This window comes from Oryctolagus cuniculus, chromosome 6 (assembly GCF_964237555.1).
Source record: "Oryctolagus cuniculus chromosome 6, mOryCun1.1, whole genome shotgun sequence".
NCBI classification, from domain to species: Eukaryota; Metazoa; Chordata; class Mammalia; order Lagomorpha; family Leporidae; genus Oryctolagus; species Oryctolagus cuniculus.
In genome coordinates, this window is record NC_091437.1 from 96,343,895 (window position 1) to 96,488,073 (window position 144,179).

Consider the following 144,179-nt stretch of genomic DNA (forward strand, 5'->3'; position numbering starts at 1 on the left):
TGCACTGACCCAAAGCCAGGAGCGAGGTGCTTCCTCCTGGTCTCCCATGCGGGTGCAGGGCCCAAGGACCTGGGCCATCCTCCACTGCCTTCCCAGGCCACAGCAGAGAGCTGGACTAGAAGAGGAGCAACCGGGACAGAATCCAGTGCCCCAACCGGAACTAGAACCCAGTGTGCTGGCACCACAGGCGGCGGAAGATTAGCCTAGTAAGCCACGGCGCCGGCCGATAAAATATTATTGATAACTGGTAACAGAAAACTAATCTCCAAGAAAATTATCCATTTTAAATTATACAAATTTTATTATTTTAAAGTAACCACTAATGATTATTATTAAACAGCAATAAACTGTTGGATTCTGAATTTTTGGTAAAATTCTGAAATACCTGTATTGTAGATGTGTAATGTAATTTATTGATTTCAAAATAATCATGACATTATTTTAATGATCTTTAGGGTAATTTTCAGTGTTCCCCACTCTTATGTTCTCTCTAAATGAGCCATAAGAAAACATACCATCCTCTCTAAAAGCAAAATGGAACAAAGCTTTAATTAATCTGAAACTAAAGAACAGCTCTCCATTTCTTGCCAGGATCTGTGCTTCTGACTGTGGAAAGAAAAAGAGAGTAAAATTTAACAACAGATAAGTAAATCTATTGGATTTTAAGTTGTCTTGTGGCTAGAAGAAACTCTCATTCTTTAAAGTAATTCTGTTGCTCAGCAGAGTCATTTTTTTTTTAAATGTATAAACACTTAGAGGCTTCCACATGAAACTCAAGCCTTTAACCGCTTGTTTTAATGTAAAACTTCTGTCACTAGTAAATAATTACAGAATGACTGATTTAATATATTTGAGTTTACTGCCTTTACTACTAATTAAAACCTCTGGGTGTTCCCAGTTCTTTCACTCATAAAACTCTTCGTGGTCTTGTGGTATGGGAAAAGAGAAGCTATCTTCTTGACTTGCCTTTGCCTGTCACTCTTGTAGGTGAGCACTGGAACCTTAAGTGCCATTCTAATTGCTGTGGGAGCTGTGGATCCAATGTGTGATGTACTGCCTTAGTGCTACTAACCTTCCTAGGACCTAGCTCTCCTACTTAAGAGTGATATTCAAGGGAGAACTCTGAAGGATGCTATTTTTCCTAAAAGAAAACTGGTGTATCTGTTAAAGTATTTTACAGTGGATGGAAGCATTCTTTCTCTCTTTGTCTCTCTCTCTCTGCCTTTTAAATCAATGAATAAATACATCTTTAAGACAAAATGCTGGTGATAAAAGAATTAAGATTCAAAAGTGTACTTACATATTTTTCCTTCTTTTTCTAGTTTTTTCAAATGAAGAGAGACATTATGTTCAGCCATTTTATGTAAGTTCTCAGGAATATTCTAAAAGAAAACAAAGGTGAATGAAAAACATTTACTAAAAAAAAAAAGCTTATCTTTTTGAAACCTTTAAAGAAAATATAATAAAAGAAGTTTAACAAACATTTAAATAATTTTTATTTTTTTATGTTCATTTTTACTTGAAAGGCAGAGAGACAAGGAAAAATCTTCCATTCATTGATTGACTTCCCAAATGCCACCGAAGCCTGGAACTCCATCCAGGTTTACCTAATGAGAACCTGCATCTGCTGCCTCCCAAGGTGTGCAACTTCAGGAAGCTGGATCAGAAGCAGAGGAGCCAGGATTCAAAACAGAAACTCCAATATGGGATGTGGAGGTCTCAAGCAGTGCTTTTTTTTTTTTTTTTAAAAGAGTTCATTTGTTTATTTGAAAGAATTACAGAGAGGGAGGGAGAAACAGAGAAAGAACACACTCACACACACACACACATACATCTTCAATCTGCTGGTTCACTCCCTAAATGGACACAATATCCCTGGCTGAACCAGGCTGGAGCCAGGAGTTTTATCCAGGTCTCTCCCATGGGTGGAGGGGCCCAAACACTTAGGCCATATTCCGCTGGTTTCCCAGGTGCATTAGCAGGGAGCTGGATCAGAAGTGGAGAAGCCAGGACTCAAACCAGCACCCATATGGGTGCTGGTGCCACATATGGTGGCTTAACCTGCTACACCAGAGAGTGGGTCCCCCAAGCAGTGTCTTAACCACTGCACTACATGTCCACCCCTAAATATACTCTAAAATTGTAATAACTAAAGAATTTCATGTTGTACATATTTTTCAGGTCACCATATTTCTACATATATTCCTGCAGATAATATAGACTGTAGACCCCATAAAGATAGTTGCAAGTCTGTTTTGTTCACTACGAATAACCCCATATTTAGTATAATGGCATTAATGAGTAGGAACTCATTAATACTTTATACATGAAGGACTATATCAATGAAAATTAGTCTTATACAGTTTTGATGCTACTACAGACAGCTGGCTTTTTATATTAGATTACATAATTGCATGTTTTTTATAAAAAGTAGATTTACTTCAACTTATCACTTACATATCACAACTTTTTCTTTTGCTAAAATAGCAATGTAATATTGACAACAGTTAGCTGAATGAAAAGCAAAGCAAAATCTGTGAAACCAAATTTCTTGATTAAATACACTATCTTCTTAGCTCTCTGAAAATGTTTGCTAAGATCACCAAATTATCTCAATCAAAACTCACTGGATTATTTTCAGTCTTGCGGTACCAGAGTCAGCAAGCTAATCTCTCCTTTTTGAAGACCTCCATGTCTCTCACCATTAGTCTTTGTCCTGAACTTTCTTCCCCTTTTTTAAATTTTTTATTTGACAGAGTTAGGCAGTGAGAGAGAGAGAGACAGAGAGAAAGGTCTTCCTTCTGTTGGTTCACCCCCCAAATGGCTGCTATGGCCGGAGCTACGCCGATCTGATGCCAGGAGCCAGGTGCTTCCTACTGGTCTTGCATGCGGGTGCAGGGCCCAAGCACTTGGGCCATCCTCCACTGCCTTCCCGGGCCACAGCAGAGAGGGGGATTAGAAGAGAAGCAACCAGGACTAGAACCCGGCACCCATATGGGATGCTGGCGCCGCAGGCAGAGGATTAACCAAGTGAGCCACGGTGCCGGCCCCTTGAAATTTCTTCCCAAGACTTCCCTTTAACATTGATGTTTACTGAGTTGGATAATTGGCTGTCTTCTTCTTTTTGATGGTGTGCAATGTATTTTATGGCTGTACAAATTGCGGCAGTAGGAATTTGTGAACATAGATCATTTTACTCTAAAGCCAGCATCTTTAACCACTGAGCTATATTACCTGCATTGCAGATATATAATAAATATTTGCTGAAAGACTGAACTGCACTGATTGCCAGATAGTGCTGTCACACAGTGACATGCTGAGAGGCCACTGAGTGAGCAGCTCTTTTCTCCTGTACTAAATCACGTATGCGGGGACTGGCATTGTGGCACAGTAATCCTCTCCCTGTGGCGCCGGTTCAACTCCTGGCTGCTCCACTTCCAATCCAGCTCTCTCCTATGACCTGCAAAAGCAGTGGAAGATGGTCTAGGCACTTGGGCCCCTTCACCTGTGTGGGAGACGTGGAAAAACTCCTGGATCCTGGCTTCAGATCAGCGCAGCTCTGGCCGTTGTGGCCACTTGGGGAATGGACCAGTGGATGGAAGACCTCTCTCTCTCTCTCTACTTCTCACTGTCTGTAACTCTACCTCTCAAATAAATAAATAAATAAAATCTTTTAAAAAATCATGTATGTTCTTTGCTATGTATTTTCTCTTAAAGATTTTATTTATTTATTTGAGAGGTAGAGTTACAGACAGTGAGAGAAAGAGACAGAGAGGTCTTCCTTCCATTGGTTCACTCCCCAGATGGCCGCAACTGCTGGAGCTGCGACGATCCGAAGCCAGGAGCCAGGAGCTTCTTCTGGGTCTCCCATGTGGGTGCAGGGGCCCAAGGACTTGGGCCATCTTCTAATGCTTTCCTAGGCCACAGCAGAGAGCTGGATCGGAAGAGAAGCAGCCTGGACTAGAACAGGCACCCATAAGGGATGCTGGCACCGCAGGTGGAGGATTAACCTCTTGTGCCACAGTGCCAGCACCTATTTTATGTTTTCTTTATGATTAAGCATTTCTACAACTTCTCACTGCTATTTTCACAATATTTGTCTCTGGAAGATTACTCCTCATTTGCTGCAGGCTAGGCCATCAGAAGATGGCTTAAGAATATAGAAGTTGGGGCCAGCGCTGTGGCGCAGCGGGTTAACGCCCTGGCCTGAAACGCTGCCAACCCATATGGATGCTGGTTCAAGTCCCGCCTGCTTCACTTCCAATCCAGCTCACTGTTATGGCCTGGGGAAGCAGTGGAAGATGGCCCAAGTCCTTGGGTCCCTGCACCCATGAGGGAGACCTGAAGAAGCTCCTGGCTCCAGATCAGCGCAGCTCGGGCTGTTGCGGCCAACTGGGGAATGAATCATCCGATGGAAGACTCTCTTTCTCTCTCTCTCCCTCTCTCTCTGCCTATCCTCTCTCTGTGTAACTCTGACTTTCAAATAAATAAATAAATCTTTAAAAAAAGAATATAAAAGTTATTATCAAGCTTAAGCATCTGGCTGTTGGTAGCAGTGTTTCCTACAGAATAAGGATTCTAAGGTTAATGATGGCTCAGGATAGCTATTTTAGTTTTCTAAGGCCAGTTTTTGTTTGAACTCAGTGTTCTAGAAGTTTAGACTTCTGGTATTAAATCTACAAAACTGCATTACTTATGGGACTAAGACTTGTTCTAGGGGCTGGTATTGTGGCACAGTGGGTTAATCTACCACCTGCAATGCTGGCATCCCATATGAGTGCTGGTTCGAGTCCTGGCTGCTCCACTTTTGATCTAGCTCCCTGCTGATATGCCTGGGAAAACAGCTGAAGATGTCCTAAGTGCTTGGGTCCCTGCCACCCATGTGGGAGACATGGATGGAGTTCCTGGCTCTTGGCATCAGCTTGGCCCAGCCCTAGCTGTTGTTGCCATTTGTGGAGTGAACCAGCAGATGGAAGATCTCTCTCACTGTGTATCTCCCTCTCTCTGTGTGATGCTACGTTTCAAATAAATACATAAATCTTAAAAACAAAAAAGAGTTGTTCTGATCTGTGATGTGGTAAATTTATCACAGTCCATTAAGTAAGTTATTCTAATAAATTTGTGGCTATGTAAAATTAGATGAGAATTACCTTGTAAATAATTTCTACAAGCTCCTTTGCTGTAAATGATTTCTCAAAGTTCTCACGAAATAATGTAAGAATTTGCTCTTCTCGAGTATTTCTGTGAGCAATGTACTGTAGAATTTTAGCTTCAGCATCATGGATTACTGGGCCATGTCCTGAATTAAAATAATTATAAAAATTACTTCAACCAGATGAAAATATTTTAAGTACAAATGAAGTTGAATCATACTATTTAAAAATAATTCATGTAATGTATTGAAAGAGTATACTAATAAATACAAACATATGAAGTATTTGGAAAGCCATACAGATATGAGATTTAAAAATTATTCACAATGCCAAAAACTTTACAGAATTAAATCAAATACAATTTATATAAATTGTTATTGTATGCATTAAAAACTATCAAATGTGACAATTTAATATAACAATAAAAGACAGCAGTAAGACAGCAAGCACAACAGTAACAACAGGCGATGCTTAGAGAGCGCTCAGAATGTTGCAGGCCCTGCTCTTCAAGCTCAGTACAGATTACTGTTACCAGAAGCCCATGGCTGGACTATTATGATGTTCCCTTTTGTATAGCAGCAATTGAAGACTGGGGGTGATCGCTGCCCACGGCTACACAGCTAAGAATGGGTAGAGCTTCACCGCTATGCTATGCTAAATTACAAAAGACTGAAAAGGGGCAATGTAAAAAGCAGCTTCATGTAAGTGACCAGGATCTATTAAAAATTATATACTCATGTTAGAGAGCAGGATTTTTTTTTTTTTTTTTTTTGACAGGCAGAGTGGACAGTGAGAGAGAGAGACAGAGAGGAAGGTCTTCCTTTTCTGTTGGCTCACCCTCCAATGGCCACTGTGGCCGGCGCACCGTACTGATCCGAAGCCAGGAGCCAGGTGCTTTTCCTGGTCTCCCATGGGGTGCAGGGCCCAGGGACTTGGGCCATCCTCCACTGTACTCCCAGGCCACAGCAGAGAGCTGGACTGAAAGAGGAGCAACTGGGACAGAACTGGTGCCCCAACCAGGACTAGAATCCAGTGTGCCAGCGGCACAGGCAGAGGATTAGCCTATTGAGCCACGGCGCCGGTCGGAGAGCAGGATTTTAAGAATCCAGTGGACAGGCTAGTAATTCATAAATTTTGACAACCCAGATTAAGTTAATCTCAAATTTACCTGAAGACAGTACAAATACGTATATCATACAAGTTTGCAAGGGGTATGTTTCAAATTTCTGAGAACAAAATATTCAGATGCACGTGAACCTACTCTTAGGTAACAGCATGGGCTTTGGTTAGACACAAATACCATTAGCCGTGTGGCAGTGAGGACATCTCTGAAACTCCTTGAGCCTTTTTTCTTTTTTGTCCAGCTGTGCACTGAGGATACCACTAACTGCTGCACAGATTCTGGGGAGGATGACAACTGTAAAAGCCCCTGCACCTTACCTGGTGGCAGCTTTAATACATGGTGGCTGTGACTATGGAATGTAATTGACATATAAACAGTGGCCGGCTAACGGGCCAGACTGCGGGAGTCACTGAAGCAAGCACTGAGGCACCTTTAGTAGGCAGCCTCTCTTCAGCGCAGCATAAATGCGAGTGCACTGAACATCTACACGCTGCTCTTTAGAAACACCGACCAGTGTCTGTTGTTTTTATGTCATACCAGGAAAGTGAATGCCCAGCCCTGCCGTGGGTTTCCTACTCTCAGCAGTCGGCCCTTGTGAGAGAGAGTAAGCATATTCAGGAGGCTGTACTGACAGATCTTCTCATGGCTGTTTAGTCAGCAGCCAAGTTAGGACTTAGAAAAATCAAGCACCCCAGCCATCTTTCATTCTGCCGCTTCCTGTTGGCTCCTGTGTCTTTCTTAGGTGGGTGGGTGGGGGGGATTCCTGCTATGGATCAGTGCAGTGATATCTGAGCTAGAAACAACAGGTGCATTTTTCTTTTCTGGACAATGGAAATAAATACATCATCTAATAGTTGAGACAGAAGCTACTGATATTTCAATCTTGTCAGTTAAGACACTAAAGCTCAGATGTCAGATGTTACTCAGGGCTACACAGCTAACATGTGCTCCACAACAGGAATCAAGTTAACAAAAGAGACTGCAGCTGATGTTCCCATTCCAGTGTAACCTTATTTCCTTTCACAGTGCTATTAAAGCTGTGTAGATGCCAAAAAATAATCCTCCTGTCTTTATAAAAGGTTATTAATGTAACTGTTAGTCCTTTGTTTATCTACAGTTGGATAAGACTTAATGGTGTCATTTGTTTTATTTTATTTTTAAGATTTATTTATTTATTTGAAAGAGTTACACAGAGAAGGAGAGGCAGAGAGGCAGAGAGGCAGAGAGAGAGAGAGAGAGAGAGAGAGAGGTCTTCTATCCTCTGGTTCACTCCCCCATTGGCCACAAAGGCTGAAACTGTCCCGATCCAAAGCCAGGAGCCAGGTGCTTCCTCCTGGTCTCCCATTGCTTTCCCAGGCCATAGGAGAGAGCTGGATCAGAAGTGGAGCAGCCGAGACTTGAACTGGCGTCCATAAGGGATGCCGGTACTGCAGGCGGCAGGTTTACCTGCTACACCACAGCACTGGCCCCTAGTGGTGTCATTTAAAGAAGCAGTTTACACACATCTATATTCTCTTTTCTTTTTTTTTTTTTTTAAATGTTAACTGATTTTTCTAGGTGGATAATTACAAGCCATTCATTTTTTTTAAAAGATTTTATTGATTTATTTGAAAGTCAGAGTTACAGAGAGAGAAGGAGAGAGAGATCCTTCCTCTACTGGTTCACTTCCTAAATGGCCACAATGGCCAGGTCTGGGCCAGGCTGAGGTCAGGAGCAAAACTTCACCCAGGTCTCCCATATGGATGCCAGGGCCTAAGTACTTGGGCCATTTTCCACTCCCTTCTTCTTCTTCTTCTTTTTTTTAATTTTTTTTTTTTTTTGACAGGCAGAGTGGACAGTGAGAGAGACAGAGAGAAAGGTCTTCCTTTACCGTTGGTTCACCCCTCAACGGCTGCTGCGGGCCGGTGCACTGCGCTGATCTGAAGCCAGGAGCCAGGTGCCTCTCCTGGTCTCCCATGCGGGTGCAGGGCCCAAGGACCTGGGCCATCCTCCACTGAACTTCTGGGCCACAGCAGAGAGCTGGCCTGGAAGAGGGGCAACCGGGACAGAATCCGACGCCCAGACCGGAACTAGAACCCGGTGTGCCGGCGCCGCTAGACAGAGGATTAGCCTATTGAGCCGCGGCGCTGGCTCCACTCCCTTCTTAGGCACAGTATCAGGGTGCTGGACTGGAAGTGGAGTAGCTGGGACTCAAACTGGCACACTTATGGGATGCCGGCGCTGCAGATGATTGTCGCTCCCCCTCTTCACGGAGGAACGACACTAACCCTGTGCTGTTCTTTTGTCTGCTCGGCCCTACCCGGGTTTGCTGCTGGTCCTTCCCGGGTTGGCTGCCGACCCTTCCACCTCCATGGAAGGGCGGCTCCCCCTGCCACTTTCCCCACTTCCGCGGGGGAGCGGCACACCGCCGGCCGGCTCTCTCGGGGGCTGCTCAGATGTTATCCGGATGTTCCCTTTAGATGTTCCTGGTGCATGTTGTCTCTCTCCTCCTTTATAGTCCTCTTCCACCAATCCCAACTCTGCTACCCACACGCCGAGTATGCTGCTCTCCTCCAATCAGGAGCAGGATCAGCTCCTGCAGGTTATTGGTCGAACTGGAGGCAGCTGTGTAGAAGTTGTTTACTCCTCTCCCAGCGCCATATTGTGGGAGAGCAGATGCACAGAATAAGTCTTAATTCCAGTAACTTAGTCTAGTCCGAGTTGCTCCCCACAGATGATGGCTTAACCTGCTGTGCCACAGCACCAGCCCCACATGTATACATTTTGGAGGCAGAATACACATCCACGCACAGTCAAGCCAAAAGGAACTCCCCTCATCATTTGGCAATAGTTTGAAGAGATTTAAAAAGTTACCTACCTGGATATATGATATCTGCTTTGATTTTCAGTAGTTCTTTTAGGGAGTTCATGTAATCATACAGGTCTTCAAATATGGTTGTTCCTTCCCCTAGGATGCAATCTCCAGAAAAGAGAGCATTTTCCTCTTCCAGCAGCAGGGCCATATGATCATCCGTGTGGCCCGGTGTGTATATAACTCTGGGGGAAAAAATAAGGGAATAACATTTATGTATATTTGGCTTACAAGAAATTTTGAAGAGTAAATTATTCTCTATCTCTATCTTTGAAAAGACACAAATAAATGATGCTAATGGGTTAAAAGCTCCTTTCTCCTTGTACCTACTGAAAATTCTCATCAGAAAATTCTCCCTTTAGGGGTTATTGTGGTGACATGGTGGCTTAAGCAGCCGCTTGCAAAGCAAGCATGCCATAATGGAGCACCTTTGAGTCTTGGGCACTCTGCTTCCAATCCAGCTCCCTGCTAACACAACTGGGAAAGCAGCAGAAGATAGGTGAAGTATTTGGGTCCCTGCCACCCACATGGAAGACCCAGATAGAGTTCCAGGTTCCTAGCTTTGGCTTGTCCAGGCTGGCTAGTTGGTGTGGCCATTTGGAGAGTAAACCAGCAGATGGAAGCTTGCTCTCTCCCCTCCCCTCCTCCCTCTGTGTCACTCTTTCTTTCAAGTAAATCTTAAAAAAGCAAAAACAAAAAAAAAACAAAAAAAAAAACAAAAACCAAACAAACAAAACAAAACAATAAAACAAAAAACAAAAAGCAAAAAAAACCCCCAAAAACTCCTCTTTAATTAAATTGCTCACTCTGAAATGCAAATTTAATACTTTTTCAAACTTCTTTTATTTTAGAATTAATAAGCTAACCACCAATTTGGGAAATAGACAAAGAAAGCACTTACAGGCAATCAAAGTCAGCAATCATTTCCATTACCCAGAGGTGGTACTTTTATTATTTAGGAATACGCATTTAAAAATTTTTTTCTATGCAACTTTATACTGAAAAAACAAAATTGTGATCTTATTTTAGTACCTGATTTTTGGAATCATTCACTAACTGTATTTTATTTTCCTACATCATTAAATATTTTTCAGACAAGTGTTCAACACTATCATTGGCCCGAAGTTACATGCTAAATAAATGATAAAAATTTTTATTTTGGTAGTGGTTATCTAATAGTTTAAAAGAAATATATTTAATCTATTTTTTTCTCTAGTTAAAAAAATTTAAGAATAAAGCAGTTTTTATTGATGTTTACCCTATAAAAGATATTTAGGGGTGGAAATTGTGGGGCAGTAGGTTAAGCCACTGGTTGGAATGTCCGCATTCTGGGTTACTGGAGTGCCTGAGATTAAGTCCCGACTCTGTTTCCAATCCAGCTGCCTGCTAATGAACCTCAGAAGCAGGAGTTGATGGTCCATGTACTCAAGTTCCTGCTACCTGTGTGGGAGACCAAAATGGAATTCCTGGGTCCTGGCTTTGGCCTGACCTATCCCTGGCTATTGTAGGCATTTGGGGAGTGAACCAGTGATGTCCTCTCTTTCTCCCTGTCAATCTTTCAAATAAATAAATAAATATTAAAATAAGAGATTTTATTCCTGTCCCTCTCCTTCAATTTTTATTTTTTGTTAAGAAAACAGATTCTAGCAAATATTTTTAAAGTATGACAGTTATGGGGCCAGCATTGTGGCATAGGTGGTAAAGCCACCACCTGCAGTGCCAGCATCCCATATGGGTGCAGGTTTGAGTTCTAGATGCCCCACTTCCAATCCACTCTCTGCTGGTGGCCTGAGAAAGCAACAGAAGATAATCCAAGTGCCTGGGTCCCTGCCACTCACAAGAGACACCTAGATGAAGCCCCTGTCCCCTGGCTTTGGGCTGGCCCAACCCTGGCTGTTGCAGCCATTCGGGGAGTGAACCAGCATATAGAAAATCTCTGTGTCTCTCCCTCTCTTTCTCTGTAAATCTGCCTCTCAAATAAATAAAATAAATCCTAAAAAAGTATGACAATTATTTCATGAATCCTTATTTTAATTTACATTAAATTTTATAACTATATCTAAGAAATTTGTTCTGCAAAGCATCCCTTTATTTCTCACATAGAGACTAAATATTCTGTACTAGTCATTTTTAACTCAGTATTACTTTTTTTTTAAAAGATTTATTTGAAAGAGCTACAGAGAGAGAATGAGTGATAGAGATCTTCATCCCCTGGTTCACTCCCCAGATGGTCAGTCAGCCAGGGCTGGGTCAAGCTGAAGCCAGGAGCCTGCACCTCTATCCTGGTCTCCCACATGGGTGGCAGGGACCCAAGTATTCGGGCCATTATTTGCCGGAAGCTATACTGGAAGCAGAGCAGCTAGGACCTGAACCTGTACTCTGATATGGGATGTGTTGCAGCAGATGCTTAACTCTCTCTCTGTGCCACAACACTGGCCCTAGTATTACTCTTACCCTTTGGATTTTACTTCTATATAGTTTCACATGGTTTCCTTGTTTACCAGTTTGTCTTACAAGGTTATGAGTCCCCAAAAGGCAAGACTCCATCTTACTCTGTTTATATTCCCAGTGCTTGCCAGTTAGTAGTAAAGCTAATTTTAGAAATACATTTCTCTTGGGGCCTGGCACCATGGCACAATAGGATAATCCTCAGTCTGTGACACCAGCATCTCATTTGGGTGCTGATTCTAGTCCCGGCTGCTCCTCTTCCAATCCAGTTCTCTGCTGTGGCCTGGGAAAGCAGTGGAAGATGGCCCCAGTGATTGGGCCCCTGTACCCATGTGGGAGACCAGGAAGAAGCACCTGGCTCCTGGCTTCAGATCAGCACAGCATTGGCCATTGTGACCAACTGGGGAGTGAACCAACAGAAGGAAGACCTTTATCTCTGTCTCTCCTTACTGTCTGTAATTATACCTCTCAAATAAATATTTTTTTTAAAAAAGAAATACATTGCTCTCTATGTGCCCTGCACTATATTCAGGGATTTATGGGCCCGACAGTACTTTTTATGTGCTTGGAGTATTTTTAAAAAACATTTATTTGAAAAGCAGGCTGATAGAGAATGGGAGAGACAGATCTTCCATCTTGCTGGTTCACTTCTAGGCTGAAGCCAGGAGCCAGGAACTCAACTAGGTCTCTCACATTGGTGGCAGAGACCCAAATACTTGGGCACAAGCACTTGAGTCATCTTTTAAGGCACATTAGCAGGGAGCTGGATTGGAAGTAGAGCAGCCGGGGCTCAAAAGCAATACTCTGATATAGGAAGCCAGCACTGCAGGTGGTAGCTTAACCCTCTATGCCACAACACCACCCCTAAAATATTTTAAATAAAAATTTTAAACGATGGAATATTTTGGGAGGACAGGGTAAATATAATTACATATTTGTATCTATGATATAGGAATTGAACACAGGCTTTTGGTTAAAGATGGTAGATTAAACAGCTCCATCTTTTCTCTCTTTCTCCTGAAACACTAATACAACTACCATTAAAGGATTTTTAATTGTATAAACCTACAGGGATGACTACATCATCAAAAAATTAGAAGTTTTAAAGAAAGATGAGTGATAAGAGGTTGGAGAAAACCGAAGCCTAAATAGGTTAAGGGAAAAACTGAGAACCAGTGAGATTTACACTGCAGAATTATGCAGTTTCAAAATTAGGGGTACAGGAATCTGAAGTGGAGGGAGAATGAGAGAAGGAATGGCTGAAATCAGAAGGATAAAAATCTGCTTCACAGATCCTCAGATTCCCTTCCTACCATGAGCATTTTGATAAGTACGCCCGGTCCCACTAGGGGAAAAGGCTGGAGATTTAATCTTTGTTGAGGATAAAACACAGATGGAGGTGGTGACAATATACTAGCGAAAGTTCGATCACATGAACATATGTAGATCCTGAAGCTGCCTGTCCATACTCAGCTTCCACAATGCTGACTGGCAGGCCTTCACCTTCAACTATCAGCTCAGGAGGAAGGACTTGAAGACACCATTGTTCAAAGTTTTCAAACTAAACAGTTCATCCAGATTACTCACAATCCACACAGAGCCTCCCTCACATTCTAGGAGCTCCCAGTCGCTCTGTAGCTTCCATCAGAAGACAATCAGGGAGTGTCAGAAGATAATCAGGAGTACTAAATATGCCATGAGAGCAGCTCTCACATGGAAGGCAGTGGATAAAAACAAGCACACAAAGGAATCTGGAGGCAACAAATAAGAAGGAAGGAACTTCCCAAACAGAAAAGCCAAACCACACAGATTATAATGTCCTCACTGAGATAAGAGAAGAAATTGCAACTATGAAGAAAAAAAATAGGCTAGTAAAAAAGAAGCATTTAGGGAATGAAAAGAGCTCTTGAAAACTGAAACTGTGGGTGGGGGAAGAAATGAAAAAATGCAATATAATTAGGAGATAAATGGATAACAAGTCTCCCAGAAAGCATAGTAAAAAGGCAAAATGATGGAAAATAGAGGGAAAAAGTTAGAAATGTGTGTAACATTTCTAACAAAATAATAGGAGCTCTAGTAAATGAAATAGAATAAAACAGAGGAGAAAAAAGAGTCAATAACCAACTTTAAGAAAAATTTCTACAACTGAAGGACACGTTTTGAGACTGAAACGGCTTACCTGAGATTGACAAAGACTTTCTCCTTTGACCAAAACTTTAGTGAAGCTCCCCTGAGTCCTTTCAGATGACAGGGCTCAGAACACACGACCCCCAGATATGGCCTCTGGGCATACGGAATACTTTAAGCTGGAGGAAGTTGAGAAAATTGCGAAAGAAGAAAGTCTCCCTGAGTTTCTCCCTGACCCAGGTCATAAAGCCAGAAAGAATTCTCTGCCCTTCCTCTGAAGCAGGTGGGAAGAGGCTCATGTAAGATGCCCTCCCTATAACCGGAGGGAAGGGACATCCTGACCTCTGAAGACAAGGACACAGGAGGGCCACACAAACAGGCCTTGCTGAAATCTTCCCCGGGCCCTGCACAGTCACTGACCATCAGACCACATCTCTTGTCCAAATCAGCCTTCTCCACCAATCTACTTCTTCAAACTTCACATAAAAATACACAAGTTTTCCTGTTTCCATGACTCTATTTCTGAGGCTCCCATGCCACAAAAAACTTACAAAATAATTTGCAGGTTTTTTTTTCTCCCCTGTTAATCTTTGGAAGATTTATTTTTCAGACATAGTCAGGGACCCTAAGAGGGCAAAGGAAAACTTTCTCCTTCTAGGGCGATTAGGCTTGACCTTCAGTTTCCCCGTGTCCTTGTAGAATTCAGTTGGAACAAGAATCTTGCTAAGGCTGTTTAGGGAAAATACTCTACCCTTGGCATCCAACTCCCTCTTATCACCCAGGCCTGTCTACAGCAATAATCCTATCAAGTTGGTTTAATCCTTTGCTTCTAATGCTTTCTCTTAGCAATTTCCCATTCACTGATACTACCACCCACCCAAGTTTCTTGACTATTAACTTGTCCTTGTTAGAGATGTCGTCTATATGCAAGACCGGAGTCCTTTTACCTATTGTCATGGCTCCCTTTAAAAAAGTCTGCCTACTGTCACTATTTAGATTTATTTATTTAGCTTGAAAGAGTTATAGAGAGAGGGGGAGAGACAGAGAAAGACAGAATTTCCATCTACTGGTTCACTCCCCAGAAGGCCACAACAGCCAATTCTGGGTCAGGCTGTAGCCAGGAGCTTCATTTTTTTTTTTTTTATTTATTTGACAGGTAGATTTATAGACAGAGAGAGAGACAAAGAGAAAGGTCTTTCTTCCATTGGTTCACTCCCCAAATGGCCACTTCAGCTGGCACTGCACCAATCCGAAGCCAGGAGCCTGGTGCTTCTTCCTGGTCTCCCATGTGGGTGCAGGGGCCCAAGCACCTGGGCCATCCTCCACTGCCTTTCTGGGCCACAGCAGAGAGCTGGACTGGAAGAGGAGCAACTGGGACTAGAACCTGGTGCTCATATGGGATGCCAGCACCGCAGGTGGAGGATTAACTAAGTGAGCCATGGCATGGGCCCCAGGAGCTTCATTTGGGTCTTCCATGTGGGTGGCAGGGGCCCAAACACTTGGGCCACCTTCCTCTGCTTTGCCCAGGCCATAAGCAGAGAGCTATATCTGAAGTGGAGCAGCTAGGACATGAATTGGTGCCCATACAGGATGCTGGTGTTGCAGGTGGTGGTTTTATGCCACACCACCGGCCCCTGTCATTAATATTTTAAAAATTTTTATTAACTTATTTTCACTTTACTTGAAAGGTGGAGAAATAGACATACACACACACAAACACACACATACAGGAAGGGATGGAGAGAGAACTTCCATCTGCTGATTTCACTTCCTGAATGCTTGCAACAGCTGGAGTTGAGCAAGGTCAAAGAAAGGAGCCAGAACCTCAATCTGGATCTCCCTGAGTGGGTGTTAGGAACCCAAGTACTCCAGCCATCACTTGCCACCTCTCTAGTTGTGGATTAGCAGAAAGCTGGAATTGAAAGCAGAACTGGGACTCAAACCAGGCCCAAGCCTATGGGCTGCAGGATCCCAAGCAGCATCTTTAAGTGTTGTACCAATCAGCTGCCTCATATCATTAAGTATTGGCAATAGTTCTGAATGATTTTGAATCATAAGTTCCAGATTTCCCAATGGCAAAGTTTTAATGCGAAAGAAATAAAATTTTACATACAAAACTGAGAAGGAAAGACTTTTAACTCAGAATTTATACCCAGCAAACTTTAAGTCAAATTAGATTTTAAAGACACTTTTAGGGGTGGTGGGTTAAACTGCATCTTATGACATCAGCATCCCATACTGGAGCAGTTCTGCTTCTGATCCAGCTCCTCCTGTTGTGCCTGGAAAGGCAGTGGAGGATGGCCCAAGTGCTTGGGCTCTTGCTACCCACATGGGAAATCTGGATGGAATTCCAGGCCCTTGACTTTAGCTTGACCCAGCCCCATTGTGGTCATTTAGGGAATGTACCAACAGATATAAGATTTCTCCCTATCTCTCCCTCTCTCAGAAAATCTGCCTCTCAAATCAATCAGCAATCAATCAATAAATCTTCAAAAAGAGGGCACTTTTAGACAAGTAGGATCTTAAGTGTCTGTTAATAATAGTCAGAATTTAAAAAGGAGTGAATGTACCAACATGGGAAGCAGGCCATACAGCAGACTCACAGAATGACAATCATTTTAAGTAGCACTCTGACCTCAGAATCAGCCTTTAAGGCATTCTGGTCTGGCTGAAAAGCCCACAAGACATTTCAGGCATGGAGAGCCGAGACACTGTGGCAAAAAAATGTTCTATGTGAAATGACCTCTGTGAGTAAGACCCCAGTGGAAAGAAGTGGTCATCAAAGAAGGATGTACTTTTCTCTGAAGGGAAGTGAGAACTTCCAATTTGCTTATGGCCTTGGCTAAATACTGAAGGAGTTTGTGGATTCAAAAGGCTTCCGTAGCCTAGACAGTTCATGTCAAAATCCTTGAGTGATCACTGATGTCATACTTAAGAGTGTTAATTGTTATCTTAATAACAGAGTCACTGTGCACTAACTTCCCTTGCAGGACTTATGTCCTCAAGTTGTATTATGAGAGTTAACAGTAAAACCTGTTCTCAAAAATTTCCTTTTAGTGTATTAAGTGGAGGATATTCTTATGTCTCATAAGTTATAGCTATGTCTAAGTGCTCACAAAAGATATATTATTCTTGGGTGCTTCTTTAAAGTTAATTGAGTACCCCCCCCCGACCAAAAAAAGAAGTTAAAATAATTTCGAGATGTAATGACTTTGAACAGTCCTTGTCTTGCCTGTTGAGGAATAGGTGCTTTGTGTGTGTGTGTGTGTGTGTGTGTGTGCAAATTGTTGAACTCTTCACTTAGTATAGAGTTAGTACTCTGTGTATAAAGTTAATCAAAAATGGATCTTAGTGGAGAATGGGACTGGGAATGGGAGAGGGAGGGGGAGGAAGGGTGGGAGTCTGGGTATGCTGAGAAGAATCACTATATTCCTAAAGTTATACTTAAGAAGTGCATGAAGTTTGTATTCCTTAAATAAAAGGTTTCTTTGGGAAGAAAAATTTACCCTTTCTTAGGAAGCTATTGGAGATGAGTTTGCAAAAAGGTGGGTAGGGAAATACCAAGAAAGTTATGGTTTATAGGAAATAGGAGATCCACCATTGACGAGAGACAAAAGGGAAGCCCTAGATGAGAGTGAAGGGAATTCTGGGATGACAGCAGTACCAGGCCTGGAGGAAAATCAGTACAAATTGGAGCAAATTAAAAGAAGTTACAAGGCCAATGTTGTGCCATAGGTGGTAAAGCCACTACCTGCAGTGCCAGCATTCCCATATGTGCACCAGTTTGTGTCCCTGCTGCTCCACTTCTGATCCAGCTCCCTGCCAATGGCCTGGGAAAAGCGCAGAAGATGACTCAAGTGCTTGGGCCTGTGTTACACATGTGGGAGACCTAGAAGAAGCTCTTGACTCCCTGCTTTGGTCTGGCCAGCCCTGGCTGTTACAGCCATCCAGGTAGTATATCTTCCAGGATGGAAGCTCTCTCTGTGTCTCTCCCTCTCTCTAACTCTGACTTGCAAATAAATAAGTAAATCTTAAAAAAAAAAAAAAAAAAGAGGTTCAGAAGGAGGGTTCTTCTGGGAGGTGAAATTGAGAGATCCCTGATATATTTACATATCCTGACTGATTTATATAATCAGAGTTGAATTAATGGTAAGTACATAGAAAAGTATCAAGGTAAAACAAAGTAAGTGTTAACTTCAGGGAAGCATGGAAAGCAGAAAAGGAAAAGGAAGCATTGTTTACAGCATGATTCCACTGTAGATGGTGTCTACAGTTGTAATGATGTGAACAATGCGTAATGACCTGGGAGGCTAGGGGATAGGAATGCTCCCTCTAAGTAGAAGAAGAAAACCCAATCCTACTTTTTTCACTGTGGGAAATGAATGAATCCCTAAAATGGAAATATCAAGATGTAGCAAGCAATCAAATAGTCTTCTAAGGTCTGCTATTATACTGCCTGACCTTGTTTCATTTCTTTGTTCTGAGAGGCAATCACTTTTATTCTTTAGCTGTTCTTTGTCATTTGTCTCCATGTTTCTGAAAAACAAACCTGTACCATCAAAAGCAGTTCTGTGTCTCTCTCTTCCCTGAATCGTTGATGAACCTAACTAGTGATATCTAAATATATCTTCAACACTTGAATTAAAAAGAAAATCTACAAAAAGAAGTATATAGAAATAAGCTCAAAATAATTTGCCTTCTTCCTAACTCACAGGACACTGTTAATAAGCAATAGGAAAGCTCTCTCCAAAAGATGTATGACTGTCACCAGAAACTAAAGGCTTAGTATTTTCACAGAATAATTCTACCAAATATTTAAAAGTCAGATCATTTCATTGCTGTATCCCAGATCATAGAAAAAAGAGAAAAACTCACAAAGCTCCAAACTGACAAAGTTTTCACAAAGAGAAAAATATCATTTTAGCAGCTAATTTTAGGTCTCAGCTTGATCGGATTAACTTGCAGGGGTGGGGAGCCTCTGGCCTACAGGCCATATAAGGCCCTCAAAATCATTTGGCCTGGTCCTACCAAGGCAACCACAGGCGGAACTAAAAATTCAATAAATCTATAGCAGGCTAATTTCTAGGCTGACAACTTTGTATGGCCTGCAAATGATATTACAAATATCCCAATGGCCCTTGGCAGAAAAAAGGTTCTCTACCCGGGGATTAAGGGATACCTAGAGAGCTGGTAAAATCATTGTTTCTGGGTGTGTTTGGAAGAGGATTGCTGGAGACTGGTGTCTGAGTCAGTGAACTGGATGTGGAAGATTCCCCATCCAATTGGCCAGGACCCCAGGGGGAGCAAAAGGCCAGAGGAAAGATGAATTCCTCTCTTTTGTTCTGCTGGAGCTAGGCTATCCTTTGTCTCCTTCTCTTGGACATTGGGACTCTAGGTTCACCAGATTATGGGACTTTCTCTATCTTCAGCATCCTGCTTGGTCCTGAGACTTTTGGCCATAAACTGAGTTACACTATCAGCTTCCCTGGTCCTGAGACCTCAGGACTTGGACTGTGCCACCAGCTCTCCTGGCTTGCATACAGCTTACAGTCTAAGTCTGTAATTATTTGAGCAATTCTCCTAATAAATCCCCTCCCCCTCTTCTGTCTCTGTGTAGAACCCTAATACATCACCCAGTCTCACTAATATTATCATAAAATATTAGCTAAATTATTAGCCAAGAGAATAAAAAAATCACTGAAAAGCCATAATATCATGATCAAATAAAATTTATTAAAAGAGTACAGGATGTTCCAATCTTACAAGATTCCCTGAAAATAGTAATAAAGCTATGGAAAAAACTAATAAGCCTATCTCCCTGGATACTGAAAATACATTTAACAAAAGTCAGCTCTTAAACAGCAGTATTTAAGAGAACTGAAATGATTATAACTTAGAAGAGTTTCTCCTTTGCCAAAAAATAAAAATGAATCAAAATTTTATATTGAAACTGTAAAGCCTTTTAAAAACCCCACTAAAATATTATATAAGAATGGGAGATATTAGTGTAATGGGAGCAATTATGTTTGAAAGGCCAATGGCTTACATTAAGAACTGCTATGCTTTTATGGTTTCCATGTTCATGCTTTATATATTGCAAACAATTACTATATTATAGTTGCTCTGGTGGTGAGGTATTAAAGAGCTGTTAGGAATAATTTCTTTTGTCTGATTAAACCTGCTGCAACCTGTTAATAAAAGTATTCAGTGTTGTATGAAAATAATTCCGGGAGGTATTTTGCCAGCCAACTATAAAATACGTGTCTGCATGTGGGTGTGTATCCTATCTTAGGAACAATACTGTGAACACACAGAATGCCTTGACAAACAGAACCCCAATCTTTTATTTTAATCTACACAAACTCCTTTGGAGAGCCATTCTTTTTCAGTCTGCAAACTCTCTTACCTGTTAATGTGCCTGTAATGCCTCCTTCATTATCCCTTCCTCCCCCAACCACAGGAGAATTCAGTAATGGTTTTCTTTGATATTTTCTAGGCTGAAGGCAGTAAAATGTCTTAAACTAGGGGATCAGAAATTCTAATTCTTCAGTCACCTGGATGGCTAATGCCTTGATTTGCATAAAGTGCTGCTGTGGTCTTCCCATTCATCAGATAGAGAATTCATCTAGTTTTGCCACTTCGATGAGTAGATTTTTTCCCCCAAAGAAACCTTTTATTTAAGAAATACAAACTTCATGCATCTCATAAGCACAACTTTAGGAATATAGTGATTCTTCCCACCATACCCACCCTCCCATCCACACTCCCACCCCTCCTCCTTCCTCTCCCATTCCCAGTCCCATTCTCCACTAAGATCCATTTTTGATTAACTTTATACACAGAAGACCAACTGCATACTAAGTAAAGAGTTCAACAATTTGCACTTACACACACACACACACACACACAAAACCTGTTCCTCAAGGGCTGTTCAAAGTCATTGCATCTTGAAGTTATTTTCACTTCTTTTATGGGGGGGGGACTTAATTAACTTTAAAGAAGCACCCAAGAATGATACATCTTTTTGGGAACACTTAGACATAATTATAATACTACTCTTTAAGGATAGAGGTCTTGCATGGGAAGTTACTGGACAGTGACTCCTATTGTTAATTTAACAATGAACACAGTTGAGTAGATTTTTACAGGATGGAGCTCTTAGGAAATCCAGGACAGTTATCAAAAGCTGCCAGTTGCTTTCTTTAAGGATTAAATTAGAAAATTTCTGAAAGTTACATCTGAAATCAAGGTTTTTTTTTTTTTTTTTTGTAAAGATTTATTTATTTGAAGGACAGAGTTATGGGGGGGAAGTTGGTGGGGAGAGAAAGATCTTCCATTCACTGTTTTTACTCCCCAAATGGCTGCAATAGCCGAGGCTGGACCAGGTTGAAGCCAGGAGCCAGGAGCTTCATTTGGGATAGTGAGCGTTGTAGGCAGTGACTTAACCCATTATGCCACAATGCCATCCACTGGGCTCAAATTCTACTTACTTATTTATTTGTTCATTCATTCATTCATTTATTTGACAGATAGAGTTAGACAGTGAGGGAGAGAGACAGAGAGAAATGTCTTCCTTCCATTGGTTCACCCCCCAAAATGGCCGCTATGGCTGGAGCTGTGCCCATCCGAAGCCAGGAGCCAGGTGCTTCTTCCTAGTTTCCAACGAGGGTGCAGGGTGGGCCATCCTCCACTGCCTTCCCGGGCCACAGCAGAGAGCTGGACTGGAAGAGGAGAAACTGGGACTAGAACCCGGCGCTCATATGGGATGCCAGCGCCGCAGGTGGAGGATTAACCAAGTGAGCCATGGTGCTGGCCCGAGGCTCAAATTCGTACTGAAAAACTTGTAACTTTCTATTTTTGACAAGGGTTCTTGGGAATTATTTCTGCCCCTGCTGCATTTCAAGTTTTCAACTGGCAGGTAGACAAGATCAACTGGACATTAAATACCTGAAGACTTCAGCAGATTTTAACCTTCTATTGATGGAACTTTTGCTCAAGAAGTCTCTTCATGTTAAGATTTAAAACAACTGGGTTTAAGTGACATTATAAAAATGGAAATTGGAAACCATGGAAATAAAGAAATTAAATGTTTTATTAATAAAGCTTATAATTAGAATTTATAATTTAAGAACAGATTATTTACAAATAGTCATTTTAAAATGTATGTATGATTATTTTTTCTTGGTTTGCCCTACCCCTCTTAAAATAGACTCCTATATTTATCTTAATCAGAATTCATTAAAATAAAATTTAAATAGAATTCAGATAATATAGAGATCCTTGGGATCAGTTTATTCCAAATGAATCCAAGAGAGTGTTCAACTGGGAGGAGGCAGTGACAGGAAGCTAGTGCAGGGGGCTGGTGGACACTGACACTGTTTTGTTTCATCATCTGAATGCTGCTCACAGGGTGGGTTCATCATGCTGTATGCTTGTGTGCACACTTTTCAGAAATACAAAGATTGAAAAAATGTGGTCCTTTTCACCTTGCTGGTAGTCAACTTCCAAGAGCTGAATATTCTTTTTTTTTTTTCCCTCTTTTAAATGAGAAGTGAAGAGACAGAGAGAGACAGAGAGAGCTTCCATTCACTGGCTCACTCCCCAAATATTTGCAATGGCCAGGTGTAGGCCAGGCCAAAGCTAGAAGCTAGAAGCTAGAAGCTAGAAGCTAGAAGCCAGAAGCCAGAAGCCAGAGCCAGAAGCCAGAAGCCAGGAACTTAATCCAGGTCTCCCACGTGGGTGGTAGGGACCTAAATATGTGAGCCATAACTGCTGCCTCCTAAGGTCGACATGAGCAGAAAGCTGGAGTGGGGAGCTGGAGGTGGAACCAGGACTCTGATACGGTTTGTGGGTATCTTTACCCACATTATTTAGCCTAGTGAATATTCTTCATATTCTTAATCTGAAAAATTAGGTATAGATTTAGTAATAGCCATGATTCTGTGATAATGATGATAAGCCAGTACTGCAACCCCCAAATGTTTGAGACAGAAGGCTCAATGAACCATTTATTGTCTCTACTCCTTTCATTAATTTGGCCCAGGGTTGGTGAGCTATGGAAGAAATTCAGTATTGTCAAGAATACTGTTTGAAAAAATAGTAATATTTGTCTCCCTTTGGTGTAATAAACAAATTATATGAAATGCTATTGTATTTTCTTTTTTTTAGTGTTTTATTTATTTTTTTATTTTAACTTTTATTTAATGAATATAAATTTCCAAAGTTCAGAATATTGATTACAATGGCTTCCCCCCCATAACGTCCCTCCAACCCGCAACCCTCCCCTTATACACTCCCTCTCCCCTTCCATTCATATCAAGATTCATTTTCGATTCTCTTTATGTACAGAAGATCAGTTTAGCATACATTAAGTAAAGATTTCAACAGTTTGCTCCCACACAGAAAAATAAAGTGAAAAATACTGTTTGAGTACTAGTTATAGCATTAAATCTCAATGTACAGCACACTAAGGACAAAGATCCTACATGAGGAGTAAGTGCACAGTGACTCCTGTTGTTGACTTAACAAATTGACACTCTTGTTTATGGCATCAGTAATCACCCTAGGCTCTTGTCATGAGCTGCCAAGGCTATGGAAGCCCCCTGAGTTCACTGACTCTGATCATTTTTAGACAAGGCCATGGTCAAAGTGGAAGTTCTCTCCTCCCTTCAGAGAAAGGTACCTCCTTCTTTGATGACTCATTCTTTCCACTGGGATCTCACTCGTGGAGATCTTTCATTTAGGTTTTCCCCCCCCCCCCCCAGAGTGTCTTGGCTTTCCATGCCTGAAATACTCTCATGGGCTTTTCAGCTGGATCCGCTTGCCTTAAGGGCTGATTCTGAGGCCAGAGTGCTGTTAGGACATTTGCCATTCTATGGGTCTGCTGTGCATCTCACTTCCCATGTTGGATCATTCTCTCCCTTTTTGATTCTATCAGCTAGTATTTGCAGACACTAGTCTTGTTTATGTGATCCCTTTGGTTCTTAGTCCTATCATTACGATCAATTGTGAACAGAAATTGATCACTGGGACTAGTGAGATGGCATTGGTACATGCCACCTTGGTGGGATTGAATTGGAATCCCCTGGTATGTTTCTAACTCTACCGTTTGAGATAAGTCAGCTTGAGCATGTCCCAAATTGCACATCTCTTCCCTCTCTTATTCCCACTATTATATTTAACAGCGATCACTTTTCAGTTAAGTTTCAGCACTTAAGAAGAATTGTGTATTGATTACAGTCTTCAACCAAAAGTATTAAGTAGAACAAACAAAAAAAATACTAAGAGGGATAACGTATTAAGCTGCTCATCAACAGTCAGGGTGAGGGCTGATCAAGTCACCATTTCTCCTAGTGTTCATTTCACTTTAACAGGTTTCCTTTTTGGTGCTCAGTTAGTTGTCATCTATCAAGGAGAACAAGTGGTATTTGTCCCTTTGGGATGGCTTATTTCACTCAGCATAATGTTTTCCAAATTCCTAATAGGGATCACTTTTCAGTTAAAATTTAAACACCTAAGAATAATTGTGTGTTAATTACAGAGTCCAACCAATGGTACTAGAACAAAAAAAAATACTAATTAAACTGGTTAAGCCACTATGGAAGTCAGTCTGGAGATTCCTCAGAAACCTGAAGATAACCCTACCATTCAACCCAGTTATCCCACTCCTTGGAATTTACCCAAAGGAAATGAAATTGGCAAACAAAAAAGCAGTCTGCACATTAATGTTTATTGCAGCTCAATTCACAATAGCTAAGACCTGGAACCAACCCAAATGCCCATCAACAGTAGACTGGATAAAGAAATTATGGGACATGTACTCTATAGAATACTATACAGCAGTCAAAAACAATGAAACCCAGTCATTTGCAACAAGATGGAGGAATTTGGAAAACATCATGCTGAGTGAATTAAGCCAGTCCCGAAGGGACAAATATCATATGTTCTCCCTGATTGGCGACAACTAACTGAGCACCAAAGGGGAAACTTGTTGAAGTGAAATGGACACTGTGAGAAACAGTGAAATGCTATTGTATTTTCAAAAGGAGCATTTAAAAAAAATCTGCCCGAATAATAACTGGTATATATATTACATTTTGTCAGTTATTGGCATAGTGAGAAGAGGAGGTTATTGGTTGGAAAGGGCACACAGATGTCTACTGCTTCATTTTTCTCCTTCTCATTCAACTGTTCACTTGCTTACCTCTTTATAGAAAATTACTATAGAGGCCGGCGCTGTGGTGTAGTGGGTAAAGCCAGCACCTGTGGTGCCGGCATCCCATATGGGTGCCAGTTCGAGTCCTGGCTGCTTCACTTCCAATCCAGCTCTCTGCTATGGCCTGGGAAAGCAGTGGAAGATGGCCCAAGTCCTTGGGCCCCTGTACCCACATGGGAGACCCAGAATAAGTTCCTGGCTCCTGGATTCGGATCAGTGTAGCTCCGGCCATTGTGGCCATCTGGGGAGTGAACCAGTGGATGAAAGACATCTCTCTCTCTCTCTGCCTCTCCTTCTCTCTGCATAACTCTGACTTTCAAATAAATAAATAAATAAATAAATCTTTAAAAAATTACTATATGTAGGGTAAATCTTCAGGGCTTTCCATGTGCCATGCACTGAGGATATGAAGAAGAATCTGGTGTGCATTTGTTTCAGAAAATGGGCAGCTCATTACTGAACCCATTTCCTCTTTTTCCAGGGCACAGAATTCCACTACTGATAGGGGTGGCGCATGACTGAAATGACAGCCGAAGAGCAGAAGGCTTGGTTTGTGACAATGCCCTGTGCAGTATACCTCCCGTGCTCGATTCTACCTGCTGGATTGAAAGCCAAGTGTTGAGGAAGGTAGAATGACAAGACTGAAGAAACCTGAGTCATGACTTGCAGAAGAGCCTCTTGCTAATCAGAAACCTCTTCTGGACTTCATGTTTGAGAAACAAACACATTTCAGTTTTGAGCCTTTTTATATTTGAGTTAATTTGCCATGGCAACAGGCATTCACTAATACTGTGAATTTAAGGAGACACCTACTGTACCCCCACCCAACAAACCACAATACAATTTAATAAGCACTATAATGAAATAATAAAGGTGATATAAAAGGTGGAGGAGGGAGCAGTTAATTCTGCTCTGAAAGAGCTTTTGAAAGAAGTAATGTGTGATCTGGACTCTGATGAAAACACAGATAGGAATTTACCAGGTAGACAAATAGGGAGAAGGGGTGATGCCTACTACAAGAGAAGATGAGCAAAGGCGAGAACACACACGATGTGCCCAGGAGTATGTGCATGCAGCTAGCTGATTACCAGGTCTTCGATGGACTAGGAGGACCAGCCAGAGTTGCTGTTTGGGTGAGAGTGTGGCAGGCTGAGGTGAATAAAGTGTTTTGCATGCAGTGAGAGGCAGTGAATACCTCAAGTGATATTGCATTTTGAAGAGCACACTGCAAAGGAGAAAGCCTTGGGATGAAGCAGGAAGCAGTGATAGCACACATGAAGAAGGGGTGGCACTGACAATTGCTTCTGTGGTAAAAAGAGACCTGATTCTATGTGGGGGGAGGGGAGGGGAGTGGCAACGGTGAAGGGCAGTTAAAGGCAATCCTGAAGCTTTCATATGAGGAGGCTGGGTAAAGTCCTAAGTTCCCAGAAAATCAGAAGTCAGAAGGCGAGTTCACATTGTGGGAGAGAGGGAGAGCCATAAGTAGTTCAGTTTTAAAATTCCTGAGTTTGAAATAGTCTCTGCAATTCCTCAGTCAGGCCACAGGGGGATTACGGATCCTGCTTAAAATGTTCTGAGTTCTGGCAGGGGCTATCCTCTGGAAGTGATAACCTGGGGAAACCCTGAATTGGATGCACAGGTAGATTCCAGATCACCCTCGGAGGAAATGCTGATTTAAAAAAAATTATTATAAAAAATGTGATCATATGATTCCAACAATTTAGAAAGAATTTGTGGAGGGGTAGGTATTGTGGTACAGCAGGTTGAGCTACCACTTGGGATGCCGCCCACACCCATATTGGAGTGCCGGTTTTTATCCTGACTCCTGTTTCCAGATACACCAATTCTCTGCTAATGTGCCTATGAGGCAGCAGGTGATGGCCCACATGCTTGGGCTCTTGCCATCCAGATGGAGTTTCTGGCTTCTGCCTTGCCTTAGCTCTTGTTGTTGTGGGCATTTTGAGAGTGAACCAGAGGATGGAAGAAGTCTGTCTCCTCTCTGTCCCCACTCTGCCTTTCAAATAAATACATAAAAATTCTCAAAAAATGTATACAGAGTGAAAAGTCTTTTCCTATTTCTCAAGCAACCTATCTTCTCTTCCAAGAGTAAATGATATTACCAGATTTCATTTGTGTCTTTGTTGTATCTGTCTTGAGGCATTCTTCACATGTACAGATCTGCATATATCTGCCTCCTCGCCCTTTTTATACCACATACACATGGTGCCCATGCCGTTTTGACTAAAGGATGTTCACTTACCTTAGCGTGGCTCCCTCCGTCTTAATCACATCTCCATCTCTCAGATAAACATATTGCTGCTCTCCATTTCCTATCCTTTCTTCTCTGTGAGGAGTCCGTGGGAGTTTTTTAATGCAGTAGGTAGTATCTAGTCACAAGATATGCAAAATAAATGAAGTCACACTTTAAATAATAGATAATTCAGCCATTTAAGAAATGAATTTTCAAAGATTTAACCCTTGGGAATGACTGCATAAAGAGCTAAGAGACAATAGAAAGTGGGGTGAATTACGGCAGCTTTTCTCTGGGATAGAACTATTTCATATTTCTCAATAAAAGAGCTTTTTGTTCTCTCATGCCCATCTAGGTTTACATAAAAGTATTGTGTTTTTCTAATCACTCCTGAACTGTACAAAAATTTGAAAGTAGTTCACAATCTCAGCTAGCTGTGACATCAAGTGTTGAAGAGGCAGTAACACAGAACCAGGGAACTTTTCTCTATCTAAGTGCCTGACATAGAGTAAAGAAGTCAGGGTAATAGTTAATAACAGAGGAATGCTGGGAAAAGGCCTTTGCTGTGATAGCTGAAAGGGAGTCCCAAACCCAGAGCTAAGATATTCAACCTTCATAGTAAGCTTAGGGGCTAGTGTGGTGGCACAGTAGGTTAAGCTGCCACTGGCAACACTGGGATACTTTAGTGGAGTGCTGGTTTGCGTTCTGGCCACTCCACTTCTCATCCAGCTTCTTGATATAGTGCCTGGGAAGGCAGAAAATGGCTCAAGTACGTGGGTCCCTGCCACACATGTGAGAGACCCGGATGAAGTTCCTGGTTCCTGGCTTAGACCTGGCCCAGATCTGGCTGTTGTGATCACTTCGGAAATGAAACAGCAAGCAGGTGGAGGATCTCTGTCTCTCCCTCTCTCTGACTCTTTCAAATAAATAAATCTTAAAAATAAAACAAGTTTAATAATACTCCCTGGCACAAAGAAAATCAATTAACCAACCAAGAGTTGGGTACAAATTATTTAAATAGCATAACACGTACATATATAAGTACAATGACATTAAAGCACTTAAAATACATTATAGTTGGCCATGCCAAGATGACTGCTGGCAAGCGAGTGTCAGTTACTCAGGAATGGCTTCGAAACCCACCTGGCAACAGAGCCTGCCTGGCAACAGGCAGTGATTGGTGAGGGCATAAACTGCCCCTTGACCAGATTGACTGCCTTGGCTATATAAGCTGCTGTACCAACTGAAATAAACGAGTCTGTAGGCTGCTTGCCTCTGGCCCACTTTCACTTGACTCCCAGTGTCTGTGGTGACTCCATGCCTCTTGCCCCCACCGCGCTCCTTCTCTCAGAATGAATCCACAGCAACATGTGGTGCCCAACGTGACTGAGAGACAGCGTGTCGGAATCGGCGAGGTCCTCCCTTGATTTCAGCAAGTAGGCCCCTCGGTGTTTTGTGTGCTGTTTGGTTCTGTGAGGGTGAGCACAGGACACCCTCCTACACCCCCTTCCTTGTCCTGGTTCTCAGTCGAAGTGACCCCAAGTTAGGCACACACCACCCAGAAGCCTAACACCGCTTCTCTGCTCCTCCTTTTACTTTGCATTCGCCCAGCGAATTCACATAAGGGACTGATCATCCCAGAATTTGGAACCAAGTCATCTTCGCTCACTCGAGAGAGGTGATGCTCCGGAGACACCATGTGGGCATACGGCCTTGACCTAATGAATCAAGGAAATCCCACAGGACATATGTATGATCTGACACACCACTGTCTGTTCGTCTTATGTAGGGACCCCCTGCATAATGCAATCAGCCACTGAGGTGCTAGGAATTTGTTGTGTTATGGCAATAGTGCTGTGGGTGTCTTTCCTTTGGCTAGAGTTGGCGTGGCACGCTGCTCTTAAGCATTCAAACATGGGAAAGTTACCCCCCTCTCAGAAGCCCAAACAGATGACCAAACATAATGAATCTGTGTGTGATAAGAGCCTGTCACTCCAGGCCTCTGCCTCACAGGCAACAGTTGATGACTTGGGGAGAGAGAGCTCCTACAGTGAAAATGACATGACAGCAGACAATGTAGCAATGCCTTGTCAGCTACCCCGCGAATATCTGTGGGATGAACTTAGACGACCTCAAGGCAATAACCCATGTGAGGTCATCCCATCCGCACCCAGTGAGGATCCCCACATTTATGGCAGTCCCCAGGCACCCCAGGCTGTTGGCTCGTGGATATTTGTGATCTGTAGTGAGGACCGCTTGCATTTGTGAGAGCACATCTCTTCCCCATGAGGTCATGGAAACCTCAGCAATTAGTGGAAAGGTGGTTCCCGTATCTCCACTGTCACCTTGCCATGTTACAGGCATGATGACCTGATCAGCATCCTCCAACGTCTTGGAGGTTGGGCCCAGGTGCTGTCTTCCAATGTTGCATTTTCCTTGTGTCCCTAGCTTTTAAGACAGTGGCATCTGCCCCCATATCAATTAAACCTGGAAAGGCAATGTCATCTAAGTATAGGGTCAATTGGCCTCAGATTGAAGATGGGCATCGACCAATTAATGGTGAGGGGACTCCCTCTTTCTTGCTGGACTGAGGGCCACCCTGCTGGGAGTTTAAAGGCTTGGTCTTGTAATATTTTGCCCAGTGAAAGCCTTTTTTACATCTGGGACACAGCGTTTTGAGCTTGCCCCGTCTGTCAGCATTTGGGCAGTTTTGCCGTAGGTGTCCCATTTCCTAACATCCCCAACAAACTGGAGGATCATTAGACTTCCTTGTGTTCAGTTTGTTAATGGCTGCAGTTGGGTCCTGTATGGGTGTATCAGCAGAGTTTACCTCCTTTGTAACTACTATCCATTTAGAAATGTCTTCATCACAGACTGGGGTGATTGCAGCTTTTGCATCTTTGGTAGCGCCTTCTTAAGTTAACAGTTTGACCAAATTGTCTTGATCCGGGCCAAGTGGTAATCTTTTCTCTACTGCCTCCAAGACTCTGGCAAGGAAATTGGGGAACCATTCGCCTGGGCCTTGAACTAGGTTTCTAAAGAGCTGACTATAATTAGGAGGATTTATATTTTTTAAGGCTCTAAGTGCCAAATCTCTGACCTGATCAAAATAAGCAACTACTCCAATGTGGGCCTGTTCATGAGGATATATGTAGGTGCCGCGGCTTGTAAGCATATCAACGTTTACTGCAATTCCATAGGCAGCATTATTCCTCGCCATGGTTTCAGCCTCTTCCTCATAGGAGGCTTTTCACTGTAAGGACTGTGGTCTCAACAAACATGCTTTGAGCACTGTAACCCAGTCAAAATGAGTTTGAAGGTTCGCTGTCCATTGTATGAGCAACTGTTCAAAGTAGGGAGAGTCAGGGCCTGATTCTTGAGAAGCTTTTTTAGCATAGTAAGGTCATTTATGGGTGTTGGAATCTAGGGCCTGAATTCTGCGTCCACTCCTACATTAACAGCAAACATGCAGGTTGGATGGAGTCAGTGCTTGGTCATACATTATGTGGATGATACCTTACTTGTTCATGAGAATGCGGCAACTCTGAAGGCCTACATGAGACAGTAAGAAATTTACAATTCCTGGGTTTGTTATTACCACAGAAAAGGTACAACATTTTCTTCCCTTTCAATTCCTGGGTTATCAAATCTCCCACATATTTCCAATGGGCCCAAACCTAAAATCAAGCATAAATACTCACTTAATGAACTTCAGCAACTATGCGGCCAAATCAATCAGCTGAAGCCCTTCTTTTCCCTAACACCTGCAGAGCTTAGACCACTATTCTATTTACTGTCTGGGCGGCGCCGGCCCAAATTATAGTATTTTTATGGTACCACTTGGCAATAAAAATGAACAAAGCTACTGACACATGAAACAAAGGTGAATCTCAAAAACATGTTGCTCTGTGAAAGAAACCAGTCACAGAGAGAGCCCTTCCTCAAAAATCATATTGACATCAGCAGCCGAATCCACTACAGAAAAGATCAACACCCAGTTGTCAAATTTAAAATCCTTTAGATATGACCCTCAGGTGCCTCTATTTGCCATAACCATATCTACCCTCAAGGTCCCCTTAGGAGCTATTTGGCAACAACAAGTACCACTTTTTTGCACTCACACAGCCTGGAGCGAGTGTTGTAAAATAGTTAACAAAGTAGATGCCATCCTTATGATGGGACTTAAATTAAGATATTATGCCAATAAGATATTTAACACAGAGCCAGACATAGTGGTCCTACCCCTATCACAATTAGAACTGTCGACATTGATGCAGAATAGCATGCTCTTTCAAACTTTAATGATAAATTTCCCAGGACAGGTTGACGATCACCTGCTGGTGGACAGGCTACTCCAGATGTTACAAACCTAAGAAATAGACTATCCAAAACATGCTTTCCCTGCTAATTAACCTATACCCATGGCACTGTGTGCATTTACGGATGCCAACAAGTCACTGTTAGGAATAGTGATTCAATCCTCAACAGAAAAAGGTAAGATCCATGTAGTACCTCACGGGGGATCAGTACAGTTGGGAGAAATAAAGGCAATAGTCAAAGTACTACTCCTTTGCCAGGATGGGCTGGTAAATATATTTTTGGACAGCAAATATTCAGTACAGGTAGCAAAGACGATCCTTTTTGCAGTCTTTAAGCCGACCAATAAGCCAATTGGCCAGATGTTCACAACATGTAAAGAGCTAACTGAGAACAGAAAACACCCATGGTATATCTCACACGTAAGATCACATACTGGGTTACCTGGCTTTATTTTCCAAGGCAACAAAAAAGGTTGTTTTATCTCCTGCAACATGGCTTCCATTGGACACCTAGAACAAGCCCATATTCTACACCAAAAATTTCATATGTCAGCAAGCAACATAAAATTGCTTTTCCTGGAGCTAACAATGAGGCAGTGCAAACACCTAGTACGCTCTTGCAAGAATTGTGCCCCCCCACCCCCCACCCCGTTAGGCCCACTGCAACAAGCAGGAGTGAACCTGTGAGGGCTTGCTCCTAATAAGCTCTGGCAAGTGGACATCACCTCCATTAGCTCCTTTGGTAAACTTAAGTTTGTCCATGTGATGGCAGATACTTATTCAAAGGTTGTATTTGCAACAGCCCAATCCGGAGAAAAGGCTAGTAATGTGATAAAGGCAGTTAAGTCAAACATGCTGATTCTTGGTGTCCTCTGGACCATAAAGACAGATAATGGGTCAGCGTATACGTCACAGGAATTTAATTCCTTCCTGAGGTCCTGGAACATACAGTCTGCCACAGGTATCCCATACAACCCATAGGGACAGGCAATCATTGAAAGAACTTATAGGACAATTAAAGATCTCTTACAAAGACAGGAAAACAATCATATGCCCCCAGACCCACAGATTGCTTTGTCTGAGGTCCTTTTCACTATCAATTTTCTTACTTTTGATTCCCAAGGGGTCAGCCCAGCTTATAAACACTGGGGATGCTTTCCATCCCAGACCCCGACCCCTATGGTTAGGTGGAAAGACCCCTTTGACAGGAGAATGGAAGGGACCACACACTCTGCTAACCAAGGGCTGAGGATATGCTTGTGTCTTTCCAGAGAATGTGGGACAGCCCATTTGGGTACCAGCCAGAAACATCAAGTCTGCAACTGACAGTCAACCAGAACCAGCTGAAAAATACTGAGAGTCAGCCTTGTTAGCAGAAGCACCTGCTACCTATTGTCAAGCTGCTGCTTTATCACCCTGCCCTGAGAAACTGCCCACAGCCACATTCACTATTGTTTTATACCTCACTAGCTCTGGTCAGCCACTCAAACAGCCCACAGCCTGCGTGCCATCATGCCATTCCTGATTACCATTGTTCCTCATTCCTACCCCCATCTGAGCAAGCACTCCTGTGGTCTCCCATTCTGAAGGCTGGTTAGTCAACGACGGGTAAGAGTCCCTGGGGGACAACCTAAGACAGCCACGTATGGAGACCACATGGAAACAGGGTCAACAATGGTATGGCCAAGGATAATGCCTCCTGTTGCTCAAAAATAAATGAAAAGGGGGAAATGTGGTGGAATGAGAAGTCCATGCCAACATGGCTGCTGGCAAGCAAGCATCAGTTACTCAGAAATGGCTTCAAAACCCACCTGGCAATGGAGCCTGCCTGGCAACAGGCTGTGCCTGGTTAGGGCATAAACCGCCCCTTGACCAGATAGACTGCCTTGGGTATACAAGCTGCTGTACCAACTGAAATAAATGAGTCTGCGGGCTGCTTGCCTCTGGCCCGCTTTCACCGACTCCTGGTGTCTGTGTCGTGACTCAGTAAAGACCAGAATGAGAGACAACAAACCACTTCTTAGTGGGCTAACATTTTAGTAGCTATAAAAAAATCATGTCAAATTTCTCTTCTATTTTCTTTTAATAAATTGAATAGGTAATCTATTATATATATTTATTATTTTTATGGAACCCAAACTATTTTAATTTTATGAAAGTGGATCAAATGCCCAATTGAATGGATAACCAAATTATAGTTTTTTATTTTTTATTTCATTTTATTTTTTTATTTTTTGACAGGCAGAGTAGACAGTGAGAGAGAGAAAGACAGAGAAAAAGGTCTTCCTTTTGCCGTTGGTTCACCCTCCAATGGCTGCTGTGGCCGGCGTGCTGCGGCCGGTGCATTGTGCTGATCCGAAGCTAGGAGTCAGGTACTTATCCTGGTCTTCCATGCAGGTGCAGGGCCCAATGACTTGGGCCATCCTCCACTGCACTCCCTGGCCATAGCAGAGAGCTGGCCTGGAAGAGGGGCAACCGGGACAGAATCCGGCACCCCGACTGGGACTAGAACCTGGGGTGCTGGCACCACAGGCGGAGGATTAGCCTATTGAGCTGTGGCGCCGGCCCAAATTATAGTATTTTTATGCTACCACTTGGCAATAAAAATGAACAAAGCTATGACACATGAAACAAAGGTGAATCTCAAAAACATGTTGCTCTGTGAAAGAAACCAGTCACAGAGAGAGTGATTTTACATTCTTCCATTATGTGAAATTCTAGAACAGGCAAAACTAACACATAACTGAAAGATAGCAGATCAGTGGTGGCTGGAAGTTGGGGGTAGAATCTCTATAAATGGGCACAGAGTGATTTCTTTCTGGAGAGGTGGAAGTCTATAGCTTGACTGGAGTGGTCACATAAGTTATTTATGTTTGTTGAAACTCACCAAACTGTACATTTACAGTTGGTAAATGTTGTACAGTTGTACACCAAACTACATTTACAATGGGTATATTATATGTTTTTAAATTAATGCCCAGGGATGGGCATTTGGTTTACCAGTTACATTGCCAGTTGAGATGCCTGTGTCCTGTATTGAAGGGCCAGGGTTCAATACTTGCTAGAGCAGCTAGAGCAGCTGCTGGGAGGCACTGGTGATGACTCACATTCTTGGATTCTGGACACCTACATGAGGTACCTAGATTGAGTTCTTGGATCCCAGCTTTGGCCTCAGCTCAGATTGGACCACTGTGGGCATTTAGGAAGTGAAAAAGCAGATGGGAGTTCTGTCTTTCAAACAAACAAACAAACAAAAAAACAGATAAATAAATTCAAAACCCAATACAGTTGATTTATAAAGGAAGATAAATAGGTCAGAAATATTTTAATTTTTCATACTGACACTCATGCTAAAAAAGAGTTAAGTGATTAAAATTAAAAATTCTCAGAATATCTTTTAATTCATAAAATTTAAAGGGTAAACAGATAAACATCACACTGACAGATAATGAATTACTGTGGCTACAGTCCCCTTTTATTGGAAGAAATGAGGTAAGAGGGTAAAAAAGTTATGTTAGTTTTTATACCTGGTAGTCTGGTGATACTGGGTTTAGTAGTGGAAACTACACTAATCTCCCAATTATAGTCTCAAGACCTAAAAAACCACTACCTTCAAAATATTTAAAAATATTAGTTAGGGGCTGGTGCTGTGACATAAGCAGGTTAAGCTGCCACCTTTGATGCTAGTATCCTGTATAGGTGCCGGCTTAAGTTATAGCAGCTCTACTTTAGATCCAGCTCCCTGCTAATGCACCAGGGAAAGCAACATAAGATGATCCCTGTACCCACATGGGAGATCTGGTTAAAGCTCCTGGCTCCTGGATTTGGCCTGGCCCAGCCCCAGCTGTTGTGGCCATTTGGGAAGTGAACCAGTAGATGGAAGATCTCTCTCTCTCCCTCTCTCTCTGTAACTTTGCCTTTCAAATAAATAAAATAGATCTTTATTAACTACCAAGTTATTTATTAAATAATTTATTAACTAATAATATTTATTAACTACTAAGTTAATTAAAATCTTTAAAAAGGACATTAGTTGGGGCCAGTGCTATGGCATAGCAGGTAAAGCTATCACCTGCAGTGCTGGCATTCCATATGGGCACTAGTTCAAGTCCCAGCTGCTCCACTTCCAATCCAGCTTTCTGCTATGGCCTAGGAGAGCAGTGGAGGATGGCTCAAGTTCTTGGACCCCTGGACCCACATGGAAAACCCAGAAGAAGCTCCAGGCTCCTGACTTTGGATTGGCTCAGCTTTGGCCATTGTGGCCATTTGGGGAGTGAACCAGTGGATGGAAGACCTCTCTCTCTGCCTCTCTGTAATTCTGCCTTTCAAGCAAATAAATAAATAACTCTTGTAAAAAAGGACATTAATTAAGTGCCTATGTACATCCTATGTGAATGAATGTCTTTGAATTCCTTGCTGTATGTTGAACATGTCGAGTGTACTCCCACTGTAGCATCTTTCCTCCTGCGATGGCCTCTGCTTGGTGTGCCCTCCTCTCAGGAGCTCAGTCCTTCTCCCTTCAATATCATAGCCACTGTCCTCCCTCACCCGACTCTTTCTCTCATTCCTCTTCATGTGCTTTATTTTTCTTCATAGTGCCTATTACCATCTGATTTCTTAACTACCCTTTACCTTCCCTAAAAGAATGAAAGCTCTACCTGAGCAGAGTTAGTTTTGTTCGCTGCTGTATTCTTTGTGCCAAGAACAGTGACTAGCACAGGGTCGCCACTTGAATATTTGTTAGTGAATGAACGAATCCATGGGTGTGATGGTGGGATGAGGGAAAAAGGAGAGGAGCAGCAAAGTGTCAATACTCAACAGATTTCAGGGAGACAATTATCAACACAAGTACATTTCATCTGAGTTTAAGTGTATCTTAGTAATTGTCTTAAAAGTTATAGAAGGCCCAAGATCATCTGTTTAGAATGTGGACAATACAGCACCTACCCCATATTCTCTATGAAATGCTCAGCACAGTGCCTGGCACACAGTCAATGCTCAAAATCTGTTAGTCATTATTCAGTCTGAAGCCGTAATTGTGCACTGACTGAATTAAAAGAGACCGTCATTACCGGGAAGAGGGAAACATAAGAGAGAAAGGGGTTTGAAACAGAAAGTAAGACTTTTCCTTTCCTCCCTTGTTAAAACTGGGGACAATATTCAAGTCATATCAATGTTTACAAGTAAAATATAAGTTATTTAGTAAAATGGTTCATAGCTTACTTAGCTCTGTAACTGAAATAAATTATGCCCCCAACACAGCTTTCTTTAATGAATTTAATGGATGTTTTCTGCTTACCATTATTGATGCTTTTACAAATGTCTCCTATGCCTCCAGAATGATCTTTGTGCCAATGAGTCACTACGATTTCCTGGATTGCTGTGTTGAATTCTGTCAGAGCCTGCTTTAAACAGCTGATATATTCTGGAATTGCTGGTTCTCCAGTGTCAATAAGGATTCTCCTGAAAATTAAATAGAAGAGAATCACACAATTGGAACACAGCTAATATTGGCATAATTCTCACATCGACAGTTTACATTAAATTTAAGAAACTGCATACATGATTTTCCTTCCCACATGCTCAAAAATCAGCTATAAAAGGTTTCCAAAAAGTTCATGTAATATACATATTATGAAAAAGCATGCATAATTAAAGTATCTTTGCATCAAAATAAACTTACCTTTAAATTCCATTTTCCATGAACTTTTTGAAGTATCCTTGTATGTTATTTTAGCTTAACTATAGTAGCTGTGCCTTAAGGAAGGTGTTTGAAAAAGTTACAAATAAATCAAGACTAAATAATGAGTAATAACTGTAATCTTGAATGGCTACATAGCAATTAAACAGCATTGTTCCAAGGACCTTACATATTTTAACAATTGCATTGCTAACAACTGTTTAAGACAGATATTCCATTATAATATTCAGAAGTTAACTTGTCCAACTTGTCTGAAAATAAATGGCAGAATGAGCATTCAAACACAAGAATCCTGGTGCCAGAAACTGGTATGTATTCTACCAGTTCTGCCTTCTTGGTCTTTTAGGAGGCCCCCAAACTTTTCATAGATATGGAAATATTTGATAAAATAGCATTCCTAAAGAAACCATGTTACGCTGGCACTCTAACACATGAACATGAAGGCTGTAGGGGAAATATGGGAGTGACATCTGAGTTGCTTTTTTCTTAAGATTTTGTTTTTATTCAAATTTGAAAGAATGAGAGAGGTCCCAAATGGCCACAATAGCTGAGGCTGGGCCAGGCTGAAGCCAGGAGCCTAGAATTCCATCTGGGTTTTGCACGTGGGTGGCAGAGACCCAAGTAGCTGAGCCATCTTCTATTCCCCTCCCAGGTGCATTAGCAGGGAGCTGAAATGGAAGTGAAGCAGCCAGGACACAAATATGTGCTCTGATATGGGATGCTGATGTTTTAAGCAGCAGCTTAACTCACTTCGCTACAATGTTAACCCCTGCTTTCTTACTTTACTAGACAATCCTATTACATTTTTTTGCTTGTGGTTCCAAACCTGCTTTATACTTTGTTTGGCCTTCTTCGCTATTCTGAGGTGGCCTTTCTTTCTCCCGTTTTTTTGAACAAAGAAATTGCAGTGACATTTTCATCAAGAACCATTTTACTAACTTAAATTCATGCTGTTTGATAGTATCACCCATTTAGGTTGGAAGAGAGATCGGTTTTGATAAATTAATCAGTGTTTATAGATTGTGTAGTATGGGCCGTGCCTTTATTTGTTGCAGTAAGCAACACAAGAAACTCTGTTTACATTCCTGTGGAGATAATAAAAATAAACAAATACTAAAGGTACAGAAAACAGACAGCATTTCGCACAGCCTTACAGTGGAGTAGGGGCTTATAGTGGTGCAGTGGGATAAGTCCACACTTTCCACGTCTGCATCCCGTATTGGAACTCTGCTTCTGATCCAGCTCCCTGCTAATATGCCTGGGGAAAGCAGCAGCAGATAGTCCAAGTGCTTGGGTACCTGTCACCTTCGTGGGGGACCTGGATGGAGTTTCTGGCTCCTGGCCGTTGAGGCCATTTGGGGAGTGAACCGGCAGATGATCTCTTTCTCTGTATCTCGCACTGTCTCTGTTATATATTGGATGGTTTGTTTCCCTGATCCTATTCCCTGAGATGTACAGCCAATAAAAACAAACTGGCCTCTGACAGTGGAAGAGGGCAGTGGCCTTAGGGCCTGTGGCCTCCAACTGTATCCTGAGTTCTGCGGATTTACTTTAGAAGTACAGTGGTAAACTGTACTTTCTGGAGATGGAAGACCGGACGGTACACTGGTCCAAAGGGACACTAGTAGGTCTTGTTGGCAAGGAAGACATAAGAGATGGTTTAAACAACATTTATAAGGCATGATCAACAGGATAACAAAGATCACCAACAGTGGAGGAGGCAAGTTTGAGATGTTTGATTTAGGCCACAGTGAATTTTGATGGCATTCCTAGCCATTTTCTTGAGATTTTTCCCCATAGCAGTTTTTACCAGGTAACACATTATATAATTACATGTTTATTTCTTTATTGTCTGTCTCTAAAACTTTGACCAGCCTATGAATTTGAGCCCTAAAAGGGCAGGGACTTTATCTGTTTGGTTAAAGAAACTGCTGAATTTATTTCCATGTCTACAATACACTGTGCTGTACTTAGCACTGTATACATTTAGTCACATTAAATTAAAAATATAAAAATTATGGGGCCAGTGCTGTGGCGCAGCAGGTTAATACCCTGGCCTGAAGCGACGGCATCCCATTTGGCTGCCGGTTTGAGACCCATCTGCTCCACTTCCCATCCAGCTCTCTGCTATGGTCTGGGAAAGCAGTAGAAGATGGCCCAAGTCCTTGGGCCCTTGCACCTGCATGGGAGACCCGGAAGAAGCTCCTGGCTTTGTACTGGTGCAGCTCCAGCTGTTGCAGCCAATTGGGGAGTGAACCATCAGATAGAAGACCTCTCTCTCTCTCTCTCTGCCTCTCCTCTCTGTGTAACTCTTTCAAATAAAAATAAATAAATAAATCTTTAAAAACAAAACAAAATTATAATACTTCCAAATAATATTCTCTGGCCCACTATCCCAGATTTTGGGGTTATTTACTCTTGATTTAACACAATTCTTCATGCCCCATAATTTGCATCATCTAGACTGTTCTGGGAGTATTTTGGCCCTTTAAGAAGAAACCGCCCATGTTTATATCAACATTTTTCAAATTTCTTAAGCCACCATGGTCCCTTTTTATTATTTTTTAGTCCTTCCCTTCCCTTCTCCTTCCAAAGAAATGATTTGGAAACATGTTCCATCCACTGGTTCACTCCCCAATTGGCCTCAATGGCCAGAGCTACGCTGATCCAAAGCCAGGAGCCAGGAGCTTCTTCCAGGTCTCCCAAGTGGGTGCAGGGGCCCAAGGACTTGAGCCATCTTCTACTGCTTTCCTAGGCCATAGCAGAGAGCTGAATGGAAGTGGAGCAGCCGGGACTAGAACTAGGCGTCCATATAGGATGCTGGCACTGCAAGTGGTGGCTTTACCCGCTAGGCCACAGTGCCAGTCCCAGGACTGCATCAAAGAAAGATCTAGTGAAGAAGATGACTCTATAAGGGAATACTAGAAAGAGAACTAGAGATGTAAGAGGAGATGTGGAAACTGTGATGTTAGCAAACAAAAGAGCAAGTGGTCAATGGTGTAAAAAATACTGAAGTTCAAGTAACATAGGAATAGAAAAATGTCATTGGGTTTAGTAATATGGAATCTACCTATGGTCTTAGAACCATTTTGTAAAGTGGAACATGTGGATAACAAATTGGGAACATCTGATTTGGACTCAATTAATATTCATTTCTAACTTCCTTTTACTTTATGCAGTAAGGCAGCATCATTTGCACATTAATTTATTTTACTTCAATTATACAGACTCTTCAGTTCAACTATATATGGAAATAATTTCAATAATGTGAGTGATCTCCCTGGCTACCACACTCCATGCATTTATAGGAGTACAATTATTAAGTAGTATAGATAAGGGACCTTGAATCTGCTCACTCCTCAGTTTCAGGTCTGTTAAGTCTCTTTTAGCATAAGCGCTTTGCTATGTGGTAAGTGTGACTCTAGTGTTTAAAGACACAGTATGCATATTTCATACAACATGGCTTCTAAACACACACTAACTTCTTCGTATGGTTTTCAAACAGAAGCAGCCATCTGTTTCAATGCAGGGAGAAAAGCGGGTTGTGTTGAACTTACTCAGAGAGTACACTGATCTACAACATGGAATATTCTCCTATAACTTTACAGGGTGATTTTTGACCACACACAACTTTCATCTTAGAAACTGACGTGGGAACTTCTTTTACTAGGACACAATGAAAAGAGAATACCTATACACATACTAGGTTGAGAATTCCAGCCAAGGCGGACTATACCCTACAGGTTTGGTATTTTTTTTTTTTTTTTTTTGACAGAGTTAGACAACGAGCGAGCGAGACAGAGAGAAAGGTTCTTCCTTCCGTTGGTTCACCCCCCAAATGGCCGCCACAGCTGGCACACTGCACCGATTCAAAGCCAGAAGCCAGGCACTTCCTCCTGGTCTCCCATGCAGGTACAGGGCCCAAGCACTTGGGCCATCCTCCACTGCCTTCCCGGGCCACAGCAGAGAGCTGGCCTGGAAGAGGAGCAACTGGGACAGAATCTGGCGCCCCAACTGGGACTAGAACCTGGGGTACCAGCACCACAGGTGGAGGATTAGCCTAGTGAGCGGCGGTGCCAGCTGGTATTGTTTTCTGCTTAATTTTCTATCCTGCTAGATTCTGGAAGCAGCCTAAAAGTTCATGTACCTAACTGACCCTGCCTTATTTACTCTGTTCTTAACCTTTTGCCTACCTGGCATACAGAACTTTTACTCCGCTGCTTCTAAAATTATTTACTGGAAAAAGGTGAATATAGTTTATACTTCAAATGAAAACCCAGCAAATTACACTTACATTTGAGGTAATCAGCTATATTTTATTAGTTGTCACAGCCAGACTGCACCACTAAATTCACTGCTTAATAGGAACTACTGTCCCTTGGTGACCACGGGGGATTGGTTCCAGGAACCACTCCAGGTACCCCAATCCTCAGGTGCTCAAGTTCCTTATTGAGAATGGTGTAGTATTTGCATTTTATCTACACACAACCTCCCATAGACCTTAAATCACTTTAAACTATTTAAAATAACTAACGCTGTTACAACATAAATAGGTGTTGCACAGTATTGCTTCGGGAATTAATGACAAGAAAAAAGGTCTGTGAATGTTCAGTACAGACACAACTTTTTTTCTGAATATTTTCCAACCATGCTTGGTTAAATCCAAGGATGTGGAACTTGCTCATATTGGGAACTCTACTCTATATCTTTTAATTTTGGATCATCTAGTATACAGTTGTTGCTCAATACAAAGGATCCTCAGGTCCGGCACTGTGGCTTAGCAGATTAGGCCACCACTTATGATGCCGGCATCTTACATGGGTGCTGCTCCACTTCTGATCCAGCTCCTTGTTAATGGCCTGGGAAAGTACTGGAGGATGGCGCCAAGTCCTTGGGCTCCTGCACTCATATGGGAGACCCGGAAGAAGCTCCTGGCTTCGGCATGGGCCAGCCCAGGTGGTTGCAGCCATATGGGGAATTGAGCAGTGGATGGAAGATCTCTGTCTCTCCATCTCTCTAACTCTGCCTTTCAAGTAAATAGTCTGTGGAAAATGCTTATCATGAAAAAACTATGCATGAATTTTACAATTTCTTTCATCAAAATAAATCTTTTAATTCAATTTTTCTGGAATTTTTTTTCCAAAATGTGTTTATTTGAAAGGTTCAGAGAGGGAGACACATGCGTGTACACACACAGACACACACACACATACACAGATCTGGCTCACTCCCCAGTTGGCCCCAGGAGCCAGAAACTTCTTTCAGGTCTCCCAATGAGTGCAGGGGCCCAAGCACTTGGGCCATCTTCCACTGCTTTCCCTGGCCATTAGCAGGAAACTGGATTGGAAGTGGAACAGTCTGGACTCGAACCAGCCCCCACCTGGGGCCCAAGTACTTTGGCCATCTTCCACTGTTTCCCAGGCCAGTCGCAGTGAGCTGGAACCAAAGTGGAGCTGCCAGGACTCCAATTGGTGCCCATATGGGATGCCAGCATTATAAGCCCAGCTTAATTCTCTAGGCCACAACACCAGTCCTATCTGCAAACTTTTTGAGGTACCCTACTACTCTGCAGTGAAACATACCTCCCCACGTCTGCATAATTTCATTAACAATGCAACTGAATAAAAGAAAAATATCTCCTTAGAAACAGAGATGTCTCCCCTCTTCAAAACAACCCAAACAAGGTCACATACAATTGAAACAAATCAGCAAAAAATTTGTTGACTACCGTCAGAGCCTCTGGTTTCAGGGCCTCAAGCAATCTGAAAGCAAGAAAAACCTGCCCTCTGCTGCTTAGTTAAGGAAATGCCCTCAGCACCTTGAACGGAGGCTGGGAAGGGAAGTTACACTCCAGGCAAAACACCAAGAAGCCAGTTAAGCAAGACATTGTTAACGCTTTCTGGAATGCTTAAGTCCAGGGGATCTTAAATTCTCAACAGTTTAAACATGGTTACTCCAGCACCAGACATCAAGCAAAGAAAACCGGGTTTCAAAAGCAGGAAGTGAAATTTTCCTTCTTTTTAGTGATTTCTAAGTTGCCATCCCGGTGGCAGTTACTTGGCGGCGGCGTCCCGGGAACTGGGCCTGGGCATCCAGTGGTTGGTTTGCCGGGCTGGCGCCAGGACGCCGGGCGCACGCCGCAGTGGCAGCTGCGGTTCTCGCAGGTGCTGCGAGCGGGTGTGTGTGTTGGGGGAAGAGGGGAGACGTTTACCTGGAGCCGGTCCCCACCAGGTAGGTGTTAGTGCCTTGCAGGGTCATGGGACCCGGGTTACAGCCCAACACGCGTACCACCCGGCTGGACAGCCGCTCAATGCGCTGCAGAGTGGCAGACATCTCCGCCACACCAAGCCCACCGGCACGTCGCCTACTCGGCAACCCGAGCGCCGAACAGGCCTGGCGGGCGGACGGGCCGGCCGGGGCAGCGTTCACGCTACGCTGAGGAAGCCGAGAAGGCACAGATGGGCAGCTCAGCAGTGGGCGGGGCCAAGCGTCACGTGACGTCGCGCAAGTCGGAGGCGGGGATTCGGGCCGCGCGCTTGCGCCGACGGCGGCGGCGGCGGGAGGGCGTTCGCTAGCGCGTGGCCTGAGGCGGCGGGGGGCTAGGCAGGGGTCTGGGGGTGTCAAAGATCCTGGTACCTCGCCAGGAGCTCCTTGCCAGGAGTTCGTGCCAAGGCAGGCGAGTGCATCCGGGTGGATGAGAGACGTTTTTCAACCTGGGAAGTCCCGTGGTGGCGCACGGGGCAGGCAGGTGTGGTAGTTACTTAATGTGAGTACTAAGTCCCAGAAAAGCTTTCCTGTCAGGTTTTCAGGTGGCACCGGGCGTTTACGTGTGAGGAGTAGCCTGGTTGGTTTTTTTTATAGTAACCAGGACTAACTGATATTTACCAAGCACGGAGTGGCGTGCTAAGTGCCTTTCACACACACGATGAGGTAGGCACTATTTTCGTGTCCATTTTATAAATGGAAAATGGAGACTGGGAGACTTGCCCAGGTGACGGTGTCTTGTGTCTGTCTGCCTTGCATCAGCTCTGGCCTCTGCGTGGGGAGATCAGGGCGCTTGCCTCTCCCTTCCCATGTGCCCAGCTGCCCAGAGAAACGGGCTGGTTTTGTGGAGTTTTATGACCAAGATGGACTTGTCTGTGTTGAGACTTTTTTTCTAATGGGCAAAATATTAACTAACCCAGTATTGACTATTGCTTCCCCTTTACAAAGTTAAGTTATAAGTTACCTGAAAGGAAACACAAAGATCCTGTGATCAAGCCCTTCTATTTCTGACAATTATATGTCATAAATATAATATTTATATTTAAATATTTATTATTTATATATATTTAAATATTATAATTATAATACCTCAAAAACTATCCCAAAAGAGGTGTGTAATTTATCCACTATCCCAACCCATTCTTTTTTACACTTGATCTTAGCCAAAAGCGATAACCCACTCTTTTTTTTTTTTTTTTAATTGTTTAGTTATTTGTGCACATGTTCCCATCCACTGGTTCACTCTTCAAATGCCTGCAATGGGCCCTGGGTTAGGGGTCACACCAGGAGCCTTGAACTTGATCCAGATCTCCTGTGTGAATGGTGGAGATCCCAACTATTTGAGTCATCATTGCTGCCTCCTAGGGTGCGCATCAGCAGAAAGCTGGAGTCGGGAGCAGAGCCAGAACTCCACCTCCCGAAACCAGGCTCTCCAATGAGTTCCGCCAGTGGGAGTCCTAAGTGCTAGGTCAGATGCCCACCCCCATCCTCCGTGTTTTTTCTTTTAAAAGAACTCTGCTGAAAGGGTATTTGGCACAGTGGTTAAGTTGCTTGGGGGGCCCCTGCCCCTTATTGGTGTGTCTGGTTAGAGTCCTCATTACTCTGCTTGTGATCCAGCTTCCTGCTAATACATGCTCCATGAGGCAGCAGATGATGGTTCAAGTACTTGTATCCTGCCACTCACCTGGGATACCTGGATTGAGTTCGGAGCTCCTGGCCTTGGCCTGGCCCAGCCCTGGCTACTGCCAGAATTTGAGGAGTGAACCATAGATGAAAGATCTCTCTCTCTTTCTCCCCCTCTGTCTCTTTCTCAAACAACAAAAACAACAACCTATCCCAAAAATCTGCTAGAAAAATCAATGAATGCTAGAGTGGTGGATGGAGCAGTAATTTCCAACTACAGAGCTTTTCCTGAGACTCTGGGTAGCTCCTCTCTCTTACCTCTTTGTTTTTGTTTTCCATTTTTAAATTAGAATTTGCCATCTGAATTTCATTTAATCCACTGCCAAGCCCTTCATTTGACAGATTAAAAAATGGGCCCAATAATAATTGAAAAATTAAATGACTTGCATAGGGTCACACAAAGAGACAATGGTAGAAGATCACAAAGAGGGTAGATAATGAACATGGTTCAGACAAACTGAAGTTGAGGTGACTGTGAGTAGCTCGGCAAAGAAATCTAAGGACAGTTGGATACGTGGGTTGAGATCAGAAAGGAGATCTAGGCTAGAGATGTAAAGCTTATCCTTTGTGAATATACTTAACAATGTGACTTGAAGTTTAAATTCCTCTCTAAGAAAAAAGTCTAGAGATTTTTAGATTATGTTCAGTTGCTCTATAATTTATTTCCTGCTTATCACGTGCAAAGTATTATTGTAGACATATTGGGGGAGATGTTAAAAATGAATAAGATGGTCTTTGCTTTCTACAGGGAGAAATACATGACCTTGTTTTAAAGCATTTGTGGGTAAATCCTAGAAAAAAAGTGTAGCTCAATTGATAGAATTTCATGGAGAAAAAGGAGAATCATTTATTGAGAAGATCTGGGAAAGTTTACAAGTTTTGAATTTTAAGCTGATTTTTGAAGAATTAATTAAATTTCATCAGATAGATGGAGGTTATTCTAGAGACAGTAAATAACCTTGAGCAAAGGCTTGGAAATAGAAGAAATATAGTGTTCATTTTAATAATTGATAACAGCAATCTTAATTTTTTGGGGCATAGGATTTGAGAAGTTATATAGTATAAGCTGAAAAAATAGGTATGGTTAGGTTAATAATATTTTAAAAATTCTGTATCAAAGTATTTCAAATTCAAGAATTTCTTTCTTTCTGGTATTGCTTGTTATCTACTTGAATATGCTGTGAAGCAAATTATATGTCTTAATACTTAAACGACAAGTACAGAGAAAACATGGAACTTTGTCAGCTTGTAGAAGGAGCGATATTATTTCTTCCTCTCAATGAGATAACTATGAAGAGATGTACAGTGTTCACAATGATGCAGACTCTGATCATTTGATTAGAAAATGCCACATATGACTAACGTAATTTTAGTTTCATTTTTCTATTCGATCTTAAAGGTTTACGCGTTCTTTAATTGTTCTTGTTTTCAGTGAAGAATTAAAAGAATCACAAGATGATGATTTTCCAGAATTGACTTCTATTTGACAAGTAAGTCTGTATTTTGTGTGTGTTGAATTTGGTGGAAAAATGAAAATTTCCTAGGTTTTATTTCTTCAGATGTTTGCTTTATCATGTTCAGTGGGCAGAGTTTATGTATTTTGGCTAGCAGTCAGATATTCACTTAGCTTGGCTTTTGAATGAAATTGAATTGAAACTATGCTATTAAGTTAGTAAGTGTAGAAGTCCCCTGTGAAACCCAGTTTTGTTGGTGGCATTATTTCTGCTAAGGTGGTACTGGGGCATTGATGAATTGTGGAGATAGAAATGAACTACACACAAGTTATGCAACTATGTGATTATTGAAAGAACAGCAGGTACTATTTCTGAAAATTGCTGTATTTGTTATCTTGCTATGTAGGTTTCCTTCCTTTTGGTATTATGTTCTGCCTGACTAAATTAGGACTGTGGACATTGCCATATCAGATTAATCTATTGAGTCAATGTAATTTCTGTTTCTTAGAAATTGTTCCTCCCATCTTGTAAAACTTGACTCAGAACTGCTGGTGTTTCCCTTATTCATGGCAGGTAAAGGACGCTTTCTTTATGGGAACAGAGATTATGAAATGTGCACATGGAGTGCTTAGGTATCATATTGTAGGTTTCATGGTACCATCATTTAAAGAAATTATTTACATTTAAATATCAGTTTAAGTGAAACTATAGTTCAAGTATTGCATTTTAGTCAGGTTTTACCCTTTTGGACATTATGTATCACATTCTGATCTGAGAAGAGTTGGAAAATAAGTTAAAGATTTTTGCTTAGAAAGCTCTTGTATGACCTGCTTTGCAATTTTAACTAAATTTGCCCCTCATCTGTAGAAAAGAATAATGCACTATGGTTTCAGTCTGTCTCAAAAGTGTAGAATGCTATGCTCATGTCATAGTCAATTATTAATGTTTTCTGTTTTTTCAATAGAATGTGTAATATTTTGTGATTATGACCCAAGCATTTGAGGCAAACACACTTTACTCAGTAGAGGTAACTCATCTAAATACTCAATATCTCTAAGTATTAGTTTTCAGGTCCATAAAATAGGGGCAATGATAAATCCCACGGGATTTGTGAGACTCTGGTATCATGATAAATAAAATAATATGTCCAGATGCTTCCCTTGTAATCACTCAACAGTGGTAGCTACTATTATTATTATCTATTCTTCAATTATGTAGGTTGCATTTTTTTATCCTAGATGTGAAAGCTCACAAAATTACATTTTTTTAGAATTGAATTGAAACTATGCTATTAAGTTAGTAAGTGTAGAAATTACACACGTGATTGGGTTACACATTAGACATATCCAGTATAACCATGGTAAGGAATCTCTGTAAATGTTTATTTCTGGAGGACATACTTGAAATCTAGTTCATTGGACTTTTGAACTAGTACTGCCTGGAAATTTTTTCCATTTCCTACCCACATGGCTAATTCCACTATGCAAATGCCACCTCCTCAGTGAGTCCTGGCCCTGGCCAATGTAATTAAAATTGTTGTCCATGATGTACCGCCTCTATTCCAACTCCTGGTCTCTTTACCATTCTCTGTATTCTCCATAGCATTTCTTATCTTATAATATGAAACTGAACTTGCTCATTTATTGCTTTTATTGTCAGTTGACTATCTTTCTCTGCCAAGATGTAAGTGCCACAAGGGCAGGAATTTTTTTTTCTATTGTCACTTGGCGTATTCCAAGACCCTAAATCAGCACATGGTAGTGTCTAAGTTAACATTTACTTAATTCAATGGAATCAAACTTCTTGATATAATCTTATTCTTCTAAATTCTCGCTCTGTGTTGGGCTTTATGTCCTTCATTTTAAGATAAGAAATCTCCTACAAGGAAATTCATGGCCTGAAAGATAGGAAAAATTCAGATTTTAAAATTATTTTTCTGGGGCCAGAATTGTGATACAGTGGGCAAAGCCATTGGTTGCAACATTGACATCCCATGTTGGAGTGCTGGTTTGAGTCTGGCTGCTCCATTTCCAATCCAGCTTCCTGCTAACATACCTGGGAAAGCAGCAAAAGATGGCCAAAGTATCTGGGCCCCTGCCACCCATGTGGAAGATCTGGATGGATTTCCTGGTGCCTGGCTTTAGCCTAGTACACAGCTGGCTGTTGTGGCCATTTTGGAAGTGAACCTGTAACTGGAAGGTCTTTCTCCCCTCTCTCTCCCTCTTCTCTTCTCTCTCTCTCTCTCTCTCTCTATCAAATGAATAAATTAGGTAAAAATAATTAAAGTGGATCCATTATGTACTGTGTAGATCCTAAATTGGATTTGAAAGTTAAATTGGAGCATATAATATATAACATTTAGCTCTGTTTCTGGTACATAGTTCCGACTAAACGTTAGGTTTTGTTAGTAGTGTGAACATTTTCTTCCTGTCATAACTCTTCTTAAATATCATTTACTATTGATTTTTTATTAAGAAATTGTATAATAACGCATTAGTATAGGTATCTTGTAAAAATATGAAGTAGAGAGAGTAAATAACTGGAGTTGGATTTGCTTCTTACTCTCAACTCCTTCCTCTCTCCATATATAATTAAAACTCATAAATGTTGTGTTTGTCTTTCTAGCATTCTTTTTTTTTTTCACTTAATACATCTTGGAGGTCATCTGAAATCTGTTCAGAGTTACTTAATTACTTATAAAGGTTTTTGAAGTGTATCCTTTAGTATGAGTGTATCATAATTTATTGAACTAGGCCTTTAAATTGCCATTTATGTAGTTTTCAGTTTTTGCTATCATAAAAAGGCTCTACAAAGTATATGTGTACACACACACACACACACACACACACCACCATTTCCTGAAGCTAGATCTTTGGATAGAATTTCTGGATCAAAAATACATGAAGAACTTTCACTGCTGTTTTACTTTTGTTAAATACATGTTAGAAGCTTTGTGATATTCCATTTTATGAATCTACCTTTATTTACTTTACCATTTCCTTATGATGATACATTTAGGTGGTTTCCAGTGGTTTCCCACTATAAATAGTCCTGTCATAATTATCTTTGAGACTAGGCTATGTTTTTAAAACAAAAAATACTGGAGTCTGAGAGGAAATTGTCGACTAGTAAGTATATTTCTAAGACTTTACTTTCCCTTGACTGTAAGAACTGTATTTAGTGTTAATATCTTATTTTTTTTTGAAGAAGTAGAGCTTTTATAAAATCATGTCTATGGGTTAATATTTTACTCAAGATTCTTAAAAATTTGTATACGTGTTTCATTTTAGGTGTTATCTGTAAAGAAGATCATTGTAAAACAGAAGATTGAACAAAGCCTTATAACTTTGAACCTGGATTACAGATTTATAAAAGAAAGTTAAAATTAGTCATTTTGATTTTGGTGTTCCAATTTCATAATATATACTTATCCAGATAGATTTAGGGAACAGAAATTAAGATTTGGTGCTATAACAAAGGATGCACTAATATTTGTTCTAGCATTCTTGTTTTCTTTTTGTGTGAGAGGAGAGAAGTAGATATATAAGAACTGAGCTGATACATAATGAAATACACTAAATGCAATTTTATTATGTCAGTTCTTGGCATAATAATCTATATAACTGATTTAATTGTAGACATCTGGGTATCTGTAAGATTTTTTCATGAAAAACAATATATTTTTGGTGTTTTAACATTGAGCTTTATGCTTTTTGGAACACTTGTGGTCCAGTGTTTTAGTTATTCTTGGTTCAAGGCTGATTTAAAGAAAGCAGGTCAAGAAACTCAACCTTATTTTCTTCTACTTCATTGCTTGCAAATGGGAGTTTTTACAAGGTGAGTGTACACTTTTGATCATTAACACTGCTTTTCTTTTATACAAACAGTAACTACCTTTCTATATCTGGATCGTCAGATGTACAAAGGTCCTCTATTTGTGAGTAGCACAAAGGTTATTTGCCTGTTGCTATCAGTGCTTATTTGAGTCATTGCTGTATAGTCAGAATTTTCCAGGTTCATCACTGGAGTGTTTTAATTTACCTACTTAATTTACTTTTTCTGATGTGTACTTCCTTTTTTGATAAGGAAAAAGGCTTACTTCTATCTTGTGAGATTTTTATCTAAGTTTTATTATAATAAGGCTGCATATCGCCTATTACTTGCAAGTCTGAGAGCATACTAATTTTTTTAAAGATACTCATACTACTGTTTTAACTAAATGAAAATTAGCTAGTATAGTCATAGACGGAACTAAAAACCTTACTAATCATGTTGTCTAAGACCTTATTTTATAGTTGAAGAAATCAGAATCTATACAGGCCCTAAGAATTCTGTGGTTCTCTAATTTTGTATGACTTTTAAATTATGTAATATATATGTTAAAAGCAAAGAGAAGTATTAAAGAAAACAAAAGAGGGTAAAGTAACTTTTTAGTTAGATTTTTGATTTGGGATATTTTAATAGATAACATAGAGGTCAATATTTAATTTGATCCTGAGCAACAAGTTCATGGCCACTAAGTGAAAAGTTTTTTTTTCTTTTTAAATTTTAAGCTTTTCTTGTAGTCTTTAATAGTAATAATAAACATGGATCACATTAGTTGGCGATACGTAGTTTTCAAAGTATTTTCATATAATTTGAATATTTTTAAAGCTAGAGTTGTTAAGGTTAAAATATATAAGAAACAAAATATAAATGAGAAAAAAGTGTACTGGTTTTAGAGACGCTGGAAAGAAAGTACTTTGGCTGCTAGTATTTGAGTTTTGGAACTTTACTTTCTTAGTAAGATAAAAACATTTAAAGGAATTGAGTAAAAGAATTGATAAGTAAATAAATGTGTAATAAGTAAGATTTGATGAGTTTTCTATGTGAGCAATATTGAGAATTATATAGTTATGCTATCTTAAGGATAAAATTACTTTTATTGAGAATTTAGAAATATGATAAATATTATGTTATTTGCCATTTTATTGCATTTGCTTCTTACTCCCAACTCCTTTCCCTCTCCATATATAATTAAAACCCATAAATATTATATTCACATCTACAGAATTATTTTCCTTGGTATTTCAACTGATAACTTCAAGGTCCTGAAGGTTGTGTTATAAATGGTATTATAGAAGAAAACCAAATTATTTTACATTTTAGCATCTCTTGATGTACGTAGTAAGTTTTGGCTGTCAGGCATTGTAAATAAAAATTACAGAGCTTCTGGATGATATTATTTTCCTTTTTCTCTACCAGGCATTTTTAATAAGGACTGTGTACTTTTGGTTTCCTCTGTTGCTAGGATGTAGCCTTCAGAGCACTGAGAGCCTTGTGTGGTCATTCTTACCCTGACAGGTCCTAAATACTAGGTCTTATTTCCTTAGTACTACAAGACTTCAAGAAACTCTTTGATTTTCCAAAACATTCTGCTTAGCTGTAAATCTCTATCCTCTGCATGAAGTTTCAAAATCTGGCAAACATTCAGGGGAAATAATGGCTGAGTTTGAGATCCATCAGTCTGCAATCCTCCCAGACCTCTAAAACTTATGCTAATTTCTATTTTTTTTAAGATTTATTTTATTTATTTGAAAGACAGAGTTACAGAGAGAGGTAGAGCAGAGAGAGAGGTCTTCCATCTGCTAGTTCACTCCCCAGATGGCCGCAATGGCCAGAGCTGCGCTGATCCGAAACCAGGAGCCAGGAGCTTCTTCCAGTTTCCCACGTGGGTGCAGGGACCCAAGGACTTGGGCCATCTTCTACTGCTTTCCCAGGCCATGGACAGCACAGTAGAGATTGCTAAACAAAGTAACTCCCTGTACCCAAAGCTTCCATGCTGTGTGTAACTCTTTTTTCCTGCTGATATAGCCCTTTTTTCCCTTTAAAAACTCTCCTTAACAAAGACCGAGGCCTCACTCCTTCCTCTGCTGTGCTGGTTGGTTGGATGGGGTCCCTGTCGCGGCTTGTACTCCCGAATAAACCTTGCTTTTGCAGTTCAGTGTGATCGACTCTCTGGGGGTCTCTGCGGGGATCTAACGATCTGGGCACAACACAGAGAGCCGGATCGGAAGAGGAGCAGCCGGGACTAGAACCAGCGCCCATATCGGATGCTGGCGCTTTAGGCCAGGGCTTTAACCTGCTGAGCCACAGTGCCGGCCCCTGCTAATTTCTGTTTTCTAACAAGAGTTCTTTGCCTGGGAAAAATCCAGATTTTCCACCTCTTGTCCTGAGTAACAGAATCAATAGTGTGTGTGTGTGTGTGTGTGTGTGTGTGAAAGAGAGAGAGAGAGAGAGAGAGAGAATGAGAGAGAGAGACAGAAAGAGAACAAGAGAGAAAATATGAGTTCCTATTTGTTGATTCACTCCCCAAACGCCCCCAGTAGCTGGGACTGGGTCAGGACTAAAGCTGATGGCTAGGAATACAATCCAGATCTCCTGTGTAGGTGGTGGAAACTCAGTTGAGCCATTACTGCTGTCTTTCAGGGTCTGCGTTGGTAGGAAGCTGGAGTTAGGATCTGGAGCCAGGACTTTAACCAGGCACTGTGATGTGAGACATGGGTGGTATAACTACTAGGCTGAACTTCTGCTGCAGCGTTTCTAAGTTTTTACTTTTTTTGACTCTTGGTGGTATATTCTGTTTAATTTTTCACAACTGTCATTTCATAAGCATTTTCTTTCACCTGTGGTCAAGATGTTAACGGTTCACTCTCTAAGTTTTAAATTTGGATTATTATGCTTTATTTTCAGAAGTCTCTATTTGGTTCTTTTCAAGTCTACAGTTTTACTTTTTATAGCTTCCTGTGCCCTGCAGACATCTTTATATTTGTCATTTATATCTTTAAACATGTAAATCATTAGCATGTTTTATTTATAATTCCAATACCTGAAGCTTTTTCAGGTTTGTTACTACTGGCTCTGCTTTCATTGTGTGTGCTCATAATGTCTTCTTTTCATATGTGCTTGGTAACAATGATTGTGTTCTGGTTATTACATTTGAAAAATTATTTGTGAAACCTTCACCAACCCCTCTCTCAGTTTTAAGTATGTTCCAGGGAGTTGCCTGGAGATTCTTTCAGGTGGATTCTCTTTTTAAGAGAGAGACAGAGAGACAGAGAGACAGAGAGAGAGGTCTTCCATTCTCCCCAAATGGCTGTGATGCCCAGAGCTGAGCCAATCCGAAGCCAGGAACCAGGAGCTTCTGCCTGGTCTCCCACACAGGTGCAGGGGCCCAACGTCTTGGACCATCTTCTACTGCTTTCCCAGGCTGTAGCAGAGAGCTGGATCAGAAGTAGAGCAGCTGGGATTAGAACTGGTGCCCATATGGGGTGCTGGCACTGCAAGCAGTGGCTTTACCTGCTATGCCACAGTGCTGGCCTCTCAGATGGATTCTACATTTAACTTCATGACTTGAAGTTCCCTGGCCCACACAGGTTATACATTCCAGAGACGCAAAGCTGTTCAAGGGGAGTCTGTGTCAGCAATATTTCTAACTAATTTTTGAACACATGAGCTTTATTAACATATAATAAAATATACAGATCTATAAATAAACAGTTCTAAATGATATCTTAGTATAGTATTATCTTCTAATCTACTAACAAGGTTTTACTCTCATTTCTTTAGACTTTAATTTCCTTCAGTAGTATTTTTAGTGTCAGTGTATAGATATTGTTTTTGTTTTATTATAATTTTCTGTATTTCATTTTTTGATAATATAAATTGAATTTACTTTTAGTCTCTAAATGTTTATTGGAGAAAATAGAATTTGTTTTATAGATATTGATCTTTTATTCTATTACTTTATTTTAACTTATTCTATTAACTTTTTTTGTGTACTCTTTAGGATTTTTCTGTAGCCAATCATGTCATTTATAAATAATTAAACCATACTGTATTGATTACTATAGCTTTATTACATATATCTTGAAGTCATATATTCTGTTTTTCTTCCATTTTTAAATAGACTTTATCTTTTAGAGCAGTTTTAGATTCAGAGAAAAACTAAGCAGAACAAAATGCCTGTATACCATTTATCCCCACACAATGCACAGGGTCCCCTACTGTAAACATCCCACATCAGTTAGAACTGATGAATGTAAATTGACACATCATTGTTAACACATCATTATCACCTAAAGTCTGTAGTTTACAGTAGGCTTCATTCTTTGTGTTGTCCTTTCTTACGGGTTTTGACAAATGTGTAATGACATGTATCTACCATTATAGCATCATACAGAATAACTCACTGCCCTGAAAATCCTCTGGATTCCACCTATTCATTCTCCCCTCCTTGCTAACTCCTGATACAACTGACTTAAAGTCTCTCATAGTTTTGCCTTTTCAAAATATCATGTAATTGAAAGCATATAGATTATAGTCTTTTTAGTTTGGTTTCTTTCTCTTAGTAATATGCATTTGAAGTTCTTCCATATATTTTCATGTCTTGATAACTCATTTATTTTTTTGCTGAATTCCATTTTCTGCATGCATCAAAGTTTAGTTACTGAAGGACATCTTGGTTGCTTCTAAATTTTGGCAATTATGAATAAAGCTGCTATAAATTTCTTATGCAAGTTTTTGTGTGGACCTAAGTCTTCAATCGTTTGAGTATATACTGAGGAGCATGATTGCTGTATCATGTGCTAGGAGTAGATTTAGGTTTATAATAAACTGCCAAAGTATCGTCTGAAGTGGCAATATTGCATTACCTCAGCAAAGAATGAGAGTTCCTATTGTTCCACATCCGGGTCAGCATTTAGTGTTGGCAATGTTCTAGATTTTGATCATTCTAATGGGTACGTGGTAGTATCTTGTTGTAATTTATATTTACTTAATGATATGATGTGGAGCATATTTTCATATGCCTACTTGATATTTCTATATCTTCTTTTATGACGTGTCTGTTAAGGTCTTTTGCTTCTTTTTAAGCTGGGTTGTTTGGTTTTCTGTTGAACTTTAGTATCTATTTGTATATTTTGGATAATAGCCCTTTATTAAGTCTTTTACAAATAGTTTCTCCCAGTTTATGACTTGTCTATAATTCTGATTGTCTTTTAATTTTAATCTATATATGTCATTATATTTAAAGTAGATTTCTTTTTTAAGGTTTTATTTATTTATTTGAGAGAGCTCCAAAGAGAGGGAGAGACAGAGAGAAAGGTCTTCCATCCATTGGTTCACTCCCCAAATGGCTTCAATGGCCAGAGCTAGGCTGATCCGAAGCCACGAGCCAGGAGCTTCATCTAAGTCTTTCATATGGGCGATATATTTGGATTACTATCTAACATATCTTTTATCATTTGCTATTCATTGCCCTTCTTTTCTTCCCTATTTTTGTCATCTTATACAGTTCTTCATCAGTATAATTAATAACTGAGAGAAACTACTTAGGAACAAAGGAGGTTTATTTCAGCTTGTAGTTTTGGAGGTTCACAAGTGCAAGATTGTGCAGCTCTTTTAGTCTGGGATCTGATGAAGGTGCTGGATTGTAGAATGTATGCAGAGGAAGGATCACAAGGCGAGTCAGGAAGCAGAAACAAAGGGAACTTTTTCCATGTCTGTGTAGCCTCTTATAAAACCATGGTGACTTGAACATGGGGCTCCACCCCAGTAACCTATTCCAATCTAATCACTTCCTTCAGATCCTACCTAAAGACACAGTAATTGGATTAAGTTTCCAATCTTAAGCCCTTAATATTAATCATTAACACAAGATTTTGGATTCCAATCCTTTAACACATGGTCCTTGGGGGACTCCTATACTAACATCAAACTTTGTAGTAGTCGTCCACTCTTTTTCTGCTATTTGGTTGTTTGAGTATCTCATATGATTCTGTTTTCTTTTTTTAAAGCACATCAATCATACTGTACTGCTTCACAAGTATTAACAAGTACCTTATAATAGCAAAATAATTCTAATTCATCCCTTCTTCCCTTGTATCATTGCTGTCATTCATTTCATGTGTACGTACACACCACTATACAAAATGAAATAATAATATTTTGAACAAACTATTTGTTATCTGGTGGATCAGTTAAGAACAAGAAAAATAAAGGTTTTTATTGTCTTTTGTTTGTCTCTTCTCTGCTTCTTTTCCTCCCCTCCCCCCCTCCCCTCCCCTCCCTTTCCTTCTCCTCCCCTCCCTTCTCCTTCCAGCAGATGGAAGATCTCTCTCCTCTCTGTCTCTCCCTCTCTCGCTGTTAACTCCTCTCTCTCTCTCCCTCCCTCCCTCCCTCCCTCCCTTCTTTCTTTTCTTTCTTTTCTCCCTTCCTCCCTCCCTCCCCTCCCCTCCCTTCTCTTCTCCTCCCTTCCCTTCCCTTCCCCTCCCCTCCCCTCCCTTCCCTTCCCCTCCCCTCCTCCCTTTCCCTCCTCTCCCTTCCCCTCCCCTTCCTCACTTCCCCTCCTCTCCCCTCCCCTCCCTTTCCCTCCTCTCCCTTCTTCTCCCCTCCCCTCCCTTCCCCTCCTCTCCTCTCCCCTCCCTTCCCCTCCTCTCCTCTCCCCTCCCTTCCCCTCTCTTTTCTTTTCAAGATTTGTTTATTTAATTGAAAGTCAGAGTTCCATCTGATGGTTCACTCCCCAAATGACTGCAAAGGCCAGAGCTGGGCCAATCCAAAGCCAGGAGCTAGGAGCCAGGAGCTTCTTCTGGGTCTCCCAAGTGGCTGTAGCAGCTCAGGCAATTGGCCCATCTTCCATTGCTTTCCCAGGTGCATTAGCAGGGATTGGATGTGGAATAGCCAGGACTTGAACCTGTGCCCGTATAGGATGCCAACACTGCATAGTATTTGCATGTAAACTACACAATCCTCTCATATTTTTTTAACTTTTATTTAATGAATATAAATTTCCAAAGTACGGCTTATGGATTACAATGGCTCCCCCCCCCCATAACGTCCCTCCCACCCGCAACCCTCCCCTTTCCTACTCCCTCTCCACTTCCATTCACATGAGGATTCATTTTTGATTCTCTTTATATACAGAAGATCAGTTTAGTATACATTAAGTAAAGATTTCAACAGTTTGCTCCCACACAGAAACATAAAGTGAAAAATAATAGATGATTTTTTAAATGATGATGAAATCAGATCAGACCTATTGTCATGTTTAATCCCAGTGAGAGTCAAGTTGGGAATTGATCATTTATTCTTCTTTTTTTTCTTTACAGGAGATCAGTTTAGTATACATTAAGTAAAGATTTCAACAGTTTGCACCCCCATAGAAACACGAAGTGAAATATACTGTTTGAGTACTTGTTATAGCATTGATCCCTGTTAAACATAAGAGTGGGAATAAGAGAGGGAAGAGATGTACAATTTGGGACATGCTCAAGCTGACTTGCCCCAAATGGTAGAGTTAGAAACATACCAGGGGACTCCAATTTAATCCCATCAAGGTGGCATGTACCAATGCCATCTCACTAGTCCAAGTGATCAATTTCAGTTCACAGTTGATCATAATGAAAGGACTAAGAGTCAAAGGGAGCACATAAACAAGGCTAGTACCTGCTAATACTAACCGATAGAATAAATAAAGGGGAGAGTGATCCAACATGGGAAGCGAGATACTCAGCAGACTCATAGAATGGCGGATGTCCTAAACAGCACTCTGGCCTCAGAATCAGCCCTAAAAGCATTCGGATCTGGCTGAAAAGCCCATGAGAATATTTCAGGCATGGAAAGCCAAGACACTCTGGCAAAAAAAAAAAAAAAAAACCCACCACCTAAATGAAAGATCTCTGTGAGTGAGATCCCAGTGGAAAGAACAGGTCTTCAAAGAAGGAGGTACCTTTCTCTGAAGGGAGGAGAGAACCTCCACTTTGACTATGACCTTGTCTAAACAAGATAAGAGTCAGAGAACTCAAGGGGCTTCCATAGCCTTGGAAACTCATGACTGGTGCATGGGGAGATTACTGATGCCATAGACAGGAGTGTCAATTTGTAAATTCAACAACAGGAGTCACTGTGCACTTACTCCTTATGTAGGATCTCTGTCCTTAATCCTCTCATATTTTAAACAAATCATCTCTAGATTATTTATCTTACTTAATACAATGTGATATGTAAATAGCTGTTATACTATACTGATTTGAGAATAGGAAAGTTTGTACCTTTGATAAGAAAGTAAGTTTGTACATATTCAATACATATGCAGTATTTTTGATAATGTTTTCTATCCATGCTTGATTGAAACTATGCATGTAAATCCCATGAATATAGAGGGCCAATCATATAGATAGATTTATGAGAAGGGATTTATTATGGGAATTGGTTCATACAATTATGGCGTCTGAGAAATCCCATAATATGCTATCTGCAAGCTGTAGAACCTGGAAAACCAGAAGTGTAGTTCAGTCTAAGACAAAAGGCTTTACAACCAGAGGGGCCAGTGGTATAACTCTCAGACTAAGGCCAAAGGCCTGAGAAACTTGGGAGCTACTGGTTCAGATAAACCCCAAAGAATCTGAAGCCTGAAGAACCTAGAGTTCTGATGTTAAAGGTAGGAGAAGATAGATGTTCCTGTTCCAGAAGAAAGGGATTATTTGCTTTTCCTTTGCTATTTTTGTTCAGTTCACTCATTCAACTTATTGGATGGTGCCTACACATGAGGTAAGAATAGGTCTTCCATACTCAGCCTACAGATTTAATTCTGTTTCTTTTGGAAACAAATTCACAGTCATATCCAAAAATAATGCTATGCTAGCTTTCTAAATTTTAGAATTCCTCAACCCAGTCAAGTTGACATCTAAAATGGGCCATCACATTGTATGAGGTATGTCCATTAGTTTGATATGGTACTCATTTCATAATGCATATCAGAATATCATGTGGTACACATGAATATATGAAGGGGCTTTAAAAATTCATGGAAATAAAATTAAAAGATGTTTATTTGGTACAAGTATTTTTTGAAACCTATACATTTAAAAATATACATTTTCATGGATTTTTATTTTTTCTCTTTATTTTAATTTTTAATTAATTTTTAATAGATTCAATGTAATTTGTAAATGCAATTCTAAGAATATAATAATATTCCCTTTCTTCTTCCTTCCCTCTCACTTTTCTTCTTTCTTACTTTCTTTTATTTTTTGTAGTTTTGGGGATAACATATTTTAAATTTACATTACAGTAAAAAGGCTTAATACTTGCCAAATAAGAAGTTTAACAAGTAGAAAGCAAAAAGACCCTAGTTTAGTGGGAATACAGATAATGGCAATAAATAATAATTAAGTGGAAAAATGACCATTTCACCCAAATACAGTAAATTTTAAAATAATCACAGATCATTAAACTATAGTGGTATAACATTCTTAACCATTGGTTTCAGAAAGGTATAAAACAGAGTTTTACCAAACTAATTTATAGCAATACTTATACAGACATTTCTTTCATTCCCCACCCCCCCTTTTTTTTTTTAAATTTTAGATCTCACATACCAAGCAGGCATGTGGTATTTGTCTTTCTAGGTCCAACTTATTTCACTTGACACGATGTCCTCTAGTGCATCCATTTTGCTGCAAATGGTAGAATTTTATTCTTTTTTACACTTGGATAATATTCCATTGAGTGTTTCTATACCACATTTTCTTTATCTGTTTATCTGATGATGGACATCTTGGTTGATTCCAAATTTTGGCTATTATGAATAGTGCTGCTGTGAACATGGTGGAGTAGGTATCTCTTTGATATACTGTGTTCAAGTCTTTGAGGTATGTATCCAGTAGTGGGATTGCTGGATCATATAGCATTCTATTTCTAGTTTTTAAGAAATCTTGGTATTGTTTTCCACAGTGGCTGCACTAATTTACATCTCCACCAACAGTGTATACGTGTTCCCTATTGTCCACATCCTCACCAGCATTTGTTATTCTCTCTGTTGTGAATTTTAGGGGTGAGGTGATATCTCATTGTGGTTTTGGTTTGCATTTCCCTGATGGCTAGTGATGTTGAACATTTTTTCACATATTTGTATTTCTTCTTTTGAGAACTGTCTGTTAAAAGTCTTCTGCTCATTTCTCAACTGGACTGGTTGCTTTTTGTTGACTTTTTTTGTTCATGGCAATCCAAATTTAATGAACTGATGCTACATTATAAAAAATTCACCACTTTAATTAATTAAGGTCTTAGTTTACATTTGGCCACTTCAAAGTAGTTGTAACATTAGGTTGGTCAATTTAAACTGTGGCTCCCTGTTGGATAGACACATAATCTTTACACCCAAACGTTAATGCATACAAAGCAACAAGGCATTGTTAAATTAAACAGCAATAATTACTGCAAATTAGGCCTTGTGACCAACTACACATGATTTTTTTTAATTTTTTTTAACTTTTATTTAATGAATATAAATTTCCAAAGTACGATTTATGGATTACAATGGCTTCCCCCCCATACCGTCCCTCCCACCCACAACCCTCCCCTTTCCCACTCCCTCTCCCCTTCCATTCACATCAAGATTCATTTTCGATTATCTTAATATACAGAAGATCAGCTTAGTATACATTAAGTAAGGATTTCAACAGTTTGCTCCCACACAGAAACATAAAGTGAAAAATAATAGATGATTTTTTTTTAAATGATGATGAAATCAGATCAGACCTATTGTCATGTTTAATCCCAGTGAGAGTCAAGTTGGGAGTTGATAATTTCTTTCTTTCTTTTTTTTTTTTTTTTTTTTTTTTTTTTACAGAGGATCAGTTTAGTATGCATTAAGTAAAGATTTCAACAGTTTGCACCCCCATAGAAACACAAAGTAAAATGTATTGTTTGAGTACTCGTTATAGCATTAAATCTCAATGCACAGCACATTAAGGACAGAGATCCTACATGAGGAGTAAGTGCACAGTGACTCCTGTTGTTGACTTTACCAATTGACACTCCTGTCTATGGCATCAGTAATCTCCCTATGCTCCAGTCATGAGTTTCCAAGGCTATGGAAGCCCTCTGAGTTCTCCGATTCTTATCTTGTTTAGACAAGGTCATAGTCAAAGTGGAGGTTCTCTCCTCCCTTCAGAGAAAGGTACCTCCTTCTTTGAAGACCTGTTCTTTCCACTGGGATCTCACTCACAGAGATCTTTTGCCAGAGTGTCTTGGCTTTCCATGCCTGAAATACTCTCATGGGCTTTTCAGCCAGATCCAAATGCTTTTAGGGCTGATTCTGAGGCCAGAGTGCTATTTAGGACATCTGCCATTCTATGAGTCTGCTGAGTATCTCGCTTCCCATGTTGGATCACTCTCCCCTTTATTTATTCTATCGGTTAGTGTTAGCAGGTACTAGCCTTGTTTATGTGCTCCCTTTGACTCTTAGTCCTTTCATTATGATCAATTGTGAACTGAAATTGATCACTTGGACTAGTGAGATGGCATTGGTACATGCCACCTTGATGGGATTAAATTGGAGTCCCCTGGTATGTTTCTAACTCTACCATTTGGGGCAAGTCAGCTCGAGCATGTCCCAAATTATACATCTCTTCTCTCTCTTATTCTCACTCTTATGTTTAACAGGGATCACATTTCAGTTAATTTTCAACACTTAAGAATAACTGTGTATTAATTACAGAATTAAACCAGTCATATTAAGTAGAACAGACAAAAAAACTACTAAGAGGGATAATGTATTACGTTGTTCATTAACAGTCAGGGCTATGCTGATCAAGTCACCGTTTCCTATAGTGTCCATTTCACTTCAGGAGGTTTCCTTTTTGGTGTTCAGTCAGTTGTCACCGATCAGGGAGAACATATGGTATTTGTCCCTTTGGGACTGGCTTATTTCACTCAGCATGATGTGTTCCAGATTCCTCCATTTTGTTGCAAATGACTGGATTTCGTTGTTTCTTACTGCGGTATAGTATTCTAAAGAGTACATATCCCATAATTTCTTTATCCAGTCTACCGTTGATGGGCATTTAGGTTGGTTCCAGGTCTTGGCTATTGTGAATTGAGCTGCAATAAACATTAGGGTGCAGACCGCTTTTTTGTTTGCCAATTTAAATTCCTTTGGGTAAATTCCAAGGAGTGGGATGGCTGGGTCGAACGGTAGGGTTATCTTCAGGTGTCTGAGGAATCTCCAGACTGACTTCCATAGTGGCTTGACCAGTTTGCATTCCCACCAACAGTGGGTTAGTGTCCCTTTTCCCCCACATCCTCGCCAGCATCTATTGTTGGTAGATTTCTGCATGTGAGCCATTCTAACCGGGGTGAGGTGAAACCTCATTGTGGTTTTGATTTGCATTTCCCTGATTGCTAATGACCTTGAACATTTTTTCATGTGCCTGTTGGCCATTTGGATTTCCTCTTTTGAAAAATGTCTATTGAGGTCCTTGGCCCATCTCTTAAGTGGGTTGTTGGTTTTGTTTTTGTGGAGTTTCTTGATCTCTTTGTAGATTCTGGTTATTAACCCTTTATCAGTTGCATAGTTTGCAAATATTTTTTCCCATTCTGTCGGTTGTCTCTTCACTCTCCTGACTGTTTCTTTTGCAGTACAGAAACTTCTCAATTTGATGCAATCCCAATAGTTGATTTTGGCTTTGACTGCCTGTGCCTCCCGGGTCTTTTCCAGAAATTCTTTGCCTGTGCCAATATCTTGAAGGGTTTCTCCAATGTTCTCTAGTAACTTGATGGTGTCAGGTCGTAGATTTAGGTCTTTATTCCATGTTGAGTGGATTTTTGTGTAAGGTGAAAGGTAGGGGTCTTGCTTCATGCTTCTGCATGTGGAAATCCAATTTTCCCAGCATCATTTATTGAATAGACTGTCCTTGCTCCAGGAATTAGTTTTAGATCCTTGATCAAATATAAGTTGGCTGTAGATGTTTGGGTTGATTTCTGGTTTTTCTATTCTGTTCCATTGGTCTATCCATCTGTTTCTGTACCAGTACCATGCTGTTTTGATTACAACTGCCCTGTAGTATGTCCTGAAATCTGGTATTGTGATGCCTCCGGCTTTGTTTTTGTTGTACAAGATTGCTTTAGCTATTCCAGGTCTCTTGTGCCTCCATATAAATTTCAGTACCATTTTTTCCAGATCTGAGAATAAGGTCTTCGGTATCTTGATTGGTATTGCATTGAATGTATAAATGGCTTTTGGGAGAATGGACATTTTGATGATATTGATTCTTCCAATCCATGAGCATGGAAGATTTTTCCATTTCTTGGTATCCTCTTCTATTTCTTTCTTTAAGATTTTGTAATTTTCATCGTAGAGATCTTTAACGTCCTTGGTTAAGTTTATTCCAAGGTATTTGATTGTTTTTGTAGCTATTGTGAATGGGATTGATCTTAGAAGTTCTTCCTCAGCCATGGCATTGTCTGTGTATACAAAGGCAGTTGATTTTTGTGCATTGAATTTATACCCTGCTACTTTGCCAAACTCCTCTATGAGTTCCAATAGTCTCTTAGTAGAGTTCTTTGGGTCCCCTAAATACAGAATCATGTCATCTGCAAAGAGGGATAGTTTGAGTTCTTCCTTCCCAATTTGTATCCCTTTAATTTCTTTTTCTTGCCTAATAGCTCTGGCTAGAACCTCCAGAACTATATTGAATAGCAGTGGTGAGAGTGGACATCCCTGTCTGGTACCAGATCTCAGTGGAAATGCTTCCAACTTTTCCCCATTCAATAGGATGTTGGCTTTGGGTTTTTCATAGATTGCTTTGATTGTATTGAGGAATGTTCCTTCCAAACCCAGTTTGCTTAGAGTTTTCATCATGAACGGGTGTTGTATTTTATCAAATGCTTTCTCGGCGTCTATTGAGATAATCATATGGTTTTTCTTCTGCAGTCTGTTAATGTGGTGTATCACATTGATTGTCTTGCGCACATTAAACCATCCCTGCATACCAGGGATAAATCCCACTTGGTCTGGGTGGATGATCTTTCTGATGTGTTGTTGCATTCTATTGGCGAGAATTTTATTGAGGATTTTTGCATCTATGTTCATCAGGGATATTGGTCTGTAATTCTCTTTCAGTGCTGCATCTTTTTCCGGCTTAGGAATTAAGGTGATGCTGGCTTCATAGAAAGAATTTGGGAGGATTCCCTCTTCTTCAATTGTTCTGAATAGTTTGAGAAGAATTGGAGTTAGTTCTTCTTTAAATGTCTGGTAGAATTCAGCAGTGAATCCATCTGGTCCTGGGCTTTTCTTTGTTGGGAGGGCCTTTATTACTGTTTCAATTTCTGTCTCAGTTATGGGTCTATTTAGGTTTTCTATGTCTTCCTGGTTCAATTTAGGTAGGTTGCATGTGTCCAGGAATATATCCATTTCTGATAGGTTTCCCTGTTTGCTGGCATACAAGTCCTTGTAGTAATTTCTGATGATTCTTTTTATTTCTGTGGTGTCTGTTGTTACGTTTCCTTTTTCATCTCTGATTTTATTGATTTGGGTCTTTTCTCTTCTTTTTTTAGTTAGTTGGGCCAATGGGGTGTCAATTTTGTTTATTTTTTCAAAAAACCAGCTCCTCGTTTGGCTGATTTTTTGTAATGTTTTTCTTGATTCAATCCTGTTAATTTCTTCTCTGGTTTTAATTATTTCTCTTCTCCTACTAGATTTGGGTCTGGTTTGCTGTAGGTTTTCTAGATCCTCGAGGTGAATTGAAAGCTCATCTATTTGGTGCCTTTCCAATTTCTTGATGTAGGCACCTATTGATATAAACTTTCCTCTTAACACTGCTTTTGCTGCATCCCATAAGTTTTGGTATGTTGTGCTGTTATCCTCATTTACTTCCAGAAAGTTTCTGATTTCTCTTTTGATTTCTTCTATGACCCATTGTTCATTCAGGAGCATGTTGTTCAATCTCCATGTGTTTGCGTATGCTCTAGGGATTCCTGAGTTGCTAATTTCCAACTTCATTCCTTTATGGTCTGAGAAGCTGCATGGTGTGATTCTAATTCTTTTGAATTTGCTGAGACTTGCTTTATGGCCTAGTATGTGGTCAATCCTAGAGAAGGTTCCATGTACTGCTGAGAAGAATGTAAAATCTTTAGCTGTAGGATTGAAAGTTCTGTATATATCTGTTAGATCCATTTGGGCTATAGTGTTGTTTAAATCTACTGTATCCTTGTTGATCTTCTGTCCTATTGATCTGTCTATTTCTGAGAGTGGAGTATTGAAGTCCCCCAGTACTATTGTATTGGGGTCTAAGTCTCCCTTTAAGTCCGTTAACAAATCTTTTAGATAAACCGGTGCCCTGTAGTTAGGTGCATATACATTGATAATTGTTATATCTTCCTGTTGAATTGATCCCTTAATCATTATGTAGTGTCCCTCTTTGTCTCTCTTAACGGTTTTTGTGGTAAAGTTTATGGTGTCTGATATTAAGATGGCTACGCCCGCTCTTTTTTCATTTCTGTTGGCATGGTATATCTTTTTCCAGCCTTTCACTTTCAGGCTGTATGGATCTTTGTTGGAAAGATGTGTTTCTTGTAAGCAGCAAATAGATGGGTTTTGTTCCTTAACCCAATCAGCCAATCGGTGTCTTTTAACTGGACTGTTCAGGCCATTCACGTTCAATGTGACTAATGATAAGTGGTAACTTTGCCCTGCCATTTGCCAAAGATAAGTTCTAATATATGCTTTGAATTCCCTGTGATCTTTTGCTGTGAGGTTTCCTTCCTTTACCTTCTTTCATATTGATGACCGTGTTTCTGTGTTTCTGTGTGTAACACATCTTTAAGCATCTTTTGCAGGGCTGGACGAGTGGCAACAAATTCTTTCAATTTCTGTTTGCTATGAAAAGTCTTTATTTCACCTTCATTCACAAATGATAGCTTTGCAGGATATAATATTCTGGGCTGGCAGTTTTTCTCTCTTAGTACCTGGGCTATATCTCGCCATTCCCTCCTAGCTTGTAGAGTTTCTGATGAGAAGTCAGCTGTGAGTCTGATTGGAGATCCTCTGAGAGTAATCTGACGTTTCTCTCTTGCACATTTTAGGATCTTTTCTTTATGTTTCACTCGCGTTCCAGCGCTGGTGTGTTGAGTCTGCCGCTGGTGTCCCGAACTGTGGGCTCCCACGCTCTCCACGCAGGTCCGCTGTGAATCACGCGTTCTGGAAGAGTTTCTTCTGCTGTTTCCTCCCCTACTCTTCCTTGAACCTGCAGTATCTCCACTTTTATTAAACTATCTCTCCCCGGACTATCAGTGTGCTCCCTTCCTATTCCGCCATCTTGCCTCCTCTCTCCAATTTCAACCTTCTAAAGTCTTTTTGTATCTACTATCGCTTTGTGTTTCTGGAAAAACATGTCATAATCTTTCAGTTAGTCATTAAATAAATTTTTTTGAGGACGTCCTATGTACTAGGTACTGTTCTAGTTGCTTAGAATGAAACAATGAACAGAACCTAAGTCCCTCATTTCCTATGGATTATATAATTTCAAGATGATAAATATGATAAATCAAAATAATATATCAAGTGTTTGATAAGCACTATGCAGAAAAATAACAGGATAATGAGAATATGATAGAGTACATTGCTTATTTTTAAAAATTTTATTTATTATTTATTTGAGAGGTAGAGTTACAGTCAGTGAGAGGGAGAGACAGAGAGAAAGGTCTTCATCTGCTGGTTCACTCACTAAATGGCTGCAAAAGCTGGATCTGGTTCTATCCGAAGCCAGGAACCAGGAGCCTCTTCCGGGTCTCCCATGCAGGTGCAGGGGCCCAAAGCACTCAGGCTATCTTCTGCTGCTTTCCCAGGCCATAGAAGAAAGCTGGATTGGAAGAGGAGCAGCTGGGACTAGAACCAGCATCCATATGGGATGCCGGCACTACAGCTGGAGGATTAACCTACTGCACCACAGCTCTGGCCCCAAGTACATTGCTTTAGATGGTGTGGTCTTGCAGTCCTTGGTGAAAGAAGTGATAACAGAGTAGAGATGTGGAAGAAGTTAAGGAGCTTTCAAAACACAAGGGATCTTCAGAAAATTCATGGAAAATACATATCTAAAAAAATCAATGCATGAATATAAATTTTTTTGCACAAAAATAAACTTTTAACTTATCTTAAAATCCATTTTTTACAAACTTTTTGAAGTATCCTCATATCTGGGGTTTTGAAGGATTCCAGGCAAAGAGAATAGCAATGCTAAAGGCTTTAAAGTTGGGAAAAACAGCAAGGTAGTTACACTGGAAATGTAAGAGGAATGAGATGGAAGTAGAATTGGTGGCAGTGTTTGTGGGAGACAAATCATGGAAGTTGTGGCAAAGACTGGCTTTTATTCTAAGTTTGCTAGAAATCAACTGGTCATTTTAAGCAGAAGAGTGACACATGGATTATGTTTAAAAGGTTCAACCTGAATGCTGTGTAGAGAATAGGTTATATGGGGAACAAAAGTAGGATCAGAGAGACCAGTGATGAGGCTATTGAAATGATTCAGGACAGAAAGTTGGCTGTTTATACTGAAGGGTAGTTGTGGAAATTGTAAGAAATGTTTAGAACCTGCATATATTTGAAATCAGAACCAAGAATTGAGAGAACCTTAAAGCATTTTAATAGGTTGTGAGAAAAAGAGAGAAGTTGTAAATTATTTATATCATTTTTGGTTTTAGCAACATGGTGAATGTTAGCAGCCTATTTACTGAAATGGGAAACAGTGGCAAAATGAGTAGGTTGAAACAAAATATGTATCACTGCCTTTTGAAAAAAATATGTGAGGAAGCTTAGGTGTAGATAGTTTTGATGAACATTTAGTCTACTTTTTGTTACTTTTAACTAAAATATCTGAAAGGAGGTTCCTAGGGAAAGAAAAGATTTGTTTCTGCTTTCAGTTGAGGTTTTAGGATGGGCCCCATAGTCCAGAGGTTGGTGGATGCTGCTTAAAATGGGTATAGAGTCAGGATCACATGATGGGCCAGGAATCCCAGAGAACCTAGGCTGAACTTGAATGGAAATTATCAAACCTGGGGATATGATGAAAGTGTTTGAGGTTTTATATATTTTCTGGAATGGTGATAGTCAAAGAACTTAGCACCTTATATATAAGGAGTAATTTTTGTTTGTTAGATTAAATTGAAAGAAGATTCAGTCTCAACTTTAACATTGATGTTCTCATATGGAAATATATATATATATATATCTGTGTTGTAGGTAATACAAAATGCATAAAATGAATATTGTAATTTGTCATTCAGAAAGGGGTGATTAGGAAACGTAAGATCTGAATTTGGACCTTAGACCTGCCTTTTACTCTCTGTGTAACATACAGCTAATCGCTCTCCAGTTTTCAGTCTTGTTTTTCCCATATTTGAAGTGAAAATATCTATTCATCATATAATTATTATAAAAATAAACTGTGATTATGTATACTTAACAGGCCTAGCACACAACTGTACATCAAACACACAATAAAAATTTATGAAATCCAAATCTTAAAAGCCACTGTGAGATATTCACAAATAATGTGTACTAGAAATCAAGTATGTGGAGAAATTCCATACTTATACACATTATTTTTTAAAAATTATGCCAGATTCTGTCCCGGTTGCTCCTCTTCCAGTCCAGCTCTCTGATGTGGCCCGGGAAGGCAGTGAAGGATGGCCCAAGTGTTTGGGCCCTACACCCGCATGGGAGACCAGGAGGAAGCACCTGGCTCCTGGCTTCGGATTGGCGACTGTAGCAGTCATTTGGGGGTGAACCAATGGAAGGAAGACCTTTCTTTCTCCCACTGTCTAACTCTGCCTGTCAAAAAAATTATGTATATTAACATAGATGTTCTAAAGAATATATGACTGAAGACATGTTCATGTTTACTTTACAGGTATTGGTTTGCTCTGAAAAATGGTTACCATATAGCATTCAAATATAGCAGCAAAACTAATAACTTCATGGAAGAACAAATTGATCTACATAAAGAAGTTATAGATAGAGTGACTGATTTGAGCATGCTCAGACTGTTTGAGACCTACCTGGAAGGCTGCCCTCAACTTGTTCTTCAGCTCTACATCTTTCTGGAGCAAGGTCAAACGAATTTCAGTCAGTGTAAGACTTTCTTTTTAAAATTTTTATTTATTTGAAAGACAGAAATACACACACACACACAGAGAGAGAGAGAGAGAGAGAGAGAATATGAATCTTCCATTTGCTTGTTCATTTCTGAAATGTCTGCAACAGCCGTGGATGAGCTAGGTGGAAGTCAGAAGCCCAAACCCAATCCAGATCTCCATGTAGGCGGCAGGGACCTAAGTATGTGAGCTACCATTACTTCCTCCTAGGATGTATATTAGCAGGAATTAGAAAGGGAGCCAGGACTGAAACTCAGGCACTCTGATATGGGATTCATGCATACCAAGCAATGCCTTAACTGCTGTACCATCTGCCTCCCCCTAAAAAGACATCTTTTCATAGATATTTGAGATACAAACATTTATTTGCTATATAAAAGTCACAGTTACCATTAATTGCTAGGGTTTCACATAGATTTGGATTCATCTGAGGGCTACATTGTCATTTTTCCTGGCGTTTACCCAGTGCTACACTCACTTGTGAGATCAGCCCATTACCCTAAACTCTCCCTATTCTCAATTTTCTGTAAGCCTCTATAATGTAGACTATACTTTGACAGGTAGTAAGCCACTAAAGTGAACCTATGTGTGTATGTGACTTGTTTTTCCTGGTGATGTAAAGAATTCTTGGGTTGGGATCTGTATCATGTTATATGCAGAAGTTAGAAACAAAACGTAGTTGCAAAACTAGTAACTTCATGGAGGAACAAATTGGTGTGCATAAAGAAGTTATAGATAGAGTGACTGATTTGAGCATGCTGTTTGAGACCTACCTGGAAAGCTGTCCACAACTTATTCTTCAGCACTGCATTTTTCTGGAGTGTGGTCAAGCAAATTTAAGTCAATATAAAATGTTAATTGTTAAATTTTTATTTATCTAGTTTTTGATAATTTGAAAGGTACTGTGTGTGTGTGTGTGTGTGTGTGGGAGAGAGAGAGAGAGAGAGAGAGAGAGAGAAAGAGAAAGTGGAGGTAGGGCAGGAGAAACAGCGAGTTCTTGTCTCTACTAGATAATTCCCTAGATGCTCACAGCAGCCTATATTATATAGGTAGATCTGTGCATGATTTCAAATGATACATGGCTCTCTTTAAATTATGGTTTCATTCTTATAGTTTCTTCTTGAACTAAGAAGTTGAGATGAGTGAAAAGTAGCACAAAATAAGATCCAAAGTGTCTTAGAATAGACTTGGTAAATAAATAAAAATTAAAAAAAAAGTTGTTGTAAACAGTATTAAATAGGTATCTAATAGAAAATGTTTAGAAAAAATTTTATTGACATAGGAAAGCAATGGTAAAACTTAGGCATAAACTTTACTATTGACATACATTTAAGGATACAAAGAAATTGTATAGAAAATGTCTGAAAGAAAATATGCGAAAATGTTTAATATGGCTGCTTCTGGTCAGTAAGATTATTAATGATTTGTTTTGTCTTTATGCTTTTCCAATTTTCTGCATTAGCTGTTTTATTTGACAATCAAAAAATCTACTTAAAATGTAAAAGAATCAGGTTTATGTAAAATACATCAGAAGACTAAACATATTCTTTTTTAAAAGATTATTTACTTGAAATAGAGCAAGAGAGAGAGAGGGGAGGGAGAAGAGATCTTCCATTTGCTGACTCACTCCCCAAATACCTGCAGCAGCCAGCCAGATCCAGGAAGCAAGAACTCTTATCAGGATCTCCCTGTGGGTGGCAGGCACCCAAGTACCTGGGCCATCATGATCTGTCTCATACCCACATTAGCAGGAAGGTGGATTGGAAATGCAGAGTAGCCAGGATTCAAACCAGACCCTCCAATATGGATTGCAGGAATTCCAAGTGGTATGTTAAGTCACTGTACCACAGTGAAAATATTCTTTTATTTCTGCTCATTTTGAAATCACATTGAAAGGAGAATAAAAGAATGAAAACAATATACATATAGAAGGATAAAGAAATTGCAAAATAGATTAGCAGATTAGAAATATCAATAAATATTTAGAAGATAGAATGCAGATAGGAAACGGGTTATTTGAGTCAACTCTTTCACTGAAGGGCCAAATTGTTATAGTTTTCTTACTGAAAATATCTAATAATATTAGAATATTTTAAAAGTCTTCCCTAAACATGAAATATATGATATACCAGACCAAAATGTGCATGAAAGTGGGAATACAGCATAATTAAATAGGAATCTAAAGCATTTATACCCTGAGGGTTTTTGTTGAACCTTATAAATAGGAGATTCTGTTTTGATAATTTCTCAGGATATGAAAGAAGGCAAAAATAAGAGAGTCCTTCCAGGGGTGGGGAGGTATTTCTCTGGTATTAAATCCTAATCAATAAAACTAGGACTTCAAAAGGCATGCTTCCTTGAGTGAGAATGAAGTTACCTAAGTCAGTCTCCACTTTCAAGAGACTGCTAGGAATGCTGCATTGAGGCTGAGTAGAGCAGGAGAAGAGATCCCTGAAAAATTACAACAGTAAGATTTGAAACTAAAATTCATACTTATTGGCTAACCCAAAAAATAAAGCAAAAAACTTACAAAAACCAAGCTGTGAATATAGTTTAAAGTGCTAGACCGAAAGGTGTCTGGCAGAAACCAGAATTCTCCTGGAAGAATTCACCTTATTTTAGGCCTCAGATAATTTTTACAATTAGTTTTCCAAGGAAAATGAATGGTTAATAGTAGTTTATAGCTCCCAAAGACATAAGATATAATGAGTAAAAACCAGCAAAAATAGGAAAAAAAAACCCTGACTTTAGATTTTGGAAATTAACAGATACAAAGTACAAAACAATCATCCTATTATGTTTAAAGAAGTAAATATTGAACTTGAAAATATGATACAAGAAACTATAAAAATGAGTTTATATTTGAAAATGAAATAAGTAGAATTTATGAGAATTTAAAAACACCTAAGAACTGAAATAAACTCAACAGATTACACAAAGAGTGAGTCAATGCTAAGTGAGAAGAAATTAGATTGTAGCTTAAGAGACAGAAAATATGAAAAAGATAAGGAGACATGGAAGATAGGGTGAGAAGTCTAATACACATCTGTGTACATTCCTCAAAGGAAAGAAAAGGGAGAATGGAACAAAGGCAATGTTAAAAAAGTTAATGGATGAAAAGATTTCAAAATTGATGAGGGATACCTACTCACATATTCAAGAATTCTATTATCTCGCAAGCACACTAGGTAGGAAAAATCCATACCACAGTTTTTTACCTTTAAAGGAAATTCCCAATAATGTGCTTCAGACAGAACAGAACTGTTCTTAGGTGCGAAAAAGAACAAAGATAAAAAAGAAAATAGTGGGTAAATCTAAATGAACATTGACTGAATAAAACAAAAATAATACTATATGGTTAAGAAAAAGAGAATGAAAATACAGGTCAATGACTTGTAAGTCAGGTGGAAGGTAGATGGAGTTAATATGCTTTACTTTTTTTTAATAAAGATTTATTTATTTGAAAGAGTGACAGAGATAGAGACAGAGATAGAAATAAAGCTCTTCCATTAACTGGCTCACTCCCCAAATGCCTATAACAGATGGCTGGGACTGAGCTAGGCCAAAACCAGGAGCTAGGAACTCTATCCAGGTCTACTGTGTGGGTGACAGGGACCCAAGTAGTTGAATGATTACCTGCTGCCTTTTAGGGTATGCATTAACAGGAAGCTGGATCAGAAGTGGAGTAGCTGGAACTTGAATTGGCACTCTGATATGGGACGTGGGCATCCAAGCAGCAGCTTAATCTTTTGCATTTATATAGTCCATGAGAAAGATAAAGCAAAGGTGGGTCTGAATTTCTGAGGTACAATACAGAAACATTTAAATAGATTCTATTTAAGAAAAATGATATAATATCATGGAAACAAAATGAGGTATTGTGTTAGTTTTCTTGGGCTACCATAATAAAAGAATACCACAGACTGGGTGACTTAAACAGTAGAAATGTATTTCCCCATAGTTCTGGAGATTAAAAATGCAAAGAGGGTTGGTTTCTGGTGAGACTTGTTTTATTGGGTTGTAGACAGCCTGGCTTCTCACTGTATGCTCAGGCTTTACATCTGTACACAGAGATAGGTAGAGGAAGTGAAGCAGGGAGAAGAGAATTATCATTAGTGTTTCATCCTCTTATAAGGACATTAGTTCTATCAGATTAAAGTCTTAGCATTATGACCAAATTTAACCTAATTACCTTCTCAAATACCTTATTTCCAAATGTTCCTATGCATAGATTTCAAAATTTTTTTCGCCAAAATAAACTTATGTTTTAATTCTACCTTTCATAAAGTTTTTGAAGTACTCTTGTGTAGTGACATTGAGGTTAGGAGTTCAGTGTATAAATTTTGAGGACATACAATTCAGTCCATCAAAGCTATGAAAGTAAATATTTATTTAAAATAAAAAGATCAATTATGGCAGATTGCAAATTATCAGAAATCTGACATATTACAGACTTCACAAAATGAGGAAAAGTAATATATTTTCATTATTGTAATGTTCTTTTCTCTTTTTTTAGCTTTATACTCTTTAGTTGGCTCTAGATTACATAATGATTTTAAAATTTCCATAGAGAAGTACAAGAATAATTCCATCTTCTCTCTAGTAAAGTTAATTAAACTTTCTATTTTAATTTAGAAAATTTCTCTTCTTTGCTAATATCACATTTTTTGGGGTTGTCATAAAATTTTAGAAAATATCTACTAATTTAATAATGTGCTATAGGATTTCAGGATATTTAAAAATTTTTTAGTTTTAGATGAAGTGACAAATACTATATCAGTTGATATCATTAGCTTATTGTTGATATCTTACTTAGTGAATAGTACAAATTTTTTATGTTTTCTTTAGTTATGTCAGTATTTAGTATCAAATCAGAAAGAAATGAATAGGAATCTGTTTAATGTTATCAGGTGAGGTCATTTCAGACTGAGCGAAATGCCTAAGCAAAGGCATGGTTTGACATAGAAGCAATTCAGTTTGGATAGAGTATAATGTACAGGTTAGAGCTTAATCTGATCAGAAGAAAACTAGAAGCAGGTAGGCAAGCAAGGAATGGGCAAAAATGTCAAACTAATAGTGTCACCTGGATTAAAATACAACACTGTGCCCTAACAGTAGGAATCAAAGGTCTGTTGCTGGCCGAATCACATGAATGGCCATACAGTCTTTCCTTGGTGTCTAAGGAAGATTGGCTCCAGGATCACTGAAAATTCCAAAATCTGCAGATGCTCAAGTCGTCTGTATAAAACAGCATGGTATTTGCATATAACTTATGCTCGTCCTTGCTTATATTTTAAATCATCTCTGTATCATTTATCATACCTAACAAAGGGAAATGCTACTTGAGTAGTTGATATACTGTATTATTGAATCATGACAGGAAAAAATATCTGTACATGTGCAATATAAAATTTAATCAAATATTTTCTATTTGGGATTAGTTGAAGCCATGGATACAAATACCATGGATATGGAGGACTGACTGAATAGTAAAATGTTAAGATTAAAAAAAATCTTAGAATCCTAACTCTGCCACTTAGTTATTCAAACATTTCTTATAAGCACATGCTTCTACACCTAACTTAAACATTTTCTCACTGAATTCCCTTAGCCCAGATCCCCAAAATGCCCACAACCACTTCAAAATCAAAGGAAAATGTGACACAGGGTCAATAGGAATCAAAAGAGAGAGAGGATTTAATCAGTTAAATTCGAATAACTTATTTTTGCAAATTAAAAAAATATGTGACTAGATGAATACATTGCTAAGACTTTGCCATACTTGGTAGGAGACTGGGTAATGGAGGGTATTTGAAATTTAAGCTTCACTGTCTTCATGATGAATCCACCTCTGAGATAAACAATATTGATTATCTTTAAGCATCAATTTGTTTAATATGCATGATATAATTTTTTTTGGCAGGCAGACAGTGAGAGAGAGAGAGAGACAGAGAGAAAGGTCTTCCTTCCGTTGGTTCACCCCCTAAATGGCCACTATGGCCGGCGTGCTGCGCCAGTCTGAAGCCAGGAGCCAGGTGCTTCCTCCTGGTCTCCCATGCGGGTGCAGGGCCCAAGCACCTGGGCCATCCTCCACTGCCTTCCCGGGCCACAGCAGAGAGCTGGACTGGAAGAGGAGCAACTGGGACAGAATGCAGCGCCCCAACTGGGACTAGAACCTGGGGTACCGGCACTGCAGACAGAGGATTAGCCAAGTGAGCTGCGGCGCCAGCCAATATAATTTTTTTTTAAGATTTATTGTTTGAAAGAATTACAGAGAAGGAGAGGCAGAAGCAGAGAGAGAGAGAGAGGTGGAGAGAAGTGGGGGTGGGGGGGAGAGAGCTTCTGTCTGCTTGTTCACTCCCCAAATAGCCATAATGGTTAGGACTGGGCCATGCCAAAGCCAAGAGCCAGGAGCTTCATACAGTTCTCCCATGTAGGTGCAAGGGCCCAAGGACTTGGACCATCTTTCACTGCTTTCCCAGGAGTAACAAGGAGCTGGACTGCAAGGGGAGCCGCCTGGACTTGAACTGGTGCTGATATGGAAAGCTGGTGCTTCAGCAGCGGCTTTACCTGCTATACCACAGTGCCGGCTCCATGTTATGTGTTTTCTAAGGAGACTGCCAAAGAATGAAAACAGGGCATGCCATTGATGGGTGTGAATTATTAGATTAAAAGAGTGAATAAATGACTCACATCAACAAACTCAGCACATCATTATATCATTTTAGAAAAGCAAAGATAAGGATCAAATTCTGGAAGATTTTAGAGAAGTAAAGACCAGAAAGATAGGGAAACTGAATGACAATTGAAATTCTTAAACACAGCAAATGAAATTAGAAAATAAAAGAGCAATGACTTAAAGTTTCAGTGGAAAAAGTGTTTTTTACCTTTAAATTCTATTTTTAGCAAAAACTAACAATATGAGGGTAAAGACATTTTGTGACATAGGAAATCTCAAAAAAATTCAGCTTCTGGGAAACTTTTCTTATTCTGGAGAGCTTAATCAAAACCTGAGAATATAGAAAGAAGATAGAGAACTAGGAACGAGGAAGTCAAGGCAGAAGAGAGGTTAAAGGAAGTCCTGAGAAGACAGGAGGTGAACCTTGAGAGCAATGAGTTTAGAGCACAAAGATGGTATTTTTTTTTAAAAAACCTAATTGTTATACTGCTATAAAAAACTAAGATAGTAAGGCAATTAACTTCCAGAAAAATGAAAAGTTTTAAAAGAAAGAATATAATCAGAATGGCTTGGTAGTTTAAACAAAAGCTGTGTTTATATAGTAATAATAAGGTAAATATTCAATATTGATTTTATCAAAAACTTATGTTACTCTTGGGTGGATGAGAGGAGAAGAAAATGAAAAGACGATGCATCTGGGGCTGCTGCTGTGGTGTAGTGGGTAAAGCTGCCGCTTGCAGTGCCGGCACCCCATATGGGCACTAGTTCGAGTCCCAGCTGCTCCACTTCCAATCCAGCTCTCTGCTATGGCCTGGGAAAGCAGTAGAAGATGGCCCAAGTGCATGGGCCCCTGCACCCACATGAGAGACCTGGGAGCAGCTCCTGGCTCCTGGCTTCGTATAGGCACAGCTCCAGCCATTGCGGCCAATTGGGGAGTGAACCAGCAGATGGAAGACCTCTCTCTCTTTCTCTCTGCTTCTCCTTTTCTGTGTAATACTGATTTTCAAGTAAATAAATAAATCTTTAAAAAAAAAAAAAAGAGGATGCATCTATGTGTTTGTGTGCTAAATCCTCTTCCTGATAGGGAATTGATAAACAGTATCTAAAACATGTAAATAAAGAACAATGTGTGCTTTATGTAGAATTATGACAATAAATGTCAGAAGAAAAGCTAGAAGAGTTGATAATGATTTCTTCGTGGTGTTGGAACCAAGGGTGAGGTGCAGTAAGGCAAAATACAATTTTTCTTTCAAGTTTCATAGAACTTTATAAATTATTTGTATGTGTTAATTTGTTAGAAATTAAAACCAATTACAAAAAAGATATAAAGGGAATTTGAGGCAAAGTGATGTTGTGTTTCAAGTATTTTTGTATTAAAAGGAAAAAGAAGTCTAACTAGTAATATCCAGGGTGGAATGTGCTAAAACCAAGAAAGTGGTTTTAGCCATGGATAAGGCCCTGTCTTTATTATCCTCATTGACAGATAGGAAATTGTAAGTCTGCCTCTCATATTATGCAGACTTACAATAAAGCTTAAAGCAGATGAGAAGCAGTCTATATTCTAAAGTTTTCTTATCTAATTCTCTACTATCTTTCATTTTTATAGAAACCCTCTGTCATGACAATTGGGCTGATAGTGACTTGCCTTTTGAAAATAGTAATGAACTTAAACCTCTTTTGTTTGTTGGGGGAAAATATCAAAACTATAGAAATTTTTAAGTTTTAGAACATATTTTTATGTTGACATAATATCTTATTAATACTTTGCACTTATATTAAGTTTTCTTTTAAACATTTCTATTCATCCACCCACTCCAATTAGATTTATGCCCAAGGTGAAAGCCAAAAAGTTTAGAAAAGCTAACATTATAAATATTATTTCTTAACTCCCAGAGTATGCAGATTCCAGTATACCAGTTGATAAATAAAATTTTCTCAATGAACTTATTAAAAATAATTATAAGGCAGCCTGATATAATGAGTAAGTACATAAAATTTGGATCAGAAAGATTTTCATTCAAATCTGTTTTACAACGTGCTACCTCTGTGACTTGAGTCAGGTAATGTATCTCTTTAAGCCTGATTTCCCTGAAATGTAGTAGAATATTACAATCTTCTTCAAAGATTAGAAGGAATGAGTATTTAAGGTGCCTGACAAGTATTAGTAAGTGTGTGTATACACTTAAGTCATGTATGGCATAAAGTAACTTAGTATTGTAATTATTATTCCAATGATAATATATCATTTCTTTTTTGTTTTGTAGATTTGTCCGTCATGGTCTCTTGCTGTGCTGTTTCTTGGTCAACAGTTGATTATCAAATAGCCTTAAGAAAATCCTTGCCTAATAAAAATCCCCTTAATGGATACTGTCCCAAAGTCACATATCTCTTTTATAAGTTATTTACATTATTATCTTGGATGCTTAGTGTGGTACTTCTACTATTCTTAAATGTTAAGGTTGCTTTATTTTTATTGTTATTTATTTGGCTTTTAGGTATAATGTGGGCATTTAAACAACAAACTCAGTTTTGTACTTCTTTTAGTATGGAACTCTTATATAGGACTGTTGTTGGATTTATTCTTATTGTTACATTTTTTAATGTTAAGGGCCAGAATACCAAATGTCCAATGTCCTGTTATTATATTGTAAAGGTACTGACCACACTGGGGATACTGGTTGTGTTCTGGGTTTACCCACTCTCTATTTTTAATGCAGATTATATTAGACCTATCAGTATCACTATAGTTCTTACTCTTCTCCTTGGAATTATTTTTCTTATTGTTTATTATGGGATTTTTCACCCAAACAAGATTGAAGAAACAAAGTTTGATGAAATTGATGGAAAATCAGTTCAAAGAGATTGTAGAATAAGATATTTTCTAATGGAATAAGCTATTCATTTTGGAGATTTTAAAAATTTTTGCTTCATTGATTAATAATGAAAATACATGTTGGATATGAGTTGTCTCTTATTTTTACTTTGTTTAGTTTGAGGTCAATTCTGGTATACTAATTGTAAGATTATTTTATTTTATTAAAATCTTTCTTGGTTTTAAAGATCTGGAGTACTCACATACTTGCTTATTGACTGCCATCTTGAGCCTGAAATGGTAGAAATGCTCTGGTTCCCATAATAAGAGGGTTGTAATTGAGCTTCCTTCTAATTCTTGTCATTGTTCCTGAGCTGAAACTGCTATGCCTGATGTAGAGAAGTGTAAATGGAGAAGAGCAAAACACTTCATTCTTCTCTACATTGTCGTCTTGATTCAGTGCATAACTTTTTTTCTAAAGATTTATTTATTATTTATTTTGAAAGGCAGAGTTACAGAGAGGCAGAATCAGAGGGAGGGAGGGAGGAAGAGAGAGAGAGAGAGAGAAAATCTTCCATCCACATATTCATGCCCCAAATGACCACAGTGGCTGGAGCTGGGCTGTTGCAAAGCCAGGAGCCAGAAGCTTCTTCTGGGTCTCCAAAGTTGGTGGCAGGGGCCCAAGCACTTGGGCCATCCTCTGCTGCTTTCCAGGCAAAGGGAGCTGGATCCAGGGTGCTGGTTTGGAAGCAGAGCCTTCAGGAATCAAATTGGTGCCGATATGGAATGCCTGTGCTGCATATGGAGGCTTTTCCCACTATACCACAGTGCTGGCCTCAGGATTTCATTTTTTAAGGCTGAATAATTCATTGTGTGTGTATGCCTCATTTTGTCTGTCTGTTCATCCATTGGTGAACATTTGGTTGCTTATGCTTCTTGGCTATTGTGAATAATGCAACAAAGAACATAGGTTTGCAACTATCTTACATTCTGCTTTAAATTATTTTGGATATACTTGTATACTCATAATCTGGATTGCTGGATCATATGGTAATTCTGTTTTTAATCTTTTGAGGAATCTTCACTCTGTTTTCCATAATGGTGACAACACTTCACAGTCTTATCTGGAGTGCATGAGAGTTCAATTTCTTTACATCTTCTTCAACACTTGATATTTTCTTTTTTCTTTTCTTTTTTTTTTTTTTTTTTTTTTTTTTTTTTTTTTTTAATAATGTCAGGGCCAGCGCTGTGGCGCTGTGGCATAGTGGGTAAAGCAGCCACCCACAGTGCCAACATCCCATGTGGGTACCGGTTCAAGTCCTGGCTGCTCCACTTCTGATCCAGCTCTCTGCTAAAGGCCTGGGAAGGGAGTGGAAGATGGCCCAACTCCTTGGGCCCCTGCACCTACATGGGAGACCTAGAAGAAGCTCCAGGCTCCTGGCTTCAGATCGGCATAGCTCTGGCCATTGTGGCCGTTTGATTGGGTGAACCAGTGGATGAAAAAATCTCTCTCTGCCTCTGCCTCTCTATAACTCTGCCTTTCAAGTAAATAAATAAATCTTTAATAAGTCCACCAAAATGGGTATAAGGTGATATCTTTATTTTTGCATCTCCCTAATGATTAGTGGTATAAACTATGTGCTTGTTGCCATTTGCATGTCTTTTTTGGAGAAATGTCTATATTTGATAAGGTGTTAATAACCAGAAAGAATCCCTACAAACCATCATCAACAGCAAGAAAATCTCCTAATAACCTGATGAAAAATAGGCAATGAGCAAAGAGGAGCAGGCATTCAGCCTTGCATATCATGGTACTTGGGTTTGATTTCCAGCTCTGGCTCTTGCCTCCACTTTTCCACTAATGCAGACCCTGGGAAGCACTGATGGCTCAAATAATTGGGTTCCTGCCACCCATGGGGAAGACCTAGATTTAGTTTGTGGCTTCCAGCTTCAGCCCTGACCCAATCCTGGCTATTGTAGGCATTTTTTATTTAAAAAGTTAATCATCATTCAAGTTATTTTCCTCCCATGTAATTTGTTATTTTCCCTGTCTGTTTTTGAGATTTTTTTTAACCTTTAGTTTTTGGTTTTCAATAGTTTGACTCTATTAATGATTGAAGTTTTTCCTTTGTATTATCACACTTGAGATTCTTCAAGCTTCTTCAACCTGTGTCTGTCAGCATATTTAGGAAGTTTATGGCTGTTATTATTTCCATATTCTTTCTGCCCTTTTAGCTCTCTTATTAGACTTCATTACATGTTTTAGATCTATTGATATTATCCTACAGATACCTGTGGCTCTATTTATTTTTTCCAAATTTATCTCTCTGTCCATCAGTTTTAATTTGTTTTTATTTACTTTATATTTCATCTTTAATTATAACATTTAAGAAAGATTTCATATTCTATATTTTTACAGTTTAGAGTTTTCATTTTTATTGGTTTTTATTTCTCTGCTAAAATTTCATCTTTTATGCCTTATAAGCATAGTTTTCTTCATATGCTTGGTTGCCATTATAATAGTTGCTTTGAAATCTTTTATAACTCTGATGTCTAGATCATCATAAGATGGTTCTCAACTGATTCACTTTTCACATTTTCATGTGTCCTTGGCTGTTTACTAATTCTGAATTATGTCCTGGGTATTTTGAATGATGAATTTTTGACCCTCTTGATTCTGTTTGTTCTTTAGAGGAGGTTTTTCCCTCCTTGTCCTTTAAAATTTTTTAAAATTTATGTATTCATGCATTTGAAAGTCAGAGAGAGAGAAAGAGAGAAAGAGAGAAAGAGAGAGAGAGAGAGAGAGAGAGAGAGAGAATGTCTTTCATCTGCTGGTTTACTCCCAAATGGTCGCAACAGCCAGGATTGGGCCAGGCTGAAGCCAGGAGCCAGGAGCTTCATCTGGATCTCCCATGTGAGTGTAAGGATCCAAAGATTGGGCCATCTTCTGTTGCTTTCCCAGGCTCATTAGCAGGGAGCTGGATAGGAAGTGGAGCACCCATATGGTATGCTGTTGTTGGAGGCAGCAACTTTACTTGCTACCATGGTGCTAACCCCTGCCTTGTCCTTTTAGCAGGTAGTGAACTTGAACTTTGAACTCTAAACAGTCTATTTGTTTAGCCTCCATTGGACTGATTGACATTTGCCCTTCATATGCCTAGTTCAGGACCAGCCAAAGATTTGGGCACAGCTAATACATAGAATAGGACTCCCTATTGGTTCTCTTTCCAAGATTTTTCCTTACCTTTCAGCAACCATGATCACCCCATGTTTCATCTTTTGAACTTTATTTTTTTTAAAGGTTTATTTATTTTTATTTGAAAGTCAGAGTTACACAGATAGAGGAGAGGCAGAGAGAGAGAGAGAGAGAGAGAGAGAGGTCTTCCATCCGATGGTTCACTCCCCAATTGGCTGCAACGGCCGGAGCTGCGTCAATCCGAAGCCAGGAGCCAGGAGCTTCTCCTGGGTCTCCCACGTGGGTGCAGGGGCCCAAGGACTTAGGCCATCTTCTACTGCTTTCCCAGGCCACAGCAGAGAGCTGGACTGGAAGTGGAGCAGCCAGGTCTCGAATCAGCGCCCACAAGGGATGCCAGCGCTTCATGCCAGGGCCCTAACCCGCTGTGCCACAGCACCTTAAGACCACTAATACTCAGTTTTGTGTCTGCATTTAGTTGACTGGTGTCTGACCTCCTTCAGTGCCATTCTTTACATATAATGACTTCTTTTAAGTGTCTGCTTTCTGTGCTTTCAGATAATATATAAATTTATGTATCTTGTCCAGTGTTTATAGTGGTTAGCTGTGAGAGATTCTGTGCAGTAGAGGTGTACCTATCTTTATTCATAACATTTTCAACAATATTTCTGTAATATTTGCCAATCTTTCTGCAATATTTGTTTACCCAATATGTATAAAGCTGCTTCTATTTAATGATGAATCCTATCTTATTCCTACTTATTTGACCCTCAGAAAAACTGCAGTGTAGAATATTATTATCACCACTACCCTTAACTGGGGAAACCAAGTACCCGAGAGTTTAAGCAACCTGACAAAGTTCACATAGATCAATTTTAGACTTCTTGGCCTCAAGTCCAGTTTCACTTCTATGGAATTATGTTGTCTTTATCTGATGGGTAGTTAAGTCACCATCACCATCCCAGAGCTAACACTAATTTATACATGATTTGAAAATTATTTAAAATTATTTCCCTCAATACATGTTTAAAAATTCCTGCCCAATTATTTTTCAGCTTTCAGGGTGGGCTTGGGATTGTATCAGCGATCATTTGAATAATTAACGATATATGTAGTTGGAAATAGCAATTTATGTAATAGAAAAAAATGGATAGAAAATAATATACATCTAAAGAGCCCAATATTAAACACCCTGTTGAATGCCCCACACAATCCTGGATTATTCATGCATCCAGCAAACACTCCCATTGATTTTATAGCGAAGCAATAAATATATAGGACCTGGCAAGCTCTTAAAATGAATTTTTATATTTATTTGATTTGATTTTTATTCATTTTATCTTATTTTTTGTATTGTTCAATTTCAGCTTTATAGCACTTTTCAATCTGCCCAAATAAACTATAAGCTTTTTCTAGATTATCTTGTGTATATAAAAAGCCTTTCAAAATTTAGAAAAGGTGGAGATATAATTATGACCAATATTCTTGTAAAAAACCCCAAACATACATTTCACATCTACGTCAAATATGAACACCATACCTTACGTAAGATTGGTGTCTCTCATTCTTTAGTGCACATTGGAATCACTTGGAGGACCCATTAGAACAGATTTCTAGACACTACCCCCAGAATTTCTTTTCATTAGGTCTTAACTAGAACTCAAAATTTGTATGCTTAAATACACCCCTAGATGTTAGGGATGCTGCTGTTTAGACTTTGGAAGGATACCATCACTGTTAATAACTAGTTTCAGACTAACCACTAGAGGGCAATGGAACCACAGACAATTGGAAGTGCAACTTCATTGATTCCCTGGTTTATACTATCAACTCCATTAGTCCCAATTGTAATATTCAGTAAAACTTTTCCTTGTGACTGTGAGGGTCAGAGATAAATCATGTATCTCTAGCTCTGGATGATACCACACTTAGTGATGACAGTAAATTCAAAGTTGGATTCTAGGTGAGCATTTTAGTATATGTGCTGCCGAAGTGAGCACGTCTAGGTGAGCATTTGCACATGGAAGTGTTTGAGGTTAGTGTGAACCATTTGTAATTTCCCAAAGAGAATGTATTTTGGTATCATATCTAGTTTATTATGGAGGCAATTCTATATTATTAAGTGGTATCTATTATTTTAATACTTGTGCCTCTTATTTTGTGAAAGTGGGACTTCAGTACTCTTTAAAGCATTTATCCTAGAATAAAATATATTCACAGAATATGCATATCATGGAGTATAGGAGTTTGCATTTGCTTTATCCTAGATAAATTGCTTTAATAGCAGGAAAGAATTAGAGGAAAAATCAAAAGATGTAGCTTTCAGGAATGTTATTGTATTTTCTTTTTACCCAGCCTAGCATAGAACATGAAATCTGCCTTTGCTCCTGTTATTGCTGCTTTTTAAAAATTATTTTTCAATAGGTAGAGTCTTTCTGAGTGGGCTTAATTCTTGGTTTGGCCCAGTAATTACTTTTCATAATGCTGCACAAATTTTTATTTGAAGTTCAAGGACCTGAGTTTGATTTCTGGGCTTGACATTATTACCTGTGTTACTTTGATGAATCATGTAATCTAAGTCTCAGTTTCGGCATGTACAGAATAAGAATTACATATTTAATAATATACTGATGTCTCCTTGAGCTTTTGTGAAAAATCAGTGAAATATTATATATGGTAGTGTTTTGCAGATTGTAAGCATCCCTGAAAATTTTTATTGTTGATGTTATTCCATGAGTAAGTCATATTTTTAAACCTGATTTTGGTATCATTATTATACTTTATAAATTACTTCCACATGTTTGAAATAGCAATAATATGAAAAATTTGGAATTATGTGACAAAGGAGTTTCATTCTTTTATAATTGACATCTTAGCTTTTCATAGAATATTATGTTTTGCATGTTACTCCTGATATGTAGAAAAGTAATTTATAGAGGATGTTAAATACAACTATTTAGTAATGAAGTCAGGAATGAGGGTTAAATCGCAAGTCAATTTCTGGGCTTTGGAAATACGCATGAATGTGTGAGTGTGTGGTGTATATACTTGGATGCTTTTGTATGTGTGGTAGATCTCACTAAATATTTATGGATAAATGTTATGTATCTTATTTTTTCTGGAATATAGTACTTGTTAACTATGGCTGCTTTAAGGTTAAATATTGATATTGCATAGATTTTTATTTTGTGTCAGGTAGCATGTCTTGCCACCAGAGAATGAACTCATATAGACAAGGGATTATATTTCCTTGTCTCCCAGAAGACTTTGCTTAGTTTCCCAGGGCTTCTATTAGCCACAGAGAACTGTTATTTTTTTCTCAACTTATAGAAATTTCCATAGGAAATTCAACTTATTTCTCTTTCAGTCCCTCAATGTGTACTTCTGAGGGTTGTCTACATATTCAGCAATGTGTAAGGATGCCCTAATATCTGTTGCTTAATATGGTCGTAAATCTTTTCCTTTCTCATTTCTGAAAGCTACCTCCATACTCATTGGTATGCTTAATGGCATTCCACATTCTGTGAGTATCTTTATTTTTCATTATTATTTTTATTCTTTCTGTTCTTTGGTTTGCATAATCTCTTATGATTTTTACAAAAACCAGTCCATGAGTTCTTTGTTTTGCTTGGTCAAAAATATTGAACATCTCTGGCAAATTTTTAATTGCAGCTACTGTACTTTTAGCTCTGGAATTTTGATTTGGATCCTTAAAAGAAAGTTTATTATCATCTGTTTGAAAAAAAAGATTGACAGAGAAAGATTTTCCATTCATGTGAACCACTACCACTGCCTTCCCAAGATCCACATTAGCAGGAAGCTGGAGTCAAGAGCTTGGAATTGAACCCAACTTCTCTGATGTGGGACACTAGCATCTAACTGCTAGGCTATATACTTGCCACTCATAGTGGGTTTTTTTTTTTTTTGGTTGAATAGTTGCATAGGTGTTTCTTCATTTGTTGTTTGTATTTAGGGTCATTTCCAGAGGCTTTAGTTACTTGCTTTTTAATAATTTTTACTAGTTTCACTGGAGAGTGGATCAGTGGAGCCCTTCATGATGTCATGACACTACTCCTAGTTTTTGGCTTTTTTTCGATATGCTGTTTATATATTTTTTCAAAAACCTTTTATTTAAAGTATACATACTTTATGCATTTCATAAATACAAGTTTAGGAACATAGTGATTCTTCCTAGTTGTTCTTAATGTCTGTTCACCAGCTCGTACCATGGGAATTTATACAATGCAAACCAGTAAGAGTCTCTGGATTCATTGTGGGAATTCAGGACTTTTCAGGCACCCTTTAACCTGAACTCCTTTTCATATGAGGCTGCCCAAATAATGTGGAATTAGAGGTGCTCTGGGAGACCCAGAAGCAGTTCAGTTCTATCTAAATATTGCCCTATGATACAATGGCAACATTTTTGTCTTTCACAAATAACAGCTGTATTTAGACATTGTTCTTTTAAGTCAGTCTTGATGACATAATTTCTTTGGTTTAAGATTAGAGTCGCTCAACAGCTAGCATTTTAAGTTGTCACTCACTCTCTGTTTATATTATCATCAATAGGCAAGCCAACAGTCTTGGGCCCTGCAGTTATAGAGTAATAGCTGAGCTCTGCTTGTGTGGCCTTATTCTACTAGCTCTTTACCTGCCTGGCTGGTTTAGCAGCAGATTTCTAATGTACTGGCCAGTGTTACTTATGATTCTTTGGGATGGATTATACAGAGGTCTGTCTGGAAATCTGACAGGCAGGGATCCTTCAGTTCTCACTGCGAAACAGTGATACGTAAACAAAAACTGCAGAAGCCCTTTAGAACTTTACTGTATGGGAAGAATAAGGTTTTTATTTCCAACATAAAATATACTCAAATATCTTAAAGAAATCTTATGTACTGTTCTCTCTGTAAAGGAAGAGATACCTTGTTTACACTGGAAGCAAAACTAAATCAGGAAGGAGCAAGGACATTTCTAAAATAGAGATAATCTTAACAATTTGGGCAGTATTGATAAGAGATAATTGTTAAGTTTTATTTTATACTATTATGCTAGTCACTCAGATCTTATTTTCTATCTATTTTACTGGGTTTAATCAAATTTCTGACTCTTGGCTGCAACACATAAGTGCTTATGTTCATTAAATGAGTTATTTCCCTCCCTGTTCATAGTTGGTAGCAATAGGACTATATAGGAACGTTAAAAAACTTTTAGAGTAAGAAGTCTTTACTATTTCCACTTGAAAATGAATTTGTTGTTTTGCAGAATTGTCTTGACAACAGTTTTCATTTTAGTAGTAAAGAATGTAAGCTGTCATCATCGAATTTTTCAAGCTGATCAGGTCCATGTAGTATGTAGGTGAATGGACATTGGGCCAAGTACATTATGCATTATTAAAAGGCCCCAGTTCTTCAGGAAATAAAAACTACCTTCAAAAGGGAATGGAGGGAAAGAAAGATAGGAAAGGAAGGAAAAAAGAAAAATAATTCTTGTGAGGACATAATTCAATCATGGGATATATGCAGATAAATATTTTTTTCCTTTTTATCATGAGAAATGTTTGAAAATTATCTGTGTGACAGGTTGTGCATCATGCTTAATCTTGTTATTTTTAATTCAACAGTAAATAAAAAACAAATGTTTTTGTTTTTTTGAAAGTATAGTTATGACATCTTGCAGAAGTATTTTCAGTAAGTTCAATTTTAAATGATAAGCTTTTTCTTCCTGTTTTGACTACTGTCATTGTGTAGGAAGCACAGCATTCCATGGACTTGTTTTAATTACCTTATTGATATTCACTGTGACATCTGGTGGCATTGGTGAGCTCACCTGATGGACCACAAAGAACACTGATTTATGAACCCATAATTGGATTTCCAATAAACATTTGTCAAAATAATGCTCTAGTTTAAACCAAAACCTTCTTTATTTATTCATATAAAAGAGCACTTAACTTTCAACAAAGAATTGCCTATCATCAAAAAACACTCTATAAATGAATCAAATTTATGAAGACATGGATGTAGAGGGTGGGTGATCAAAGACTACAGCTTTTTTTTAACTCTTTAGAGAACTTAATCTTCTAACTTGCTGTTTTCACAATATTCTTTCATATTTTTCTTTTTTATGTATTTGTTAACATTAATATGTTACTTTGTAGAGGATGACTCTAATGGCCTTTGCGAATATTTATTTGGTAATCAAACTAACATGTCTTTATCAGACATCTTCTGTTTCAAATTCAGTTAGGACAACATATTTTTATCTGTTATTATTCACTTTACTTCTTAGTAAAAACAAAACATGTACTGTCTGTCCTCCAACTACTTTGTCCAGTGGTAATCTACTGATAGAAAATTAGCATTGATTTTAATTTTAGTTGTTATGATATTTTACCTGTTTACTCAGTAACTGATTAGCCTTTATTTGTATTGGAGTAAGTCAGATACTTAATTTATACAGCATGTATACTTTGGAGGGTTTAAACTTGTGGAGTATACTTTATGAGGCATTATTTTATTTTATTTTAAAATTGTGATTTACAGTCTTCATTTTTTTTTTTTTGACAGTCAGAGTTAGACAGAGAGAGAAAGACAGAGAGAAAGGTCTTCCTTCCATTGGTTCACCCCCCAAATGGCTGCTACAGCTGCCAATCCGAAGCCAGGAGCCAGGTGCTTCTTCCTGGTCTCCCATGCAGGTGCAGGGCCCAAGCACTTGGGCCATCCTCCACTGCCTTCCCAGGCCACAGCAGAGAGCTGGACTGGAAGAGGAGCAACCGGGACTAGAACCCGGGGTGCTGGCGCTGCAGGTGGAGGATTAGCCTAGTGAGCCGTGGCACTGGCCTACAGTTTTCATTTTTAAAAAAATATTTTATTGATTTGAAAGAGAGAAAGGTAGAGAGATGTCTTCTAGCCCCTGGTTTGCTTTTCAAATGCCCACAATGGCCTTGGCTGGGTCAGATTAAAACTTGAAGCCAGAAACTCCATCTAGGTCTCCCACATAGTGGCAGGGACCCATGCACTTGAGCCAACACCTTCTGCCTCCCATGATGTGCGTTAACAGGAAGCAGGAGGGGAACAGAGCAGGTGAGTCTCAACCATGGGTTTGAGCACTTCAAAATGGGATTTGGGCATCCTAAGTGGTGGATTAACCTGTTGTGCCACAATGCCCACACCAAAATTTCCATCTTAGCCATATTTAAATGCATGATTCAGTGGTGCTAAGTATATTCATATAGAACCATCACCACTATTCAATTCCTGAAATTTTTTCCCCCAATCATCTCAAACTTAAATTGAATACCCTTTAACCATACCCTCCTCATTCCCTCTCTTCTAAATCCTGGCACCTCTACTCTACTTTCTATTTCTATGAATTTGACTACTCTTCATACCTGTGGAATCACACAGCATTTGTCTTTTTTATGTGGCATATTTCACTTACTTGTTTTTAAGGTTCATCCATGTTGTAGTATATATTACTTCTTATGGCTAATACTTTATTATATGTATATTCCATGTTTTGCTTATCCATTCATCTGTTGATAGACATTTGGGTTTCTACATTTTGGCTATTATAAATAATGCTACTATGAACAATGGTGTGTAAATACTAATTTAAATCCCACTCTTGATTCCTTTGGAGTTGAATTACTGCATTTTTTTTTAACTTTTTGAGGAATCTCCTTATTTGTTTTTAAACTTTATTAAAAATTCCTGTTCAGTATTGGGAAACATCCTAAGTCATGGTATTTTTTGAAAATGTTAATACATGTACAGGCTAAGTTTGAGTGTTCACATTAATAAACAGTTGAAGGGAATTGTGTTCCAGATATAGTGCTAGCCACTGATGTATAAAGGTAAATAACATAAGATCCTTTATCTTCAGGAATCCTTACAGTTCCCAAATCTTATGAAAATTCAGTCACTGGTAATAGACTCCAATCTGCTGTAAAGCTTGATGACCTTTATTTCTTTAAGAAGCGAAAATAAGTTTTTTCATACTTTGCTAAATTTTTTAACAGAAAATGTAGGCACTATGAAATTTATGAACTATATTCATAGATTTTTGATAAAAGAAGGTTGACCTAATTATTGTGTGATCAGATTCTGAATAATTTTATGATTAGGGGATATAAAAAGGAATTCAACTATATAGTAATTCCTACCCTTTATAAGAACTGAATAAAAGGAAGTCTTAGCCTCAGGGCTATGAGAAAGGGATTTAAAAGAGGGAAAATTGTGGACTGTAAGAATAAGGCTCACCACTACTTCAGTGGCATGGTGATTCATTTGGAGAATGTCTTACAGCAGTGGCCTTGTTGACTTAGTCCACATGTGGGTCCTCTGGATCTTTGCAAGATGCAGCAGAGGTCATCCAGCTATAGTTATTTAGGATAACCTGAGGGTATCTTGTGAGTTTGTATTTAACATGTCTGGAGATTTGAGTGTGAGGTCAGAATTGCCCTGTAGGCTTCAGCTGAAAGAGGATTTATGGTTGACTGCTCTGACCCTTGGAGATCTTTTTAATGTTGCTATTGCATTTGCAATATTTCATTTTTATAACATAAAGTATTGTTTTCATAAACAATGCGTACATTCAATTTATAGTTGTTTGTACTTTTTTAGCCTAAAAGGAAATTTCAGATTTAAAAACAAATCTCAAACTAATTTCTGACAAAAAATCCTTTCTCCCTCCTTATCTTATAATGCTTTTGAGGCTAGTGACTTGTTTCTGTCTCCTATTTAAACCAAAGTGCAAACAGTAGTTCCTCTTCACATTAATATTCAAGTATATTGGGGTAGGGGAACTTACACCTTGGAGGTGAGCTGGATTTAATGGACTCCATCCTTTAATACACTGGCATCTGCAAATGTTGTCATTACTTACTTAAGTTTAATCTTAGCTTTTTTTTTTTTTTACCCTGGTACATTTTTTTTAACTTTTATTTAATGAATATAAATTTCCAAAGTACAGCTTATGGATTACAATGGCTTCCCCCCCCCATAACTCCCCTCCCACCCGCAACCTTCCCCTTTCCCTCTCCCTCCCCCCTTCCATTCACATCAAGATTCATTTTCAATTCTCTTTATATACAGAAGATCAGTTTAGCATATATTAAGTAAAGACTTCAACAGTTTGCACCCACATAGAAACACAAGTGAAAAATACTGTTTGAGTACTAGTTATAGCATGAAATCACAATGTACAGCACATTAAGGACAAAGATCCTACATGAGGAGTAAGTGCACAGTGACTCCTGTTGTTGACTTAACAAATTGGCACTCTTGTTTATGGCATCAGTAATCACCCTAGGCTCTTGTCATGAGTTTCCAAGGCTATGGAAGCCTTTTGAGTCTTAGCTTTTTTAGGCCTTGGTAGTCCAACCTGTGTGGTGTGACTTTATCTTGACTTCCACAGATGCTGCCCTTGTTGTAAGTCTGTTCCAAGTCTGCCACTGCCACTACAGCCTTAATGATGAGCTTTCCTTGTTCCTCAACACAGAAAGCCCATGTCAGGCTGCCTTATCATCATCTTCTCATTCTTTTCTCAGAGGTATGTAGAAAATTTTAGGTGTGCTCCACCGAATGAAAGGTTAGGGATGATGTTTTGTCCATCTTTTTGCTTGACTATCTTTCTCCTTCTTTCCTCTGCTGGTACTGTACCATGTTAGCACATGAGAAATTTTACCCGGGAGCATCAAAGACCAAAAAAAAAAAAAAAAAAGCTTCACTACCCAGCATTCCTTTCAATTTACCTAAAAAATTCTCATTTCTGGGGCTTCAATTTGGAGAGCATAGGCCAGGAAATATGTATTTCTTATACCGCTTCCACTTTTTCTTTCTTCCTTTCTCTACCAAAAACTCATTGGCAAAAGAAGGAATAGGCACTCACATTTCCTACTGGCTTATCTGGGCCTCTTTCATGGAATAAAATCAACAGTCATGTCAGCCAGATTTGTATCTTCATTGGTTAAAAAGGAAGATAAAAGAATTTGGAAAATCCTCCCCCCACACACAAAGCTTGAATTTCAAGATGATTTCCTATCCTGATTTACTTGAGTATTGGTTTACTTGAATATTTTATTTTGTTGTCCAAGTGATTATTGTTATTTCTTTTTATATTAATGTTGCAACAAGTTGCTTCCTCATCTCACTTCCCAAGGGAGGTGAATACCTTAGGATATCTTCAAGGAATGTAAAAGAGCAGAGCTTGCTCATATACTTTAAAAAACATGCAACCTGTCAACCAAGAGAGTGTCTTAGTCAACTTAACTTGCATATGACATTATGTGAAAGTATGATTTGTCTAGTTCAGAAGAAAATGAGGTCTATGTTTGTTGAAATATAGGGCAGTAATACCTGAAATTCTCCTTAACTCTATCCCCTAATGATACCTTGTGAAATGACCTGAAAAGTACCCATTCTTACTTGTCAAGCCCTATTTCTTGAGATTTGGATGAAGCGGATGGTCCAGTCCTACTGTAGCGTGGATTATTTTGGATATGGCAAGAAGAGAGTTACAAATATTGACAAGATACTTGCAAGAATCACTTTTTAAAATTAATTAAACTTTTTATTTAATTAAATTAATTAATTAGTTTATTTTTGAAAGAGTTACGGAGAGAGGTAGAGACAGAGAGAGAGAGGTCTTCCATCCGCTGGTTCACTCCCCTGAGCTGCGCCGATCTGAAGCCAGGAGCTAGGAGTGTCTTCCAGGTCTCCCATGTGGGTGCAGGCGCCCAAGGACTTAGGCCATCTTCTACTGCTTTCCCAGGCCATAGCAGAGAGCTGGATTGGAAGAGGAGCAGCCGAGATTAGAACTGGCGCCCATATGGGATGCCAACGTTTCAGGCCAGGGCTTTAACCCGCTGAGCCACAGTGCCGGCCCCAATTAATTAAACTTTAAAACTGGTCTATTTAGGCCAGCGCCGTGGCTCACTAGGCTAATCCTCTGCCTAGCGGCGCCAGCACACCGGGTTCTAGTCCCGGTCAGGGCGCCGGATTCTGTCCCGGTTGCCCCTCTTCCAGGCCAGCTCTCTGCTGTGGCCAGGGAGTGCAGTGGAGGATGGCCCAAGTGCTTGGGCCCTGCACCCCATGGGAGACCAGGAGAAGCACCTGGCTCCTGCCTTCGGATCAGCGCGGTGGGCCGGCTGCAGCCGCCATTGGAGGGTGAACCAACGGCAAAAGGAAGATCTTTCTCTCTGTCTCTCTCTCACTGTCCACTCTGCCTGTCAAAAACAAACAAACAAACAAACAAAAACAACTGGTCTATTTAAGAAACACAATGGGAACTGAAAAAACAAAAAGATTTAAAAAGTTTTGTCTGCTCTGCATTATGTAGTTGGACATTTTTTGTAGTTAACATTATTTAAGATGGTCCAGCCAAGTATTAAACTTATATTATACATAGGAAGTTAATACCATAACATCACGAGATTGTCTGTATTTTTGTATAGTGCGTTTGCTAGACATAAGCAATTTGAGAACAGAACTATGTCTTACTTGCTTTAGTATCTCCATGATAACTGGAACACTGTAAATACTTAACACATGTTTGCTGTCTGTCTAGGTATTTGATGACTCTGAACAGAAAATACTTGGGACAATACTCCATGACAAATAAGTCTAATGACTTGCATGTCAATTTGTGTTGACCTGCAATGATTTTGAATGACTCAATTTAATAATAGACGAGGGAAGTTGGGGGAGAAATAGATTTTTTAGGCAACCCTATCTAGTTTAAAATACCATGAAATGTCTTGCTTATCACAATATCCACTGCTAACAATTCAGGAATCCTGTAATATACGTGACACTGACTAGAGTTTAAAAATGTATGCCATATAAGGTTTCATTTTGATGCACTGTGATACTGTAATTATGTTATCTTCTGGCCATACTATCATACTGAAACCATGGTAACTTTTCAGTATTTTTTTCCATACAAATACTAAAAAATTTGAAAAAAACTGTGTGAAAAGATGAGCAGAAAAATTGGTCCTTTGATTTATAAGTTATGCGTTTGGCCTTTTAGGACTTGAAATGTCTCAGTCTTCTCAATTTTGTAGCCATGCATGAAGGTGAAGATTTTAATGGTAAAAATAAAGATTTTAAAATGAAAGAGCATTGTTGGTTCCAACTGAATAGAGTTTTAATAATTGTCATTTATCATTATACTATTATTATTGTTATGTCCATTAACTGGATGGAAAATCAATAGATGAGGAAAATACTAAATTAAGAGGGTATTTTGCATGTGGTGTGTATATTTGTTATATATCTGCTGCATAATCATTGTACTATAACACATCTTGTTGCTTTATGAAAGGTTTTGATATTATGATTATGATGTGCTCAGAAATATTTTTTTGGGGTAAGTGTTGGTGTAATACTTAAGCCCTTGGTTAGGATGCCCGTGACCCACATTTGAGTGCTTGAGTTCAATCCTTAGCTCCAGATTCCTGTCTCCTGGTAATTCAAACCCTGGGAGACAGTAGCAGTGGCTCAAATAGTTGGGGGATGGGTTTATGCCACCCAACTGAAATGAGTTCCTGACTTGCCATCCGTTCTCTCCCTGCCAACCTTCCACTGCCCAATCCCTCCACCGTTGTATTCATCGGGGAGTGAATCAGTAGGTGGGAGCACCCTGTCTGTTCCTGTCTCTCAAATAGTAATAAGAATAGCAGTAATACTAAACAAAGGAGGAATGTACTTATGGTAATTTTAAAAAGATCTGACCAATAAATATAGTCAGATAAGATGCTTACAATTGTATTTGAGGGACTTTCAGTTTGGGTTACCAACCCAAAATGGAAATATTATTGGGCATTTCTAGGATATAGGTATACAGGGCAGCAGATCTGTGGCCTAATTTGGTAAGAGAATATGCATTTTTAAAAAAATTGGATCTGTCAGTAATGGTTCATACCTAAAAATGTAAACTTTTTAAACTTTTATTTAATAAATGTAAATTTCCAAAGTACAACTTCTGGATTTTAGCAGCTTTTTCCCCCTATAACCACCCTCCCACCTGCAAACCATCCCATCTCCTACTCCCTCTCCCATCCCATTCTTCATTAAGATTCATTTTCAATTATCTTTATATACAGAAGATCAACTTAGTATATACTAAGTAAAGATTTCAACAGTTTGCACCCACACAGATGCACAAAGTGTAAAGTACTGTTTGAGTAGTAGTTTTACCATTAATTTGCATACTACAACACGTTAAGGACAGAGATCCTACATGAGGAGTAAGTGCACAGTGACTCCTGTTGTTGATTTAACAATTGACACTCTTATTTGATGTCAGTAATCACCCTAGGCTCTTGTCATGAGCTGCCAAGGCTATAGAAGCCTCTTGAGTTCACAAACTCTGATCTTATTTAGACAAGGCCCTAGTCAAAGTGGAAGCTCTCTCCTCCCTTCAGAGAAAGGTACCTCCTTCTTTGATGGCCCGTTCTTCCCTCTGGGATCTCACCAACAGATATCTTTCATTTAGGTTTTAGGTTTTGTTTGTTTTTTTTTTGTTTGTTTGTTTGTTTGTTTGTTTTTTCCAGAGTGTCTTGGCTTTCCATGCCTGAGAAACTCTCATGGGCTTTTTAGCCAGATCTGAATGCCTTAAGGGTGATTCTGAGGCCAGAGTGCTGTTAGGGCATCTGCCATTCTATGAGTCTGCTGTGTATCCCGCTTCCCATGTTGGATCGTTCTCTCCCTTTTTAATTCTATCAGTTAGTGTTAGCAGACACTAGTCTTGTTTATGTGATCCCTTTGACTCTTAGTCCTATCATTATGATCAATTGTGAACTAAAACTGATCACTTTGATTAGTGAGATGGCATTGGTACTTGCCACCTTGATAGGATTGAATTGGAATCCCCTGGCATGTTTCTAACTCTACCATTAGGGGCAAGTCCGATTGAGCATGTCCCAAATTGTACATCTCCTCCCTCTCTTATTCCCACTCTTATATAAAAATGTAAACTTGAATGCAGGGTCATGGCCACAGATCATCAATTTTCTTTTTCCTGCTTCCCATCACAAACTTTTCCCTTGACTCAGTAATTAACATTTTCTCATGCAAATTTGGATTATTCTAGTTGTTGTAAAGTAGCCTCAGCTTGTGCATTTTGAGAAAGAGAGGAAATGCTTGGATTAATTTGTTAATTTTTTGAAGACATATGGATCAGACACTGGGAAGGAAACTGATAGTTTTCATGGTGATATGTTGGCATTCTGCTTCTAACTCATTTGACAGTTAAAAGGGGGGAATTGTCCATGGTCAAAAACACTAATTCGTTTGTCAGCTACAAAGGCACTGAATCAACAAAATGAGTATGTCATTGTAATATTAGGAATTAAAGGCCAAAGTGAAGTAAGGCCTTTAATCGATTCTTAAGCCAGTAGCATGCATTGGGCTCTTCATTTCTTTGTAATCTTTGTAAGGCTTAGTGAAAAAGTAGAGCTTAACTTTTAAAATGAAATCATCTTAATGGAGAATAAGAATATGGAGATTTAAAATCAAGAGCAGGGTTCCCTGGGAACAGTTTCATAGCTTTCTTTTGTCACTATTTAGTAATATCAATTTTTCTTTGCACAAGTCACCTTTAACAAAACATCTTTATTGAGTTCTTACCTCTGATTTCATGCATGATGGAGAGTCTCAGAGTATTTGTCAGCTTTTTCCATTTCTTTTCACTTTTATTATCAATAAGACTCTACATTGCTAAGAGAAATAGCATATAAACTGTGTAATCAATACATTAATTACTAAATGAGCTAAATTATGCTCTTGTGACAAAGAATGCTACATGTACATAGTACATACAAATCTTGGTGACTTTCCAAAGGTTTAATTTTCATTCATTGTACGTGACCAAAAATGATTGAAAGAATCCCTGCTTATCTTGTACACTCAGGGACACAAGATGACAGAGGCTCTGTTGTGACACTTTAATAATTGCATGGGAAAGGGAGTGTGGTAAGTCATACTCTTCATGCTTCCACGTGAAGTGACATAATTTATTCATACTTTAATGGGCAAGGCAAGTCCATGTTTGCCTACCCCAAAGTCTTAGAGACTTTGTGCTTTGTTTTCTTTAGAAGCTCTGTAATTTTAATATTTAGGTCTATCAGCCAGTTTGAGTGATTTTTTTTTTTTTGGTGTCTTGTTTTAGCTAGGGTTTAATTTTATTTTTCTCATATGTATTTCCAATTGTACTAGTATTGTTTATTGAAAAACTCTCTTTTCCTCATTGAATTACCTGAGCACCTTTGTAAAAAAAACAAATGAACTCTATACAACCCTTTACTATCCTGTCTATTCTTTTCTGTTGTTCTGTATGTCTATCCTTAGGCCAATGTGTACTTTATGATTAATAAAACTAAATAATGACATAAATAGTGTTAAGTCTTATAACTTTGTTCTTTTTCAAAATTCTTGTCACTATTCTGTAATGTTTTCATATACATAGTACAATCTGTTAGCCTTTAAAAAATGCTTGATGGGATTTTTATTAGGAATATATTGAATTATCATATCAGTTTTGAAAAGGAGGCAATTAATTATATCTTAACACTACTTTTGAGTTTCCCAATATCTCCTATTTAATAGGTCTATTTTTTCTCTGTAATCTTTCATAATTTTCAGTGTACATATTTTATTAAACTTATCCTTAAGCATTTCATTTACTCATGGTATTGCAAGTGGTTTTGTTTTCTAAATTTCATCTTGTGATTGCTTATACTAGAATATAAAAATACAACTACTTTTCATGTATTGATCTTGTATCCTGCAAACTTGCTTAAATACTCCTTACTTCATAGTTGGTTTTTTTTTTTTGTTTTTTTGTTTGTTTGTTTTTTTTTTTTGGCTGTTCTTAGTATTTTCTATTAGCAATAATCACGCCTCGGATAAACCTCATTGGCTACGATACTGCCACTGTGCAAAGCTATCCTTAGTATTTTCTATGTACATAGTCATGTGTTTTGCAAATAAGACAATTTTACTTCTTCTATCTCAAATAAAACTGTATTATTTGCAAAAGACTGGAAGAAAACTTCCCCAACCTGAAATAGGGCATCCAAATTGTAAAAAATCTATAGCTGACATCATGCTTAATAGTGAAGACAATATTCCATCACCCACTTCCCAAGAGCAGAAACATTCATTTATTTTCAAATACTATATTCTTGGGAAAATCCTACTTGGTCATGACATACAAATAAAATTTTTATATATTTCTGGATTTAATTTGTGTTTTATTAAGATTTTTGCTTCTATGTACATGAGAAATATTGGCCTTGTTTTCTTTTCTTGAAGTTGCTTTGTCTCATATTGGTACAGGAAAAGACTTGCCTCACAAAATCATTTGAAAAGTTCTTTTGCATCTGTTTTCTAGAATATTTCTTTTAAAAGAGCTACTCATATTTTTCTTAAATATTTGGAAGTAAAGCCATCTGAGCCTGTAATTTTATTTACAGGCTAATTACATTTTTAAATTGGTATGAGAGCTATTCATATTCTCTCTTGTAGAATCAGTTTTTATTTTTTTTATAGTGTTCTTCTGGAAGGAGCTCCTGGCTCCAGGCTTTGGCCTGTCTCAGCCCTCGCTATTGTGGCTATCTGGGAGTGAACCAGCAGATGGAAAAACTTTCTCTCTCTCTCTCTCTCTCTCTCTCTCTCTCCCTTTCTCTCTGTAACTATGCCTTGCAAATAAATAATTGTTAAAAATGTTTTTTAGAGTTCCCTTTTGATTTTTACTTTGACTTATGGATTATATAGAAAAAATATCATTCAGTCTCCATAGATTTAGGAATACTCTGAGTGTATTTCTATTATTGATTTTTATTTTAATTCTACTGTGATTCCAGAACATGCTTTTTATGATTTTATTTTTACTAAATTTATTTGGACTTATTTTTTGGTGTTCAGTTTATTGAGAGTTATTTAGCAGTCTACCATATTGTTTATCTTGATGAATGTTTCATGTGTATTTGAAATGATGATGTGATACAATAGTCTATAAATGTTAGTTGGATCAAACTGATGGATAGTGTTAAATCTTATTTATCTTGAAATTTTTCTTCTTATTTCTATCAATAATCAAGAAAAGAATGTTGACATTCATGAGAGTTGTGGGCTTGCCTATTTCTTTTTTCTATTTTTTCAGTTTTGCATCACATATTTATTTTTTAAAAATTTATTTATTTTAAAGGAGTACAAATTTCATAAGTACAACTTTAGTTGTACCCCTCCTCCTTCTCCCTCTCCCCTTCCCAGTACCATTATCCATTAAGAGTCATTTTCAATTAACTTTGTATACAGAAGACCAACTCTCTACTAAGTAAAGATTTCAACAGTTTGCACACACACGCACACACACACAGACCTGTTGAGAACTAATTTTACATAATACAACTCATTGAGGACAGAGGTCCTGCATGGGAAGTTAGTGCACGTGACACCTGTTGTTAATTTAACAATTAACACTCTTATTTATGATGTCAGTGACCACCCAAGGCTCTTGACATGAGCTGCCAAGGCTATGGAAGCCTTTTGAATCCACAAACTCTGTCAGTATTTAGATAAGACCATAGTCAAAGGAAGTTCTCTCCTCCCTTCAGAGAAAAGTACATCCTTCTTTGATGACCACTTCTTTTCACTGGGGTCTCACAGAGATTCTTTGTGTAGAACATTTTTTGCCATAGTGTCTTGGCTTTCCATGCCTGAAATGCTCTTACAGGCTTTTCAGCCAGACCATGAAGCCTTAAGGGCTGATTCTGAGGTCAGAGTGTTACTTAAAACAATTATCATTCTATGAGTCTGCTGTGTGGACTGCTTCCCATGTTGGAACATTATCTCCTTTTTAATTATATCTATTATTATTACCAGACATTTGTTCCTATTTATATGATCTCTTTAACACTTAATCCTATCTAAATGTTCACGGTAAGATTTAATATGATCTCTTTAACACTTAAGATGGAATTTTTACCACCCAGCTTAATGGGATTTGGGTGACAAGTTTTTAAACTGTACCTTTAGAAGTAAGACTATAGGAATGTATGCAGAACTATACAGCTTTATATTTACAAACTTCATCCTCCCTCTCTTATTCCCATTCTTATTTTTTACTGAGATCCATCATCAATTGACTTTATATACATATGATTAACTCTATGTTAAGTAAAGAGATGGACAAGTAGTATGAAGAAAAAAATGAAAAAAACAAAAAACAAAAACTGTTCTTCGATAGTCAAGACAAGGGTAGTTCAAGTCATCCCTTCTTGAAGTGTCAATTTCACTTCTATAGATTTTGTTTTAGGTGCTCTATTAGTTCTCACAGATCAGGGAGAACATATAGTATTTGTCCCTTTGGACTGGCTTATTTCACTAAGTATGATGTTTTCCAGATTCCTCCATTTTGTTGCAAATGACCAATTTCTTTTTTACTGCTGTGTAGTATTCCATAGTATACATATCTCATAATTTCTTTTTTTTAAACTTTTATTTAATGAATATAAATTTCCAAAGTACAGCTTATGGATTACAATGGCTTTTTCCCTCCCATAACTTCCCTCCCACCCGCAACCCTTCCCTCTCCCACTCCCTCTCCCCTTCCATTCACATCAAGATTCACTTTCAATTATCTTTATATACAGAAGGTCAATTTAGCATATATTAAGTAAAGATTTCAACAGTTTGCGCCCACACAGAAACACAAAGTGTAAAATACAGTTTGAGTACTAGTTATAGCGTTAAATCTCAATGTACAGCACATTAAGGACAGAGATCCTACATGAGGAGTAAGTGCACAGTGACTCCTGTTGTTGACTTAACAAATTGACACTCTTGGTTATGGCATCAGTAATCACCCTAGGCTCTTGTCATTAGTTGCCAAGGCTATGGAGGCCTTTTGAGTTTGCTGACTCTGATCTTATTTAGACAAGGTCGTAGTCAAAGTGGAAGTTCTCTCCTCCCTTCAGAGAAAGGTACCTCCTTCTTTGATGGCCCATTCTTCCCTCTGGGATCTCACCAACAGATATCTTTCATTTAGGTTTGTTTTTTTTTTTTTTTTTTTTTTTTTCCAGAGTGTCTTGGCTTTCCATGCCTAAAATACTCTCATGGGCTCTTCAGCCAATATGAATACCTTGAGGGCTGATTCTGAGGCCAGAGTGCTGTTTAGGACATTTGCCATTCTATGGGTCTGCTGTGTATCCTGCTTCCCATGTTGGATCGTTCTCTCCCTTTTTATTCTATTGGTTAGTATTTGCAGACACTAGTCTTGTTTATGTGATCCCTTTGACTCTTAGTCCTATCATTATGATCAATTGTGAACAGAAATTGATCGCTTTGACTAGTGAGATGGCATTGGTACATGCCACCTTGGTGGGATTGAATTGGAATCCCCTGGCATGTTTCTAACTCTACCATTAGGGGCAAGTCCGATTGAGCATGTCCCAAATTGTACATCTCCTCCCTCTCTTATTCCCACTCTTATATTTAACAGAGATCACTTTTCAGTTAAATTTAAACACCTAAGAATAATCGTGTGTTAATTACAGAGTTCAACCAACAGTATTAAGTAGAACAAAAAAAAATACTGAAAGGGATAAAGTATTAAGTTGTTCATCAACAGTCAGGACAAGGGCTGATCAAGTCACTGTTTCTCTAAGTGTCCATTTCATTTCAACAGGTTTCATTTTTGGTGCTCAGTTAGTTGTCACGGATCAGGGAGAACATATGATATTTGTCCCTTTAGAACTGGCTTATTTCACTCAGCATGATGTTTTCCAGATTCCTCCATTTTGTTGCAAATGACCAGATTTTATTGTTTTTTATCCAGTCTTCAGTTGATGGGCATTTAGGTTTATTCCATGTCTTAGCTGCTGTGAATTGAGCTGCAATAAACATGGAGGTGTAGATAACTCTTTTTTAAAAAAAGATTTATTTTATCTGAAGTCAGAGTTACACAGAAAGAGGAGAGGCAGAGAGAGAGAGAGAGAGAAAGAGGTCCTCCATCTGCTGGTTCACTCCCAAGTTGGCCACAAAGGCTGGAGCTGTGCCAATCTGAAGCTGGGAGCCTGGGGCTTCTTCCGGGTCTCCCATGCAGGGGCAGGGGCCCAAGGACTTGGGCCATCCTCTACTGCTTTCCCAGGCCATAGAAAAAGAGCTGAGTTGGAAGTGGAGCAGCTGGGACCTGAACTGGTGCCCATATGGGATGCCAGCACCACAGGCAGTGGCTTTACCTACTATGCCACAGTGCCAGTCCAACAGATAACACTTTTGTTTACTGATTTAAATTCCCTTGGGTAAATTCCCAGGAGTTAAATGGCTGGCTCACATGGTAGGTCTGTATTCAGAATTCTGAGGTATTCCACCCCCTGCCCTGACCCTTCTTTCCAGCATTTGTTGTTTGTTGATTTCTGTATGAAAGCCATTCTAATTGGGGTGAGGTGAAACCTTATTGTGGTTTTGATTTGCATTTCCCTGATGGCTAGTGATTCTGAGCATTTTTTCATGTGTCCATTGGCCATTTGGATTTCCTCTTTTGAAAAATGTCTGTTTAAGTCCTTTGCCCATCTCTTAACTGAGTTATTTGTTTTGTTGTTGTGGAGTTTCTTGATCTCTTTATATATTCTGGTTATTAATCCTTTATCAGTTGCATAGTTTGCAAATAATTTCTCCCATTCTGTCTGTTGCCTCTTCACTTTCCTGAGTGTTTCTTTTGCAGTACTTCTTAATTTGAAGTAGTCTCAATTGTTAATTTTGGCTTTGACTGCCTGTGCCTCTGGGGTCATTTCCAAGAACTCTTTGCCTGTCCCAATGTCTTGCAGGGTTTCCCTGATGTTCTCTAATAATTTGATGATGTCAGGTAGTAGATTTAGATCTTTAATCCACATTGAGTGGATTTTTGTGTAAAATGTAAGATAGGGGATTGAACTACATCTCTGCTTCTGACCAAGCTTCCGGGAGGCAGTAGATGATTTCTCAAGTACTAGAGTCCCTGTCACCCATGTAGGAGATCAGGATGGATTTCCTGGCTCCTGGCTTCCGCTGGGTCCAACCCTAGCTGTTGTAGCCACTGAGGAGTAAACCAACAAAAATAAGATCTTTTTCTTTCTCCATATTTCCCTCTGTCTCTGTTACTCTACCTTTTTAATATATAAAAATAAGCAATAAATAAGCATAAAATAATTACAAGAGTACTTCAAAAGCTGTGTGAAAAATGAAATTAAAAGAATATGTGTTTTCCATGCATTCTTTGAAAAAGATATACTCATTATTTTTTAAATTTTAAAAATTTTATTTAAGTTATAGAAGTTTCATGCATTTCATATATACAGATTTGAACATAATGACACCCTCCCACCCTTGCTCCAATCCTTCCTCTTCCTTCCTCTCACATTCCCAGGCTTAATTTTTTTTTTTTTGGACAGGCAGAGTTAGACAGTGAGAAAGAGAGAGACAGAGAGAAAGGTCTTTCTTTTTTCCGTTGGTTCACCCCCCAAATGGCCGCTATGGCCGGCGTGCTGCACCAATCCGAAGCCAGGAGCCAGGTGCTTCCTCCTGGTCTCCCATGCGGGTGCAGGGCCCAAGGACCTGGGCCATCCTCCACTGCACTCCAAGGCCACAGCAGAGAGCTGGACTGGAAGAGGAGAAGCCAGGACAGAATCTGGCGCCCTGACCGGGACTAGAACCCTGGGGTGCCAGCGCCGCTGGTGGAGGATTAGCCTAGTGAGCCGCAGCGCCGGCCCCCGTGCTTAATTTTTACAAAGATCTATTTTCAATTTACTTAATGATCATATAGTTCACCCTACACTAAATAAAAGAGTTCAACAAACAGTATGAAGAAAAAAAAAAAAACCACTGTTCCACACAGAAGAGACAATATTTCATTCCAATACATTATGTTTCAGGTACTCTATTAGTTACCTTGGATCAGGGAAAACATGCTATCTGTCTTTTGGGGACTAGCTTATTTCACTAAGTATAATGGTTTCCAGTGTGTCCTTCTAGTTGCAAAACACAGGATTCCTTCCTTCCTTCCTTCCTTCCTTCTTTCCTCCCTCCCTCCCTCCCTCCCTCCCTCCCTCCCTCCCTTCCTTCCTTCCTTCCTTCCTTCCTTCCTTCCTTCCTCAGCTGATATTCATGGTTTTTACATATTAACCTTGTATCCTGCAACCCTGCTGAATTAATTTTCTAGTTCTAGCAGTTTTTATTAATACTTTAGGATTTTTACTTACAAGATCATGGTTTTTATTAATAGATATACTTTTGTTCCATCCTTCTCAATCCAGATGCTTTTCAGTTCTTTTTCTTATCTAATTATCAGAACCTCTAGCAAAATGTTTAATACAAGTCATCCTCAACTCATGAGAAACTTTCAGTCTTTTTCTATTAATTTTGATGTTGGATTCAGGTTTTCATATAATCTTTATTAGTTGAAAAAGTTCTTTTTCTATTCCCAGTTTGTTCTTACCATGAAGGGATGAAGGATTTTTTCAAATTCTTGTCCTCTGTCTTTTGAAATGATCATGTGTGTTTATCTTTTAACCTGTAATTCTATGAATATATTGTATTATATTGATGGAATTTTACATATTGAATCAATATTCATTCCTGGAATAGATCCTACTTGTTCACAGCACTTTTGTTTTATTTTGCTTATTTTGGTTTGCTAGTATTTTGTTAAGGATTTTTGTGTGTATATTCATGAGATATGTTAGTTTGTAATTTTATTGTGATATCTTTGTCTAATGTTGTTATTAAAGTGATATTGGGTTCACAGAATGAATTAGGAATTGCTTGTCTTTTTTGTCTTTTGGGAGATTTTGTGAATAATAGTTGTTGATTATTCTTTAAATATTTCACAAATTTTCCAGTTAAGCCATTTGGTCCAATACTTTTGTTATGGGAAGGTTTTTGATTTCTCAATTTCTCTATTTGTTTAAAATCTATTCAGATTCTGAAATTTTTTTAAGGTCAGATTTGTAGTTTGTTTCTAGGAATTTTCCATTTCATCTAAGTTATCTAATTTGTTGGTGAACAGTTCTTAAATATTCCCTTATAATTTTTTACTTTTGTGTATGTCTAATAGAATGTTTCTTCTTTCATACATGATTTTATTAATTCGAAACTTCTTCCTTTTTAAAAATCAGTCTTCCTAAAGTGTTGTCAATTTTGTTTATCTCTTCACAGAAACAATTTTTGGTTTCATCAATTTCTCTACTATTTTTATATTAATTTTATTTTTAAATAATATAATCTTTATAGTTAAATAACTAATTTGAGGCTTCTTTTTTTCATGTAAGCATTTACAACTCTAAATTTCCCTTTGAGCACTACTATGGCTACATTCTTTTTTTTTTTTGACAGGCAGAGTGGACAGTGAGAGAGAGAGACAGAGAGAAAGGTCTTCCTTTGCCGTTGGTTCATTCTATAGATGTTAGTATGTTGCATGTTTATTAAACAAAGTATTTTCTATTTTTTTTTCAGAAAACATATACAATTATTTTTTATTTACTTGAAAAGCCGAGAAGGGGAGGGTGGGGTTATACACGCACACACACACACACATACACACACACACAGAGAGAGAGAGAGAGAGAGAGAGAGAGAGAGAGGTGGTCCAGGCTGAAGCCAGCAGCCAGGAACTTACTTTAGATGTCCAACATGGGTGACAGGTACTACTTGAGCTGCTCCCTCCTGGTGTATGCATTAGCTGGTAGCTGGAGTTGGGGGTGGAGCTGGAACGATTACTCAGGCACTGCTATTTGTACATCACCACTCAGATATGGGATGTCTTAACTGCTGCGCCAAATTTTATTCTCCCAATTTTATTTTTGATTTTTCTTTTACACATTGGTTGTTTAAGACTGCATTCTTAAATTTCCACACAAATTGATAATTTCCCCCAATTTTCTTCTGTATGAACTTTTCCATTTCATTTGGCTGCCATAGTAAAACATTGTTTGTATGATTTCTTTTAAAATATATTGGGACTGATTAGATGACATAGCATGTGGTCTATCATGAAGAATGTTCCATGTGTCCTTGAGAAGAATGAGTATTCTGCTACTGTTGAGTGGAGTGCTCTATAGATATCTGTGAGATGTGTTTAGTTTATATAGTTGTCAACCTTTGATTTCTTTGCCAATTTTTGGGTAGTTGTTCTAGCCATTCTTGGAGTCAGGGTATTGAAATCTCCAACTACTGCTGAATTGTCTACTTTTTTTCCCTTAACTTTGGCAGTTCGCGCATCGTAATATATATATATATATATATTTTTCTACTTGTTGGCTGTTCTTGATGGTTCAACCCTTTTTCATTATAAAATGCCCTTCTTTGACCCTATTCACAATGTCTGACTTAAAGTCTATTTTATATATTAGTACAGCTACTCTTCTTTTTTGGTTACATGATAAAGGTACACATTTTCCCACTTAACACTCAGCCAAGCAGTTTATAACTCTGACTTATCCTTTACTTCTTTCTTGTGCAGAGTAAGTAAGAAATGAAAATTTAGAGCATTTTCAATTTTTTGTGCATATACTCACAACTATAGGCCTGTGTGTGGCCTCTTACATTTCCAGAATGTATCAGAGCTTTTTAAAACCCCAATGGACATCTTATTCTTCATATTTTTCTTTTAAGCTTTTTGGTGCTTGTTTACTGTTTGCTCTGAAAGTTGTACAGTCCTTCAGGCGGCTGAATGTTAAAACATTTGACAAATACTTCCCAGGAAGAGGTGTTTAGCACTGGGCAAATTCAAGTGACATCAAATAAAGGCAAGCATTTTGAGTGAGATCTTCCAGGGAGGCACCACATTGCATAAATAACAATTCTTTGAGAATGAGATCTATTGTGTTTATTTTGGTAATATGAATGTAAACTGTCATTTTTTCTAAACAAAAAAAGATTATTTATTTGGAAGGCAGAATTACAGAGAGGAAGGGAAGGAGGAGGGAGGGAGGGAGAGAGAGAGAGAGAGAAAGAGAGAGATCCCCCATCTGCTGGTTCACTCCCCAGATGGTTGCAACTGCTGGAGCTACGCGGATCCGAAGCCAGGAGCCAGGAGCTTCTTCCAGGTCTCTCACGCAGGTGCCAGGGCCCAAGGATTTGGGCCATCTTCCACTGCTTTCCCAGGCCACTAGCAGAGAGCTGGATCGGAAGTGGAGCAGCCAGGACTTGAACCAGTGCCCATATGGGATACCGGCAGTGCAGGTGGCGGCTTTACCAGGTATGCCACAGCACCAGCATGGTAAACTATCATTTATAAAAGCCACTGCTAATCTGGAAAATGGGGTATGGAGCTAGTGTAAATTAAAGTTCAATTTTCTAGCTAAGATTTAACCTCCCCCTCCCCTTTTAAAGTATATAGTGCCTGGGTTGCTGCAAACATTATATATCTTGGAACTATTATTCAGTGTTTTTATATATAAATTGTTACATTTTCTTGATTTATCAACTCTTTGGTCATTATAAAATTTCCTTTTTAACTATAGTAACTATCTTTATTTGTCTAGTAACAAAATTTTTGATTTTGGAAAATTTTGCCAGTTTTTCTTTTGTTGTTTCTTTTTTTAAAAAAACTTTTATTTAATGAATATAATTTTCCAAAGTACAGCTTATGGATTACAATGGCTTTTTCCCTCCCATAACTTCCCTCCCACCCGCAACCCTCCCCTTTCCCACTCCCTCTTCCCTTCCATTCACATCAAGATTCATTTTCGTTTCTTTTTATATACAGAAGATCAGTTTAGCATACATTAAGGAAAGATTTCAACAGTTTGCTCCCACACAGAAACATAAAGTGAAAAATACTGTTTGAGTACTAGTTATAGCATTAAATCTCAATGTACAGCACACTAAGGACAAAGATCTCACATGAGGAGTAAGTGCACAGTGACTCCTGTTGTTGACTTAACAAATTGGCACTCTTGTTTATGGCATCAGTAATCACCCTAGGCTCTTGTCATGAGCTGCCAAGGCTATGGAAGCCCCCTGAGTTCACTGACTCTGATCATTTTTAGACAAGGCCATGGTCAAAGTGGAAGTTCTCTCCTCCCTTCAGAGAAAGGTACCTCCTTCTTTGATGACCTGTTCTTTCCATTGGGATCTCAGTCGCGGAGATCTTTCATTTAGTTTTTTTTTTTTTTTCCAGAGTGTCTTGGCTTTCCATGCCTAAAATACTCTCATGGGCTTTTCAGCCGGATCCGCATGCCTTAAGGGCTGATTCTGAGGCCAGAGTGCTGTTAGGACATTTGCCATTCTATGGGTCTGCTGTGTATCTCACTTCCCATGTTGGATCATTCTCTCCCTTTTTGATTCTATCAGCTAGTATTTGCAGACACTATTCTTGTTTATGTGATCACTTTGACTCTTAGTCCTATCATTATGATCAATTGTGAACAGAAATTGATCACTGGGACTAGTGAGATGGCACTGGTATATGCCACCTTGGTGGGATTGAATTGGAATCCCCTGGTATGTTTCTAACTCTACCGTTTGAGGTAAGTCAGCTTGAGCATGTCCCGAATTGCACATCTCTTCCCTCTCTTATTCCCACTCTTATATTTAACAGTGATCACTTTTCAGTTAAGTTTCAGCACTTAAGAAGAATTGTGTATTGATTACAGTCTTCAACCAAAAGTATTAAGTAGAACAAACAAAAAAAATACTAAGAGGGATAACATATCAAGTTGCTCATCAACAGTCAGGGTGAGGGCTGATCAAGTCACCGTTTCTCATAGTGTTCATTTCACTTTAACAGGTTTCCTTTTTGGTGCTCAGTTGGTTGTCACCTATCAAGGAGAACAAGTGGTATTTGTCCTTTTGGGATTGGCTTATTTCACTCAGCATAATGTTTTCCAAATTCCTAACAGGGATCACTTTTCAGTTAAAATTTAAACACCTAAGAATAATTGTGTGTTAATTACAGAGTTCAACCAATGGTACTAGAACAAAAAAAAATACTAAAATGGATAAAGTATTACATTCTACATCAACCATCAGGACAAGAGCTGATCAAGTCACTGTTTCTCATAGTGTCCATTTCATTTCAACAAGTTTCCCCTTTGGTGCTCAGTTAGTTGTCGCCAATCAGGGAGAACATATGATATTTGTCCCTTTGGGACTGGCTTAATTCACTCAGCATGATGTTTTCCAAATTCCTCATCTTGTTGCAAATGACCGGGTGTCACTCCCCCTCTTCGTGGAAGAACGACACAGGACCCTGCACTGTTCTTTTGTCTGCTCGGCCCTCCCCGGGTTTGCTGCTGGTTCTTCTCGGGTTGGCTACCGACCCTTCCACCTCCGTGGGAGGGCGGTGCCCCCTGCCACTTTCCCCATTTCCGTGGGGGAGTGGCACACTGCCGGCCGGCTCTCTCGGGGGCTGCTCAGATGTTTCTCAGGTGTTCCCCTTAGATGTTCCTGGTGCATGTTGTCTCTTTCCTCCTTTATAGTCCTCTTCCACCAATCCCAACTCTGCTACCCACACGCCGAGTACGCTGCTCTCCTCCAATCAGGAGCAGGATCAGCTCCTGCAGGTTACTGGTTGAACTGGAGGCAGCTGTGTAAAAGTTGTTTTTACTCCTCTCCCAGCGCCATATTGTGGGAGAGCAGATGCATAGAATAAGTCTTAATTCTAGTAACTTAGTCTAGTCCGAGTTGCTCCCCACACCAGGTTTTGTTGTTTTTGACTGCTGTATAGTATTCTATAGAGTACATGTCCCATATTTGATCAAGGATCCAAAACCAATCCCTGGAGTAAGGATAGTCTATTCAATAAATGGTGCTGGGAAAATTGGATTTCCACGTGCAGAATCATCAAGCAAGACCCCTACCTTTCACCTTACACAAAAATTCACTCAACATGGATTAAAGACTTAAATCTACGACCTGACACCATCAAATTATTAGAGAGCATTGGAAAAACCCTGCAAGATATAGGTACCGGCAATGACTTCTTGAAAAACACCCCAGAAGCACAGGCAGTCAAAGCCAAAATTAACATTTGGGATTGCATCAAATTGAGAAATTTCTGTACTGCAAAAGAAATAGTCAGGAAAGTGAAGAGACAACCGACAGAATGGGAAAATATATTTGCAAACTATGCAACTGATAAAGGGTTGATCACCAGAATCTACAAAGAAATCAAGAAACTCCACAACATCAAAACAAACAACCCACTCAACAGATGGGCCAAGGACCTCAATAGACATTTTACAAAAGAGGAAATCCAAATGGCCAACAGGCACATGAAAAAATGTTCAAGATCACTAGCAATCAGGGAAATGCAAATCAAAACCACAATGAGGTTTCACCTCACCCCAGTGAGAATGGCTCACATTCAGAAATCTACCAACAATAGATGCTGGAGAGGATGTGGGAAAAAAGGAACACTAACCCACTGTTGGTGGGAATGCAAATTGGTTAAGCCACTATGGAAGTCAGTTTGGAGATTCCTCAGAAACCTGAATATAACCCTACCATTCAACCCAGCCATCCCACTCCTTGGAATTTACCCAAAGGAAATTAAATTGGCAAACAAACATGCTGTCTGCACATTAATGTTTATTGCAGCTCAATTCACAACAGCTAAGACCTGGAACCAACCCAAATGCCCATCAACAGTAGACTGGATAAAGAAATTATGGGATATGTTGTTTCTTTTATTAAAAGGGATCTCTTGGAAGTTTTACTCCACTTTTATGGATGTTACCCTGCAGTAACTCTAGATGTTAGCAAATATTTTGAGATCTATTTAAACAAGATATGATCCCCCAAAGAATTCCACTATTGTTATCATCGAGATGTAATACCAAAAATTGTACCCAGTTCTCATTATTGTATTTTGAATTTTTCAAAAAAACTTACAGAAATTTGTTTTCTCTCTTGTCATACAAATGCCTATTTAATATTCTCAGTTTTTTCTCATTGCTCTCAAAGTCCAAAATATTTGTTATCTAGCTTTGTATACAAAAATGTTTTCTGACCTCTGGTCTATTCCAAAGTCCAGGGTTTGCTTCAATGTTTATTCTAGAAATTTTGTACTTCTAGGCTTTGTATTTAGATCTCTGATCCACTTGAGTTATTTTTTCTATAATTGCAAAGTATAGATCCAAATTCATTTTCCCCCACATAAACATGTAGTTGCATTATGATTTATTAAAAATTTACCTTTTTCAACTGTTCTCTTTACATCCTTGACAAAAAACAGTTATCAATTTTAGGATGCTTCAAAAGTTCATGAGAATCTGAATTAAAAAGTTTATTTTGATATATTTTGAAATCCATGTGTATGAGGGGTCTTCAAAAAAGTTTATGGAAAATATGTTTTAGGAAAAAAATCATGCACAGATTTCAAAAATGTTTTGTACCAGAATAAGCTTCTTTCAATCTGTATTTCCACAAACTTTTTGATGTTTCTTGTATATTTGTTGTTTTATTTCCTGTACTTTATTTTTCTTTGATCTATTATCCATCTCTGTGCCAGTACACATAGTTTTGTTTACTATAGCTTTATAATAATTCTTTTTTTTTTTTTTTGACAGGCAGAGTGGACAGAGAGAGAGACAGAGAGAAAGGTCTTCCTTTGCCGTTGGTTCACTCTCCAATGGCTGCTGCGGCCGGCACACCGTGCCTATCTGAAGGCAGGAGCCAGGTGCTTCTCCTGGTCTCCCATGGGGTGCAGGGCCCAAGCACTTGGGCCATCCTCCACTGCACTCCCTGGCCACAGCAGAGAGCTGGCCTGGAAGAGGGGCAACCGGGACAGAATCCGGTGTCCCGACCAGGACTAGAACCCGGTGTGCCGGCGCCACAAGGCAGAGGATTAGCCTACTGAGCCATGGCACCTGCCTTATAATAATTCTTAATATCAGGTAATATAAATCCTTCAACTTCATTATCTCTTTTTGCGATACTAGGTCTTATTTCTATATGAAAGCTAAAATTAGTATATGAATTTCCACCAAAAAGCATGGTGGAAGATTTGATTGAGATTATGTTGAATGCATAGAACTATTTGGAGTTAATTGTCATCTTAAAAATATTGGGTCTGTGGGGGGGGTTAATGCCCTGGCCTAAAGTGCCAGCATCCCATATGGGGGCTGCATCCAGACCCAGCTGCTCCACTTCCCATCCAGCTCTCTGCTATGGCCTGGGAATGCAGTAGAAGATGGCCCAAGTCCTTGGGCCCCTGCACCTGCGTGGAAGACCCAGAAGAAACTCCTGGATCCTGGCTTCGGATCCGTGCAGCTCCGGCCGTTGCGGCCAAATGGGGAGTGAACCAGTGGATGGAAGATCTCCCCCTTCTGCCTCTCTTTCTCTCTCTGTGTAATTCTGACTTTCAAATAAATAAATAGATCTTTAAAAAAAAAATGGGTTTTTGAATCCATGAGCAAGCTATAAATGTCTTCATTATTCAGATCATTTATGATTCTGTCAGTAATATATCCTTTTGATGCCTACACATGTTCATTGTAAAAATTGTAAAAATAATAAGAAAGGAAGGAGGAGGGAGTGTGGGAGTATGGGTGGGAAGGAGAATTGGGTGGGAAGTATTGTTATACTCTTATTTTTTTTAAGATTTATTTTATTTATTTGAAAGGCATAGTTAAATCTATATATATGAAATACATGAAATTTATTCATCTTATATCAAGAAAAAATTTAAATAATATATAAACAAAAGAAATGCAGAAAAAACCATGACTACACATATTGCACATACTACAAAAAACTCTGACTTTGAGCCAGAGCGATTAGATTTTAATTTTGGCTTCACTACTTTCCAGCTGTGTGATCATTATGCTGCCTGGCATGGATTAGGAACTATGTAAAGATATGCTTTTTCATGTTGTGATAAGGAACTCATGTACACATAATTTGACACATACTAATAGATTAGAGGTGTGTCTAAAGCATTCTTACTGTATAAGGGAAAAAAATTGAAGCCATAGAAAGTGATAAAACTGCAAAATATTTTTATAAGTACAATCTTTAAATTCACAGGATGGCAATGAGGTTAAATGACATAATAAAGTGTTTTGAGCTCTGCGAATAAAATGGTTTTATAATAATAATAGTTTATATTTGTAAAGTGCTTTTAGTCCTTAACCACTTTCAAATCTGTTATTGGAGCACATGATGACTATGACTGGTTTTAAAACAATTACAGTCATGGAAGAGATACTCTAAGTTGTTAGCCAAATAATATGAATTAGGCTATTTCTCAATTTGATGTTTAAATAAACACACAAAACCATACATATAACTAATGACCACTTTGTATATAAAAATAGACTAATAGGCTGTGTGATTTATAGTGTATGCAGAATAATAGCCAATAGCACAAGACTCTGAAGCCAGACAGACTGGGTTCAGCATCTGCCTCACCACACTTAGGATCCACTCTGTGGATGTGGAACTCTAAACAAGTTACTTCTCTATGCTTTCATTTCCTAATCTGTAAAATAGAGAGAAATTATAATGCCAGTTCTATAAGGTTGTGTGATGATTAAATAAATTAATATGTGCAAGGTATGTTTCTAAACTGTTAACCACTAGTATTAGGAGTGTAGCATTTTATAGCACACTGCTACTTATTACTATAAAACACCACTCTGATTAAAAAAGTGATGTTGTAGGAAATGCAACTCTCAAAAAAGGGGAAAAATCAGTTATAATCATATCCCCTGAACTAATTGCTACTAACCCACTTTGATATCTGTATATCTATATATCTATATATCTATTCAGATTTTTCATGATTACAATATGGATTTACATTTTAAATGTAATAAACATTGGAACACACTGTACATACTGGATTTATATTGGTTGTTTCAGGTGTAAACTTCTGGGGAAACCTGGAACATGGTTGATACGGCATTAGGGAGGTGACTGGAAGGCCAAGCAGTCTTAATGGCAAGGAGGCTCTTGCTGAGGAGAGGAAGAAAGGAAGGGAGTGAATGGAACTAATCTTGCTCAAGATATTAGCAGGTTCAGACACCTTGGTTCCTTGCCACAGGCAGATCCAAATCCAACTGGAAGTAGCTCTATGCAAGTTTCTCAGGCAAGACATTTGGGTAGGGGAGAGGTTTATGTGATAGAAGGGTTAATGGATATCTCTTCTAGAAACCAGTTGGTCTTCAAAATCTGAAAAATTTCTAAGAGGATAATAATGACTAATACTGTGTTCTTTGTATAATGTGTTGATCTAGCTCATTAGAATATTATTAATAAGTATTTAATCTTCACTTCAGTCCTAGAACTGTTATGTTATCTTTATTTTCAGAAGAAGAAACTGAAGCACGTAAAGCTTCATCAGCTTGCCCAAAGACACACAGTAAGTTTAAAAGCTTAAACACAGACCATGTAATTTGGTTCCAGAGCCACGCTTCTAATTCTCGAGTTTCACGGATCCTCTTCAAGGAAGGAATAGGGATGGTATTTTTCAGTGTGATTTGAAGATGAAGTTATAGTACATGCTAATGGTTGTTTGGCCTAAAACCAATTATTCTGTTCCTTGGTAACAGAATACCATTTTTTAACACCATTCTTCTGTGCATATTTTAAAAACAAAACACCATCCTTTGCATCTAGGTAAAGTTATGGTGACTAACTGCTGGACAAAACATGCAAGTGGAAGTCTCATAGGGAATTTCTGGGAGAGTCATTTGAAGGAAGGGGGTGTGCTTTTAGCATCCTTCTTTTCCTCCTATTGCTCTCTTGAATTGCATGAGATGGCTGCAGCTCTACGCAAATGTTTTATACCATGAGGTGACCTTGAAAATAGAAACACCATACTGAGATTGGCCGGATGTTGGAACCCTGCAGCAGCTCATGAGTGGCTACCTCTAACATTTATAGACTTCATTTACAACAGCAAGAATTTATAGCTTGTTTAGGCAACTACTGTTTTGCTATTTTATATTAGATGTAGCTGACCTAATCTTGACTAATACAGAATGAAGTAGTACTGATAAAGAACAGCTCAGCTCTAATGGCATGTTTTGAGACGGACCAGATGAATCGATCCCCACCTCTCTGGACTCCTAGTCTCTTTCTACCTTTCTGGCTTTTCTTCTACAGTGTTGGATTTCAAAAGTTTTATTCATAGGCCTCCTTCTCTTCTCTGAATATTTTCTCTGCAGGTGAGTTCATCCATTCTCAAGACTTTATATAAAATCTCTACATTGGTGATTCTCAAATTTGTATCTTTAGTATAAACTCTCCTCTTATCATATAGTTGCTTTCTTCTATCTATTCTTGGATATTTCATCAGCACTTAAGAGTTTATATTCCAAACTGAATTTTTTTTTGGACAGGCAGAGTGGACAGTGAGAGAGTGAGAGACAGAGAGAAAGGTCTTCCTTTTCCGTTGGTTCACCCCCACAATGGCCGCTGCGGCCGGCACACCGCGCTGATCCAAAGCCAGGAGCCAGGTGCTTCTCCTGGTCTCCCATGCGGGTGCAGGGCCCAAGCACTTGGGCCATCCTCCACTGCACTCCCCGGCCACAGCAGAGAGCTGGACAGGAAGAGCAGTGACTGGGACAGAATTCGGCGCCCCGACAGGGACTAGAACCCTGTGTGCCGGCAGGCGGAGGATAAGCCTATTGAGCCGCGGCACCTGCCCCAAACTGAAATTTATTAAAAAATAATTTTATTAAGAGAGATTCCGTCTGATTCAATCCCCAAATGCTTGCAATGGCCAGGGTTGGGCTACACTGGAGCCCAATTACTTGGTCCATCACCTTTGCCTCCTAGAGTTAGGAGGCAGGAAGCTGGATTCAGGAGCCAGAGCTAGGAATGACCCCAGGCACTCTGATGTGGAATGCACGCTTCTTAACCTTTAGGCTAAATGCCCACTCCCCAACTTGAATTTTCAATCCTCATCTCCATTTCCTCACCTTGATGATACCTGTTTTTTCAATATTCTTTTTTTAAGTGAATTGTACTGCCATTCAAGCCAGAATCCTGAGACTCATCAATGATTCTTTTCTCTTCCTCAACCTTTAGTCTCATTTAATTCATGGATACAACCTGCAAAGATTTTCCTCCAAAATGTATCTTGAAACTCTCTATTTTCCTATATCCAGTAATATGATCTTAGTCGAGTTACCATGATTTCTTGTGCAGACCCCAGCAATGGACTCAGACTGATATTTTCACTTCCTGTCTTATTTCCTTCCTTCCAATCCATTTCCATGTACCAATGCATGTAGGTTTAGTTTAGTCCTTACTGTAACATACTTGACTGGCTTCCCATTATGTTTATAAATCAAGTCAAAACATTGGTCTTGGACTACAAGACCTTATCTGTTCTACCTTTTTTTTTTTTTTTAAAGATTTATTTATTTATTTGAAAGAGTTACACAGGGAGAGGAGAGGCAGAAAGAGAGAGAGAGGTCTTCCATCCATTGGCTCACTCCCCAGTTGGCCACGATGGCCGGAGCTGTGCCAATCCAAAGCCAGGAGCCAGGAGCTTCTTCCAGGTCTCCCATGTGGGTGCAGTGGACCAAAGACTTCGGCCATCTTCTACTGCTTTCCCAGGCCATAGAGCAGATAGCTGGATCAGAAGTGGAGCAGCTGGGACTTGAACCAGTGCCCATATGGGATGCTGGCGCTTCAGGCCAGGGCGTTAACACACTGCACCACAGCGCCGCCCCCCCTCCCCATTACTTCTTATAGTCCATCCACTATGGTCTTTTCTCAGGTCTTGAAGACTTTTGCTGGGGCTGGCATTGTGGTGCTGCCGGTTAAGCCACCACCTGTGACTGATTGGCATCTCATATGGGCACTGGTTCATGTCACGGCTGCTTCCCCAATCCAGCTCCTGGCTTATGAATCTGGGAAGGTAGCAGAAGATGACCCAAGTGCTTGGGCACCTGTCACTCACGTGGGAGACCTAGAAGAAGCTCCTGGTTCCTGTCTTCAACCTGGCCCAAATCTGGCTGTTGCAGCTATCTGGGGAGTGAACCAACAGATGGAGGATCTCTCTCTCCCTTTCTCTCTGCAGCTCCATCTTTCAAATAAATAAAACTTTAAAAAGTGTATATTTTTTAAAAGGCTTTTGCTAATGTCATTAGCTTTGAGTGTGTGTGTTTCTGTGAGTTCTGACATCGTAATTAACTCTTTTTTTAAAAAAAGATTTATTTATTTATTTGAAAGTCAGAGTTACACAGAGAGAGAGGAGAGAGAGAGAGAGAGAGAGAGATATCTTCCATCTGATGGTTCATTCCCCAATTGGCCGCGACGGCTGGAGCTGTGCAGATCTGAAGCCAGGAGCCAGGAGCCTCTTCTGGGTCTCCCACGTCGGGGCAGGAGCCCAAGAACTTGGGCCATCTTCTACTGCTTTCTCAGGCCATAGCAGAAAGCTGGATCAGAAATGGAGCAGCCGGAACTTGAACCGGCGCCCATATGGGATGCAGGCACTGCAGATGGCAGCTTTACCCGCTATACCACAGCACGGGCCCTGTGACATATTAACTCTTTTTCACCCTTCAAGTTGTAGTTTAAATAATCAGCAAGTCCTTCCTGATCATTTAATCTAGAAATAATTCCCTATATAGGTACTCTTATTTCCATTTACAGTGCCTTGTTGATTTTCATATTTTGTAGTCCTTTTGTTACCCTGTCATTTCATTTTGTCTTATTATTTATGTGTTTATTTACTAGTGCCTAGACTGTAAACATTATAAGTATAGCAATTATGACTTTTATTTACTGTAATATAGCTAATGCTTATTTAGTGCCTGGCATTATTTACTAAATGAATGAGTGAATGAATATATCAGAGTGTCACCAGGGATTCTGGAATGATCTATGAAATATAGGGAGAGGTGAACATCTGAATTAGTAATATCAGACAATATTTGTGCTGCATTGTATAGAATACATTTGATAGTCTAGGAAGTTTGCATTAAATCACTATAGAGAAATGTAATGGGGGGTTTAGTGGTCTTAGAGACTGCCATTTTGACATAACTCTGTTAAGTCATTTCTAGAGAATTGGGTTACACTCTGGCCTGTTTACAGTGTGGTTGCAGTTGGGCAAGACCAAGTCCATGGCCAACCATTTGGGTCTTAGGTCCTTCTTTAGCTCTGGAACAGTGAGACAAAAGCACTCCTGTCTTTCTAAAGCTGATGAAGAACAGACTTCTTCTCTGGAATGGGGCCGAACGGTAATGTGCCTCTAAGGACTGCACTGAGTAAACCTTTAGAGCAAGGTGCAGTCAAAACTTATTAAAATCACACCATTTCATAACACTGCTTACAGGCAGAGACATACACCAGGAAGCTGTGAAGAAAGAGAGCTGGCTGCACAAGGAACAGCAGCTGGGATCTGCTCTCTTTCTCCCTTTGAGCTGTTTGTTAAGCACCGCATGGAAGCAGATTTCTTGGTTTGTCTGTTAAATCTCCAGCTTTTCCTTGGTCTATAACTTATTGATAAGATATCTGCAGAGACCTCACAATTTTCTGCCTTCATATTGAAGGTTGAAATAACACTCCTGCTTCTATGTTACTTCTTTGAAAGAATAGATATAGTGGTATTTTAGGAAAATGGAGAAAAGGAGAATCATACCCAAGTTTCCAGAATGCTGATAACATATAAACGTTTCTACTCTCTTTCAGATATTAAATTATTTCCTGGGAGCTATCCATTCCACTAGTATTTCAGTATTCAATCTTTTCTGAGTGGTAATGAGTAGATTGTTGTTCCTGAAATTTAAAAGATGTTCAAATTATGACTCTGTCACTTAAAAATTTGAGGACGTCAGACAAGTCCTTTAACATCTCTGAGTCTCTTTTCCTTAAGTAAAATAGATATAACAACTCTCTACTGACCTCAGAGAGTTATTTAAAAAAAAAATAAATAAAATAATGGATGTGAGGGCCGGCACCGCGGCTCACTAGGCTAATCCTCCGCCTAGCAGCGCCGGCACACCGGGTTCTAGTCCCGGTCGGGGCGCCGGATTCTGTCCCGGTTGCCCCTCTTCCAGGCCAGCTCTCTGCTGTGGCCAGGGAGTGCAGTGGAGGATGGCCCAGGTGCTTGGGCCCTGCACCCCATGGGAGACCAGGAGAAGCACCTGGCTCCTGGCTCCTGCCATCGGATCAGCGCGGTGTGCCGGCCACAGCGCGCCAGCCGCGGTGGCCATTGGAGGGTGAACCAACGGCAAAGGAAGACCTTTCTCTCTGTCTCTCTCTCTCTCACTGTCCACTCTGCCTGTAAAAAAAAAAAAAAAAAAAAATGGATGTGAAAGTATTTGTACTCTGTGAAACTCGTTGCAAATGTGAAGTACTAGTGTCCTTGCCAAGGCTTTTTTCCTCCCTTTGTGTAAAGAAAATGTTAACATTTTCCAACCATTAGTTAATCATTCCCCTAGGGCTGCACTTGTTCCACAGACCCAACAGGTGTCAGGCTGTATGATGAGATTCGGAGGGAAGTAGAGAAGAGACCTGCAAGTCTTTTAAGTGACCTTCCTGTCTGCTAGCTGTCACGAAGAGGAAGGCTGACTCATATAGAACTATTTTCCTTGTCATATTTCTTCCAGCAAGGCCCCTTTGGAAGTACAAATGTCTGATAGAAAGCATGGCTGGGTCTCAGAACAAGCTGCTTCAAAATGCCTTATTGACATGTGAGAAACCAAGAGAAGCAGCAAGTTCAGCCTTTGACCTTCTCCTGTCCTTTTCCCCTGAAGCAGGTCGTGGGACCCTCATGAGAAAAGCACCTTCCCTCACCGCAGAGGAAAAGAATGTCTTTACTTTTGAAGACACAGGGACACAGAAAAGAATCTAAACAAATAGGACAGGATCCCCTTTGCTTATTAACATTAGGTCATAAGCTTTTGTGCAGTCATACTTCTCCATGAGTGTCCACTCTCCATCAGATCTAAGCATAACAATTTACAAGTTGCCTTGTTTCTTTGGATCTTCATTTCTGAAAATCCTATGTTACATAAAATTTATATGAAATCTCATATGTTCTTTTTTTGTTAACCTATCTTTTGTTATTGGTCTTTACCCATGAATCCAGTGGTGGATGAGAAAAACAGATATTTTTTCCTTTGCAATCTATACTTGATGCTTTTATTAAAGGTGAAACATGCTATAATTTAATAGGTGTGACCCATTACTTTATTATAAAGGAAAACAGAAGCACCTTCAATACACATCAACCGATTAAAATCAGTTTTAATTCATTGTATTGCATAGCATTTTTTTCATATACAAGCAATATTTTGACCAAAAGCAAGGTTATTTCTCCTGTCTCAATTTCATTTAGATGATTTTTGTGGCTTAATTATAACTCTTATCCATTTGTCCTAACTGCCAGGATAGAAGATCTTGTCAACATAATTCCAGATAGTTTGAGAAGAACAGGAATATTTGGGTTGGGAACAATACAAGCAGAACCTTTTATCTGAATCTGCTAATTTCCCTAAAACTATTACTGTACTTACATTTACCTCCAACTACAGAAACATAGTCTACTGATTGACATTGAGTCCAATACCATGGGTGGTAAAAATATTCAGCAGAGCACACAGAGAGCGCAGAGCTAGATTTACTGAACGTGCTGGAAGGTAGCACCAGAGAAGTAGGTGAGATTGTATACCTGTGGGGTATACCTGAAGTGGCCATCCCTTCTTTCTTAGGGTGACTGTTGCCATATGCTTGCAAGAGGGCAGTGGGCAAGACAGCCAGAGACTGTCTATTTCATCATGGACTGCAATCCAAGAAGCATACTTGTAACTGCAATATTTTCTCAGGGTGAATTTTCTATGATCCAAAGAGGTTTTCCCAGGTAGGTGATTTGCATCTCTGGGTGGAGCTGGGGAGCTTGTATCATTTTCACTTTAGAGGACTCCACCAAACGCCCTGGGACCACCCTCCTCATGAATAATATAATTTATATGAAGAGGAACAGGTTCAAATTCTGACAGCAGGGATTTAGGTTAGATAATCACTCTAACTTAGTGATTGACTAGAACGGTGAATTGAGCCCTTTTGTACCCAATGGCAATTGCTTCTGAACAGCAAGTTTAGCTTTAGCAGCAAGCTGCAATTATTTCTTTCCATTCCTACACCAATACTAGATTTCTGACTTGATCTAAAAATGCAAACAGAGCAGATTCCCCACACTGATAGAAAAACTCTTTGGTAGAAAAATTCATAAGGAATGTAAAATTATACTAGTGAAGTTTTGAGACCTTATAACCATTTTTTCTAAGTAATCTATAAAGTTAAGAAAATAAAACCAGGGAGAAGAGGAGGGAGGCAGGGAGTGAGGAAGGGAATATCATTATGTTCTTAGAATTTCAGCTACAAATCATGGTGAATCTGTTAAAAACTAATTAAAAATTAAAATAAAAATTATATAAAAGAGAAAACCATAGACATAGTACATGAATAAAAAAGAACAATAACATGTCATCCATTTGCTATAATAGAAACCTTTTAACTGATTTGCACCTATCACTGCTTGCTTCTTAGAAAATTTTCAGGATCTTGTCTGCTAGAGTTTCAGTGAGATGTAAAAAATTTTTGGTGTGCCATATAGGAAATAAAACATAGATGGTGAAATGATCTCCTCTGTGTCTGATTCCATGGTCCCTTAGTTGTCGACTATCCCATGAAAATATCATAACTTGGATATCATATTGATTTATTGAGTAGCCTTTATCTTATACATTTGACCTAACCAAATGGTTTAAAAAGGAGAGAATGATCCAAAATAGGAAGCGGGATACACAGCAGACTCATAGAATGGCAGATGCCCTAACAGCACTCTGGCCTCAGAATCACCCTTAAGGCATTCAGATCTGGCTAAAAAGCCCATGAGAGTTTCTCAGGCCTGGAAAGCCAAGACATTATGGCAAAAAAAAATGACCTAAATGAAAGATCTCTGTGAATGAGATCCCAGTGGAAAGAACGGGCCATCAAAAAAGGAGGTACCTTTCTCTGAAGGGGGGAGAGAACTTCCACTTTGATTATGGCCTTGTCTAAATAAGGCCGGAGTTTGTGAACTCAAGAGGCTTCTATAGCCTTGGCAGCTCATGACAAGAGCCTCGGGTGATTACTGACATCAGAGTGTCAATTGTTAAATCAACAACAGGAGTCACTGTGCACTTACTCCTCATGTAGGATCTCTGTCCTTAATGTGTTGTACTATGCGAATTAATGGTAAGACGACTACTCAAACAGTACTTTACACTTTGTGTTTCTGTGTGGGTGCAAACTGTTGAAATCTTTACGTAGTATATACTAAGTTGATCTTCTGTATATAAAGATAATTGAAAATGAATCTTAATGAAGAATGGGATGGGAGAGGGAGTAGGAGATGGGATGGTTTGCAGGTGGGAGGGTGGTTATGGGGTGGGACTGCTATAATCCAAAAATTGTACTTTGGAAATTTATATTTATTAAATAAAAGTTTAAAAAATTAAAAAAATTATACACTCAAGCCAAGATTTAATAGCCTTCACTTTGATCATTATAATTTGAATAAAAATACCACTAGCTCTTGTGTATAACTCAACTTTCATCCTCCTTACAGAAATGCAATTGAATTCCCAGACTGATGGTTATGTTGTTCAACTCCCTGTACCACTAGAGAGGGACAATACAAAGATTTCTACGGCTGCTCTGCCACGGACTCTATCTTTTTTTTTTTTGACAGGCAGAGTGGACAGTGAGAGAGAGAGAGAGAAAGGTCTTCCTTTGCCGTTGGTTCACTCTCCAATGGCTGCTGCGGCCGGCACACCGTGCCTATCTGAAGGCAGGAGCCAGGTGCTTCTCCTGGTCTCCCATGGGGTGCAGGGCCCAAGCACTTGGGCCATCCTCCACTGCACTCCCTGGCCACAGCAGAGAGCTGGCCTGGAAGAGGGGCAACCGGGACAGAATCCGGCGCCCCAACCGGGACTAGAACCCGGTGTGCCGGCGCCGCAAGGCGGAGGATTAGCCTAGTGAGCCACGGCGCCAGCCACTCTATATTTTCTATTCCCAACCACTAGTTCCTTCTTTTTCTACTTATCTCTAATAGCATCATATACAACTCTGTACCAAGAATCTTGAATTTTCATGGTTAATAAAAAAGTATGAAGGAACTAAAAGCAAATTACTGTAGAAAAGGATTCTTACATTTAGTTAAAGGTAATATATTTAGTATTTTGAATGTTTGTTAATGTCTCAATGAAATGAGTTTCTGACATTGTTGGGTGGGAATGGGTGGGAATGGGTATTGGGGAATAAATAGGAGCAAGGGGAACTTGATCAAGTGGACAGGAGTTTGTATGAAGAAGTTGGAGATGATCCTGAAGGATGAGTCCTAGGAATATTGAAAATAATCTGTGTACATTTCACTATTATGCCTAAAGTAGAAATAGTCTCCATTCTCAAAAAACTTGAAGTCTGATTTTAATGGCAATAATTTCTTATGGTGGAATTATGAATCATTGGAATATATCATCAAAGCAATTTGTAGTCTTTTTAGGATTTTATAAAGATTTATTTATTTCAGATGCAGAGTGACAATGAGACAAAGGGTGAGAGGGAGGGAGGGCGGGGAGAGAGAGAGATCGAAAGATGGTGCATCTACTGGTTTACTCTCCAAATGGCCACAGCATCCAGGTCTGGTCCAGGCAGAAGCTGGGAGTCAGGAATTCCATCCTAGTCTCCCACATGGATGGCAAGGGCTTATGTCCTTGAGCCATCTTTCACTGCCTTTCCAGGCACATTAACAGGAAGCTGGATCTGAAGCAGAGTAGTCAGGACTGGAATTGGCACTCTGATATGGGATGCCAGTGTCACCAGTGGTGTCCTAACTGACTATGCCATGTTAGTCCCAATGATATTTTAATGAAAAATGTTAGATCACAATATTTTTCAGGTAGACTGGCTTAAACATAATATTGTACAGAAAATACTGGAAAAATGAGCTTTATAGTATGATCTGATATAGTGGCTAAGCAACTACATTAGGACAAAACAGACCATTTTTTTTTTTTGACAGGCAGAGTGGATAGTGAGAGAGAGAGAGAGAGAGACAGAGAGAAAGGTCTTCCTTTTGCCATTGGTTCACTCTCCAATGGCTGCCACGGCTAGAGCGCTGCGGCCGGCACACCGCGCTGATCTGATGGCAGGAGCCAGGTGCTTCTCCTGGTCTCCCATGGGGTGCAGGGCCCAAGCACTTGGGCCATCCTCCACTGCCTTCCCTGGCCACAGCAGAGAGCTGGCCTGGAAGAGGGGCAACCGGGAAAGAATCCAGCGCCCCAACTGGGACTATAACCTGGTGTGCCGGCGCCGCTAGGTGGAGGATTAGCCTATTGAGCCACGGTGCCGGCCCAAAACAGACCATGTTCAACCACTCAGAAATATATCTGAGCACTTGACTAATGTTATTCTCTATTTAACCTGTTTTTTATATTAAGTTGGCACATAATAAGTAGCAGGTATTCGTAAGTTGTTTGTAGCTGAACTATACACATTTGCTTCAATCTATAATATTTTTGTGTATAAGTTAAGGCCTGTGTTTTCTATTTCCTTCCTTTCCATTAGGTTTCATAACTGTTCTCCTTTCTTTTGCTTTAATTTTTTACTTCATTTTTACTTTTAGCTGATACATGAAAATCATACATACTTATGAGTTACTATGTGATGTTTTAAGACAATCAAATCAGGGAAACATATCTATCTCTTCAATCATCTATTGTTTCTTTGTGATAGAAACCTTCAAACCCCCTGTTTTATAGCTTTTTCCTTTTTGAGAAAAAGATACAGAACTTTATTGTTGTGTATAGTCACCCTATTGTGTAACAGAACACCAAAACTTCTTTCTCCTATAACTTAGTACCCAGTGATCAATCTTTTTCCATATAGCTCTGCTCTTTATTCATGACTGACCTTTCTCATCTAGGTCTTTTGGTTTCCTGGCCTAATAAACTTATCCTTAAGATTTCTCATTACCACCTTGAGTTAAATATCTTTTACTACTTCACGAAGTCATAAAGACCCAAGGAATAGGTCTGTGTAAAAGACTAAACAAGGACTCTGTAGAGCTCATCATCTCCCATTAGAAATTTTCATATTCTCTTGCTGACTGTTGGCCTACTGAAGGCCTAAGCGAAGTTGAGCACAAGGTACAACAAAAGTTGTTTTCTATTTCTCTCTGTCCTTCAGAAATTCTATGGAGGAGCCATGGCAGACCTTTGTACCCCAGGGACATTAGAACAGGCAAAAAAGAGCGGTGATTCTCCAACATTATATGAAAAAAGCTATTTTATAGTTTTCTTGAATTAGGATGTGTGGTCCCTGAAATATGCAACTCAAAGAGAAGGATTTACTAATGTGACATGTACTAATTAGTATTAATAGAGACCTAATAATATCACAGAGATCTTGCAATATCTTGGTATTTTCTTAATTGTCAAGGTCAGACTAAAATGTTCAGTACAGTTTCAGTGGCAAGAGTATTTTATTTATTTATTTAAAGATTTTATTTATTTATTTGAGAGGTAGAGTTACAGTGAGAGGGAGAGACAGAGAGAAAAGTCTTCCATCCGCTGGTTCACTCCCCAAATGGCTGCAATGGCTGGAGCTGCACCGATCCAAAGCCAGGAGCCAGGAGCTTCTTCTCGATCGCCGACTCAGGTGCAGGGGCAAAGACTTGTGCCATCTTCTACTGCTTTTCCAAGCCATAGCAGAGAGCTGGATTGGAAGAGGAGCAGCTGGGACTAGAACCAGCACCCATATGGGATGCCAGCGCCGCAGGCAGAGGATTAACCTACTGCACCACAGTGCTGGCCCCAAGAGAGTATTTTAAAGTGGAGTCAAGTTCCACGTTATAGAGTTTCTCCAGTTCTTTGTGTGGACTCTCTGAAACATGGAGTTCTGATCTTTGACTAAAGTTTTTCTGTAAGTTCTCTGACCCCTGAGTGATGCGGTGGATGATCAATTATAATTTGTAAACTGTCCCCTGACCTTTTCTCCTCTAGCGATCATATCCTTAGACTTTTTCTTCCCATTGGGGTTGTTGATAGCTTCCTTGCCCCGCCCCCACCCTTCCATAATTGAGTGATCTGCTCAAAAGCTTTGAAAAATTTATAGGCTGGAATTCTCTGAGTCCCATTGTTTGGAAGGTCTATTTCCTCCTTTTATGTCTTCACTCATAGTTTTCCTGGACAAAATGAAACATTTTACATCATATAATTCTTTCACAGAATCCTGACAAGATCTCAGAAAAATTGTCTTAGAAAATTATTTTCATGTTCTTGTTAAAAAGATGCTTCCTTGAAACATTGCTTAGTAGTTCTCTTTCTGCTTTTGGGAACACCAAGTTGTAGGTCTCTCACAAGACCACCCTGAGGAGATTCATTTAACAAGAACCTTGTCACCTATATGCCTTCCAAATTGTGAGGTTATATCTGTGAATGTCATTGCTGTCATCTTGAATTTTAATAGATAAGCCATGGGGAAATCTATTAAACCCCTGGATACTTGAGAGTCCTTCGAAAATTGATCATTCATTTGTAGGATCTATGGACATGGTCTATTAACTATCCAACTTCCTTCCTCTTTTCTCCACTCTTGCAATAATCATTCTGGAACAAGGAGTTTGATGCAAAGGTATTTAAAATTGAACTATGCTTCTTTCAGAATAGTCCAACTTATTCTTTTGGTCATGATAAACTTACACTCACACACACGTATACATAATGTATTTTTAAATTGACTTTAAATTAAGATATATGGTAGAATAAACTAATTCATAAGGAAAAATGAGAATTAGAGACCTCAAAATAGTTCATAAATGCATGTTGATAAGAATGAGGTTCTATTATTTATATTTTATTTACAGTTTTTGTTTTCTAAAGGAAGACTATATTTGGCAGTATATATTGGGCCAAAGCATTTGTACAGCAAATTCTCAGACATCAAATTTTAATTCTGGCTTCAAAAGTTCTGACTGATTCTCAGTCTATCCTCCAAATATGGACTGTAGAAATCAGTAGATGAAATTTGAATGTCATCAAATTTTAAAAATCAATTTTGTGATGTGCCAGCTTTGTAAAGGTCTATTTGCTTGTCTTCTAATATTAGCAAAGTCAAACACTTCTTTTTTTTTTTCTACTATATATTTTTTCATCCTTAGGTATCCTTAATCCAACAACATAATTAGATAAATATTGCCTGCTTTTGGATGGAAGATACCAATTTAGCTTCATTTAACTCAGACAAGATGGTTTAAATGATTCTTGCATTTAAATTAAGGGAAATTTAGAGGCATGAAAATTTGCTTTCTTCTACTCATATAAACTTATTTATATTGATTTATGTAATTTCTTTTAAGAATTATAATAGCTTGGGCTGGGTGATTTTGCAAGCTTTCTGTGGATCATTTATAGAAATTCTTTTTCTGTTACTGTTAATTTGAGAAATTCTTTAGTTAACATTGCTGTACTACCTTCAAGTATGGTCTGTATAGAAATGGAACTTAGCTGTCTCTATAAGTAATGACTAATACATTCTAAAATAAAAGTGCTCTCATATCTTTAAAAATTAATACACTTATTTATAATGATGCATATCATATCCTATTCAATGTAGTTAAAAAATAATTCCTTGAAGCGAGTGTTTTATAGTCTAATTTTTAAAAAAATAGGCTAACAGGTAAAGTAATAAAGATTATAGGATTATAAGTGTACCTTCTTTAATAATCTCCCAACTGTTAAAATTTGTTAGACACAAAAGCGGTGCTAATCTGATTAGTAACTGTGATTGAGTAAATCTACTGTAAAAATGGACTGTGTTCTGGTTTTTAACATGATACTGTGAAGTCATTTGAGAATCGCCTCTGTGAAACATAAAAGTCTCTTTGATGGAATATTTATTCTATGATCAAAAACTATATTTATCTATATTATATATATTGTACACACATCTATAGATACCCTCATACATATAGATACACACATAGATGTGTATATATGGTTTGTGTCATTTATTTTGATGAAAAATTACAAAATTTAGTTCTTGGAAAATTGATAGTCAGGAAGGAAACACAGTAAGACACAAATAAACATTGGGTCTATATGTGAGTGTGGTTACCAAAAGTTAAGACCCAACTTCTACCCTGCCCTCTTCCTGCCTCCAAACCTTGTCTCTCACATAGAACGAAGAGAACTATTATCTGAGAGCTTGTTGTGTGTAGCACTTTTGAAAGAATAAGAGGGGGTTTGGAAAGGTTCGTGAAGTTGAGAAATCTGTTAACTATATTGTGAGACCTTGGAAATATTCCTCAAGCTTTCTAGTTAGCTTGTAGCATATTTTTGTATGTCACTTTAGGAGTCACACATACTTCTTTTAAAGTAGAGAAGTTCATTCCTTGGCACCCACATACACTGCAATTAGACTTTTTGCAAAATGCCAAAAATTGCTGGCAGTTTAAGCAAAGTCCAAAGAAATGTCAACACTGCTTATGAACATATTTATTAGGAAAAAATGTGGTCATTTTCAAATTGTTCATATGTATGAAAATACACTAAGAAAGGAAAGGTTTCAACCAAATAAAATAAGAATTGCTTAATTTACAGTTTATGTGGAATTTAAATGGAACATTCCACTTTTATCACAGTAGTTATCTGTTAAAATTTCAAATTAGATAATTCTGTTATAATTTATTTTAAATAAATCCAGTGAAAACCTTATTTATAAATAAAATAATCTTGTGCTTTTTATAATGCTTTTTGCCCAAGAATTTCATTAGTAACAATGTCATAAAATATGAGTGTGGACATCATCTAAGACATTGTAATGTTATAAAGGAGATGGGAGCAATTGACTGAACAAAGTTAGAGTTCTGTTTGAACTTGGCTGTATTGCATTTTCCCTTGTTTTGTGGACAAATTTGAAAGAGTCAGCTAAATTGTTGCCCTTTTAAGGGTATCAAACAGCACATTGTTTGGGTGGGGAGAGGGTTAGTATTTGAAGATGAAGATTAATGTTTTCAAATAGGCCTATGTTGGATGATTTGGAAAGCCGATTCACAACTGAACTAGGGAATCAATGATTCACATGTTCCTTCATCGTGGTGAGAGGGCTGCTCTCCCTTCTGCAGTTGTGACCACACCAGGAGGAAGTCAAGTCAGTAGTGCAGATGTTGAATGCAGAATGGAACACACACTTCCAAGGTTTGGGGGGGCAGTCGGCTGAATTCCTAACCATTCAGTTTCATGTGCTGGAAGGACTGGTGAGAGGACAACAGTTCTTAGGTGAGCAGAGAATAGCACAGCCATAGAGGTTAAATTATCTCAAGCTATATTATCCATTGGATCCCTCATAGTCCTGAGAGCAAAGGGCAGGTTCTCATTACATACATTAATTTTTCCACCTCTACTTGTTAATCCCCTAACAATTTTCATGACCAACTTTCAGAAGAATTTAAGCTACTTTAGCTGCCAAAGAAATTCAATCTGTTTCTAAAAAAAGGGGGAGATGTCAGAATTCCATTGAAAGTCACAATAGCTTTTACAAACAAAGTAAGTGGCACATATGACAATTCTTCATCATTTATTGTTCCATAAACTTGTGTTGCATTTTACCCATTAAATAAAAGAGTGGCAGAGGAAGAGAGAGACAAACGGAGAGCTCACATTGACTAGTTCACTCCCATGTTCCATTTAAATTCCATACAAACTGAAAATTAAGTCATCACCAGTGCCTTCCAGGATGTGCATTAGCAGGAACCTGGAATCAAAAGTGGACCTGACATAGAGATATTCCAACCCAAGTATTCTGAGATGTGCACGTCCTAACGGCATCTCAACTGCTAGGTCCATGCCTTGCTCATCTATTTTTATGAAGTCTTTGTTAAGGATATTAGCCATGTCATATTTATGATAAATATTTCTTTCTTTTACTTTTGTATTTCTTAGGTACAGAAATTTGAAGTGCTTTTGTAGTGAAATCTGTTGATCTTTTTTCTTTGTGATTTCTTTCACTGAAAGGCCCCAGGGTTTGCAAAAACTTACTGCTGCTTCTGATCAATAATAGTAATTAAAATTTGTTTATATGTTAGTTTTAAGGACTTGGAATCATTTGTGTGAGCTGAAGAATTCATTTACTCTTAAAGTTTACCATCAAAAATCAGAGAGAAAGTTTTCCTCTAGATATAGATTATTAATAGGTCAGGTAGGTATTCAATATGTGCTGATGCAGCACATTATAGTTTACAGAACACTTCCAACATGTGTTATGTAATTTTGATTTCACTCCTCCCAACTACTTTATGAAGCAGAATAAGATTGTTATTACTATTGTGTTATAAAGACCTATGTCTAAAGTTTTGCAACTAGTAATTGGAAAGTGTGGACTTGAACCTAGGTCCTCCAATTCCAAATCCCTGTTTCACTTACTGGGCCACTGCATCATCATTTTTTTTTAAAACTATACACATACAAATAACTTTAAGAACCTCAGTTCTTTAAGTTTCAAAGTTCCAAATTCTTGCTGTAGTGGATACTCTGCCAGAGAAAGAGAGAGGAAATAATATTTGTTTTGAGCTAATATTTCTATTTAAAACCTGGTCTTTACATTTAAGCCTTTCCCTTGATTGAAATACCCTTTGATTCATTTTTATTTTACCTTTTGCAGTGACTGTGTAATGACCTGTTAGTAAAGAGTTCTTCTTCATCTCTCTTATGTGTTACAAACTCTTTTTTTAAACCAATTTTCAGCAGGGCCCTGTATTTCTACTTTATAATTTGTGCTGATTTTTGCCAAATAAGTCACATTTCTGTCCCTGTTTTTTTCTATTTCCAAAGGTGAATCCTATGTTCAAATCTCATAAATGCTTAGACTCAGGATGCTTTACACAAAAATTATTTTCTTTTAGTCTCAAAACAATGTGTCTATGAGTTAGGTATTATTCTTTTCCTCTCCTCACCCCCTTTTTTGGGGGAAGACAGGGAGTGTAGTGTTAACGAACAAAGCTAGATAACCTAACTTGCGAAGGCTTAGGTAAGGACTGGTGCCATGGTTGGAACCCAGGTATGCTCCTGCTACATCTTTGCCTTCCTGGCAGGGATGACTGAAATTCCTTTCACCTGTTGTGATTCTGGAAGCAATTTTTCTTATGTGTCTGAGCAGTTGTAAATGTACTTCTTGGTTCCTGTCCCATAAACCTAATTCCATCCCAGGGTCATTCTGCACAGCTTGACTTACACATAAAAATTAACTTTTAAGAAGTTTACTTTAGCTTGATAGCCATGTATTCACTGATCTAGAAAGCAGGTATCCTGAGTGCAATTTCCTTTTTATAAATGAACACATTGCCCTACTCTTCTTTGAGCTCATTCTTACAGGGTATCATATTTGCATTTTTGCTCTGAACTATAGATGAGGGCATACTGACCTACACTTTTCATACTCTCCTGGTCTTCACATTTCTACAAACAACTGGTTGTGGTGGTCATGGGCATTCATGAGAGCTGGACAGTAATTTTTTTCTCTCTGGAGAAAAATAAAAGAGAAATGAAAGGTTTGTGACAAAGATAGGTATAAGTAGCTTTTTCTTAAAAAGATTTATTTATTTATTTGAAAAGCAGAGTTATAGAGAGGCAGAGGCAGAGAGAAAGAGAGAGAGAGAGAGAGAGAAAGAGAGAGAGAGGTCTTCCATTTGCTGGTTCACTCCCCGAATGGCTGCATTGGTCGGAGATGGGCTGATGTGAAGCCAGGAGTTTCTCCCAGGTCTCTCACACGGATGCAAAGGCCCAAGGAGTTGGGCCATCTCCTACTGCCTTCCTAGGCCATAGCAGAGAGTTGGATCAGAAGTGGAGCCGCGGGGACTCAAACTGGTGCCCATTTGGGATGCCAGCACTGCAGAGGATAGCTTTACCCGCTATGCCACAGCCCCAGCCCCAGTATAAATAGCTTTAGGAGTAGAAGAAAAGATTTACAGGAAAAGATGAAATGAGCTAAGTGCCTGCAATATAGATAAAAGATGACTGAGGAGGGAAATCTTTACTTACAGGATTGAAAAGGAATTCTGAAGAGAGAATATGATGAAAGGTGGTTAGCTGAAGTAGGGTTTTCAATATACATGTGAATGCTGAAATGCTGAGCAACCAATGGAATATTCTTATTAATATTGCAATATAGCACCCATAAAGAATTACCTCAAAACCACTCTGTAAGATACGCTTGTTATTTCTGTTTCATGAGTGAGGTTTAGAGAGGTTGATAATTTGCTCAATAACCTATCTCTTATCACAACTTGTAACTATTTTCTATTTACTGTCCATCTCCACCAGAATGTAGGTCCCATGAAGGAAAGATATGTCTGTCTTGTCACTGCTCTATCCTTAGTGTCTGCATCAGGGCCTCCTTAGTTTGTTCAACAGTTGTTTATCAAATGAATGAATGAGTGAACAAAATCTAATCCAACCTCAGAACCATACTGAAATTCTTTTGCAATTATGAATTACTAGTTTTTTTCATGTCTTCCTTCAAACACCTACATTCAATGTCCTTGAAACTTTTATAGATATTGGGGTGGAGTTGCTAATCAATACGAGACTCTCTTCTCTCTTCCCTGCACCCCACCCCCAGAAGCTTACTTCTATCTGAAGAGACTGGAAGAAAAATGTATTTAAGTAAGATGACTTATTCATGGCTTCTCAGAACTATAATTTATAGTAATTGTCCTGTATAATTTTTTTAGACTCCAAGTGAATGAACAAATAATAAAACTATCTATAGTCCTTGCTCACATGGAGTTTGTTTATTTGAGTTTTATGTCACATCCTCATTAAATTGTGAATTTGACATTATATAGGGCATATTATTTTCCAAAAACATTTTAAGTACCAAATGAAAGGTAAAATATATGGAGATGTTACTCTCTGACATTTGACATTTGTTAGATAGTAAAAAAAAAAAAATCATAAGGAATGTGGTGTGTCATGTAGAAGGCACAGTCTCCCACCTCCCAACCTCTGTCCCTCTGGGTTTCCAGCTCTGGCTGTTCATTAGAAACATCTGGAGAGTAGCCTATCTCACACCAGCTACATATATTAGAACTTCTGGGGCTAGGCCCTGGCATCTATTCAGTATTTCTAACAATGCAGAAATTTCATTAAATATTTTCACTGTGACATAGATTTAAATCTCTTCTCCATGACTTTTCCTTCTCAATGTACTTAACTTTTTTCTATATTCTTCAAATGCTTGGTGTCCCTCCAAAGAACATAGAAGTCCATATATAGTCTCATCAATGTAAAGCAGATGGCTTTTAACAATCTTCTTTCCCTTGCTGTAGACAATATGTTTTCTTAAATGCAAAATAAAATTTAAAAATTATCATACAATACTTAATACCTATGTAAAGACATAAAGAACAGTGCAGTAGGTATTCGTAGGCTCACTACCAGATTTAAGATATGAAATAGCTACCAAATACAGTCAAAACTGTGTAGTTCTCCCAATTGCAAGTAATGTATTTCTCTATCTATTATACTGCTCACTTAATGTATTTCAAAGTAATGTATGGCCCTTCAAAAAATTTGTGCAAATGAAATTAAAAAATAAAATTTATTTTAAATGAAAAATTACACATGGTTTTTCATAATATGCACTGGCATGAACTTTTTGATAATCCTTCAAGTAGTATCATTTTGCATTTAAAAATTTTGAACCTTTAGGAGAACAGTATCACATTTATATTCTTTTGCAACTTTCTATTATGTTTGTGAAATTTTACTATGTTGCTATGTGAAGTTTTAGTACATCCATTTTCACTGCTACATTATATTTCATTGTAGTAACTATGCCAATATTTATTCTTTGTGGGTGGGTATTTAGGTTGTTTCCTTTTATTTTTATGTAGTCCTTATTCATATTAGCTTTTGGATAATCAGCTCACACTGTTTATCCATTTTTACATAAAATATTTACATGCTGCTATTATTTATTTATTTGAGAGACATACACACACACACACATACACACACACATATCAGTGTGGGGAGCAACTGGGAGCAACTCGGACTAGACTAAGTTACTCAAATTAAGACTTATTCTATGCATCTGCTCTCCCACAATATGGCGCTGAGAAGGGAGTAACAACTTCTACGCAGCTGCCTCTCGCCAGTTTGATTGACTGAGCTGCAGGAGCTGATCTTGCTCCTGATTGGAGGAGAGCAGCGTACTCGGCGTGTGGGTAGCAGAGTTGGGATTGGTGGAAGAGGACTATAAAGGAGGAGAGAGACAACATGCACCAGGAACATCTAAGGGGAACATCTATCTGAAGGAACACCTGTGCAGCCCCCGAGAAAGCCGGCTGGCGGTGTGCCGCTCCCCCGCGGAAGTGGGGAATGTGGCAGGGGGAACCGTCCTTCCACGGAGGTGGAAGGGTCGGTAGCCAACCTGGGAAGAACCAGCAGCAAACCCGGGGAGGGCCGAGCAGACAAAAGAACAGCGCAGGGTCCTGTGTCGTTCCTCCACGAAGAGGGGGAGCGACAATCAGGAAAGAGAGAGAGAGAGAGAGCCAGCACAGAGAAGAGAGAAACAGAGCTCCCATCCACTGAATCACTCCCCAAATGCTGGCAACAGTTGAAGCTTGATTGGGGCAGGAGCTAAGAACCAGGAATGCGATCGAGGTCGCCTACATGGGTGTCAGGAGCTCAATGACCTGAGTTATTACCACTGCCTCTCAGGGTCTGCATTTGCAGAAACTCAAGAGACTGGAATTGGAGCCAGCAATTGAACCAAGGCACTCTGATGTGGGTTGTGGGTGTTGTAACTGCTAGACCAAATGCTTGTTCTGCTGTTATCTGTATTTCTCCATCCTGTTGCAGTTAATTTTCAGAAAAATTGATTGGAAGGCCTTTCAGTTTATATCATGCAGTTATATAATTTATGTTATTTCATATTGTTTGAGTTCCTGAGGTAATTTTTTCAAAAATTTACATCATGTTAGCTTCATATAAAGTTTTTAGTTTGTCAGAATAGTACTTATTCCTTTTAATTTGGTTACTTGATATTTTAATTACCAGAAGAAGGAACAAGAATTCCTTCTGCATATTCATTTAAATCATTGATAAGAATTATGCTGAATAGGACAAGACCTGTTACATGAAGCAGAGCTATATCTCTCCACTGTATAGTTTAGATTTATCCTAGATAAAAGCAAAACAGTGTTTACTGTTTAGATTTAGATCTGAGTAGCTAACTACTATTGCTTGTATACTACCTTTTTTAAGATTAACAATTTTTAATATTTTGCCACATTCACTTCATACGTAGACATCATATACCTACACATATGTACTATTTTTTCTTGAAAACAGAGATAATTAATATTATAAAGTGAGGTGTTCATGACAATAATAAAAAAGTAGAGGAAGAATTGTCTATTACTTATGTACATGGTATAATTCAGTAAAGCAATATTTATAACCATTTACCAAATGATATGATATTCACATAATTTTTATATCATGTATATTAATTGCCACAAATAAGAGAAAACATGTAACATTTATTTTTCTAGGTCTGGCTGATTTCACTTAACATAAATATTCTATTTTGTTCTAAATGTCAGGATTTCATTCTTACAGCTGAGTAATATTCCATTGTATATATACACCATGTTTTCTTCATCCAATTATCAGTTGATGAACATCTATTTGATCACTTATCTTTGCTATTGTAAATTGGGCTGCTATAAACATCAGAATGCAGGTACTTTTTTATATTAGCTTATATAGTACTTTTTTTACAAAAAAGATTTATGTATTTTATTTGAAAGGCAGAGTTACAGAGGCAGAGGCAGAGGGAGAGGTCTTCCACCTGCTGGTTCACTCCCCAGATGGACACAGCTGTGCCGATCCAAAGCCAGGAGCCAGGAACTTCTTCTGGCTCTCCCACATGGGTACAGGGGCCCAAGGGCTTGGACCATCTTCTACTGCTTTACCAGGCCATAACAGAGAGCTGGATCAGAAGCAGAGCAGCCCAGGAATCAGACCGACGCCCATATGGGATGCCAGCACTGCAGCTGGCGGCTTTACCAGCTATGCCACAGCACCAGCCCCAGCTTATACAGTACTTTAAACCACCACAGATTCAAGAAATATTCCGAGACTAAACGTTGTACTCCAGATTCTAGCCCAGGTAATCCCACTGGCTCATTGAAACAGATAAATTGATAAGATGAACAAGACTCTGAGGATATGGAGGAAAGACCAAATCATGCTAGCATTTTTGACCTTAGAAGTAATCCTAATACATCAAACTGTTTCTGTGGTTGGAATTTAGGTGTCTTAACATCTGTTCACCACAAGGAGGCACTATGGCCTAATAAGGAAGAAACTTGTTCTGCTTGAAAGCAGTAGCTCAAAGATCTAGGAAAGAAACCATTGCTTGGAAAATGATCTTTTTCAAAAATGACAGTTATATAGGAAATTCTAAATGTGTAAGTTAGTCTTTATTTTCAAAGAGAAAAGAAACAAGACAAATATGTATGATTCAAATAAAAACCCCCTTCTACTAAGAAAACATTGAGTTTCCTTTTCTTTTCAGTTGGTTCACTAATTCTTTAATTCTTCACCTAAGACCATAGATTAGAGTAGAAAAAAATTCAACATGATAAGTCTGCCTTTTTACCTTCATGGTTCAAGTATTCAGGTTGTTTCCTTTCTAAAGCTTTTTATTTTTAATTTGAAAGGCATGAGGGGGAGGAGGGGTGAGAGAAAGGTGCTGAGAAATAGAGAGAGAGAGAGAGAGACATAAGTGAGAGTTTCCATCTGTTTGTTCACTCACCAAATATGTACAACAACCAGGGCTGGACCAGGCCAAAGCCAGGAGCCTGGACTCATCTGGGTCTCCCACATCGGTGTCAGGGACCCAAGCACTTGAGCTGTCCTTACCTTTCAGAGTGCACAATAGCAGGAAGCTGGAATCAGAAGTGGAGCTAGGACCTGAACATAGGCACTCCAGTAGTGGTGCAGGCATCCTAAGCAATGGTTTAACAGTTGTGCCAGACACGTGCCTCTAGGTTTTGAATGAATTAATTAATTACTGTAAGTACTTATAGGCAAGGTAGATTAATTAAATTGACTAAGGCAAAGAAGGAGTCTGTGGGGGTAAGGATCTGGGAAGCAGAATCCCAGGCTTCTAGCTCCTTGGACTATACTTCTTACCCAGAACCATGCAGTCCCTTCTGCCTTCCCTGCTTGGCTAAAGGGTAAACATAAATCAAGTTAACTATTTTAGTCATAGTTCAGAGACACAGTATCCACCTCTGGGTGTAGTGAGTCTCCAGACACTGTACACAGGTAAACTTAAGTAGCTATGTTTTGGGAGGTGGAGGATATTCTTTCTTAGATGTAATTTTAGAATACATAATCTCACACATCCTTTTCAACACTGTTATTTTCATTTATTTTCTTTCATTCTACTCTATTCATATCATTTAAAGGAAATATTTTGTTATGGAAAATTTTAAGTATACATAAAACATGAAAGAATTTTACAGTAAGTTTCCATATACCTATCACATAGATGTACTATTAACATTTTGCTGTTTGTCCTATCTATCCATCCTTCTAGCCATTCTATTTTTGGTGCAATTCAAAGTAAAGTGTAGACAGCCGTATGCTTCCCCCATAACCTCTCCGGCATGTATAATATAGAAGTGAAGTTAAATATTTGACCAGTCTTTTAACATTTCCACACACATAAATCTTAAGAGAGCAGAACTGAGTTTTGACACATGAATACTCTTGTTTTACTTTTGACTATATTCCATTGTATAAATATATCACATATATATTTTCCTTTCTTTTAAATCCATTTGCCTATAGACAGGTATTTGGGTTGTCTTCAGTTCTTAGTTATCACAGAGAAAACTGCTCTGAATATTTTTGTTCCAATATTTTTCATGGACATGCATTTTCTTTTTTAAAAATATTTATTTTATTTATTTCAAAGACAGAGTTATTGAGAGAGGTAGAGACAGAGAGAGAGGTCTTCCATCCGCTGGTTCACTCCCCAGATGGCCACAATGGCTGGAGCTGTGCTGATCCGAAGCCAGGAGCCAGGAGCTTCTTCCATGTCTCCCACTTGGGTGCAGAGGCCCAAGGGCTTGGGCCATCTTCCACTTCTATCCCAGGCCATAGCAGAGAGCTGGATCGGAAGAGGAGCAGCCGGGACTAGAAGCAGCGCTCATATGGGATGTCAGCGCTTCAGGCCAGGGCTTTAACCCACTGAGCCACAGTGCCGACCCCTCATTGACATGTATTTTCATATCTCTGAGTAAATACCTAGGCATGGGAGTGCTGAGTCATACGTAGATGTCTGTTTACTTTTATAAATATTCTTTTATTTTTTTAAAAAAATTTATACTTCTTGAATGCCTACAATGAATCAGGCACTGTGCTGGTGCTGGTAATAAGTTGTGAAGATAAATTCATCTCTCAATATGTGTCATGTTTCCCCTCTACTTGTTCAATGTATTACTTTGAAGTTTTCTTTTTGTGAAATTGACTAGGTACATTTTCTAAATGATTGCATGACTTTAATTCCAAAAGAATTGACCTCATTAGGGACTACTCCCCCGGCACAATAGTGCAGACTCCACACAGGCTCTGGAGTCAGAATATCTGTTTGTTTGTTTGTTTATTTATTTATTTATTTATTGACGGGCAGAGTGGACAGTGAGAGAGAGACAGAGAGACAGAGAGAAAGGTCTTCCTTTTGCCTTTGGTTCACCCTCCAGTGGCCACTGCAGCTGGCGCGCTGCAGCTGGCGCATTGCCCTGATCCGAAGCCAGGAGCCAGGTGCTTCTCCTGGTCTCCCATGCGGGTGCAGGGCCCAAGCACTTGGGCCATCCTCCACTGCACTCCCAGGCCATAGCGGAGAGCTGGCCTGGAAAAGGGGCAACCGGGACAGCATCCGGTGCCCCGACTGGGGCTAGAACCCAGTGTGCCGGCACCACAGGCAGAGGATTAGCCTATTGAGCCGCGGCGCTGGCCAGAATATCTGGGTTTAAAATCCCAATTTTAATCACTTACTGTGAGATCTGGAGCAGTTTACTTAATCTCTCTGAGGCCCAGTAAGTTTCTTTTATAATTTCTTGTGCAGCTCTCTGTAGACACATATTTGGGGCTGGTGCTGTGGCCTATCGAGTAAAGCTGCCACCTGCAGCTCTGGAATCCCACATGGGCACCAGTTTGAGTTCCAGCTGCTCCACTTCTGATCCAGCTCCCTGCTAGTGCACCCAGAAAGGCAATGGAAGATGGCCCAAGTAGTTGGGCCCCGGAACCCACATGGGATACCTGGAATAAACTCCTGGCTCCTGGCTTTGGCCTGGCCCAGCCCAGGTCATTGTTGCAATTTGGAATGGAAGATTGGATGGAAGATTTTCTCTCTCTTCCTCTCTCTCTCTCTGTAATTGCCTTTCTAATAAATAAATGATTTTTTAAAAAAGACACATATTTAAGTGTACTATAATTATTCACATGCATGTTTATTTCCCTTAAATTGTGAGCATCCTGAATCAGAGCCCATATCTCACTTACAGTGTATATGTAATATCAGTTCAGCATAATGTATAGAAAATAGCAAGCTCACAGTGAACGTTTGAGGAAGGCTTAGCACAGCCTTTGAGATTTAAGACAGTTTCCAATAGGGCTCTGTAAGAACAGAAATGAGAAACCTGGAGCTGGGACTCTACAAAACACATGCTAGCCCATTATTGTGAGTTTGCCTACCAGGGTCTCCTTGTACAGAGCAGTGAGTTGAAGGGATGGGACAGAGTATATGGAAATCTCTGGAAGTGGATTACAGAGCAGGGAGTGACCCTGGAGGTAGGTTAGTTTGCTGGAGTTCTGGTTAAAACAAACAAACAAAAAACCTTAAAGGCCAAGATCAAGTGGGGTAAGGGACCTAAATGAGAAGAGATGGAGCAAGAGAAGCAAACCTGACAAATTTCACCCTTCAAGTCCTGGCTGTGCTGGTGTCAACTGGATTTGAAGACAACAAGAGCAGCTATTGGACTGCTCCCCTTACAGCTCACTGGTGCCCATACAGTGAGAGGGAAACAGTGTTCCCCTTAGGGTCACTGGGCAGACCAGGGAAGATGTAGTCCCTTCTTTCTGTCCCTCTGTGTTAACACTGACCTCATCAGAAGCAGGCAACATAAGGATGGGGAAAATAAGGACCAAGTAATGTCGGTGTTGAATGAAGTGTCTTGAGGTTTTTAATCAGAATCCTGTGTTTAAATGTTCACAATCTTTCATGTTCTATTACTGAAAACCACCTTGCTAGTCAGGGTATTGAAATTTCCTTGAATATCACTGCTGAGTCATTAAGTCTTGTCAATACGACTGTTGAATGTATTTCTAAGTAGTAGTAAGAATAACAGATATGCTGAGCACATACTCTGTGCCACATCCAGGCAGCATAATTTTATATTCATTATCTCCTTCTATTTTCAAAACTCTCCTGTCTAGTAAATAGGACTGCACTATTGTACAGTATACCCATTAAATAGATGGTAAAGGAGAGGCTTAGAGAAGGTAGAGAGAATGTATGTGTGTACTGTGTTTTATGGTGTAGTTCAGTTAGGCAGAAATTAGTAGAATTCCACGGAACAGACCAGGAAACAGACTGCAGAGAACTTGGGGAGAAAAGGACGGACTGAATATGTAGGGTGTGTCAGGCACACTGCTAAGTGCCCTGCGAGCATTTAGCTTGATATCAGAGCCTCGCAACAATGCTGCCAGGTGGGTTCGAGTATCCCTGTGTCACAGATGAGAAAACTGAGGCTCAGAGATGTGAACTCATTGGTCCTAGCTTAACACATTCAATGAACAAAAACAACACAACACTGGGAGTTGTTATTAGTCACATCTTTCTCTGAAATGCATCTCACCTCGCAGATATGACTCTGCCTCTTTCATGCATGATTTGTCCAAGATCACAGCATGAACAAGTAGAGTGGAAGTTGCAACTCTGAGTGTGGTTCTTTCTCCTCTGCTTGCACTATCACCATGTCCACTATGAAGGTGGAGATGACAGGTTAGCGGGTTGTTCTTCGTGACATTTTCAAATCCACGCGATTAAGCAACCTTGTTTGCTCGTTGTCTGTAGACTAAATACTGTGTGGCAAATCCTTCAGCCTTTGCTTATGGATCATGTTTTCAGCCTTCTAATATTTTTGCTTGTCATTGTAAGTTTTGAACCTGCTGTCACTGTTTTTTTTTTTTTTAAATAGCACCAACTGGCCAATTCTGAGGGTTTGTTTCCTGATACAGTTATCTTGCAATTTTCTTAAAGAAATGAGTGTTGCTCTGAGGCATGAGCTGTGGGTGAGAAAACATGACCTAATTCCATGTTTATTACATTCATATGACTTGGAGGTATAGTGGGAAGATAGTGGAGGGGAGTTTCGTAGTCCTAAAATCCATTTCTGTGTCCTGGAGGACTGAATTTTTGCTTGTACAACTGTAACTACAATCTAAAGCTGCAATGCATCCAGAGAATTCCACTAAATAAAGGAAATCTCAACCTCCTGAATCCACACTTTTGTGCCTGGAGGCTAGTGTTTCTTTCTATAGAACACATGGAAAATATATTCTCCAAGAGATTAGAATTCTCAGAGGACATTTTTAAGACTTAGTGTTGAAATTGTGTTCAGATAAAGCAATGTACTATGGTTCTGTCTGTTTGCCCTGAGCACTGGAATCACTGTCCCTTTTATAAAAATGTGTTTATACCTGCTTACACATGAAGACAGTTTTATCTGCAGCACTTTAGTGCATCTCTTGAACAAAAACTGATGTTCCTGCAAGACATGTCTGTCATTTCTTTCTGTTGCTGTGTGTTTGCTGTCCAGTTACCTTTCTCAGCTCCCTTGAGAGGATTTTATATTTGATCAACAGGGAAGACAGTTTGATTTTAACAATGAAAAGGAAGCCATCGTTTGCTGCATTGAGAGTGTGTGCTCTGGGATAATTGTGACTCCTGGACATTCAGGGTATCTGTCCCTGGGAAGAGAGCCACCAGCAGATGGCAGTCCCCCTACATGGCGCCTCCTTTCAGCCTCCCAGTAAGCGCCTCAAGTAAACTGATACCCCAGTGAAGTCACATGCCATTTCAGAGAAACCTGATAGCTTCGGCGGGGTAGGAGCCCATTTAACATCATCTCTCAGCTATTATCTCATCTCTCCATTCCATCTGACAATTGTCCAACTCAGCATTCTGTATGCACCATCCTAAAGGTCATGCCTGGCTCCTGGGGTGGCTGCCTTGGATGTGGTCCTTGAGTTTAACAAGCAACTTGTGCTTGCTCTCAGCAGTGACCTTGCTGGGGCTATTTGCTGTATTCTCCTGGCCTTGGCTAACTGATGTTTGGGGATGCTAAGCACTGGATGACGAGAGCTGTGAGCAAAAACATGAAGCAGAATATGTTGTTAGGTTGTTGGTGTTTTGTTTGAATAAGAAATGTCAAGCTTTTTGGTATGGCTGGTTCAAAATTCTTCTTTGCCCTCCTTTTCCCTCTGTAGACAGAACCCCAGGTTAGGTTTCCAGCCCAACTCTGGACTCTTGCTTACCCTATCTATTTGCAAATGATAGTGAGATAGGGAAATTTTTAAGTAATTTGAGGCTAATGATTGATTTTATTTATTTTTGCATGTCATAAGATTTATTCTGCTTGTAAGAAAATTTATTTGACCTTTAATATTTTTGTCATTGATACATATGTATCAAGACACTTTGGGTGGCAGTAGAAAACCCATGTCAAGCTGGCTTAAATATATATTTTCTATGATAGTAAGTCTTGAGATAAAGTAGTCTTCAGGGTTGGTTACTTCAGTGGCTCAATAATGGTATTAGACTCTGATTCTTCTGTGTCTCTACTCTGTGTATGATTTACAGCTTTGGCTCTGTCCTTTGACTTCTTCTGATCATGATTACAGCTTCTGGTTGTTCAGCATTGTCCCAGTGAAGGCCTGTGCATCCTGAGACCAACACTGTCAGGAGTCTATGGATTAGCATGCGTGGGGTCAGCATTGTGGCATAGCCTGGTAAACTACTGCCCGTGAGGCCTGCATCCCAGGTGAGCACAGGTGCAAGTCCTAGATGTTCTACTTCTGATGCAATTTCCTGCTAATGGCCTGGGAAGTAATGGAGGATGGCCCAAGTTCTTGGGCCCCTGCCACCCATGTGGGAGACCTGGATGGAGTTCCAGGCTCCTGGCTAAATTCACAGTGTGCACTACAGAGTCTGTGGGCCTCGTTTGTATCTCAAATCTGTTTTTATGTTGATCTATAAGGAATCACCAAAAAGTTTGTGGAAAATACATATTATGAAAGAGATACAGATGAGTTTTTGAACCAAAATAAACTTATTTATTTTTATTTATTTATTTGACAGGTAGAGTTACAGACAGTGAGAGAGAGAGACAGAAAGAAAGGTCTTCCTTCAGTTGGCTCACTCCCCAAACGGCCGCAACAGTAGGAGCTGCGCCGATCTGAAGCCAGGAGCCAGGAGCCTCTCTCCTTTCCCCCATGTGGGTGCAGGGGCCCAAGCACTTGGGCCACCCTCCACTGCCCTCTCAGGCCATAGCAGAGAGCTGGACCGGAAGAGGAGCAACCAGGACTAGAACCGGCACCCATATGGGATGCCAGTGCTACAGGTGGAGGATTAACCTAGTGCACCATGGCGTCAACCCCAACAAACTTATTTTTGAATTACACTTATACACAAACTTTTTAAAACACTCTTTTAAAAATATTTATTTTTATTTATTTGGAAGGTAGAGTTACAGAGAGAGGGAGAGAGGGGGAGAGGGTTTTTCACTGCTGGTTCACTCCCCAAATGGCTACAACAAGCTGGGGCTGGCCCAGGCCAAAGCCAGGAGCCAGGA

The 144,179-nt window shown here is 39.2% G+C and overlaps 2 protein-coding genes and 1 pseudogene across 3 annotated transcripts; 1 reads left to right on the plus strand and 2 right to left on the minus strand.

Moving 5' to 3' along the window:
• Positions 1-277: 277 nt before the first annotated feature.
• LACTB2 (lactamase beta 2) lies at positions 278-43,679 on the minus strand. The gene is made up of 7 exons (XM_002710464.5): positions 43,400-43,679; positions 36,787-36,950; positions 27,178-27,304; positions 9,134-9,312; positions 5,151-5,299; positions 1,301-1,382; positions 278-606 (listed from the first exon to the last, which is right to left on the minus strand). Exons 1-7 carry the CDS (start codon positions 43,519-43,521, stop codon positions 563-565), a joined length of 867 nt encoding a protein of 288 aa, XP_002710510.1. The 5' UTR covers positions 43,522-43,679; the 3' UTR covers positions 278-562.
• Positions 43,680-43,705: 26 nt separating this feature from the next.
• Positions 43,706-79,298, plus strand: XKR9 (XK related 9). Of its 2 annotated transcripts, none has more exons than XM_002710465.5 (5): positions 43,706-43,954; positions 46,568-46,625; positions 49,880-50,426; positions 69,317-69,537; positions 78,504-79,298. In XM_002710465.5, exons 3-5 carry the CDS (start codon positions 50,155-50,157, stop codon positions 79,130-79,132), a joined length of 1,122 nt encoding a protein of 373 aa, XP_002710511.2. In that variant the 5' UTR covers positions 43,706-43,954; positions 46,568-46,625; positions 49,880-50,154; the 3' UTR covers positions 79,133-79,298. The 2 variants fall into 2 exon arrangements, with proteins under 2 accessions (XP_002710511.2, XP_069931256.1); XM_070075155.1 differs by having other exon boundaries at positions 43,729-44,118.
• An 18,817-nt stretch (positions 79,299-98,115) lies between these two features.
• Positions 98,116-98,194, minus strand: LOC127490817 (U4 spliceosomal RNA; annotated as a pseudogene).
• Positions 98,195-144,179: the final 45,985 nt, after the last annotated feature.

What these genes read in the sequence shown, in the direction of transcription:
- LACTB2 (XM_002710464.5), bottom strand. Translation starts at nt 43,521, where the DNA reads ATGTCTGCCACTCTGCAGCGCATTGAGCGGCTGTCCAGCCGGGTGGTA. An exon ending in AGCAGATATCATATATCCAG is followed by an intron (nt 5,300 to 9,133) that starts GTAGGTAACTTT and finishes ATTTTAATTCAG; the next exon opens with GACATGGCCCAGTAATCCAT. An exon ending in TTGTAGAAATTATTTACAAG is followed by an intron (nt 1,383 to 5,150) that starts GTAATTCTCATC and finishes GTTTTCTTTTAG; the next exon opens with AATATTCCTGAGAACTTACA.
- XKR9 (XM_002710465.5), top strand. Translation starts at nt 50,155, where the DNA reads ATGAAATACACTAAATGCAATTTTATTATGTCAGTTCTTGGCATAATA. An exon ending in CAAATGGGAGTTTTTACAAG is followed by an intron (nt 50,427 to 69,316) that starts GTGAGTGTACAC and finishes TTTACTTTACAG; the next exon opens with GTATTGGTTTGCTCTGAAAA. An exon ending in TCAAACGAATTTCAGTCAGT is followed by an intron (nt 69,538 to 78,503) that starts GTAAGACTTTCT and finishes TTTGTTTTGTAG; the next exon opens with ATTTGTCCGTCATGGTCTCT.